The sequence below is a fragment of the Sceloporus occidentalis genome, unplaced genomic scaffold, assembly GCF_023333645.1.
Source record: "Sceloporus occidentalis isolate IW3139 unplaced genomic scaffold, rSceOcc1.0.p SCAF_279, whole genome shotgun sequence".
Classification (NCBI taxonomy): domain Eukaryota; kingdom Metazoa; phylum Chordata; class Lepidosauria; order Squamata; family Phrynosomatidae; genus Sceloporus; species Sceloporus occidentalis.
Window position 1 is genome coordinate 252361 of NW_028317259.1, and position 119384 is coordinate 371744.

Below are 119384 nucleotides of genomic sequence, written 5' to 3' on the forward strand. Positions count from 1 at the left end.
ACCAACTTAATCCCCCCCTATATAGACAGACACTCACATTCAGAGAGTCATACTGAATTATTTAATAGAGTAGGACATGAGACATAATAACCTGGCTGGGGGCCACCAGTTGGACAACAATGTTCTAGAACAGTAAGGCTGAAGGTCACCTTCAACTTCCAGAGTATCTAAACTTGCAATGCAACCAACCACATTGTATCTGCCCCATGTGAAATAGGTTGGTATCTCTAGATAAAGGGATAACGTAAATAATGGATATAGGCAGATAGCGTATATGTGCTGCGGGGCTGGTACTATAGGCATATGGCGGTGATATGGCTGCGTTCTACAACCGGTGCCGTAAGCGTTAGAGGGTCGTAGGCTTGGGCTTGGGGTATGTGTGGATGGTAACTGGTTATGAGGCTTGGGGTATGTGTGGATGGTAACTGGTTACGAGGCTTGGGGTATGTGTGGATGGTAACTGGATACGAGTCCTAGACCTTTAGTCTTGCAGGACTGGTACAGGGGTAAAAACTGGGCACTGCCGGTAGCTGCCAGCGCATTGGATCAGATTCCTGAATATAGATGTAGAGAGGGAGGCTTGTGCCCTCTTACTGGCTCTAAAGTCTTATTCTCTCTCTAAATTGCCCTCGTTCTCCCTTTTAAACCCGTGACTTATGGCTTTGCTCTCGTTCCCTGCAGCACTCTCAGCCCTCACTGGGGACTCTCAGCCGTGCCGGTTTCTGCCTAATTAAGGTGATTAAACAAACGTCACACTCTTAATACCGAGCCTATACTGGCACAAATCACACGGCGTCCGGCATGCCCAGATCGCTTCGCTTCCAAGCCATTACTGCTCGCTCCGCTCTCTCTATCTAGACCGGTCCTCTGAGCGGCACAGTCCTAGAGGTGCCAAGTTTTCTAGCTCTATCCAACCCAAGAAGAGGTGCCAGGGCATTTGTTTTTGTCTTTTTGGTGCCAGTTGGTGTATTATTAGGTATATTAGATGTCATATTAAAGACAATGCAAAAGGGTATCCAAAATGTTTCAGACGGAACACAGACCCGATTAAGACCTACAATTTATGATCCCCGTTCCTACTTCGGCTGAGCTATAGCCCCCTGCACCACCAAGCCCCCTACAGAACCCCCACAACAGCTCTACTTATAAAACACAGGAAAAAAAAAAAAAATACACATAATTCTCCGCATCTCACAAAATTCTGAGATCCGTCATTATCCTTCTCTTGAAAGGTTATACCCCCTAAACATGTACTTTTTACACACCCCCCCCAACCAGCCCTGTTTTCTCCATTGTCTGTTCCTCCGTCTATATATTCTATCATTATTAACCCTTTCACTGAAAGGGGGTCGGCAAAACATTGTATTGCTGATCCCCTTGAAGTGAAGGGGTTGATCGCTATTCTTTTATAACCCGGTTCTTTCAGAACATCCCCGTCACCCACCCTCCATAAGGTAAAATAAAATTAAAAAAAAAAATTCAGATTATTAATACTGTGTTGCGACTTGTGACTTCTGAGTCTTTTTAAATAAAAAACTCCTCCTTCCGCTTGTGGTTTTCGCCTCCGTTTAGAAACGCCTCTCGGGCCTCGCCGTGTTCATCTAGTCCGCTGGCTTCGTGGGTCAGGTACGAGCCTGTGATAAAAGGCACAGAGATAGGCTAAGCTTAAGCATTGCCGACGGTAATCAGGCCGTTATGTATCCTAACCCCAAGTATTATTATGATAATCATGTATAACAAGTACCTTTTTCACTTTATGTATAAGAAAAGACAGATGCATAACCTTAATTTTGTTGTTGTTAAACTTAAGCCATTATAATAATTTTTTTGATAACCCAAACGGCACAGAGCAGGGAAGTGGGCGAATGTGCCCCGTTGTCATGTAAAAATGTCCCCCAAACACAAAACCAATTATTTTAAAATATTGTTTGCCCCGCCGTGGACCACTTTTTTTATATAAAATATAATACTTTAATATATAGAGGACTTTCTTTAACCTGGAACCCAAAGAGGTCCCTTCAATCATCAGTCTATGTCCCCAGGACTGTTCTCCTCACCTTTCTGCCGCACAGAGCACCAGACCATAACGGTAAGGACGCAGATGACAAGGAAGACGAGGAGTGCCAGGATTCCACCAATGATGGCGTATGGGACTTGAGTCTGGGCCTCGATGATCGCTCCTGGGTCTGTAAGGCGTGACGACAAATTCATAGACATGTCCCATACCTCAGAGATGTTGTGTGCCTCATACGCTCCTCACCCCTTTATGGTGACACTAAAGTCAGCTGTTTTCGTGGCATGTGGATGAAATACCCGTTCCCAGAATGCTTGGGAGGTACAAGTATGTTAAACCCTTATTTCATTAAAATTAAATAGTCTGAAATGCAATTCGGAACTCTGCGTCTCAAGGATCAATCTCCGACAATTGAGTTAATTCGAGGGTTTACCTCGCCATCCCTTTTAGGTCCAGTGCCTTAACAAGTCATATCTAGCTACATATGCCTCCAACATACTCTTTATTAAGAATTAAGCCTCCATGTCCCGTGTACTCACCATAAACCACCAGGACATACTGGTCAGAAGAACGGCCATGTTTGTTGGACACCTGGCAGGTGTAGGTTCCATTGTCCTGTAGACTGAGCGTGCTAAAAGTCAGGAGATCACCTTGGATCTGAGCCCGTTCCGGTAACGAGTCGTTAAGGCGGCTCCAGATGATCTCAGCCGGTCTGGAGAATGGAAATTCGTTATTTTTCAATATGATTTTACCTTTTCTAGAGTAAAAAGCCCAAAGAATGAGTATCATGCAAGGCTGAAGCCTGACAAAAAGTCATAACATAAACTTATGTGCTGTTTGTCCCAGTTTTACCAACTTATAGCAAAATTACCCTTGAAATGTGATAAGCTTTGAAGAAATGAAAAGAACCCTCATAGGGTAAATTTCCTGACCGTCAAATGGTTAAATCAACCGTATCTCGAACTCGGTGCTGCTTCCGAACACTTAAATATATAAACCTCCACTGACTGCCGCAAAATAGAGTATCAACAAAGATAAAGCACCCCCCCTTAAAAAAAACAAAAACAAGACATATCCCGCGCAGGATCTGATGTGAGCGACCCTTTGGTTTCGAACCAGCATCATTTACTTGTAATGCCCCTTCCCAAACTCCAGGGGGAGCACACATTCCTCATATTGACCACTGTGTGTTCTGGCGTCCATACAATAAGCGACCGTATTCTAAGAACGATTAATATCCTTTAGGGCTAAGGCCACTTAATTGTTCTTTGACTCATTTACCAACATCAACAACTTCTCAAGTGTTTTGAGAAGGTGGTGGATACGTGGAACAGGCTCCCAGCAGAGGTTGAGATTAATACAGTGAGGGAATTTCAACATGCATGGGCTCCTGAATCTAAGACGAGACCAACGACTGATTAAGGTTTGAGTCTTTACAGCAGGAGAAACGGGCGACTAGACGGGGGCCGAATGGGGCTGAGTCTAAATTCATGCCTCCAGAGTTTCCATATTTGGGAGAAGAGGTTCCTCTTTGGTTCCCAAACCCCGGATGCCCCTCTTTTCTAGGAGGTCAGAATGTTTGCTGGGTATGAGGGGATCGCAGGGTTCTACAGCCCTAAAAGCCCGGATAATGTGTATAGAAACAGCAGGGAATGGCTTTATGAACTGAACCGTTAAATCAAAAACAAATTACTCGTTTCTAATTGCCTTACTTAACTACTTAATTAGTGATTAAGAGGTCAGAAAATGCTTTAAAACATCCTTGTAATGCCCTTCCGCTAACCACCCCTCTTTAAACAAAAACGTCCCTCCCTGGATCCTTTCGGGGAGTGTTGGCCGTAAATAGAAATTCCTCTTTAAGGAAGGAAGAGATCGGTATGTGCGAATATTTAAAACCCCGAGGCTCAGGCAACAGAAAACCACTTCAGAATTACTGTCGAACTGAACAGACTGGAACGGTTACAGCTCTACTGGTGAGAAAACGTCTAGAACTCCACAAAACCTTCACGTTCAGCAAATTAGAGGTCCGTGCTAAGTACAAATAAAACAGGACTTAACTCCGAAATCTGGTGTTTACCGCTTCAGCGGGGATATGCAAGCAACGTGTGAACTTCCTTCAGAAAGTCTGCCGCTGAAGCTTACACCGATTCCATCAACGCTCTGTTTCATCACGCCACGTTCAAAAGACCGACACGAACATGTGCTTTCTCCAGGAGAAGGCTCAACGTCTGCTAAAGACCAGATGCCACAAGCAAAGTAGTATCGATTCCATCTTACAACATAGTCTGGTAGGACCAAACAAGCTTCTGCAATGTGGCTTGCATTCTAAAGACCGGTAATAAAGTAACCGTTTAGAACCCAGTGTTTCATTTGGACGGATGACTCCAAACGAAAGATGACGATTGGGTCACGGTTAAGACGTCGTACCTCTTGTTTGAGAGGGACCCACCAAACAGTTGAGGACTCGCGGATTGGACGCCACACTTTCGTGGGTTACAGGGACCAAGATGGAATTGGTTGACTCTAGATTCTGATTCCTCATCTTGATGATCATAGAGAGGACGTCGGTGGACTCCACATTTCCATATCATGGTTCAATGAGTAGAAAAGAGCCCACAATGCATTTGTAGACTTTCCACGGCATGTCATTGTGATAAAGAAAAGTCCGAAAGACTAGGGCAAGACTCTAGATTTTGAAAGCGGCCATTGTTGGACTGTGCATATGGACGTCACATCTCTAATAACCCGGAAGAACCCACACGGCCAGCGGCAACCATCTACGTCCTAACAACATAACTCAATTTGTCACCTTTTCTCCTGCCACATCTCCCCTCCATAAAGCATTATCAGTCCATCCCTGCCTCATTCCCCACTTAACCCGGATAACCCGAGCATTGATTGTAGAGACGCAACATTGTTCAAGCTGAATAAAAACATGAAAATGATAATTATCACGCACCTTTTTATCCACGGCGGGAGTTAATTACAATACCTATTTTATACTTTTTATTTTTTTTAAAGCTGGAACTCTTACGATGATTATTTCCTTTGGCTAGAAGTTAAAGTTTATTCAAGAGATCAAGCAGGGCTCATCCAAACCCAAGATAAGAAACGCTGCTGTAGACGTGACAAGGAGCTATTGTTATGAGAAAAGAACGCGCGGGGACCACGCTGACCGAGGCAAGCGCAGCAACTATTAGTGTAGAAAGGAAACAGCTGGCTTGAATTAGGGCTTTAAAAAGAGACAGTTTAGGAATTATTGGGCATTTTTGTTCTTTTCTCCTGTTTCCAGGACGAAACCTAATTTACTTTTAACAGAGTGAACCAAAAAGGTTTAACTCAAGACCCAGCTGGAGAGAGGAGATCCATAAAGGTATAGCGGGAACGTCCTATTTAGTTTTCGCTTCTTTGAGTTCTAGGTGAACTGCAGTCAATTTTATGAAAAAAAGCAAGACATTGGGGGCTTGCCAGAGACGTTTGGGTCAAGCATGGAGACCACCGAAAGCATGGAGAGATCTGTAGGTCAAAAAATGAAGTGGCTACGGAGGAAGAGTCTTGGTTGGCAACAAATCACCTCTATCCAAAAAAACCCAACATATTTTGGGAAGGAAAAAATTTTTAAAGATCAGGACCACATCACCCACCACGTGGCGCATGGTGATAATCGTGGTCTCCTGCGGCTAGGAGCTCTCCAAGCCATTTCTTCTGAGCTTTCAAATTTACAGTTCCGTGCTCCCAAGGGACAGATCCGCTGATTAATCGTGGGATAAATGTATCGAGATTAAACCCTGATCAATGACGATGCATAACCCCTCCTATTACATCACATTACCACCTGTAATAAATCCGCTGATTTCTCTCTATATATCCCCTCCGTTACATTAGCTCTCCTAATAAATCCGCTGATTGCCTCTCATAACGTTTCCCGATAACTCTTCGTAGTTTATGTGCCATATAACTTCTGTTTTCCCGTGTAGCTTCCCCACCTAACGCTCTCAATCGCTCCCAATAATTCCTCCCCTGTCTCTGTATAATCTTCCTCGATCATTCCTCTTGTTGCTTCATATAACCACCTTCTATCGCTCCATATATCGTTCCCCCGTAACGACTACACGCCGCTCTCTGGAAAGGGCTCCCTAATACTTCTCCTATAGGCTGTATGATTACTGTGAATTATTTACCGACCGCCAACAGGCGATGCCGCTGAGAGATGACGATAAAGAGGGGGAATTGTATATCCGGAGCAAACATTGTAATCTAAGGAAGACTAACAGTAGGTCTTCCTGGAAGCTCCTCAGCTGTTCTCCAGAACTTCTCCTACTGATCCTACTGGTATATGGATACCCCTCTCCTCCTAGTACTCCTCTACCCCGTCACAGAACCTTATAACTCCTTTAGATGCTCCATACTCATACGGTATACTCGCTAAACTAGAAGTCTACTCGAGTCCACAAGAGTGCTGACAATTTAAATTCCAGGACTCCACCGCGCAGCATGAAGAGCCAACTTCAAAGAGCTTCTCCTACAAGGACTGAGGTGGCCCTGCCTAATGTATCATTAAATGGGGAGATAGTCATGGTTATGATTTAAGTATTCATCATGCAGGGACATCTCAGCTCTTCTTTCAGGAGAAGCTCAGAAGCTACCAAAACATTCTACTCTTCCGCAACCCACCTGATACATTAAAATACTAATTCTAAAGGCTCTAAGCATCAGATTCTAATGTTGTTACAAACAGATCCGGAATACGACTACAATGAATTAGAATGCAAGCAAATCTTAAGCCCAACGACTTTTACGATGGCGTTGCGTTGACCAGCAAAGACTGAGATACGGAATCACATCAGCTTTCTTACCTCTGAAGAGGAGCCCCTCTAAGATCTTATTTACTGCCTCCCAGCAGAGGTGGTAGAGGGTAATACAGTAAGGGAATATAAACATGCATGGGGTAGGCATACGGCTCCGGAATCGAGACCAGAAACGTTTAATGTTGGGAATATTGGTCCACTAAAAAGTTATTTCCCCGATTTCACGGTGAAACGCGCTCCGAACGGCTTATCGTCACGGTGACCAATTTCCACCGGCCCCAATTAGCGTAGATAAAGAACAGGAGGTCTCGTTAAGCGTCCTCCTGCCGCTGATCTCTAGATCAGATCTCACGGTGGCTTTTTTTCTGGAGAACTACCCTGATTAGGATTCCTGGTGGTGTTCGGGGCTGTAGAGGGAGGCCGTTTCTCTGCCGCCGCCGCAGAGCGAGATATATGGGGTGTGCAGGTCGTATTAAAACGCGCTTTATGTTCTGCCGGAGCGTCCCCGGGATGTCTGTGGGCTTTATGTATCCGCGCGGAGGCTGCAGGGACGATTTATAAGAACCGAACGGGTACAAATGTATTTATTTCCATTTTTTTTTTCCTTCCTGCGAGGCTGTGCCGTTCCGAACGTATTTCACCGCAAAGTCTTCCTATGGTTTCTGGACAGAGAGAGGATTAAATGTATAGTTTCCTCCTCTTTAAAATTCTCAGCACGGAGGGCCGGGAATACTTACTGTAGTTTCAGAAAAAAAGCCCACGCGTTCCGCCCGAAATAAATAAATATTTGACTTTTACCTTGGGTTCCCGGTGACATCGCATCTCAGCTGGAGCTGATCTCCTTCTCTGACCACGGCTTGTGAAGCCTGAATTCGAGCCGTCGGGGAAACTGGGCGGAAAAAAAAAAAAAAAGAGGAAAAAAACATCGTTATTATTATTATTTCTTGGTTTATATAGCGCCATCATGTTCCGCAGCGCTGTACAGCAAAGAAAGAAAAGGAACCAGGTCCTTTTGTTGCCGTGACATCTGGTTGCTATGGCTACACCATCACTGGTGACGCCCATCCTGCTAATTAAGGAGCCTGCTAAGTGTGAAATGTTAATTTAATTAGCGGTGTATGATGGAGCCGCGCTGGATGGCGTCCACGACAAACATCAATAGAAATATTACGGCGGATCGCTCGGAACAAAGCGGAGCCCGACGGGAGACAAAGTAACACGACGGAACATCGACGTTTGTCAACGTTTGTCACATACGTCTTAGATGTAATGTAGGGAACTTATACTTAAAAAGGGTGACAGATAAATGGAATGGCTTCCCAGCAGAAGTGGTAGAGGGTAATACAGTGAGGGTATTAAACATGCATGGGACAGACATACGGCTCCTGAATCTAAGACGAGACCAACGACTGATTAAGGGTCGAGTCTTTACAGCAGGAGAAACGGGCGATAGATATATAAACATGGTGGACATGCTCCTATCAAGCTCATCCAGCTATTGACTTACTGGGGGGGGGGGGGGTAATTGGTGGTTTTACAACAGCCCTGCTTCTAATATGTAATCAAGATAGAGACGTGAGAAGCAGATCATTAAGCAGCGACCGGTTGATGACGGGATGACGTGCCGCTCCGAGGGAAGGGGTCATTTGGATAAAATTGAGCAGTTTTCCCTCCGCATTCAATAAGAATTAAACCCGCAAATGAATGTAATTAAGAAACACTAATTGTGTGTGAAGCTCGGCGTCTCAGGAAATGTCAGTTACCGGCGAAAGGCATTTATTTCGGCAATCGGGAGTCACGGCGGAAAATCACGGAGAATTATCGTCAGGGTGTTAATGGGAGCGCGCGGGGGTCAATGGGATTTGTGGAGCATTAGTGGGGATTACTGGGAGGCATTGGGATGCAGTGGGAGCCAATGGGAACCAAGAAGGTTCAGAACAGTAGAGCATTATCTGGTCAGTAGAAGTTAGCCAGATGTCTCAACGCATTTGCTTTTGGTCGATGGGACTGGCAATCAATATCAGGGATGTCAAAACATATTGTGCTCTCAACGCGACAGTGAACCAATTATATATATATTTCCAGAAAGAGAGGAGACTGAGACAGAGTTAACCTCTTCAGCCCAACAAGTGCAGGATGACCTACTGATTGAGAGCTCCAGGGTTTGCTAACCTGGTTTTCTCCAGACCACTAGTGATCCCACGAGTGGCCCTTCTAAAGTGGTCCCTCAAGGTGACATGAAGTTTGTGAAAGGAACGGTGTTTGTTATGAAAGAGATCCATCAAGAACTTAAGGTTCTTAATTCTATGCTTCTCTGAAATGTTCTACAGGCACAGGAAGACCGAGAGCTTTCCGTCTAGACGTTCATTAAGACAATCAAGAGAAAGGCAGAAAAGATGGAATATCCACAGAAAAACCTATCCGTTCCGGGTTCGGGAAGAATACTTTTTCCTCCCATAACCTGCATCGCTGAGGGCTCTCCATCAGTCAAGTGCTTTCGAAAACATTTTATCAACGTCCTTCAAATCTATTTAGGAAGCGGTTTCGTTTGGCCAGCAGATTTCAATTAATCAAATCTGTTGTGAAAATCAGTTTTAGATGTTATATAACAAAAAAAGAACATTTAAAAATCACGAACCTAAGACGGGACCGACGACGGATTAAGGTTTGAGTCTTTACAGCCCTTTACAGACTAGACGGGGGCTGAATGGGGCCGATCTGCCGGCAGGTTCAATGTTTAAGCGAGTCTATAACCCCCCTGGTGCTGACCTAAGCACAAATTAGTGTAGAGATAGACTACTTTGGTATTGTCACGTTGTAACTCAACACAAAGACTACAAGGTATCCGTGGCAGGGTCCACCAAAAGTTGGTCAACCGTAGAGAATCAAGGAGACATCACACAAATACCAAAAGTTCTCGCTTACACTGAACATCCAACACATATTGGGTCTGCTTCTTCTGGCCCTTTAGAGCCGGGTGTGATGCTTCGCAGGTGACTATCTCCCCGTTGTCTCGTCTCTCCACAGGAAAGCGGATGGTGTTGGTCAGGCTGAAGGTTTTCCCGTTCTCCTGCTTACTGGTGAACCCTAAGAAGACATTAAAATAAAAAGTGAGAAGGAAGCCTCGAGCATGAATAACCATCTAACACATTAGTCCTTGAGAACGCGGACAGGTCTCATAAGGAATATTACGAGTCAACCAGTCCTTGAAGTGACGCCGGTATGCAAATTTCCTCCAACTAGCATAAGCGGCCAAATGTATTTTGTCAAAGATAATAACTTTTCATGAGCTTGGACTCCCGCCATGAGATTTTCCGTCCTGGAAGGACTGTGTAAGCTGGAGCCTGCCAAAGTCTACTTTACTGAACATGTACAGGATTTCCTGAGACAGACTGAAAATTTTATACAGCAAGAAATAACGCTTCACGTAGAATCCACAGCCATATTGCTATCGTATTCATGTCTGCCATTCCCGAGAGCCAACAACAAGACCGACCCCGGACGGCAACATCTAGAGAACCCAAGTGATTTCGTAGCCCATCTTACATACCCTTAACATATGCCGCGGATTCAAATTAGAGGCAAATCTGTACATTTCATTAAAAAAAACCTTTTCTAGTAGTAGACCACCCTCTATCATTCTATCTAAAAGATTCAGATCCTTTGGGGAAGAATCCATCGATCGAAGTAAAACATTTTTATTTTATTTTTTTAATTCTTCTTTACATTTTGCTAGGAGGGATACGCATTGTGAATAACAAGATGAATATTATATATATTACATATATTATATATATATATATATATACATACATACATACACGCAAACACATTCATTCCTACAGAAGAAAGTCTTACTCTTGTATACGTACCAATTATTTTATAGAAGTACATATTGAAAAAAAGGCTGAGAATTAGCGTAATGAATGAAATGTGCTTTAACTAGCTGCTGACTGGTAGGAATTAACACCCCTGCGCGGAGGAGAGGAGAGAGAGGAGGGCCGACTGTATCGTCCACACAATTATTTAAGCGGCAGGCGCAATTAAGCCTCGTATCCCGCCACTCTCTTCTCTTTAACGTGACTTTTTATACACGCTTCCTCCATGCGTTAATCAGCTAGAGGAGCAGAAGGCACCGGTCCCAAGCTGCTCATCCAACCGTGTTTCATTTTTATTGCCGCGTACACAACTGATGGCGTCGGGAAGCGGCAACGCACAAAGAATGCGGGCCGCGATAATTAAAGCACGGCCCGGCCGCGGTGCCAGCATCCCATACTGTGTCGCCCGCACCAAATCATCCCTCGACTTCTGATAATCTACAGATTGTGGCGCGAGCGTCTATCTGCCCGCTCCATCATCCCTTTATTATCTTTCTTTCCTATCTCGGAAGCACAGACGGTCTCCATATATCCTTATTTATATCCACATTAAGCAGCTCTCTGCTCATCACTGCCTTTCCCCCTTATCTGCTGTAATTCAGTATCTTTCTGTCTTCATCTCTCCGCCGTTTCAATCACCCTCCAGCCAGGATGAGTCCTGGAACGAATCCTTATCATAAGCACAGACCTTTTAGTTTGTCTCCAGAAATGCAACGCACTTCTACAGTACCCGGGGGGGACAAAATACCCATTAGAAACACAACATTTCCTCGCACCGAGTTCCTTCTCAACAGAAAAGCAAGTTCTCCTCGCAATATGATATTTTCTTTACCCCAAGGGTGCCCAGTCCTATGTACGGTGTGGGGGGTAGAAATCTACAGTAACGTATTGTGCTCAGGGCTGGGCAAACCCTGTCGCTGTCCAGGAAGGCTCCTAGGGCACTAAATTTCAGGGGTTTCTGCCAAAAGGACCACCATGCAGCCTCAGCTTCTTTTTTGTGGTCCAGTAACACTTAGGTCCAAAACTCAAAGGGTAACATTTTCTTGGGGTAATCAAGATGAAATACTGAATATTTTGGGAAGCCCCGTTTGGGTACAGCGCCACACATGGGGAGCTACGCTTACCTCTCAGCTCCCGGCGATCCCGATACCAGCTCAGCGTGCCCGCAGGTTTTGTCCGGGGCGAAACACACGTCAGCTCCACTTCTCCTCCCTCCACTGCTTGTTCGCTTATTTCCACCAGAGGGTTTTCGGGAGGAACTGTTAGAGACCATAAAACAACAAAGGAATGAAAAAAAGACCAAGCCATACAAATACAAGACACTAAATGGAACACGGATAACGCAATAGTGCTCCCCAACCCACATTTAATTTTTATTAAGTATGAAACTCTAATGACGATCTAATTATCAGTAGGTATGCAGGGCAGTTTATGATCAATCATTTATTTCTGTGGATCATTCGTATGATTGCTAGGCGGAAACTTTGTAACATGTTGATGAGTATTAGGATGGCGTGGTATATGGCTGGATGAGTGTTAGGATGGTGTGATGTGTTGGCTGGATGAGTGTTAGGATGGTGTGATGTGTTGGCTGGATGAGTGTTAGGATGGTGTAATGTGTTGGCTGGATGAGTGTTAGGATGGTGTGATGTGTTGGCTGGATGAGTGTTAGGATGGTGTAATGTGTTGGCTGGATGAGTGTTAGGATGGGTGTAATGTGTTGGCTGGATGAGTGTTAGGATGGTGTAGTATATGGGCTGGAGGAGTGTTAGGATGGTGTAGTATATGGGATGGATGAGTGTTGGGATGGCGTGGTATATGGGCTGGATGAGTGTTGGGATGGCGTGGTATATGGGCTGGATGAGTGTTGGGATGGCGTGGTATATGGGCTGGATGAGTGTTAGGATGGTGTAGTATATGGGATGGATGAGTGTTGGGATGGCGTGGTATATGGGCTGGATGAGTGTTGGGATGGCGTGGTATATGGGCTGGATGAGTATTATGATGGCGTGGTATATCGGCTGGATGAGTATTAGGATGGCGTGGTATATCAGCTGGATGAGTATTAGGATGGCGTGGTATATGGCTGGATGAGTGTTGGGATGGTGTAGTATATGGGCTGGATGAGTGTTAGGATGGCGTGGTATATCGGCTGGATGAGTATTAGGATGGCGTGGTATATCGGCTGGATGAGTATTAGGATGGCGTGGTATATCGGCTGGATGAGTATTAGGATGGCGTGGTATATCGGCTGGATGAGTATTAGGATGGCGTGGTATATCGGCTGGATGAGTATTAGGATGGCGTGGTATATGGCTGGATGAGTGTTGGGATGGTGTGGTATATGGGCTGGATGAGTGTTAGGATGGCGTGGTATATCGGCTGGATGAGTATTAGGATGGCGTGGTATATCGGCTGGATGAGTGTTAGGATGGCGTGGTATATCGGCTGGATGAGTGTTAGGATGGCGTGGTATATCGGCTGGATGAGTATTAGGATGGCGTGGTATATCGGCTGGATGAGTATTAGGATGGCGTGGTATATCGGCTGGATGAGTATTAGGATGGCGTGGTATATGGCTGGATGAGTGTTGGGATGGTGTGATGTGTTGGACGGATGAGTGTTGGGATGGTGTAGTATATCGGCTGGATGAGTATTAGGATGGCGTGGTATATCAGCTGGATGAGTATTAGGTGGACATGCATGGACAACAGGTGTAACAAAAGGGGATGCATTGCTTTCACTGGGTGTCTAACCCTAAAGGACCCATTGTCTCTGCACCCCTTTTGCCCCTGCTCCTAGTAGTATAATTGATGGAAGGGGGCAGATCTGAACCCTTAATGCTTCTGCACACAAGAAAACCAAGGAGCGAAAGATCTGCGATCAGAGACACGGATAGCTGCCCTCCATTCCACAAGACCATTAAAGATTGCGCTCCCGTACTTTTAAATCATCTCAATAGGAGTTCAAGAGGTGGGTGACAAATTGTTCTGACGTTCAATAACATTTACTAAATGTGTTAAATGGTGCATGATTATGGCTTTCAGCGTAGAACACCGCGATAAACTCATACCCAGCAAACATTCTAAGCTCCTAGAAACCCGGGGCATCAGGGGAGGAAAGAGAGGGGCATCAGGGGAGGAAAGAGAGGAGCATCAGGGGAGGAAAGAGAGGAGCATCAGGGGATTTGGGTACCAACGATGGAGGCTTGGGAGACACGTTACTCATTGGGCGAGTATTTACGTGGATATAGCGTGGAGACTGAGTGAGATTTAACTAGGCGTTTGTCCCGCGTTAGCTGATGGATAGACGGCTGGAACGCTCACCAAGGACGGTGAGGGTAGCAATCTGATGATGTGTGTCCTCTGTATACAACTGGCAGAAGTATCCACCTTCATCCTCCAGCTTGGCATTTACAAGATGAATCTTCACCAATTTCTGGTTAAACTCGATCAGCTGAAAACGCTCGTCCTTCAGAGCTGTCGGAGAACAATAAAACAGACAATGAAAACAGCAAAGCAGGGGAGAAATTATAGAGAGAAGGGAAAACCTTATAGGCGAGGGACGAAGAAGCACAACGAGCTGTTTCTGGAAGGTCGAGAGACAGTCGGTAAATAATCCGAGCAAACACATTCATTAAAAAAAATGTACGTTCAACCATGTGTTTAACGATTCTGGGTAATCTATAGGCATTAAAAAAAAAAAAGAAATGTATTATTATAATTTCAGAGTATTATGCGAATCCTTGCTGCAGTTCAACTGAAATTCTCAGTATCCTCAGCCGGCCGAATGGTGTCAAAAAGCGACCCTACCCTATAGGGACCAGGATAACGGATAAACAAGAATAAATGATAAAAACAAACAAAAAAATAATAAAATAACAAAAACTAGCAATTTATAAAAGAAATAGATTTTTCGAAAAGGTACAATTTTTCCAATCTATATCGAGCCGCAAATTATTTGACTGCAATGAAAACGGTGCTTAAACTAGAATAAAATAGTTTGATCGGACTGTTCTTTTAATAAAAAAAAACAACCCACTTTTAGAGTAAAAAATGTTCCTTGCCAGAGAAAACCAATTTCCCGGGGTAGTTACTTTTAACACATTGTGTGCCAGAACCACAAGGCAAACTTGACGGCAATATTTTCGAGCGCAATCTTTTTTTGTTATTTGTCATTCAGAAAAGAAATCCGAGAAAGCGTCTGCTTTACTGAAGAGATGTACAGATCAACCACCCCGGACACTGTATCATGTTATAAGGAGCATTGTCATAACCGCCTGTTAATAAAACACATTCTTCATTCTAGAATCCTGAAGGGAGATGCTTTATGGGCATCTGTTAAAGAAGAAGAATGGGTTTTTTTTTTACTCTAGTATTGGAGATGCCCTTTGCTAGGGTGGGGTTGGACAGCGCACCCTACTGCCCGTTATGGATACATTAATGCTCTGTTTTGGTTTTTTTACCCTAGGGTCCACACTAGCTACCCCGGTTACCCCGCCTTCAGGCTACCCATTTATCTGCCCTATAGCTACTCCTCAGTTGGCGCATTCCCCCATCATTTGAGTTCTCTTCACCCTACTCAACCTCCATCTTGTCTGGCTAGAATGCCCTCTGGGTATTTATTGAGCCCTAGCCAACTGCCCCTTTCGCCCCGTCTTAAGAGGGTCCTAATTCTGGGTATTCAGGAAGCCTGGACACACTTGTTCACATTTAGTATTGAAGGACGCAAAAGAGTCCAAGGTGAAAAACACAAAGTAATACAGAAGGGGAGCTACTAATACCCCAATACAGAAGGGGAGCTCCTAATACCTCAATACAGAAGGGGAGCGTCTAATACCCCAATACAGAAGGGGGCTTCTAATATCCCAATACAGAAGGGGAGCTTCTAATACCCCAATACAGAAGGGTAGCTTCTAATACCCCAATACAGAAGGGGAGCTTCTAATACCCCAATACAGAAGGGGAGCTTCTAATACCCAATACAGAAGGCGAGCTTCTAATACCCCAATACAGAAGGGTAGCTCCTAATACCCCAATACAGAAGGGGAGCTCCTAACACCCAATACAGAAGGGGAGCTCCTAATACCTCAATACAGAAGGGGAGCGTCTAATACCCCAATACAGAAGGGGGCTTCTAATATCCCAATACAGAAGGGGAGCTTCTAATACCCCAATACAGAAGGGTAGCTTCTAATACCCCAATACAGAAGGGGAGCTTCTAATACCCCAATACAGAAGGGGAGCTTCTAATACCCAATACAGAAGGCGAGCTTCTAATACCCCAATACAGAAGGGTAGCTCCTAATACCCCAATACAGAAGGGGAGCTCCTAACACCCAATACAGAAGGGGAGCTCCTAATACCTCAATACAGAAGGGGAGCGTCTAATACCCCAATACAGAAGGGGGCTTCTAATATCCCAATACAGAAGGGGAGCTTCTAATACCCCAATACAGAAGGGTAGCTTCTAATACCCCAATACAGAAGGGGAGCTTCTAATACCCCAATACAGAAGGGGAGCTTCTAATACCCAATACAGAAGGCGAGCTTCTAATACCCCAATACAGAAGGGGAGCTCCTAATACCCCAATACAGAAGGGGAGCTCCTAATACCCCAATACAGAAGGGGGCTTCTAATATCCCAATACAGAAGGGGAGCTTCTAATACCCAATACAGAAGGGGAGCTTCTAATACCCCAATACAGAAGGGGAGCTCCTAATACCCCAATACAGAAGGGGAGCTCCTAATACCCCAATACAGAAGGGGAGCTCCTAATACCCCAATACAGAAGGGGGCTTCTAATATCCCAATACAGAAGGGGAGCTTCTAATACCCAATACAGAAGGGGAGCTTCTAATACCCCAATACAGAAGGGGAGCTCCTAATACCCCAATACAGAAGGGGAGCTCCTAATACCCCAATACAGAAGGGGAGCTTCTAATACCCCAATACAGAAGGGGAGCTTCTAATACCCAATACAGAAGGCGAGCTTCTAATACCCCAATACAGAAGGGGAGCTCCTAATACCCCAATACAGAAGGGGAGCTCCTAATACCCCAATACAGAAGGGGAGCTTCTAATACCCCAATACAGAAGGGGAGCTTCTAATACCCAATACAGAAGGGGAGCTTCTAATACCCCAATACAGAAGGGGAGCTCCTAATACCCCAATACAGAAGGGGAGCTCCTAATACCCCAATACAGAAGGGGAGCTTCTAATACCCCGGTTTTCTACACCCCTGACGGTCCCTTTAAGTGAATCGGCTTAGACTAGAAATAATATGTGGAATTGAGGATGCATTTCCACAAAACTAAGATGTGCCCTCTTTTTGCTCCACTTCTCCCTCCCGTCCTCCTCTCGTTTTTTTGCTGAAGTTACAGCTATTGAAGTCAGACTGCAGATGTTTGGATAAATTTAGAAGTAGGATAGAATTAGCTTGGATCATTGAAGGGAGGGGGTGTCATTATGGGTAAACGGCAACGTTTAGATACCCCCCCCCGCCTTCTCATCACCCAACTTCCAACCCCCCCCCTTCCCATCCACTGATGACGGTTCACATCTGATCACAGATACTTAGCATAGTTGCGACACAATGAATTAGAAACGCTGCGCTAGAGAAAATCGTCTAAAAAGAAACAAAAGTTACACAGCGAGGTATCCTAGTTTTTTCGGATATCTCTTAAATACTTGGGCCACCAAAACTGATCGGCGTGGGATGGAGAGGTGTTATCCTGACAAAAAAACAATCGAAATAAAGACAACAAAAGATGAAGAACAAGCTTAGAAATACCAGTAGACCACAGCAAACAAAGTTCACGTATTAAAAAAAAAAAAAAAAAATGTTGAAAAACTTATACAAAAGTAAGGAGGTTTATTTGGAAGACCCGCAATAATTTGTACTTTATTAGTTGTGTTAGTCGAGTGCCTTGAGTTTGGAAACTTTCTTTTATATCAAACTATATTCTGTACTTTTACAAGTACAATGATGGTCCCCTCGAGGCCGGCACATTGTAAAGCTGCCCATGGAGCCGAAGTGTTTTTTCTAGAAGGTTTTACTGGTTTAGACAACCATTACTAAATGGTTTAAATCATCAGGAATTAAAGACTGCAATGTCTTTGTTAGATACGGTTGGTAACAGCCACTTCGATATGGTTGGTTTCTTGCTTACCTCGTGTTCCATTGAAGAAAAGCGTCTGCCGGGCAGGATTTTGGATGACCACGATGGACCCATCGTACTGGTGGAGTTGGCAGCTAATCTCGGCAGTCCCTCCTTCTTCGACTGTGACATTCTCGGCCTGCACTTCCTGGGTGAGCGCTGCAAAACATGGAAAGGAGACGCAAACGTGAACAGGGAAGCTAGAAAAAGCAATGGTGAGAGAGAAGCCGTAGGGTTCTAATAGGATTTAAACTAGTCAATAGGGCAAAAACATCCAAAAAACATCTCTGTAGCTTGCTGTAGAAAGAGGTCCAAAACCCTTGGCACCCTTTGGTCAGCCATAGACCCCCAGAACATCTAGGAGGTCAGAAGGCAGCCATGGGACAAGACAAGTTAAGCCCAAACTCATCTCCTCAATGAGCATGTACTTCTGCATAGAAGGAGAGAAATCATTTCAAACCATCTCAGCTCCAACTTGCACTCCTCCAGGCAGATCAAACACCACACCGTCTCTCTCAGATGATCAAATCAAAGGTCAACCACATCAGAGGAGCTACCTTTTGGGTTGCAACTATTCTGTATGTTGTGTAGACAGATGATAAAACGATTGTAGAGTTTTTAAAAGGTATTTGAAGAGTGAATTACCAACAATGTCTTTGTGTCTTATCAAAACGAAAGAGTAACACAGTAACCGATGATGATACAAGGCAACAGGAAGAGGCAGTCAGACGATAGGAAACGTTACATCGGAAGAATGTTAGACACAAGACCATAAAGAGGTCCATGGGTGGTAAGCGGAGACAACAATGTAACAGACAAAGACTCTATTCTGGTTTCCGTGTGCGTCTCTCCACCTTAATCGTTGTGTCTTCCAGCCACACGTATCTATAAAGCATTTATCGACTTCTTTTCTATGGTATCCATAGGCTGATGGGGGCTGAAAGTCTATTCAACGTATACACCACCCACCGTGCAAAATGACTACAGAGGTGAGATGAGCGTTTCGAGAGTGAAAAGAGAGATATTTCTACAGAGAAGAGGACACCGTGATTCAGAACTCTGTTTATAACTAGCATCAATGCGAAGAGTTTTCCTTGACATTTTTGACGATTTTGTGAGGGAGCCATGTCAGACAGAAGAAGCTTGTTAACCAAGGTCTTTACACCGACACAGATCATTAACCATGAGATTTAGGCAAAAGTTTTATTCTACCCTATGAAAAAAGAGAAGACGGAATGACAGCCAAAGCAGAGTTCTACACATCCTATTAAAAGCTAAGTGTCATATAAACCCCAAAGGGAGACGTACCCTTAGAAGGCAACTTGAGATGATCCCTCAAGGGGTTAATAATGGAATGTAAGAAAGAAGATCCGCAAGAGAGACTCGTTCCACGTATTAAAACACCACGATGTATTAGACCTGAAGGTCTTCTCAAGTAGAATATCACTAATTGGAGGATCCTTGCGCTCTCTCACTGGAGGGACAAAGCTGCCAAGACTAGAGAATTGAGGAAGCCGGTACAGCGTTCCCCGTCTGTAAATGAAGTCTAGCATGATCTGGCCAGGGATTATGGGAATTTCCTCTCAGCAATGGGTGGAGAGCTACAAGACGGTTATCAGGGACTGGTGCAATGTTTAGTCGCCTCGGTTGGGGGCAGCTTCTTTGGAAATCTATGATTTTAGTGTTTTGGGCAAATATTCTCGGGGCTAGAATTATGTTATCTAGATAGACTCAAACCATGAGGTACATACACCATTACCCTGTATAAAAAGGCATTACGGAATCTTGTAAAGTGCTTCTACCTATCTATAAACCCACCGGAAATAAACAGATCCTCCAAAGTAATTTGAACATCGAGTAATCTGACCAAACACGCGTATTCTAGAAGAAAAATCCCAAGTCTCGGACGGTACCCGAGACAGACCTTGAATAAGGTATTAGGTTTCTCATCCGAGTCTTTGTTGGGTACCAATTGGAACAGCCAATTAAGCAACGCTTACTATGCTATCTCATTGTGTTCCCAACGTCTCGCTGTTGACCCGCCGATGCAAAATAATTATTTTGGATCTAGACAAAAAAACAAGTTAAAATCCTCAACAAATGCCTTGCTGGTTGGCAGAAAGGAAACTGCTTACCCCATCAATGTTCTCTATTGTTCCATAAAATATACCCTCCTCGTCACCATCAGAGCATTAAACTCTTTCTTGAAGGATCACAAACCCTTATTTTTTCAGAGATCAGCCATTTTTGGTGACAGTGCTTGCCTTATTCCAGCAGCCTTGGGTGGAGGCATCATGAATGGTTTGAAGCTATGGACTATGAAGCTTTTTCTAAATAATTACCGCGTAGTCCCTGAAAGTCATGAAAAATCTCTCTATAGAGTTTTCCATAAAGGTCAACAGATCCTTAGTTATTCCTGCATCGGAAAAGACGTTATTTGAAGTACGGAATTCCACATCTTTCAAGCCCTTACCGATGATTGAATTCTTTGTTGTTGGCCATTCCTGCTTTCTTCTGATCTCAAAGAGCTACAAAAGGCTGAAAAAGAAGTTTGCGTCGACCTAGAATCTATTTGAATGAAGCATTTGTATGATGGGCGGATGTTGCCGAGGCAGGGGTACGTAAGGCGTTTCCATGCGCCGTAGTTGGCTTAGACTGGAGCATATGGTTAAACCAGCTAAACATGGATTATAGGCATTGTAGTCCAACCTCAACTGGGGATCTAGGAGTAACTAGTTTGTATTTGTAGAAGTTATACCTCTGGGGTCTCCTGACATTAACTATCTCAGTGAAGACGGGTGGTCCTTGTCATCGGTCTACGCGTCTTCATATCATCAGTATCCTAAGGACCCGTAAGGGAGTAGAACACTAGCGTCTTTTGGAAATATGGGAAATTAGTCATTTTTCCTCTAGTATTTTTTTCTCTATCCTTTCTGCCTCTCTTTCTGTCCCCGAACAGCCTATACCCCCCTCTCTCTATTAGTTTCCCATCCAATTTATTTCCTTGAATTATTTCTTCTCTTTTACTTCGTGGTCGCCCTCCTGCTACAGCCGCATTAATACGCAGACCTCGGAAATCTCTGGGTCGTTCTGCGTTCCAACATAATCTGATGACAGTATCGGCTGCTAAATGCTTTTAAAGTGCTGCATGTGGCGGGATAGAAATTAAGGTTCGGTAGGAGTTTAACTATCAGTGACCAATTGCTCTTGGAGTGAAAGACGGGAACCGGTACTAATGGCCCCCATTTAACCATTCGATATAACTCCCCATGTAGCCCCCCCCGTTTAATCCCCCTATTGAACTAAACAGGCTTCTTGTCTTCCTATTACTAACGTAGCCTCCTCTAGAACGTCTGCTGTGGCTATTCACAAACATATATTGTAAATAACCTGCAGCCATTGGGTGCCCCGACCGCGGTCCACATCCTTCCTCGAAATTCCCATCATCTAGAAGACACTATTTTTCTAAATAAGGTTTACGGTTCCACATAACCAGTTACTCCACAACCATGAATCCACCACACGTGTGGCCCTATAGATGTACCCCTTATCCCATATACCAGGGAACTGCCAGGGTTTGCCCCCCCCCCCCCCCCGTCTCTGGGTTTTTATACCCCAGTCTCCAGGCGAATGGGTAGATTCTCAGGGTTTGGATTTGCTGAAATCTGAGCTCCTTGTATCGCAGCTGAAATCTCTGCTTGAACACAGGTGACTTCATTCTGAAACTCTTCTGGCTGACAAGCAACGGCTGTTGTAATGACAACTATTAGAAGCATTGGGTGTCTCGATGAAAGCCACTACAACCGAGTCTATAGAATGGGGTAATTTTGGAGGTCCTAAGGGTCAGGCCTTTTAGAAAGCCCCTTGGTAAGCCCACCACACCAAATTAACCCTTTACCATCTCCTATTACCCCAATGTTACCTGTTCCTATGATCTCTATTATACATATTCTTTATCGGCGTTATATTCCGTGTTTCGTGCGGAATTAGGTATGTTAAACAATTCAGCCCCTTCTCCGTGTCACCCACCAGGCGATGCTTCTGTGTAGTCCGAATTATACTATAGATAAAAATCTACACCACCCGGGGTGGAATAATGTCACATTGTGCATGTTCTCAGCTCTGCTGCCTAGAAGAGGTTACCCAACGCCGTAGGGCAGCCCCGCGGCCCTCTAGCACACGGCAGACATCATTGACCCCTCGCCGTATGTAACACGCAGGAAAGTGCAAATAAGGCAATTAAGGCCCGGTATAAAGATAAAAACCGGGGAGGACTGAGAGCCCCCCACCCGTTCCTTTATCAAACGTCTCCACTTGCATCATAATTCAGCAGACCCTTCCTGGGTGTTACAAGCCGGATTTGAAAGCCTAAAAGCCCAGCCCTGTGGATTTACTGGAAACATCGCACGCCGAGCGCACCATTGATTTTCAACAGCAGACCGCAACATATTTTATCGTAAAGCACTTTATAAACAATCCTAAAGAGCGTTACCGTATGGGGTAACTTCAAGAGCGCCGGTGTTTCTCTGAATTACGCCGTCGTGATTATGCCTCGGATTGTTAGGTAAAAGAAACGAGGCTTAATCTTACTGCAGCGTGGTTTGTTGCAGATAACGGGACTGAATAAAACCTGCCTTTTAGGATGAGGTTTGGTCAAGCTGGGGGAAGCAATTTACTTTTGCACTTTATTGAGATCTTCCTGAGAAAGAGGTTGAACAGGAAGTGAAGTGTGCGTTGGTAATTTGGCTCCCCCATCAGATTTTTCTTATTATCCATTCCAGTTGATTTGATGAATCACAAAGTGAAGAGGGGATAAAGGAAAGAATTAAATGATCCACATAAATTAATTATTCACATGTGGCCTTGAGATCGGATCTTAAGGTCGTTCAGTTGTATTCCATGAAATTAGACTGCAGCTTTAATGAAGAAAATGAGACATAAAGGTTTTAAGGAGATAGTGTTCCTGACCTTTTGAGAGGCAGGTGGCATTCCAGATGGAAATGACAATAGTAGCCGGCGCATGGGCGGATAGAGCGCTAAGGTGACCAGCTCGGCAATGGGGGAAGCGAGGGAGTGACAGGTGGGGGACACGGAGCTGCCACTTAAAAAGGTCACTGAAAAATGTCACAAGATTTATCGCTTCTCTGCAGCCTGCAAGCTCGGGGAAGATAGGGAGGCTGGAGGGAGAGGAGGAAAAATACGCAACAGGAGGGGAGGGCAAGAACTGGGGAGGGAACTAGAAGGGGGAGAGGCGAGAGGGAAAAGAAAAAGAAAGGCTCAGACTAAAAATGCTCAGAGGAATAGGAGCGATATGGGGGTGAAATAGTAACACTATACGGCCATATATCACTTCACCCCCCCGCTGGTGACATCAAAGTACCCCAAGGGTGATAGTCCTAACTATATATGGTCATGAAAAATTAGACAGGAATCGCTAAACTTGGGGTACTCTGGCGTAGCGGCAGGATAAGCGCTATACGGCCCCCAATATTTATGCTGCGGATAGATGTTTTTTGAATATTTTCGGTATTCGCTGGGCATGCACTGATCTCTGGCTCCGTTTGCTGTAAATCTATACATATGTATAGGCGCGCGTGAACATGCGTGATCTAAACATACAACATTCATACAGACAGCGGCTATCAGACCCGGCGTTTGGAGATTTATCAGCCCAATGATTTAGAATGCGCGAGGAGCGTATGGAGTACGGATACGGAATATCATCCGGCACACATCGCGGTCACGCAAAGCAGAATAATGCAGCGGCGCACAATGACACGCAGAAAACACGGACACGGGAAAACCGAAATCCATAGAAACACGCGTCGGGCTCCTCAGGAACACGTCGCACCTGGCCTGCATCCAAACACTTTCAAGAAATAGGAAAATCAGACCAAATCTAAGTGAAGAGCCGAGTGATTGTAACTTTACCCACAGTAAATTATATGCCAGAGAGCACTCAGCACGCCAAGCACAGCTGGCACGATACAGAATGAGCGAGAGAGGGGAGAGAGGGGGGGGAGGGAGAAGGCGAGAAAAAAGAGAGAGGGGGGGGAGAAAAGGGAGAGGAAGTGAGAGAGAGAGAAAGAGCAAGAGAGAAAGAAAGTGAGAGAGAGAGAGAGGGGGGGGAGAGAAGGCGAGAAAAAGAGAGAGAGGGGGGGAGAAAAGGGAGAGGAAGAAAGAGCAAGAGAGAAAGAGCAAGAGAGAAAGAGAGAGAGAGAAAGAGAGAGAGAGAAAGTTGGAACGATGAAGAGCAAAAGGAGAAATGCAGTAAAGAGTAAAGTAAATAAGGGAGGAAAGGGAGGTTATTATAAGGAAAGGATGCGTTGATGGGAATAGGGAGAGATGTGGGTCAAAGGAATTACAGAGAGGGTGGTAGATAAGTGCAACAGCCTCCCAGCAGAAGTGGTAGGGGGTAATACAGTGAGGGGACGGCATCGTGCTGCTGCATGGACAGGTAACGTACGGAAGGGGCAGCCACCGATACGCAGAAGATGAATGCCTTTCAGCACCGCAGCCCTGGACAGCTCCTCTCATTACTGCGTCCGGCTCCATTAAATCGCTCACAAGCTTCCCTTAAATAATCGTTTAACTCTTCGCATTGATCCGTAAAGCCACAAACCATAAGTCATCCCACAACACTATTTAACCCCTTATTCCCTAACCTGGCTAAACTCTCCTCTTGCTCCATATAACCCATCTCTTTAAACCCCCTACTCACTCGCCCCAATATAAAAATGTTACTTCCCGGGGGCCCCTGCCTAGAACTACGATGCCATAAAGGGTTAAAAATGTGACTGCATTGTCATCGCCCGTGGTATCTCATGCGTTGGGTATGAGAATTCATATTCAAACTCCATCAGAGTCCCGAGCTTATCTGCGGAGTGAAGGAGTAATAGCCGCCTCGTGACAGCTAATGATGGATTGGGCTCGGGTGGAGAGGGAATCCCCAGACCTCCCATACATAATGAAAAGACAATGTAATTATCAATATGTGTCCGGGGAGCAGAGGAGGGAGCGCTGCCAACGAAACTGCCCTCGTCATTTACAATATATAATAAAAAAAAAAAAAACGCTCCCCGAGGACTGCAGCTTTAACAGAACGGCCCCCCCAGCAGCAGGGCAAAAAGAAACCTCGTCTCCAGAAAACACCCAACTCTTTCCATAATTCACGGGGGGGGGGGGGGTCAGCTGATGACCCATAAGAGAGAAGAAATATTAGGGTAAAGCTATAGACTGAGATCCAACAAACATCCGCGGAATTATAGACAGTCATTGGATGGCAAGCAGCAGAAAAATACTTATTTACATTTTTATTTTGTTATACTTTTTATTTTTTTGTTATATATTTTGTAAAGACGGACCTTTTGTTGTAGCAATCAACAGAATGTTCATGCGGATTGTAACTATCGGTTACCACGGAACCCTTTACACTAGAACAACTTTTTTTTCCCCAGAATAAGTCCAATTGTCTTGAGATTCCTCAAAAGAGATTTGATACATTTAAAATCCAAATACTAAAGCCTCCAACAGTCCAAGGACTTTTAATGGGGTAAATATGGGACCCCCCCCTCCCCCCATCCAATGGGGTTTTGCCCCAAGATGAGCGCAGGGTTTGCCCTGCGGGACACGGCACAGCCAGCGGCACAATGTGCTTCCAACCAATAGTTTGAAGTCACGAGACAAAGAAATATAGAAAAAAGCCCGCTCCTTGTTATCAAACAATGAGATTGGATTCCCGATTTCTCCGCCAACCGCAGAACTACATCGTAGATTGAATTTTTTTTTTCTAAAGCTTTGTGTTATTCACCGACAAAAGAGAGTTATCATCGCGGGGCACCCAAAATCCCGAGCTGTCGAATGCCGATCAAGAAAGCCACGCAGAACGAAAGGCCTGGCTGTTATCTGCGTGACAATGATTTGTGAATCTGTAACCCACGGATGAGCGGAGCGCGGCAGTCTAAAGGGCGGAATGGAGAAAGAAACATAGCAGAGAACATCCAGGGGCAGCTCTTTGGTGGTTAAAAACCTAGAACCCTCAGGCAGATCGGCCCCATTCGGCCCATCTAGTCGCCCGTTTCTCCTGCTGTAAACACTCAAACCTTAGTCATTGGTCCCACCACGAGTCATATGCATGTTTCAATCCCCTTACTTGATTGGTTTCTATTACTGCTGAGAGGCTGTTCCACTTATCTACTACCATCTCTGTAAAGTAAAACTTCCGTAACATTATATCCAAGCCTCCGGCCCTCCGGTTTTAGAATATTTCCTCTTGTTCTAACATTTCTTCTTTGAAATAAAAGCGGAGCCTCAGATGTCCTTGCCTGCATTGATTTGAAGCCACCTACACTCGGCTCTTAAGAAGACGGAATATCCCAGGCTTTACAGAAAGAAACTTTTCCCCCTGCAGGTAAAAACCACTTGACCCACATAATAAGCGCTCATTTCTACCTGCTATATCACGCACTATTGCATTACGAGCACTCTCTTACAACAGTTATCAGGCCAAACGGGTTTTTGGCACCACCGCTGAAGGACATCCTGCATTGATCTTATTCCCCACTAATAAAAACTCTTACTTGAGTTATGTAGGAAGGTGCGATCCAACTTTTAAGGCCAGACCTGAAAAGACTTGCATTCATCTAAAGATTTATAGGGATCGTAGTGTTGGATTTCACTTATCGGGGAGGCAGACCCATGTATCCACTGCCCTCTACCCATAGGCAATTCATCCTAAATAGTCTTCGACTCTCAACATAACGGCCATTATTCAAAGTTGGGAAGCCATGGACTTCCAACGCTTGATGAGAAGATCATCGTGCGTCTCCAGTTGAGTTGCAGCAAAGACAGTGGTTGTCCTTCAGATGGACGCCATGCCGCGTGGTCCATAGAAGAACCCTGGCTGTCAACCCTCATTTGATAGACCTCAAGTCATATCAATGTAACCCGGCTAGGAGTCAGAGGAATAACACTGGCCACCAACGACTGGAAGACATTAAGAACGTTAAGTTGTTGCCCAACTTCATAAGTTGGATTTCCGTGGGGGGGGGGGTGCAGAGCCGTCTCCAGTCCGTCCGAGCCTGTGCGGTATGTAACGTCAGCACAAACTTTAGGTTATTAAGAGGAATTGATGCCTCACAGATTTTCTGTGTACTCATAGATCAATTACACGAAAACCATGGCAATTTACGAGTTTGGCAGGAGACGATAGCCATGCCAAGGTGACAAATTCCGCAGGTTATGTGTAGCCAAGTGAGGAGGAGGGGGGAGCATGTGTATCCAGAGATGATATAGAGCTGGTACAAGCTGTGCTGACAGCGACCGATTCACTGCACACTGCCCTATGACCAATACTCTCTGCTGGAGGTCTCTGCAGAACATCGCGCCTCCTTTGCGGACTAACACAGAGGAATAAGGTAGATTGAGAAAATAAGGAGAATTAGGGGGAATTAAGTTAATTATGGAAACCATGAATACATGAAGATGTAAGGGAAGATAATAGTCAAGATAATTATGGTACTTAGATCTTCTTGCTGGAGAAGCTCACTGAGCTCCGTGATATCGAGGAGTCAGAATGTTCAACTTTCCTGCCAACTTCTTTTTTAAGTGAATAGAACCCTCAGTTTATAGTTGAAATTCTCTGGAGAGAAGCTTTAGGTTGTATGGGTAGTCTATTGTTCTGTACGGTTCTGTCTTAGAACATACGGCAGAACGAAGAAACAGCATCTTCACCAGCCTTGTAGAGCAGAAGACCATGACCAAGAACAACTTTGGTTCCACTCAAGAGGATATAAAACTTGGACCGACTATTCCACCAACGATGAGAGTCCAAGTATCTCTTCCCTCGGTTTAGCTGATCTGTTGACCATGTTTAAAAAGACCAGGAAGAAAGAATATTTAAAATAACGGAAAAAAAACATTAAAAATGACAGACGATGTAGGTTCTTTTGGTGATAACGGGGTTAAACAGAGGGTCCTGGTCCGGAAAGCCTAAAGATCTCAATTTCTGTCGAACTACTAAATCAAATCATCCAACAGCCACCAGAGACTTGGTAGACCATCAAGAGTTGTGTGGCTACTGATGGTGCCTACATTTTGTACAAATGTTCTGCGCATGCTTAGCAGCCACAAGCAAGTTTCTGAAATGGTTACAAACTCTACTTTTATAATGATATTCATCAAAGCCACCTTCTGCGTGAACCAGACTGATGCGCACATAACATCGTGATAAATATTTATCGGCACGTGGAACGCACATGTCGGATGCTCAGCCAAGTGTAGGCTCTGCTCTCCACGTGGCTTCTCATCCGTGACCTCTTTGATAAGTCACACTCAAGCTCAAGGTCGTTTGAGGTCATGGGACGTAATGGGGCGATGGACCAATTTCTTTCAGCTACAGTCTTATGTCTCCTTGGAGGAAAATCAGTCCCGGTAAAACATATACACTGGTTCTGCCCATCGGCGAAGAAAGAAAACAGAATCCAGGGACCATTATCTCTCCGCAGGTTTCACGGCTTAAACTTCAGGTTCTTCCCAGCAGATTCGAGCTGCGTTCAAAAATTCAATTTATATGTATATGATGACAGATAAGATCCTCCGGCCCAACCACTGAACTATTTATCTAAAAGGTAATAATTATCTCTCTCCGTCCATGGAAGTCATCTTTGAAGACCATGAACATCTACCTCTTCTCCTGGCCATCTTAGTTATCTTCCACCCAACAACTAAAATTGACACTTAAGGATTTATTTTTTAAAATTTTATTCTACTTTGTATTTTCCATTTTTTTTATAATTCCATCTTGTATTTGATTAAACCCCTCAATATATTTGAAAGTATAAGTCAGAACCCTGTCCTCTGTATGGCGGACGTAGCAGTACCCGCTCCTATACATACGAGGTTTATTTAAATCTTATTATGTAAAGTCATGTCCCGTATATCAACAAATCTCTTCCTATTTTCCTTTTTCTGCTTTAAATTCAAGCCGTCTCCTGCTTATATTCTCTTTTATGCTCATCGGTTAACCCTGCGCGTTCCAAAATGCCAAAACCTGCATTGCACCACTTAACGCGGCGTATGTCCCCTGTGCTCGAAAGGGTTAACCCCATTTTCTATTCATATCAATGTCCCCATCTTTCTCTTTCATCCTCCGGATTTCTTTCTTTCTTTCTCTCTCTCTTTTTTTCCATTCTTCTTCTTCTTCTTTCTGCAAACCAATTACTCCTCCACACGTAACTATTTTCTGAGCTGTCAGCGCTTCCTATTACCAGAGAATTTAGTGAGTCCTTGAATATATCCCAGCGCCCATCGCTGTGAAAATATGAGGGTCACGCGCCCACCCTCGGTCTACGCTCTATTCCCAGAATGCTTCACTGCTTCTACTGCCCACTTAGCACATCATACAGATTCAGCCAAGCAATAATACAGTAGAGTGCAAGCTCTTTGGGCAGCCTGGGATTGCATTAAATACAAAGGCTATATATTACTGTATCCTTAAATACCAAGCAAAACATAAAAAGAATATAAAAGAATATAATAAAACATCAGCCCCTTTATATAAACCTTTACGCTTCGCTCAAAAAACTACCAAACAAGGATATTTTCGCCTCTATGACATTAAGAAAGATAATTGGGTTGAAATAATTATACTTATATAAAAATATAGTTAAAATATTGTTAAATTTTGGGGGATTTTCAACAATGTTACATGAAATCTATATAATCTACGGAAGACTTGACAGAAGACAGTTTTAGTTATTTTTGTAAAAATAAAATCACAAGTTTTATTTATAAAATATATATATATATATATATATATATATATATATATATATATATAAATATGTTGATGTATAAAATATATCATTTTAAATGTTCTGTGCCCCAGTGCATTCAAACAGCATTAAAATATCCACCAATAAATATAAACCCGTGAGTGCTTCGAATTATTGGCTGATACCCACATGCCGTACCCACAGCCAATTTTCTAATATAAAAATGTATGAGGGGCATCACCCCGCGTCGCACAGGATCGCTTTTCTTGCTTGCTTACCAATGCCCCATATGAACTAAGGTGTGATGCACGCAAAAAAGGAGGTCATGAGAACCTCAAGCTGTGCTGGGGATGAAGACATCGCTGTCCTTCACCTGAAGCTTCTTCTAGGTTTTTGTTATTCTCCTGGTGCGAACCTACAGAAAATCAGCATTAGCCACATCTAACCCTCTCAATCTTCGTTCCATCGTCTCTTTAGTAACACCGGAGCCCTACCATGGCTCCATGTCATTGTTATTCCTGATTACCATCTGTTGTTTCGACATTAGAGCTCTCAGTCACACCTGCCATTTGTGTATAACCCTTCCAGCAGACAGTTTCTTCAGGTCACTAGTCTGTAAGAAGATCTCTGCTGCCTCGTGTCCCCGTACTCAGACAGTCACGGGGCTGTCAGCTCATCTTTTTTGCATCTGTTCTTTCAGACAAGCATCAAAGTCTGAGCTTTGACCCCAGAGCCCTGGATTACCAGGATCACAGCGTGGGACATTTGAGGTCTCCTGAACTTGTGTAAGAAGCGAAGACCTTGTAAAAGGAATGTTTATGTGATACGCATCGCCTCAAAAGTAACGCGGCTTCTATCACAGAATGCTTGGTCTCAGCCTCCTGTCCAAGGAAATACAGCTCATGGCGCTGTGGACTACAGCTCTTACAACTCTTAGCCACCCCCGTAGTGGTTCTCCTGATTTTGCCAACACCTGTTTATCTCAACCTACAGTTTCCTACTGTAGTTTCCCAAGATTGGGACGCCCACTTTTTTTTGTGAAATTTATAAATTACGTTGTAGCCAACTTATAACATCCAAGAGAATGTATTCCTGCTTTAGATATAATAATTAATGTTTATCGTCGTGCAAACATTCTGGCATCTAGAGAATCCACAACCAAAGCAAATTCCACCTGGAGGTTACATACCTCGGCTAATTTTTTGGATGTTCTAAGTTTTCAGTTTAATAATTCAAAACAAATCATCTAAAAATGAAATGACTGCTTGAGTGGACCATCAAAAATCCATTCATTATCTATAATTCATCATCTAAAGTCATCGGTAGCCAGGATGGACCACGTAGGAGATAAGCCGAGCAGGGCCAACAAGGAACGCTGAAGGCATCTCAAGATATGAGTAGATATCTTCCATTACTAGAAGAACCTGTCATTCCTGGAAATAGAGTAACCTTTTTAACTTGGAAAGTTCTATCCAAGAACGAGTTTTAGTAAAAAAAATCTAAATAAATATATTTTATTTTATTCTTTTTACATAAAAAAAAATCCCAAATTGAAACTTTATGTTTTTTTTGGCTATAAATGAAGACGACGGTCTATTGTTCTGCAATAAATTATCCGAAGGGCCCATATTATTTCAAAAAGTTGTTACAAGGTACGGGTTAAGAGGACCAGTGAGAGAAGACAATAGAGGAGTGAGGTCTAGCAGGAAGATGAGAAAGAAGGGCTATAAAAATTCCACGTGTTCGCCCCAATAAAAGATATCTCGGGCTGCCAAAAATCTATTATCCTCATAAATATTCTCAACATTCCTTTGCATTTACGAACTGAATATTTTCTACCGCCAGATTACGATCTGCTGGCGTCGGGGTCTTAACTTGCTTCCGAACGTCTTAAAAGAATCACTGAATTCCAAAATGGGACTAGACTTGGCTCGAGGGACTCTGTTAACTGAACTTTGGCACAAATCATCACTCCAAAAGAACATCATCAGGAATATAGTTACTTGAGTGGTTCATGATGATGATAGCCAAGGCCATATTGGTTTCAGCAGGTTGACCCTGTACTGGTGGGTTGTTGTAATGGGCGAAGACGCCTTAAAATGCAGAAGAATGGGTAACCATAGGTGATAAATAGTTGAGAAAAGCCTGGAGTGACAATAAGTAACACTAAGGTATAGGAAATTCAAGATAATTTATAAATGGGAGATTAAGAAAGTATCTTCTCTGCAAACAACTCACCGCCAAAAAGCTTGCGCTGAAACCCCCTTCAAATACTCATGACTTGCCCTACATAGCCACCCCACCTCATGCAGATGATTGCACCGCTTACTACCCCCACCCTCCGCAGAGCTTCACCGCTTTCTGATGCCCCGTCTACCAAATACATCTGTACTGAGGTATGGAGATGGGTCTGAGAATTGATTCTAGTACATAGAACATAAACGGTATTATTACACAGTGATTTACATATAATAATACTGTGCCGAAACCAAGTGAGAAAGGAATTCTACTTATATACGCGCGTTAATTGTAGAGCGTAATATAAAACCTCTTTATGGAACTGCTGCAATAATGTCTATTGTACTGCAGGGCAAGATTTACTAAGGCGTGATGTCTAACAGTGGTTTACTCCAAAGACCTTACAACATTTAACACGTAGGGCCTACTAAATTATACAGCAATACGTACGAGATCTTTCCTACTGACCAAGGTCCTGGCAAGTTGTGAAGGTGGAAAAAAAGTAAGTGAGGTTGAGTTAGCGGATTATGGCACGGCTACTGTAATGGAGGTGAACTTACTTGGTGTATTGAACATGTATTACCATGATTTAATGTTGGGTTATTGGACTGAGCTTAGTTTGGAGACTGTGGTTGAGTAACCGGACTGAGCATAGTTTGGTGAAGAGGCTGTCATTGAATTGAAGGAGTACTTTTGTAGAAGAGGTTGTGTTAATTGATTTTTGGTAGAAGACATTGCATTATTAGATTAAATGGTATGTGGAAGACATTGAGTTATTGGATTGAAGGGTGTGTTGGTGGAAGACATTGTGTAATTGGATTGAAGGGTATGTTGAGGGGATGACACTGAATTGGATTGTTTTGGTGGAAGAGGTTGAGTTAATGGATTAAATGGAGTTTTGGTAGAAGATATTGCATTATTGGATTAAAGGGTGTGTTGGTGGAAGATACAGAGTTATTGGAGTGAAGGGTATCTTGGTGGAAGACATTGTTATTGGATTAAAGGGAGTTATTGGAGTGAAGGGTATCTTGGTGGAAGACATTGTTATTGGATTAAAGGGTGTGTTGGTGGAAGAGGCTGAGTTATTGGATTAAAGGGTATGTTTGGAAGGCGTTAATTTATTGGATTGAGGATACACTGCATTATTGATCAATTACACGTTTCAGTAAGTATGTTTGAGCTATTGGATTGAGGACATTTTAAGGCGACGTTGAGTAATTGAATTAACGGTAGATGGGGTTACGGAACATACGCTGGAGCGAGGTTTATGGTGTGGACCAAGAATAGGTTGCAATGAGTGAAGTTGCATTACCATATAAACAAGCCATAGTGATTAAAGTTCAATTAATGGATACAAGATATATTGTGATAAAGCAGTCAAAAAAATGCGATTGTAATTTAGTATCACTCCCGAGATGGTACCCAACTTTCCTGTTCAAAGAGGAGCCAAGAGGTTAAAGTCTTCATGTCACATGATCCTGCTCATTTGCATGTGTAACGAGAGGTAGGACTACAAGGGTTCCGGGCCCTGATTACATACATATTTAAAGGGTTCCCAAAATTAACCTCCAGCCTGAAGATCCGCGCGCATTTCTGAAAGAGATTAACATAATGGTGCTATTAAGAAGCCTGGCTCTGCCCCGAAGCCCCTCTGCTATTCCAACAAGAGCACTGGCTGCCCTCAACATCTCCAGCCTGCCATGGAAAGAGGAGGAGGTGGAGACAACACTCAACCGATCATTGATTAAAACCTCACCTTAAGCAATGCCACGAAGAATATAAAATCCACTCCCCCCCCCCTCGAAACAAGAAGGACGCTGGGGGGGCTTTAATTGTACATCTGATATAATAAATTATTACTACAGACCATCAGACACCAAGACACGCATGCAGAAATGGTGCATAAATCTAAATTCAGAGTACGCGTTTGCTTATCTGCATGGAGTCACAAGTGTTGATCGTAAATGTATTTCCACATTGCTTTCACACAGAAGATATTATAGAGCTGAAAAATGTTGAATGTACGCCCTCCAAAACACCACTGCAAAAAAGAGACATTTATTGTAGGATAAGATCAGTGACTCGCTTCTCGCAGGAAATCACATTATTTTGGAGCTACAGTAAAATAAAACATCGATGCCGACATAAATGTATACATGTCTGCTCTGTCCATACTGCTTCCTATACAGTATGTCAAATGTGAGCAATCTTTGTCTATCCTACCATTAATCCACTACGATTCCCAGAATCCTTTTTATACAAGACGGCGTCTTGGTGACGCTTCTTTGCTAACTTTACTTCCTGATGCTGCAAAGTCTGTTCTGCCTCCAGACATCCAGTTCCCATTGCCCAGGAAAGAACAATGCGCAAGTTCAGACATTTATAATGGGATCTCAGCTTGGGAAGCCGGCCGTTGGGATAGAGGTCCTGCTGACCCAAGAGACCTCAGAGATATCTGGCTATCTAAGGAACCATACTTTGTTGACTGGCTAAAGCTCTTGGGTTGACGGGAGCGCTCACCAGTGAATTTTATGAGATGCAGTTGGGTACTTTCTATTTGGAAGTCAAGTTAACCTTGGAATGGAGAAGTTCAACGCTCCTCCATCTCTGCGTGCGGAAAATCGGTGGATTCCATTTATTGGGTTATTTGTTAAAGTTCCAAGTCATCTCTTCTTGAGTTCCACCTTGAATTTACCACTCAACTTCACCTTTCCAGCAACGAGGGGCCTAACAAATCAGCTACATTTTAATTAGACTCAACCCGGCCATGCTGCAATTAAATTAATTTGAGTTGTCGTTGAGCGTACAGTGCATTGGACTTTAGTAAACGTACAAGACAGACGTTTGTTATTGCAAACTCAACATGGCTACACTCGACCATAAATGAACAGAGGCAAATGAAAAACCGCAACTGCCACCGGGAGGTAGATAAAAGGGGTTCTGGTAATTAATGAATCAGACCCCTAATCTCTATTTCCAACGATACACTCTCACAAGCAAGATTCTATTGTTCTTTCCTTCCGGAATGTTTGGCCGCTTAAGTATTTGTGCTGTGGAACTTGTCGGACCTTATTAATAAATGTGAGATCATCAATGGTAGGACCTCATTTCGCAAACGTGTATTTGCATACAAAGTTACAGCGCGTCCGTGGCTACCGATTTAAGCACTTTGCTATTAACATCAGGTCACGGCAACCTAAGTGTTTGTGAGGCTCGGTGGATGGCAAGCCCCAGACTGCCCCGATATCACAATGCGTGCGAGAACCAGACTCATCGCCCCGTTGTGATATCCTTAAAAAAGCCCATAGATTCAAGGACTAAGTTTTTGAGGAGCCAGGGCCCCCTTTTGGGTTATTGTGAGAAAAACAATGAACCAGCTACCCCTCCGGACCAAGAAAATCGTTAGAATCGAATACGTTTCTCAAAGACTGGCTGGTCCCTGCGCTCTCTCATACATTCACTCCTTCAGACAAGTGAGAGGACCAAGACATATAAATAGGAGTGAGTGTTATCTCACCCTGCAGGAGAGGACAGGGTGTGAGATACAGGGAGAGGAGAGAAGAGAGGAGGGAGGACTTGAAGAAAAATAGATATATAGACAGGGTGGAATGACTGGAGGGAAAGCGTTGGGAGAAGCGAGAGATGGATAATTACAGAGAGCGAGACAATATTAAAGAAGAACAAGAGGAGGAGCGTCTAAGGCCAAACGGAACAATGTGAAGAGCGTACAAGCCGAGAGAGACAAGGATTCAGGAGAAGGGAGATTGGGGGACGCAAGGTTAGAGGTGCTCTGCATTTGTCCTGAATGAATCGGATTGACACTTCCCTCTCGGTACTGGGGTCACCTCCAACCCGACCTCCCATCATAGGGTCACACCACCAGAATTCCCTGTTCTGCATGTTTCCATGGCTACAGTAGACATTAATTTGCGAACATTCCATCAGGGTTTTTGTAAAGCCTTTGAGACTATTATAACTCAAAAAAAGGCGAGAAGGGGGGATGCTGATTATAATTTGGTTCGAGGCGCAGTTTGTGGAATCTTAAACAATGAAGGAGTTAAGAAACAAGACCTTTTGAACGGTTCTTCAGTTTAATATAAGGCTCCGATATTGGCGGGGGATGCCAATTCTCCCTACACACAGTTTTGGGCCCTTGTTGCAGCTGACGGGATAGTCTGTACATCGTGGATGTGTTGTGGTCTATGTAAAAGCGATCTCAATTATTGCTAATGGTGGGTTGGCCATTTAGTACCTGGGGTCAGGTCAGAAGTCATCAGATGACCTCTTTTTTGGCCCGTACCTACCACCAACAGCCACAAAACTGCGCTTGCTGAAACTCGGCCTGATTGATAGAGGCCTCCTTAGAAAAGAGCAGCAGGCATGTGTTTGTCTGGGAGTATCGCATACACCGAGAACCGAGCCATCTGTTTGCGAGCTAGAGAGAAAAGGGAAAGGAGAGAAGGAAAGGGGTGTAGAAGTGATTCCAGGGGGTCTTGTTGGAGCCTGGCCCCTACACCTAGGACCCCCGGAGAGCCCTGCTCCTTGTTTTGCTCTAGTGAGGAGCAGGGAGAGCTCTTTTTTCATGACCCCTAGTCATGGAGATCAGCCTTACTGCTCCAACTGTGTTGGTTATGGAACAGAAGAGACTTATATTCTGGCCAGGGGATCAGCGCTGGGCAATCCGCAGCCTACGACGGGTAATTGCAATGGCGTCGAGTAGATCTTCAGAGCAAAAGTGGGTAAAGGAAGAGAGATCGGTGAAGAGAAAAGTATTTGGGAGAATCCAGAATGAAACATGATAAGAAAAATGGATGATGATAAAATTAGACAATGAAATAGACAGATATATGAACCAAACGGGAACATGATAAAATTATCTGATTGCAGGTCATTACAGAAACATTTATAAATCACATTGTGCAAGAAAGGAGCACCATTACAGGGGAGTGCAGTGCGAAAAACGATCATAAATCCCAGCGCTGTATACAGTAATATAACCCCCAGCGCTGTATACAATAATATAACCCCCAGCACTGTATACAGTAATATAACCCCCAGCGCTGTATACAGTAATATAACCCCCCAGCGCTGTATACAGTAATATAACCCCCAGCGCTGTATACAGTAATATAACCCCCAGCGCTGTATACAGTAATATAACCCCCCAGAGCTGTATACAGTAATATAACCCCCAGCGCTGTATACAGTAATATAACCCCCAGCACTGTATACAGTAATATAACCCCCCAGCGCTGTATACAGTAATATAACCCCCAGCGCTGTATACAGTAATATAACCCCCAGCGCTGTATACAGTAATATAACCCCCAGCACTGTATACAGTAATATAACCCCCAGCACTGTATACAGTAATATAACCCCCCAGCGCTGTATACAGTAATATAACCCCCAGCACTGTATACAGTAATATAACCCCCAGCACTGTATACAGTAATATAACCCCCAGCACTGTATACAGTAATATAACCCCCCAGTGCTGTATACAGTAATATAACCCCCAGCACTGTATACAGTAATATAACCCCCCAGCGCTGTATACAGTAATATAACCCCCAGCACTGTATACAGTAATATAACCCCCCAGTGCTGTATACAGTAATATAACCCCCAGCACTGTATACAGTAATATAACCCCCAGCACTGTATACAGTAATATAACCCCCCAGCGCTGTATACAGTAATATAACCCCCAGCGCTGTATACAGTTATCTAATTTTGTTCTAATAAACTCCTTTTATCTGCAGACGTGGAGGCCGCCATTGCTGACTTTCCCGGCTCAAACACCACACTGAACTGATGCTTTATGGCAATGCTAATGAAGTCCATTCCTCCATAGACTTTATCAGTCAGGTTGTCTGGCCGAGTGGTTAAGACTGAGTCATTCTATTGTTTCCTGCAGACAGTATTGGAGTCATGGTGTTTGTCTAGTGGATTGGGGCTCAGATAACAGTGAGAATCATACAAATGGCTGATATGCAACTGCCTGAAAACATTATATTATGGGGCAAAAAACTAAAACTGCTCTAAAACGAGAACAAACGATATTTTGAAAAGCTTGTTTTTAATCAGAGATGTTTACTTACTGAAACAGGTTTAATCAGAGTTGTAGGAATGGAAAGGGTTGAAGATAAATAGGAAACCGCCAACGTTTAGCTCTCGGTATTAAAAATGTTGATGCCACAGGAAAGGTTATTTGGCAACAACTCTGCTAATGATGCACAAAACGCACGCGGGGCGGCGTCAGCATCTGTATCTATATATGAAAGAATGAATCTCATTCACATTCACTACGGATACAACATTGGGAGAGGACACCCGCAGGTAAGCTAGCCAGAGATTGTAAGCTTCAGGGCCAAAACATATGGATTTAGATCAGCTTTGTAGCCCAAGTGACACCTACCCCAGAGTGTATATAACAACAAACGTCACGGCCCCCAAGCGATCGTCCCTGCTGTTTGATGGGAGACATCCCATGTACTAAACGCTCCTAGTCTTTACAGAAAGAGCCAGCGTGTCGAGGTGCTCCTGGCTGCTCGATGTTCAAAGAACGTCTCTGCCATATAATGATCGCCCTTGATGTTTGAAGAATGTCTTTGCCTCCTAACGACAACCCTTATTGTATAAAGAGCGCGATAATTATCCTTTGTCTGCAGTGTTTCAACATCCAGGCTGCCCTAGCTATCTAAAGAGGGTCATTCCATCTGACTGCTGCCCCCGCTGTCTAAAGACAAGTACATCATTAAATCTACTCGTAGGGGGACAGTCCCCGTCACTATCGCCCTCCTGTCAGACTGTCACGGCCTTTTGTAACGTCTTCCCCTTATTCCTGAATTGTTAACATGACCTAACCAATGCCCCTGCTGTATGTATCTGTGCATCCAATGTTTGCCCCTGCCACCAAATTTATAACTACTACCCAACTGCCCCTAATCCTGCCTTTAGGACCATCAGATGCTTGGTGTTTTTATGGTTGTACGTTCTCCATTGGTTGACAAAGATGCCAAATCACAAACAATGTCTTGGACACCCGTGATTATGCCCCTGTAAGAGCGACACTCAACACTGAGTATGCGTCAGTGATAGACACCCTCGCTGTTTAATGAGTGTCACGACCGAATGATGTCTCTGGTGCGATCTCTGCCATCTTCTGATGGGTATCGCTCCCGTCTGGTGAGTGACATCACTGTCTGATAACTTAATAAGTAAAACCAAATGTGATTAAACCGTGTTGACATTTCCAATTAGGCAGATATGGCCCTACAGATAAGGCAGCTTCGTCAAAAACCGAAACCAGGGGATTAGCGTTAGGACCTGAATGATAAACGACCACCATCACAGGCAGGCACGAGTTCAGAAACTATGGAACCAAACGCCGCGGAAGGTCTTGCTCAAACACAGTTTAGACAATGTGAGGTCATTGATACACAAGACCTATATAAGCGGCCATCTACCTGGGGATGATCTTGAAGATTGGAAAGTCTCATGATATTTAGAACCATAGGGGTCCGGCTGTAACACCCGGTGCCTGCAATGCAGATGTAGGGACATGGGAGTATAGAACGAGAGGAGCCCGGTGGGGTGTAGATGGTGAGCACGTAAAGAAATGGCCTGCTGGGTATGGAATATGGTCGACCTGGGGATGCTTATGGAACATGAATGGCGGAGGTGGGTAAAGAATGCGAGGAACCTGGTGATGTGTGGAAGATAAGTATGTAGCACAAGAACCTGAAGGATGCTTATGAAATATAAGAGCTGAGGGAGAGTGGAACATTCAGAGAAGGAGGAAAAATTCTCAACTCAAGTGTCCTTCCTCTCCTCTATCTATCTGATCAAGAACAGGGAAGCGATATGCAGAATGAGCAGCTGGTCAGGAGAGGGATGGGGAGGAATGCTGGAGATTTATTTTATTTGGAAATGGGTGCAAAAATACAAGCCCAAAAACAGTGGCGTAAATGGATTAGAAAGTACGTGTCTTAAGACAAACACAAAGCATAACCGGTTTTCCGCTGATTGAAGGTCTGATTTAATGCCTTCGCACAATCGACTGGTTTCGGTAACGAGTGACAATTCCTCGTAACGGGCGCCATGGCTTTCCTGCATAGCACCAACACCTGATAAATACGACTTCTGTGCAACTCGCAGCCTTCGCACCACAGCTCATCCATGCTAAAAGGTGACACTTTAAATGATTGAGGTGGTTTTGTGCCGAGTGGCGGTGGCCTGGCGTTAGGAGGTGAAGGGTCAGGACACGCGGGGGGGGGGGCTGCCGCAGTGAGTTATAGAACAATCTCTAATTGAGTCCCTGCCGGGAGCCTCCGGATTCTCTGTCTGCCTCTAAACACTCAGGGACTATTGATTAAAACCTCAAAGAAGCCGTACTGCTGTCTGTTATTGTGCTTTGTAGCTCTTCATCTCCCTCTCTGTCCGTCGCTTTATTCCAAGTCAATGACTGCTCTCTGCCCATTATTTTCTGCTTTCTCTCCTTTCTCCATTTCACTCTCCCTCTATCATCCTTCCTCTTCATGTCCCCCACCCCCATCTCTCACTCCTTATTCACTCCCTCATTCCCTGTATCCATTCTCGCTGCAATTTACATTTATTCACTCCTTATGTCCTCTTTTTTGCTCTCATCCATCTAAATTCTCTGTTTCTCCTACATCTTCTCTCATCTCCTAATTCCCTCACCCTAAAATAACCCATGTTCCCATTCCTTAACACTTGCCCTATCCCTCTTATCCCCCAAATCTCTTGCCCCATCTCACAATGCATTTTTACCCCCTCCCATATTCCTTAATCCATTCTGCCCCCCCTCCTCATTTTACCCTCTCTGACCTTTTCCCTCAATCCCTAATCCTCTCTGCCACCCCTTTAATCCCATAAATCTCTGCCCCTTAATCTCAGTCCTCCTCCTTCATCCCTAAATCTTTTCTACCCCTCACTCTTAAGTGCCCCACCCTTCTATTTTATTCTTCAAAGTAACCCAATCATCAGTCCATCTTCAGGTCTCCAACCCTTGCCATTTTCCCTGCTCTCCTTGTCATTGTCTCCATACCTACTCCCTTCTCTCGTTCAATGCTCTCTCTCCACCCCCCCATCTCTATTCACTTCCATCTCCCTCTTCTGTCCACCTCCTTCCATCCCTCCCTCTCCTATCTTTCTCTCCTTCCTAGCTTGCTCCTCGCTCTTCTCTCCAAGGTTGCTGTCTTTACTCTCTCTCTCTCTCCTGTCCTTTTTGTCCCTGGCTGATAAAAGTTGATGACTTCACATTTTGCCAATCTCTTCACTCGGTTGTTGTGACAGTGGCCGCTCTTGGTACACAATGAACCCCTGTGCTCCTGGAGAAAGCCAGCGCTATTCCATCGAGCACACATTCACGCTACTCAGCAACTTCCTTCAAGGCTCAAAAACGGTTAAGGAGCTGGCATTGAAACCAGCCGGTATTAGGACAGAATTTCCTCCCCGGAGACTTTCTGCTCCATCTCATCTCAAAAAACACATTTCACTATTACATTAACATGATAGTGTGTACATAATACCGCGTCTGTATTTTCTGCACCTATCCCAGGAGATGTCCGGATCTCCCCTCCGCCAGCCCCGGCATGTCGGCGTTCACCCGCGCTCGCAGCGCCACAGAGGTGGAATTAATTTGCCGCGGAATTGAATCAAGCAAAAGCTGATGTTTTGCAATTAGCAATTAATCAAAATTTCGTCAAAACGCAGCAAAATAATCTATGAAAAACTTTTTTTTTTTTCTTTCCAGGCGAAATGACATCGCTTCCAACACACAAATGATAACACAATTTAAAGGTGCATTTCCGCTTGAACAACAACACAAAAAAAGAAACCACAGCACATCCATCATTTTATTCTTTACTCTAAAGGTTGACTCCATGAAAACGCGCAACGCTTTAAGAAGCTTTTCCTGTTTCTATGGCAACAACCTATCAGTGCCTGCTCTTGTGTAACATGACAATTAAGTGTTCCCAGCAAAATTATGAACGAGGGAACATTTTACGGGATTAAAGAATTACTTCTTGGAAGGGTTTGGGCAGATACTGTTCATGACATCATAGCCAAAGAAAGAAAGGTGAATTGGAGAGAGAACAGACGGCATGTGGGGCATCACGTAGTCCGAGGGGGTTTAAAACTGACGAGAAGGGGGGTTTAATTCAGGGGCAAAAGTAAGACTGGGAATAAAACGCGGGGCGCTGTGAGATCTGAAGAGGGTAGGAACACGGAACAGTTTTTACTAATTCGAAGGAATGTAGACATCCGACGAGTATTTTTCGGATGAGAAATAACTTAATGATTAACGATCGCTGTGAGATAGTATCAAAGACGGATAATTACCGGCAGGGAAGGATACAAGAAGGGAAAAGAAAAGAGGGAAAGAGAGTATGGCATCAAAGGAAGCCCACCCGGTGCCGCGGGACGATAACACTCGCCATTCTCAAGAACCCCCAAAGACAGGGAGCTATTTCTACCTTGCTGGGCTGTTGTTACAGGGGGCGCATGGTGGGGGGCGCGTTAGGCCGATGGAGTGAAACACATCGGTACACAGTATAGAGAAAACCCAAGGAACGTAAGAAAATATGATAATAATGGTACAGAGTAATGAAACCTGGTCTCCCCCAAATATCTCAAATATGGTATCTGCTTTCATCATCAATCTGATGTCATAGAATGACATAGCAGTGCCTGCTCCTGAAATGGGAATAAATAACACAATAATAGTAATAATAATAATACAAAATAATAATACATAATAATAAATAATACTAATTAGGGCTGCAACTAACGATTATTTTAATAATCGATTAGTTGGCCGATTATTTTTTCGATTAATCGATTAATCGGATAAAAAAAACAATATGCAAATTTTTAGTTTATTTAAAATAATTTAATGAACTGGATGTTAAAAAAAACTTAAAATTTACATTAACATTCTTATTTTGTTATGATGTAATAAAAAAACAATATTTTCAAAGTACAAAAACCCAAACACAATATTTATGAAACAAAATAACCCCAAACATTCTGAAAAGAGGTGGACTATTACTGTTCAAGAAACTTTGCACCCAGCACTTTTGCCGCAGCCCTGGCACTTTGCACTCTGCACCCAGCACTCTGCACCCAGCACTCTGCACCCAGCACTTTTGCCCCAGCCCTGGCACTTTGCACCCAGCACGTTGCACCCAGCACGTTGCACCCAGAACTTTGCCCCAGCCCTGGCACTTCGCACCCAGCACTTTGCACTGTGCCCCTGCACCCAGTCTCCAACTCTGCCCTGCCCCCACATTCTGTCCTGCCCCCACACTCACACCCTACCCCCACACTCACACCCTGCACCCACTCTGCCCTGCACCCACACTCACACCCTGCATCCCCACCCCCACTCTGCCCTGCACCCAGTCTCCCACTCTGCCCTGCACCCACACCCTGCATCCCCACCCCCACTCTGCCCTGCACCCACACTCACACCCTGCATCCCCACCCCCACTCTGCCCTGCACCCAGTCTCCCACTCTGCATCCCCACCCCCACTCTGCCCTGCACCCAGTCTCCTGCCCCCCCACTCTGCCCTGCCCCCCCACTCACACCCTGCCCTGCATCCCCACCCCCACTCTGCCCTGCACCCAGTCTCCTGCCCCCCCACCCCCACCCTGCCCTGCATCCCCACCCCCACTCTGCCCTGCACTCAGTCTCCTACCCTGGCCTGCCCCCCCACCCCCACTCTGCCCTGCACCCACACTCACCCTGCCCTGCATCCCCTGAAACCCCACCCCCACCCTGCCGTGGACCCCCACTCCGCCGTGGACCCCCACCCCCAGAATCGCTCTGTGCGAATGGAGCCACTCGCACAGAGCGATTCGCACAGACATTCCCACAGACATGAAGAATACTTACCTCCGCTACGGACTCGTTCCACTTTCAAGCTTCAAGTCTACAACTTTATTAAACTCTTGATGCGCGTCACATCCGTCACGTACGTATGCAGAAGGCGGAGACTGCAGAAACGGGGCAACGCTCGCGGAGGTAAGTAAAAGGAGCCGAGTGCTCCAACGACGAATCGATCGCTCGATTAATCGATAACGGAAATCGTTGACAACGATTTCCGTTATCGATTATTATCGATTTTATCGATTCGTTGTTTCAGCCCTAATACTAATACAACCTCATAGTCAAGAATTAATAATATATTAGCCAAACATGGCACTGAGCTTTACGCCGGGCCCTACTCGGCAAGTGCAACCATTTATATGCCTTCTGGGGCCATCTCAATCAGCCTGGGGCCCTAGGCATTCATTTTCATTGTGGATGACCAGCCTATGCTGAACCCAACCACTCATACAACTAAAACCATGATATCAGCAGCTAAGGAAGCTAATTCTGTTCCAAGTACCCCATGTAAGGGTCACCCCCTCTTACAGAATGAACCCACCTTAGCAACAAAAACAAAACGGAAAAAGTTAACCAAACTTCCGGGAGCTTTCTTTCTCTCTCTCTCTCTCCCCCCCCCCTCCGGGGAGGAAGGGGTTAAGTCGAAGGATCCCCGCGGATTTTATAACAAGTACCGCAGGAAGTGACATTAGTCACCGTCCGCCATCAGCGTGTGACAGAGGAGGGCAGGAGTGCATGATAATTACACAGCAAAGGGAGTTTTAGACAGAAATTGCACCCGGCGAACACGGCGGCCCAGCGTTCAAGGCTTTGATGATATAGAATTTAGTAAACAGAATCAGAAGCACCGAGATTTCAAGGGCTTTACTTTGTCAAAAGGTGAATTTTAATGGAAAAATGCTGGTTATCAAAGAATAAACGTCCTGGTGTTTGAGAGCTGCCGGCGCTGGAAGAAAATCCTAGGGGTCTAATAACGTTACAGACGTGTTTTATGTCCACACACAGATATATAAAACGTACTTAAGGACCCCCAAGACATTTTATCGAGGGGCCAACGCTCAATATTTGTACGTGGCGGAAATCTCTACTTCGTTATGACCTCATAAGCGCGATGAGACACTTTTTTGCCACAAAGTTAGGTAATCGATATGAGTGAAAGTCATAAGTTACAGAACCTGCAGTCTAAGAGCGAGGGTCTACCGGAGGGTCGACATCTAGTGACGTATTTTCCAGCCGTCTCTCTGCTGATCATCCTGGATATGATGTCATATCCCGGCGCTCCATGCACAGCGCGCTATAGTGCAACCTTACGGAGGCTGACCCGACTCAACACAACCTTCCATGGTGTAAATGGACAATTTGGGGTCAACGGAGATCTCCCTTGTAACGGCGGAAGAGGGGAGGGGCAGATGGCTCAAGAGTGAGATCTGCCCCCTAGTTTTGGAGCCAAGGAACTGCTGCCGCCCCTGGACCTGCATCCAGACTACATCGCTGGTTATCTACAGACAGATCTACAGCTGCCACCAAAGCCAAAAATGTAGAGTATCAACAAGTTCACGGGGTTTATTTTGGAATTGTATCTTATTAAAAAGGTGCAACATTTTCTAAATGACTTAACAGTTCCGGAATTATCTCCCCTTCCTGGTGTTATCTGTGTTTTATGCAGAAAAGTTGTTTTTTTGTACACATTTCCAAAAAAAGCCATTTAGATGTCTTTATACGTATTATCAAGCGCAGATACAAAAATTAGACTTTGGGGGCTCGTATTTACTGCTAGGAATGACATTTCTCACCCTACGGCAGTTTGATCTTCAATAAGCATACGTTTGGGATCTGCTGGGTTAAGAGAGGAAGGGGGGAAAAACAAGATGGAGAGGGACTTGTATTAAATGCCTGTCACTCTGTGAGATCTCTGTTTTTAGCCCGAGGCCACCGGGTCTGGTCTAGAAGAATAAACCTTTTTTCCTACAAGCACATCGTGTTAAAGCTCAAGGGAGAAATATTTGTTACAAGAACGTCTCTCGCCTGCCTTCTCCAATAAGGAGCAAAAAAAGGGCAGAATCTGCCCCGCAGGAGGGTCCCCAAGCTTTGCTTAATGTACATACAGTGTCGGCAACGAGCCTGCCAGAATCTCACTCATATTTCTATAAATCATAAAGAAGAATGACTTATCTGAACAGATACATCCTGACAACTCCATGGTGCCACCAACTATCTCCTTAAGTCCACCCTGACTATCCCAACTCTAGATGGTATGGCTCTAGAAAGATTGGGGGGGGGGCAGGAATATTGGTATCAAAAGGACATGTTATTCCTCACCTCCCCTTTTACTCCATCTTTCATCCATCTCATTTTCTCTTCCATTTCACCATTGGTTTATGACCACTTTAAATGCCCTTCCAGTGCCTCTGCCCAAGGACAAACACCAGAGGTCTTCTCTCATGGAAGTTCTATTATTATGCAACAACAGGGCTACTATCATGGCGGGTAAAGGGCCCAGGCAAGCAGGGGGTATATTCTTTGGCCCCCGCATTGACCCTCCATCCCGCTACACAGGACTGGGGTCATTGTGGCTGGCTACCTGTGTCTGGGCCCTTGTGGGCTCTGGGGTTCAGATGACCCCTTTCCAGGGATTGAGTCCCAGTGACAATTTTCCAGACATTGGGGCTCTCTGGGCTCCTTGGGTGGCCAGTCTTTAGTTCTGTACTGGGCCCCAAGATTTCTAATGGTGGCCCAGTGCTACAGGACGAGGTGGGGATTCATATGGAAAGATATGGACAATGTGGTGGGATTTATGGACACAAACACTCGCCTACTGCCTGCTGATCAGAAATTCGGGAAACATTTATTTACTCCCATTTTTGTTGAGAATATGTTAGATTCAATCTTTTTATCGGGAATTTCAATGCACGAAAGGTTAAGAAAACGCATATCAGATAACGGAAAAATCGAATGTACAGAAATAAAAAAAAGCTAGCAAAAGACAGATGAAACGACACTAACGAGATCTTAAATTTGCCGTGGACACTTATAGCGTTCGAGCACAAGGAGAACAATAATAATAACGCAGCGAAACCAACTTGTTGTAGAAATAATACAGTCTGCAAATTGAGGGGTTGATACAAACAGGTGTTGATTCAGATTACAGTAAATTGATACATTAAGTATGTGAGAGATACAACGGGGGCGGATTTCCGAGCCTTTTAAAAGGTCACCAATACGTAACTGCAGCATCGACTTGATATCTACAAAACCTTCTAGGCATTCCAAAAACTGCTAAAAAATGCCTTATTTCATTGTAACTTTTTTTTTTTTTTTTAAACATACAATATTATGATTTTCATGAGCTTTATGATCGCATCACACTAGGACAGTTGGATCCCTAGGACAGCTGGGTTGGATCTGAGAATGTTTGACAAGCCTTCGGCCTGTCAAAGACGGCACCTCCAAAGCAAGAAAAAAAGTTCAGGTAGTTCCCAGACACACCAGTAGCTCACAGTCTAAATAAAATCATTATTGAAGGACTTTAAATTCTTTGGGACCATAGATGATCCATTAAGAGGAAGTCTACACAAAGTATTTAATATTATTATTTCCTACCAACCATCTTGTTCGTATCATAAACTCTATTGCCAAATGGGGAAAACCCTTAAGACACAGTTACAGTTTAAGATGTTTCTTGAAATGTTACAAGGTCAAGGTAAATTTAGCCTTGTGTTGCTTTGGAGGAGATCAATCAAATCGCGCATCTTGTGTTCTGCTTCTCAAAGCCGGTGGGGGATCAAAGTTCGGTCATCGAGAGGACCATCGCTCCTCCACCATGGGCCTTTTTAGTACAGGAACATCAATTATTCTGCAAGCTTGGAGTTAAAATTCACATCGAAGGAAACTCTGAAGACGAACGTCCATTGATGACTACACCAGGCTATTTCTGTAGCACCGTCTCCAGTAGATAATGCAGAATGTATTGTGTTACCTGGGGACACTTGTGATCCCAGTGGGATGTGTGCTTATCCAGCAAGGACTGTGTGTACCGCATGTTACATTATTTCTAACAGCTCTCTGTAATGTCAATTAGAAGCTCTTCTATTCTTCACTGTGTACACAGATGAAAGTACCTCTCTCCTAACCCTCTTACCCCAGAGATTAAAGCAGGAGGCTCTTCCTGGAGATTAACCTCATCGCTGCTACGGGGAACGCTAAAATTCAGAGCTCTCTCATGTGTCCCAATCTCCCGATATTACAAACGGCCAAAGAGAGACTTATTACGGGAGTGACTGGAGGGTGAGGCTTTATGAGACTTTTTAATGTTACTTTGTGACCTATTTGTAGCTATTTATACAACCAAGACATTTAGAAGAAGAAGAAGAATATATTTTATTTACATACTTTAATTTATGAATTCATTATAGACTTGTAGAACCCTGCGATACCCTCATACCCAGCAAACATTCTGAGCTCATAGAAAAGAGGGGGCACCAGGGGAGAAAAGAGGGGGCACCAGGGGAGGAAAAATGGTCATCAGGGATTTGGGTCTTAGAGAAGCGCCGTCCTTCTTTAGAAGGCTACATACCAACAGGGCGACTGGTAACCACTTTTATTTTTACGTAGTGATCCGATCTACAAGAATGGCTGACCTTTTGAGTTAGATAGGATAACAGAAGCTAGATATATACCCAAATATAAGAGGGGGGAGAATTATTGTGACTCAAACCTTCTGCCGGACGCCGCATATTAAACAAAAAGGAATATTACATATTTTGCCGCTGCTGTCAAGCAGTCGTCATGACATAATTAGTAGGCGGCATCGTCGGTTCGGTCTCATTAGCACGTAGCGAGAAATGGTTTTTACACAACCCACCGAAAATAAAGGGCTTTTAGCAAAGTGCTATTTCACATTAAATCGAACTTCACGATGTATTTTCCTCCTCGGCTGCCTTCAGCGCTTTTCTACTGAGATCATTTACTATTTTCAGCAGGAAGTAGGAAAATATTTCAGTATCCGCAGATCTGGCAGATTATGACCAGGGTCGTAACTTTTTGGTGGGTTGCGTGATAAATAATTCGGGGCCTTTCACCTTTAACTGTCTGTTATGCATGGGTTTGGGGGGGGGGGGTCTAATGGGCCGGTACCCATGTTGGTCTGGTAAAAATGGTTTGCTTTTGTCAACGTGCTGGGTTATGACATCATAGGTCAGCACATTGAGAGAACACAAAGCAATTTAGTATGGTTATCTAAGTGTCTTCCAACAAAAACTTTGACCGGTCACCGTAGATACTCCAACTCCTAACCTCCGTTGGGATAAAGGATCTTAAACCTCCGTCTGCCTTCCATATTACTCCACCTCTTATACGGGGAATCCCGGCTTGGAGGGTTTAGCTCCAGACGGAGTCAGAGGATTAAATCCTCCGCTAATACCCTCCTCCGTGTCTAATTCCCCTCTGCCATCAAAGATATCGCTGGCCGGCTTCGTCTACGCACCAGGAACGCTATTGTTTCTTGAAATAGGTTCCGGAATTCTTCTTCCCCACTTCTCTGAAAATTAGCGCCGCTCCTTGACGGCCTTGGGCGTAATTAGGTAGAACATTTTAAAGCGACGTGTTTGAATCTCCGGACTATCTACGTGTAGCGTGTCCCGTGTTCTGCACGCTATCAGGCAGCAGAAAGCCGTGTAGGTAGGCGCCTGTCCGGGTCTCGCACTCTCTTGGCGCATTCTGTTCATGTCGCCATCTACTCAAAAAGCCTTATCTTTATTTTCCATGAATTCCCTCCACCACTACAGGCTTCTCTCTCCTCCGACTCCTTATTTTTGCAGCAGCACAGCCATCTCTATCCGACCCTCCTATTTCACGTCCATTCCATTTCAGTCTTTTATAATCTAATTTTCTCACAGAGGGAGCTTTCATCTTGCCGTCTGATTTCTGATCATCACTCTCCTTCTCTCTGTATCAAAGCTTTAATCTCTCCTTCCATTCCACACTCCTCACCCCCTCTCGCGGTCCTTCTCCTCCCTCCCTCTCGGCATGGTACACCTGTTGCTTAGAATCATTATTATTGCAGTTGCCGGTTAAGCTAGACTTCCCGATGTACTACGGGCCCTTCTGGAGCGAGAAGTGTCATGACTCCAATGTGCCTGCGCACCCCAGGTGCCACCACGATAGGAGGGGGACTAGTAGACATCAGAGCGGCTCGAGATTAACACTTCACTGCCATAACACTAGGAGATCACGTAGAAGGACATTTTTAAATGGATGCTTTTAGGAGCTACGTAGGAGAAGTTCTGGGGATGGATGAATAGAAAAATAAGTCAAATTCTCTTCCTTTTCGTCAGAGTCCATAGCATCATCTAGACAAGAAGGACAATGAGTCTTGTGTTCATAGAGACCCAATAAGCCAGAAGACCACCAAGCAGAGCATCCTATGATATCGTCATCCACCATGCAAGTGATTGAGGACACATGGAGTCAAGAAGCATCAAAACCCCAACATCTTTAGAGCATGGACCCCCTGCCCACTAGTTAACTGTTTGTTTATAATAAAGAATTGTATCCAGATAAGATTCCACCGGTCAGTAACCTTCTCTCTCAATTTAAGTTTCCTACCCCGGAGAACTTTTGCATTGTGCATACAAGGGGGGCTTTAAACTCTGCACATGTGTCTCACGTGCCTCCAAGTGCCCCGTATTCAAGTAAAAATATTGAGCAACTGGGAGAAGTTATTAAGATTGAGGTCACTGGAAGAGTATGATGTCACACACACACACACTATATATATAATAATAAATTAGATAGATAGGGGTTTGCAGGGGTTTGTGAGGGGGTCATATAAGCATTGTATATTGTGATACTTTCATTTATGATGGAAAAATTTAATTATATTCCACAATTGGACAGAATCACAAATTGCGTAAAAGGTGGAATCCCAACAAACATTACAGGGTGTTAAATGGTTAATTAACTGATGCCGTTGACCTGGGTCGCAGGTACTAATAAGTCGCGTGGAGCCGTTAACTAAAGCCTGCTTGATGTCTCACTACGGCTTCTTTTGAACACCGACTCGGTATTAGCCTGGGTCCGACCATCAAACCCTTCGAATGCCCCCCTGGAGTCATATTCGAGGCAGTCGACGGAAGACAGAATGGGAGATTTCCACCCCCCCCCGGACGCTTTAATGCAGTCTGTTTGATACGTATTGTACCCAGCGTGTCACCTTTACCCCCGCGCCGGGTATAATCTCACATCAAACCTGGCCCGTCGGGTCTAAAGCAAGTCGTCTGATTTAGACGGGTCGGCCGCACTGTACATGTACTGAAAAGGGGGGGGGTTCATGGGGGGGGAGCTCATTACTTTTAATTATGATTGGATTACTGCAGGGGGTAGACGGGATGTACAACTCCCATCATGCTGCTTGTGGCGCGCCGCATGGGAAGCGATACATGCGTATTTCATAAAAAGGGAGTTTTAACCGTTAAAGCGCTGGGCCGCTTGTCAGCTTTTAAGAACACCGTAGGCATATTCCTCTGCTGGTCTCAGAGTCATGGGAGTGTTTAACTCTTGGGTACTCAGTGGAGTATGCGGTGTAGAGCACAGAGTACTACGCAGGCGCTGACAGTATTACCGCGCTCTGTATTAGGGATACATAATATTCTTGTTGCTTTGCGGATTCCAAGCGGATCGTAGAACCCTAACAATGTGCTCTGTGCTCTGCATCGCTGCAAGGACATGCTGCGAATGCTAATCAAGTGTCATTGCCCAAGGTCACATGGAGTTGGAAGGGGGAAATCTGGAGAAGACGAGGCCGCGGCTCAGGTAGAGCTCCCTCGAAAACGCGCAACTCCCTAACCATCGGGCGCCAGGCACCCGGTCCATGGCGCTGCCCCCTGCCGGCACGGAGACGGTTAATTGGGGGGACATCTGGGCCTGACACAGACCCCTCCACCCACCCTACGCTGCCACTCGCTGCTGTCACCAAAACTGCAGCTGCATCCTATTACCATGGCAACCACCACCCCCCTCCGGCGTTGCTAGGAGACGGCAGCATCCGCCATCCCTCAAAAGCTGCAGGCAGGAGGGGGTGGCTGTTAACCTGTAAACTGCTGAGTCGGTGTGAATTGCCTTATATATGCGTATATGTCAGAGACATGTTTGATATTTATATATTATCGTAATTTTTCTCTGAATATTTACATGGGCCGAGTACCGAGTTACAATTTTATATCTAAATAGGTTTTTTTAATTGTATTTATGAAAGATTAAAGTTATTTTACCTTAAAACCGGCATGCTCCCTGTATCATAATGCATCTAGACAACCGTAGTGAAATTTTAATTCATACTTCAAAAAAGGAGCCCGATGTGGCGTGCCTGACAGAAACGCAGGAAGATAAACCTTTGAAACAAGAAGCCATGAGACGCACGCACAAAAGGGTTCAGATGTCATCTGACCTCCACACCACCATTTTCTCTAGAGGTCTAATGTTGTAGAGTCCGTCTCTTATGCCTTGATCAGTCTACTGTAATAGTGAATACATGTTCCAGGGTATGACATCATACTACAGCCTCCCCCCAATCACCATAAAAACGAGAGGAGGTGCGGATATACGAGGATCCTCAAGCCCTCTCGGTATTTCTCAAGTGTGGAGCCACCTCCATTCTACACTTATACCATCACCAGTCTGCTGCAATAGTGAATGAAGGTTTCAGGGTATGACATCATACCCCAGCCACTCCCCCTGTCACTGTGAAAATGAGAGAGGGTAAGGATGGACGAGGATCCTCCTCCCCTCTCTGTAATTGCCAAGTACTGCGCCATCTCCATTCTAGACTTATGCCTTCATCAGTCTACTGCAATAGTGAATACAAGCTCCGGGGTATGACATCATACTCCAGCCTCCCCCAACCACCATGATAATAAGAGGAGATGTGAATGTACGGCGATCTCAATACTAGACTCCAAGGGTGTCTGTCAGGTATTGTTTTGCGGTTCCCATATGTTTGATCACTGCGGTTTACATATTCATTGTATGCGTGCGCGTGCCAGATTTCCATATGTCTCGTGCGATTATGTATATTTAAATGCTGACTTCATAAATGCACAGTTATGTTTATCTAAACGTCTCCAGACATGTGTGCATTAAACACGGTATTAACGGCAGTTTATCCCAAGTGCGTCTCCAGCTATCGATCCAACACAAGTATCGCATGCTTGTAGAAGGGATTTCCTGTCCTTCACACGCGCCGTTATCTCGCGCTCTCCTTGGTGAAAAGGCTTCTGTGGGCCGCATTACAATGCGCCGTGGAGTCCGTGATCTAGATTATTCCGGTATACTTTAGATGGTGATGTCTAAAGGTAAACGAGAATTCTGGGGTGGGGGGGAAAAAAAAACGTAAGGCTGGTCCTGGATTTCGGACAGCCTCGAAGGAATAGCCTGAAAAATCCTAGTCTGGCATTAAGGTGCCAGTTAACGACTTTGAAACGTTTTCACTGTTGACGTCATACCCAACCTAGTATGGTCAAGGGCCACTTGTAGCTACGTTTAATTAGAATTTACGAAGTTGGCTTTTTCTTAGTACATAGGGATACAATCCAACCACTAGAGTCATGGGCAAGGTGGTCGGGATGTCCTAGGTAGAGCTGAGACACGGCTAATTGTTACTTTGGGAACGACCGATAAAAGACCCAACTCAAGATCTTCCAAGCAATGCTGGATAACATAAGTAAACCATGAGTTAATATTAAGCATGGCGGTTTAGCATTATACATAAAACTGGATTTGGGCAATTTGGGTTGAAATCTTGAGGTCTATCACCTGCTATCCTTGAGTCATCTTCTTCACATCTGACCAAGATCAAGTCCTACTCTCCCTTGGGGTTAGATAAGACCAGGTCTGGACTGGCCATTCAGCTGGATATGCCCAATCACACAATACACAAGCATAAAAAATGGCGGCCGCTGGCCTTAAAGTACCAGGGTTCCCCCCCCCCTGACACTGGATAGGACCCATAAGGTATAATTATCTTCAATATTCTACACAGTTCACACGCATTCAACCCGCGCCCTGATATAAAAGCAGGTTATGATCACAAATGACATCGAAATCTAGAGTTAGTTAATATCCGCACCTCGTCCAAATATTAATTAATCTTTTGCAGCCTCGGATAATATTGCGTGTCAGAAAGAGAGAATTACTGTCAGACAAGATATCGCGGCATGCACAATCTACCACGCTGGCCTTGTAATTCCGTTCTGTTCTACGGGGCTGTGAAATGAGTTGGCGCTTAAAAACATATACGAGTGAATATACATCGATAAAGGTTCTCCGCTTTAAAGTGCCTCTGATATATGGCTAAGGGCATCCTGCCGATAGGGGCAAAATGGTCAAACTGTGACGAATTGGCTTGTAAGAAAAGGAAAAAAAAAAAAAAAAAGAAAAGGGCAAAAGTGTCAGGACCCCAATTACTGGTTTCTGAAGTGTGCAAAGCTCCCAGTCCTCATCAACACTTGGGTTCCTGACCGCATGAAAAGGTAGCACGAAGAACTGAACCGACTCCCTCTAGTAAAGCCCAGGTGTTCTTGGATATTAGCACGGCGCCGCCTCGGCATCTCATGCCACCAGTTTTACCATTACCATATTACCTGTTGAACATTTTAATAATGACATTATATCGTTTTAGAGTTCTACAGATCTAGAAGATATTGGCCAAGCCAACTGCTCATCGTCCTAGCAGTCATGCCCATGCATTGCTGCAGAGACACGTTCTTGTCTGGTCTTGTTCGCACATGTACAACGATAGAAGATATGATACGCACAGAACCATCTCCTCTTCTGTTTGTGCTGCATAGATCACCATGAAACACATGAATCTGTCTCTTTCTCTCTCTATATATATATGCCGGGGTCAGAGCTAGATGATCCTACAAGAAATAAGGATTCCTGGGGCGAGGCTGCGGCAGAGAGGGAGAGGAGGGAGGGAAGGAGCTTTGAAAAAAGATGGTTTGCTTAGGGGAAATCAAATCCACGCTGTGATAATGGGAGAGATTAGAGGGAGGCTTGGAGGGAGTGGACTCCGCTCGCAGCAATAAGTGGGAGTTATGTTCTGCGAAAGACAAATACATCATCTGGAGACAGTGGGGAGACAGTGGGGTGCTCCGAGCGAGACCACAGAATGGAAGAACAGCGAGAGTTATAATGTACAACGTGCAAGGAAAAGCCAGTTAGACATCGGTTCGTGGCATTCCACGGGTCATGCGTATGTTGGTGCACTGGTTTACGCATGTCACATACCTCTCTATTGTGTCCCGAAAGGTCGCAGGTCAGAATTTATTATATTTTTAATAATATTAGATGTTATTGCTTGGGAATGCCAAGCTATTTTTCATCAGGTATATGCGTTAGGTGCAAAAATAAACAAATAAAAGATTAAATTATGTAAGAGATTAACTGCTGGAAAGGAGAGGAGTAGGTATAACATTTTTTTTTAATGAATATGGGGGGAAACAAGGACTAGAAAGAGGTGATTTGGGTAAATTCTGTTTGCAGAGGCTTAAAAGCATGCCTATGGACGTTCTCAAGCGAGCCTCAAGTACCAAGACAAGCAGTCAGCTTCTATGAAATCTCCGACTACGAGCCTAACGAGGATCCTAGTTTCTTTACTCATTATTCCGATACGTCTAGACCGGAAGGTGTTGTAACGTCTGTGGGGTCATCTACATGGGTGCAGAGAGGGACATCAGAAGAGGATCACCAAGCCACAATGGACACCATCCACTAACCAAGACCATCACCATGGTGTATTAGTGACCTCAAAGAAACCTGGAGACCCCTTCATTCCAGAGAGTGTTTGACACCCATAAATTGCTAATTCGAGACACCTTCCTCATTACATATCAGCCAGCTTTTGTGAATCGATTACTAGTATCTTCAATGTTTGGAAAGACATCTTAAAGAATAAAGCCCTTAAACTATATTCCCCACTTTGCTTCCGAATCGGTGCACAGACCGGGTGCGCCGATAAAATATTTAATAGCAGACACACACAGCCATTGTACCTCCATTTCATTATCTCTGCTAGAGGGGCTACAATATGTTTCCGTTATCCCAACCCTCCCACTCCTACCGCCCCAACTCAGTTTAACTCAGATCTTTAGGGAGTATTTGCAGGCTTTATCTAATGTCTTCTAGTGACTGTTTGTCAGGGCTTTAAACACTGGCGTTCCTTGGCAAAGCAATTATGATGCCATCATTAGTCAAACAGATAAACATAATTAGCCGATGTTTGGACGCATTTGCTCCCAGTGAAATGACATATTTTTATAACCCCCCCCAGACACCAACACAGAAAAGCAATTGAAGATTCCCAAAGGGGCCAAAGCAACACCGACGCGGCATTCTCCGACGGACTGCCTCACACTGAACATTGACTGCTCTAGTTTAACCCTGTTCATGATTCAGAAAGCAGAAAACGAAGGAAGGGGTAGAAGGACCAGAGTTTCCTTCACAAAGGATGGACAAAGTGGATAAAATAGTGTCAAATAACACCGAACTAGCATTGGCTTGACCAAATTTCTCAACCTTCGTAGGTTGATTGGTGGATGGAGCTGTGATGTCATTTCACACAATAGTCACTTTAAGCAGTAGAGTCGTGATATCACCCAAAGCTAGTCCTCCACTATTGGCGCCATCTTTGTATCTAGAAACTCCCACCACCACTGAGAAAAAAAATCCAAAACAGTACTTTAGAAACAACGTTAAGCTAGAACTGTCCATCAATCAACCACGATTCTAGGTGTATTATTCCTATACTCAAGACTTTCCAAACTGGTCCTTTCAACTCTCTATCGATGAAGAGAATTAACCTACCAAGCAGGTCAACCCACTTCAAGGTCAAGAAAATGGCACCAAGAACACGTTGTTCTTTCTTGTTGTGCGGTTGAAGATTTGGGTGCGATCTATTCTGGTTTAAACCTTAGCTGCTGGCTATACATTCCTTCACCCTGCTGGTGCGTGTACGGCCTTGACTATTATATCATTCATATTTCTAAACACATTTGTTGGCAGGAAAACCTCAGAAAAAAGCAAGCTGGCGGTTTCAAACCGGCTAAGAAATTGGGACCGGATAGGGACTTAGAACCTGGATTTCCAATAGACACGCAGAAAGCTCGAGATGACATCTGCTTAACGCCGAGAATCCAGAACAGCATCTGCTTCGAGGAAGATAAGGAAACCCCTTCAGTATGTCAGAAGCGGGCGTCAAACCTTTTTCTCGGTTTAGGCTATAAAATAAAAAATGCACAAAGGCCGGGAGACATCGGTAAAAAAAAATAAAAATGAAAACCCATGTTTTTTAGTGGTGAAAGTAGCAGAAACTCAAAAAAAGTGTCTGTAATCCTTATAAATTACATCAAAGATTTTCCTAACAAAATGTCACGGACTGGGTCCAGACAGATGACTGAAAGGACCCAGCGCGCCCAAAGATTGTGTGCAGGAGTCACAGTGCAGTAGTGGAGTTGGACAGGGCCTGGTTGCAGGGCGACCACACTCACTCAGGTGTTGAGCACCTAGGGTTGTGCAGCCAAACACCAGCGCCCTGATATAGCAGCGGATGAAGTCCAGAATGAAACAAAGTGATATCCTGCAGGCACCCTGGAGCAGGTATGAAACATATCACTGGAATCACGTGCAGGATGCTGCAGGCTGGGAGTATGGAAGCTAAGCAAAGGATATAGCAGAAACATAACAAGCAAGGGACAGGGAGACCAGGCACGAAACATAACCAGACAAGATATACATGTTACAGGGCACTACAGTGAACCAGACAAGGAATAAACATTACTAGACAAGATATACATGATACAGGGCACAACAAAGGACAGGGAACAAGGCAAGGAACACAGGGGAAGGAGTGAGGAGCCGGAATCCTCGGACGCTTCTCCTTTAAGCAAGGATAGGCCATATTGACTAGGACATGGGGAGAGGAGAGAGGAACCAGAATCATCAGATGATACAAGGAAGAAGGGCAAAGGTACATAAGAGACAAACAAACATGAATACAGGAACTAGCCTAGAACTATATCATAACAATTGGAGATTCCGTCACATCATATGGCCATAGTATGCTTAGCCCACCACTACGCCAAAGTACTCCAATGACGGTGGGTCCTAACGCTAATTCCTGCTGACAGTGGTACGAAACAAACCAAACATGTAAACCAAACATGTAAACCAAACACATAGCACTCAGACATACCTTAGACTACAGACTGAGACAAACAGAACACACGGGTGGGGCGCACCTTATAAAGGAAACGGAGCTGAAGCAAAGAGCTGAAGCAGAAGCAAGGAATGGAAGATCAGAACGGAGCAAAAGGAAATCCAGGAATGGATCGAAGCAAAACAGGTAAACTGAAGCAAGACAGATATGCAGCTCCGCAGCCTGGGCAGAACGTGACACAAAAAAGAAAACAAAATTCAGATAAAAATACAGACTCAACAGGAGAAGGGGGTATATCTAAAAGTATTGGCTATAGCCTCCTAAGAAAACATTGGGGAGAAATAAAGAGTTTAATAAGTAGCTGATGGATGTGTTGCGGAGACAGGAATGTAAGAACACTATATCAAACCTTGTCAGTATAAGGGTGCCTAGTCCTCTAGAACTAAGAATATTACAATTTAAGATTATATATATATATTCAAATAGGAATAATATTAAGTTCCGTACCAGCTGTTAGGCACCATCCCAAGGAGAAGAATAATTTAAATAATGTACTAAACAAACACCAACATCAATTTGCGAACCCAACAGAATATAGAACTATCTGAAATAAGAGCATTATCAATAAGGGCCGATTCCCATTGCTCGCTCATTGACCCAACATATTCTTTAGAATGATAAAGATCTTGACTCGGGTATAGAAAGGTAACTTAATTCAGTGTCCCGTATACTGGAGCCACCGATCATCAGTGAGTAACATAGTAACATAGTTCATAAGGTTGAATTGAGTATTGCTTCACGCTATTGTATCTAACACGGCTAATTCATCAAATGGGGATAGAGGAGGTTTAGCGAATCATTCCAAAAGAATATTGTATGACTGGATAATAAAGGAACGGTGGGACATATCCACCCTATATTTACTATAGACACACACGTCACATGGACAATGGTGCATGGACAAGTAAGAAAATTAGCTCCAAAAATCATCTTGTAGAGGAAACCTTATTCCAATGTTGAAGGTTCCACCAACATGTATTAGGAAAACATTACCGGGTGGAAAGCGGTGGCTTTTCTCCAAGCGTGTGATCATGGTTCCTTCCAAGTTAGCTGGAATTATATGACAGATACTTAACTGAAGTCCTCAAATACTCCTTGGGCCAAATGCCCATTGTGTATGTGTGGATACACAATTTTCAACTATTTAGACAGAAAAGCTCATTACGTAACCCAGCGTGTCCGCCACACTCAAACGTTGGAAGCCAAGCTACACATAAATGGCATAAAAGTTAGAAAAGAACCTCGCTGATAAACAGAAGAACATCTCTCTCTCTAGTGTCTCATCGGCCAAACAGCAGATGGCCAATTTTAGACTTCCGGAATCCCAAACGTGGTAACTGAAAGCCGACCCCGAAACGTATCAACCCATTCCCTTATTCCCAGACACTTGTCTTTGTCCAACTCAAAAATGAAGCGTTGTGATTGACGGTTGACTAAAAAGCCCCAAAATATTCCACAACGTCATATGATAGATCGCCGCGATACTCAATCACTAATAACGTTATATATATGGAAGGAAATGGTATGCGATTCAATAAAGATAAATAAAAGGTTTCTCGAAACATTATTCCTATGCCTGAATTCCACCTAGGGGGGAAAAAAAACCCTCATATCTAGGAGAAAAAAAAGTTCTGTAGGATGTACGACACGTCGGAATGCTGATCAGAACTCATATCTAGACACTTTGTAAAAGCGGTTGATAAAAAAGTATAAATATATCATCTGACAGTGAATATAAGAGAGATGAAAGAATTGAGATAACTGCGTGTAAGCGCTCAGTCCTTAGACGGCCGAGACCAATATCTAGAGCTCATATAATCACGTAGACATATATGTAGCGCTCGGCAGCCCGAGTCTATATATATAAAGATAGCTTGTCCTGTACTGTCATTGACGGATTGCACAGTATCCTCGTAGCCCCGGCTGTTCGGAGTGATGTACAGCAGAGCGATGATATATAGGGACAGGGCAGTAAACACCGCTCCAGTTAAATCCACAAGATTTTTGTAATGAAAACCCGGTGACAGCGAGCATAAAGCTGCAGCGGGAAGCAAACGACGGTATATTTTCCCAATTTAACCCCATTGGGCTTTTACATTCATTCCACTTCTGGTTATAAGAAAATGGCAAATGGGGGGGGGGATCTGGTGGTGTCGCCTGCTTTCAAGTAAACAAAACGCTGGCTAGAGTATATTAGAATAAGGGAGTAGCTCTGGAGGCAACTGTGGTATGGAACCATGGAAGCCGGGTTCATCACAAGTCACATCTTCCTCCATATGAACTGTGTGTTCAGTTAGATTGTAAGTTCTATGGGCATCAGTTTCTATGGGTGCGAATTCCGTTGGTTGGACAGAGATGGAGCCAGTTGTGACGGAACACAATACGTTTAGTAGATATGGCCATCATGTGTAAGTGGGTACCATGGAGGAATATGTAATATCCAAAGACGATCCAATGATTTCATTTCAAATAAGGGATACGGGCAAGAGAAGGGCAAGTCCTACATTAATACACCTATGTCTCAACGAAGCCTTAAAGCGTGGACCTCCACTTCTGATTCCACCAATATTTTATGAATACATACACATGCACACATACAGATACACACGCAGACACCAACACAAACACGCTTACACAGACCACACCGTTTTTTGTCCAGATTCCGAGCAGTTCATTACTATTAAGTTGAATTTTTGTATTGGTGGCCTCCTCTGATGAAGCATCATAGACAAATGTTTCAGTTGCCTCTCGATACGTGTAGATTCACTTCTGACATAGAAGAATTTGCCACGCGTTACCTCTTCCTCCTTAAGACTTTGCATTCTTAAGAAGTATGCGTCTCCAAGACCTCTGGGATTTTGAAAGCTTCTCAACTCAACGTGGTATGATCCACTAAAAGCTAGAGATTTTAGGATTCTACCTTCTCTGTGGTCAAAAATGTCAACGTTTGGGTTAAGAAGTTCCAAAAAAAATTAAAAAGAGCTTTTCGATGGTTGAATTGCCAGCATACGGCTGGTTTGGTCTGTGTAGCGGTTTTAGAGGAGCAGGATCTCCTAATCACCATTTACAGGTTATTAAACAAAGTCTCCAGCTCGGGGATAGAGCAGGCAACGCACCGATACAGAACGCTGCCCAGCCGCCAAGAGCCGGGGAGACCGGGCCAACACTACCTCTAATGGCTCATTTAACTTACTATGTAAATGTTATGCTAATTTTGTCTCCCTTCGCACTGCATTTGCTCGCCATGGGGGGGTGGAGCTTCAACTGGGAGGATAAAAAGAGAGAAGCCGGAAAGAAGATTGATCTAGACAGAGAAAAGTGGGAGGAAAAAAAAACATTAAGATAATAAACAATGTTTATATGGATAATAAAACAAAGGGGAAACGACACACTCCAGATTATCCCGGATCCTAATTGAAATATCCGACGGGCCGTGGCCGGTGGCAGATCGAACGCTGCAGTATACGGCCACCGGCGAGATATAACCAGCCATCGGCTGCACTCACGTAATCAGGTGGCCTCTGGCCTTAAAGTGCCAGGACCACCTAATTTATATGTATATAAGGTTTATGTTTTTCTTTTTTATTATTTATGGGTTTTTTTTTTTTTTGTTTTTTTTGTTTTGTTTTACACAAAATATTAATAATTTTTTGTTTCAATTTCACGTTATTTTTTAGTCGTATTTTGAATATTGGCTGCCATCTTGCCGTCTAAATTGTCGGCTCGCCTTAAAATGTTTATAGCGTTAATAGTGTAACAAATCATGCAACTTTCTGCTTTGGCCGACGTTAATATTCCGATGCAATATTCACTGAGAGATTGTGGGAAACTGGCGCTAATTTGCATGAAATGCCCCAGTTCTGTCATTGCTGGATATCGACGCTCAAAAACATAAATTTTTATAACTTAAAAAAACATAACGTTAAATAAAAATAGTAAACGACAAAAAAGCCGAAATGGTTTCCACGGCTGAATTCAATTATGGTTTTGTCTCGGAGGTGGCCGTTTCCCATTAAGCGCAGGTGAGAGGACGGATATGATTACAGAACGGCGTCATCTGAGCACTGGCGACGGATTTCGTGCATCTTTTTCGAGGTCCTTGATCTTATGTTATAGAATTCCTGATAGGACAGATTATCATCTCACCAGGAAATGGACTCCTCTTGGAATTGGTTGCTTTCTTTGGAAATCATGATATTCGGTCGTTGGTCTCGCCTCAGGAGCCATGTACCTATCCTATGCGTGTTTAAATTGCCTCACTGTATTAGCCCCTACCACTTCTGCTAGCCACGCATCTAACCACACCCCATACAACAAAAATCTCCTTATATGGCAAATGACCATATAAGGCAGTACTGCTGTCCTGAACCGGCAAAACTCTTCTGGTATAAAGCATGCTACTGTCCAAAGCCATCTAAACGGTTAAATGAACAGCTACAGGCATCCGTGTCACACACAATTATCTGTAGCGTATTAACCCTTTGGCCCCGCGTTGGAACCCCCATCCGGAAAACGGGTTCGGACGCTCTATTATTTCCGAGCACAAGTAGCAGGTGTGCGCGTCTTCAAAGTCAGCGTCGAGAAAAGTTAAGTGAACGGCGAGTTTTCCTGGCACGCGCTCTCCGAAATCAAGTCTCGCTCCACGCAAGAGTTATCAAGCAGCAAATGAACAGGCAGCGGCCGCGCGACACGCTGAGAAAAGACGCCGGGCAAATGGAGCGTTTCTGCCTGAAGACGGATCTTTATTTTTTTTTTTCTTCCTCTTTTTTTTTTTGGGGAAGAATTTCAAAAAAACGGTCAATGTCACTTTTGCATTGTGGTGAAGACATAAGAGGCTTACGCGATTCAATGGCCTCGAAATGATGCGCGCATTAAGGTGGCAAAAGAACCCTGGAATCGATTTGTACCCACGGTATTGAAGTAATGTTATTATATGATGTATTAATACCCCGGCAATATCATCTCAGGGCTTCTATGAAGCTTGATTTTTCCACCCCAGAACGGGTTTAATTAATAATTAATGCAGCCGGTTTAATCGGACGCGGGTGAAGGAAGAACGGGTTCTTTGCCAACGTATTCTGACAAATTCTTCATTCCATTATCCTACTAACCAAATATCGATATGTAACCTTCTAGGCTGAACGCCGTTGTCTGCGTCGGCGCATACGATGCCAACGTCGTGCTGAGATCACAGCTGGACCGGGCGTTGTGAAGACCATTTCCGAGTCAGCGACAAGGTGATCCGGACACAAACAGCAGGTACTGAAAGCCGCTCGCGGCGCCCGCTTGCTCTATTCGTACTCGGCTGCCAAGCCTGCCATCTGTACATCGAAAGACGGACGCGCCACCTTGCGCTATACATACAGAGTAATTTTATACCAGGTACTCCCTCACACCCTGGGGATTCGGCTAATTGGAGAGAATGGTAATATTCGCCTAATGTTTACGGGTCTGCGTATTATTATTAACCCTTCTTTACCAGAATCAGAGGCAGGAGCAGTGTCAGGAAGGAGAGGAGAGACAGACAGGAGGAGGTTGATCTATACAGAGAACAAGCAGAGCTCTGTAAGGAGACGCTACTCCCCAGAGAGCCGTATAAAAGGGAGTTAGAATCCGCAGGCTGCCGAGAGAGCGTGAGAGAAATGTAGAGTGTGAGAGGAGACCTGCACAGCCCCCCTGTTCCACACCCATCACTCACAGCCATCCCTGTTCTGGTACACAGCCCTCCCTGCTCCACACACATCACTCACAGCCCTCCCTGCATGGAATGCAGGTCCCACAGGATCCGTCAAAAAAAAATTGCGGGTGCGGGTGGTCAGACAATGTACCTGCGGGTTGAATTAGGGAATGAATGAGTATATGAGTATATGAATTAGTGAATGAATGTTTGTGGGAGCGGGCGGGATTGGACACATATGTTGCAGGAGCGGGCAGGAGTGGAACACACACGTTGCGGGAGCAGGCGGTAACGGTCAGAAATTCAGCGGGAGCAAGGTTTAAGAAAACAGTCCCGCGCAGAGCTCTAGTATGTAGTTACTGAGTAGTGGTTGGGATGCTAAGGGTTATGGGAGTTATAGTTCACGTAGAGGTACTTAACGAATACTATAGATCATTATACAAACATCTTATTAAGCAGACTGAACCGGCATTTTGGGAACAATCAGTTTAATGAGTCCATAAAAACAGAACAGATACTTTCTTATTTAATCAAAAGATCCTTGCCATGTCCGCCATCTTTGTTGGCAAACGTCACCACAAACCCTTCTAATCCTTTTACCTGCAGAGGAAACCCGGAGAGGTAACTGCCCCGAATTCAACAGGTTAATCGTTTTACTATAAAATTACGAGGCGAAACTTCAGCTGAAATAATGAAAATCTATAGCCCTCGAACCGTAAATATTTGTAGACCGCTCGACGCTCGCTTTGCTTTTATGCTATTGAATTATAATAATTTGTAAACACATATTTCAAACGACAGCTCAGACGCTTCCTGCCCGGGCTATTAAGACGTGTTTTTTAATCTCGTAATAAAAAAATACATATTAAAAAAAAAAAATGGTTAACCAGCTTTGCTAGAGAATTCTTTCATCCCAACAACCCCTACCAGGAATACCTCCTCCTACTTCCGACTTGGCCCCCTGCTATAAATATTATTAGATTTAAATCCCTTTAATCTTATCGCAGCCTAAGCATGTCCAATCAATTAAATCCTATTATAAATTCTAATTACACCCCATATAAGCGTGGATAGGAGAGCGGAATTAGCTTTCGCACAATCGCACGCCGGTATGAGGTATTCCTCTTTTTCATTGTAACGAACGGAAAACATAATGTATTTTAACGAGGGACGTGTAAGTGGTCCCAGATCTCGGCCGCTGCCAGAGCTGGAAGCTCGTAATATAAACCAAGTACTGGACGTAACCCATAAATCATGGATGGGGAGGGGGGGCCTTCAATGGCTTGAAAGATGGAAAGGTTTCCTAAGTATATTAAGACATTAAGGTGGTAGCTTGCGGGTTGGCAGCCCTATCATCCATCATAAAGGGCCAACGTCAATCAACCAGAAGACACAATGTATAGTTATAGCAGAAACGCGAGTGTCAGGGTTTGATCTATACATCATGCCGGGTCTGCTCAGCCCTTCTTGTTAGATAGACTGTTAGAGATTTTAAAAATGGTTTTCTCATTCAGCACGTTAGGGGGACGCAAACTACAAGGTGTGACCTTCACTTCCTGCTTTGTGCTCCATCAACTTCCTGCTCGTGGAGGTATTGAATATAAAGGAGGAGGAGGAGGTATACTAAGAATGAAAGGACATCGGCATCTTGAGTTTAACAAACAGTAAACATCTTGGGAAATGTTTGAAACGGTTGGTTTTGCCAAGTATGATGTCCTTGTTTGATAGAACATACAGAACTGTCACGAGGCAACTTCTAACTCCTACCAGAGCTTTTAGATGGTAATAAAACTTTACACCAGTTTGTCCCTTAATTTTTGTTCAGCCTTACATCAGTAATCATACTACCTTACTGGCCTTGGTCTGTCATCCTCTTGCATCATTTCCCCCGACGTTCCATTGGACCCATCGCATTCCGTCGATTGGACCCATCGCCTTCCGCCAGTAGAAGCCAGTTTCAGTAACAGTTGGGTCCATATTGGCTTTAGTGACACTAACCGTTGCTGAACTGAGGGTCCATCGCACCTCCACCAAGGTTGTCCCATTCTAGGTCTTGACTAATGACACTCTTTTTGTGAGGATTGTCATTTTCTGAAGTTACCGATGGTCTTAGGGAATGAGACGTGTTACAATCTGAGGTAGAGCTTTTATGAGCAATCATGGAAAAGCCACATGGGAACATTCTATTAAAAACCAACATCATTACACATTAGGTCATATTTATAAAAGAGAAATCCAGGGCAACTTTGTTAATGTGGAGGAATCACCATAAAAAAAACCAACAAAACGCTTTTGCTGATTGCTACAAATTTAGTACTTTTTATAAATGCGCCTCAATCATATTTAAAAAGAGCAATTCGGGGGAAAAAAAAAAAAAAAAAAGAGTAGAAAATGGTACAATCATGATGGAAGAAAGCAGAACGTTCCTGCTGATTGCTCTGTTTTTAACACTTTGAACCAGAACTACTTTTTTTTTTATAAATATGGCTAATTCTGTTTAGTAAGAAGGAAAGAATAATGAAAAAAGTTCCTTTCAGGCTCTAAATGTTCTCAGATGTAGACAATCTGTTTGATATGCCTCCGTTACAACGTTCTCATAAGATATCTTAGAAAAGGAGACCCAACCTCAAAAGGTATTCCACCGATTACACGGCCAACGCAAAATACCAAAGGTTATATTTGGTGCTCAGCAATGATCAAGGTTGAAACATTGTCAAGACAGATAGGGATTATTCTGTTGGATACCTACTAGAACTATGATGTAGAGAGACAGTAGGAGAACACTCAAATCTACATTATTTCACTGCAATAGAACACAAGACGACTTAGGAAGTAACAATTTGTTTCCTTTAACGCCAACTCGAGGTAGAATGGTCCTCTTTTGAAGGATACCAGCCAATGGTGCCAAGTCCTTCACCTTGTTAAACCTAACCCACATTATAACTTTCCACGTTTCTTTGGAAAGAGATACAAATGTCATAACCCAATGAAAAAGGACTAAAGAAACACCCACAAAAAAAGAATGAAGAGGAAAATGGGTCACATGGATTTACCCGAGAACATAAGGCCTAATGACCAAAGTCATGGCTCGGTCACAATCAAAAAGACGACTCGTATACAAGAATCTCAGTTCTCCTCTTCGATTAAAGAGTTCTAATATGATGACGTGTGAAAATAGAAGCCGACAGTCCCCTCGACTGCCCTTTCAGTTACAGTCTAATAACCGAATGTGAATTAAACCAAGGAAAACGGTAGAACGTTCGGCCAAACTGACTCCATCGCATGCACCAAGGGAGCTTTCCATTAAGATCTCATTTGTTGTTCCATGGGCGAAGTTGGTCACTTGGAGATTAGTGTCTAACACATGACCACTCCGCAGGTACCGAGAAGGAGATGGTTTCTATAACCTTAATTTACCTGAAGCTAACTCAGCTCCTGATGTTTCTTTCTTTGACATTGTAGCAATCATGTGGAAGGAGCAAATCTCTTTAACTGGAGCACAGACCGTAATCCAGCAATTGAAATCTTCCTCTCGCTCAGAACGGAGAACTCCGCAGGATCCCAGGAGGGAGAAGCAGAATAATCCCACACTCTTCAAAGCATTTCCTTCCCCGGAGCGAGAGATATCTGTGCAAGCTCCACGCTTTCCCTCGCCACTAAAGCAGACAGATCAAACGCAAAAGATGGAATTTGGCTTCAAAAGATGTTCAGGATGGAAGAGAAGGAGGGGGGCGCCTTTTGGGAACCAAACCCACTTCTTCCATCCATCCTGTGGGGCTGTTCCCGTATCAAGGACCAAGTTCTTCTCAAAGTGTGGTGGTGCAACACTAAGTATAATTACTTGTCATGGGTCTCTAACTTCACTTATAATATTTTCTACAAAGCTCCGTACTTTTTAATAAGATTTATATTAAATTAAATTTGGTCGGTCTTAAAGAAAAATAAGCTTTTAACCCTTAGATTATGAGCAATACAGTTACTTAGGATGCCTTGGGATAAGTTGCTCTTTAACGGTTGAAGGCGGACACTGCGCAATCACTTTTTCAGGTCAATATACACATTGATCTTTATAATTATATCTAATTCAGTTTTGAAACACTGTCCTTTATGAAGAAGAAGTGATGGATCTGCACTTCTTTGACGTGCAACTTATGGGAACGGGTCCAATATTGACCCAGCGCTGAAATCATGCAATGCAAGAGACTGGCGTTCCTACTAATCCCACATGGGGGTTTGGGGTCATTCAGTAAGGGCTAAGTGTGGCTAGTTCCAGCTACCAGCCAGTAGATGATGCCGGTGGCCACCATCTAGAAGAGTTTCCAAATACCAGTTCCAACTGTTCTAACATAACAGAGTTTCACACCAACATTCTTTTACTTTCCACCCATTGGGGGGGGGATAATATAAACCATCTCATTGAAACAAACTGGGTCATCTTTGTTATTAAAATATCTGCTCATCTTGCAAAGCCAACACCACACGATACGGAGTTTCAAATCTTTTGATGTAGGTGAGGATTACAGATAAGATAGTCTGATGCGCCCCATGTGGAGCCATCTAATCAATGAACACATGTTACCAACAACCGGTAACATCCTCAACACCCTCGCAAACTGCATTGTGCCCTATTTGGAACCCAAAGCATAAACATTCCAAGAGTGTCTCGTCTTCCTACCTTGACAGCTGGAAACTATGTATCATAATGGAAAATTACTCTTTTGGCATTTAATGAAAGAGCAGATTATGAATTCATCGGAACCCTTTGGAGATGTTTTTTTTCTTTCTCCAGCTGAGAGACGTGTTGCATCCGATTCTATTCATTGCCAAAAACAGATATGTAGACAGGTGTTGGTAAAATTGGTTTCCGCGAATCTCGGCGATGGATAACGCTGCTTGCGGCTTTTCTAATGAAGACGCGAGATAAAAGCGGCGAGGTCTTAGCGTAGCCTAGCTCCTTGTCAATGAAAACGTTCCTACGAGAAACAAATTATCAAAAAAAAGAAATAAAAATACTTTATTATCCCACTTTTTTACCCGCCCTGTATGTACAGACATTCCGCTTGGTTATCAAGATCATATCTTTATGATCAAGGTTAATTAGACTTGGTCTTTAAGGTGAACAAGTATCGTGAATAAGGATGATGGGAATTGTATCTCATGATTTATTTAACTTTTTCGACTGATTCCTTAATAAAGCGAAGTTTCTTGGGAACTGCAGTTGGGTAAAAGCTGTAGGACACCTTTGATGAAGACGAATCCCAATCAGGAACGCGGGATCTTTGCCATTTGTATCGCGAAACAGTCAAGAGATTACTATTTCATGCGAGCACGCATCTGTATCGATCTGAAAACTATTTAGCAAAGTTTAAGTGGTAAAAGATAAAACGGGTAATTTAAAATATGATCGTACCGTCTGCATATTGGCTGCTCGAGATCGGAAAATTATGTAGAAGATGAAAGTTGTTGATCTTAATAATAACCCGTCACCATACGGAGCAGTTTAGTTACACAGAGGAATAGTGAGCGGCGTGGGAATGCGCGACAGCGTCTGTCAATCCTATGGATTTAGGGAAAAAAAACACCCATCTGTCAATCAAAGGGTTACTAACATAGACCACAAAGCGGATTATGTCCTGAAAACCGCCTGGTTACAAATCTGGGAGCACGTCCAGAGCAAAAAGAAACCGAGCCAGTTGATAAAATACACATAACGTTCCGTCCGGAATCCCTTCGCCATTCATAAAATCTGGTGCCGCTTCTGGTAACTGGGGGACCGGGGGAAGCAGATGGGAAAACCGTCAAAACATTGGGCATTGCTGCCGGTATACACGCTAGCCAGCTCCGCTCTGCGTTTGCCAGTGGCTCGCTTTCTCGCTTCCCCGCTAGCACACCCATTTCTTGGAGATATATCAGCTGGCTTGCAGAATCTGGTGGGTCTCTCCAGGGTCAGGTGGACAGCTGGCCACGACGCTCTACCACCAGGGAGTCTCTAAGCTTGGTTGACCGGCATCGTGTTGGCTCACAAAGTTCCCCAAAGCTCCCTTATACCAAGAACACCTCCAGTGCTTTTAAAATCAGGGAATTTTAAGGCTCTGTTTTGCTATCGAGATCCGTGAAGACCATTGTGTGTAAGTGGTTTCACCAGAGCTAAAGTACCTTGCCTGCTGTACAATGGGTCATGGAGTTTGTCTGAGTCCCAGAAGCCACAGATAACCACATTAAGTTAGCAGAGAGCATGTAATCGGGTATAAAGAGATTTCAACGGCTGTGGAATACCACCGTTATAATGCTCAGTGTCCTATCACCACTATGGCTTCCCGAAAGGGCATCAGTGGATGAGCCAACAAGTCTTTCAAAACAACCTGGATCTGGAATCTCTGGCACACCGGCCTTAATGACTTCCATTTCCAGTAAACGAGGCTGGCCGAGCAACTTGGGAGAATTACTCCACTCTAGATGACACAAGGGGTTAAATCTGCAGAGTAGCCGTGTCGAAACAATCAGGATTGTAAACTCTGAAGGTCATGAATTGGATTATACAAAAAAAATATTCTTTTTTTGTTTGCTTCAAGATTAAACGGTAGCCATAATCACTTGCTTAACCACTAAATTGGGTGTCCTGTTAAATTTGCGGAGAGGTGAGCCCCTGGGTGAGCGAGATCTATAAGTGCGGTTACAGCCCGGGCTTCCCACAGAGAGCGCGGCAAGGAGCCGGTAAAAAGAGATGTTTCACCACTAAAAAGCAGCATCAATAATGCAGCGGAGATCTGTAACCGCACATTATGGCTGGCAGCTTATACACTTAACTCAAAAGACCTTGACGCCAGATTCGATGTCCAGGCAAAGCTACGGACTTCAACCCTTTCCGTGCCAAAAAGGAGTTATGCTTCGAGCAAAGAGATCAAAAGGAGGAAGGGTGTAGAGAGCCGAGATACAGAGGGTTTGCTAAGAAGAACAATTATTCCAAATTATTACACGCCGTGCGGGGGGGGACAGATAATCCAGGGTATAGAGGAATTATCAGGATGGATTTAATAAGATGTCGGCTAAAGAAGAACCCAACAGCGGAAGAAGGCTGAAGACATTAAAACACAATGGAGGTCAACCTGGGCAATGGAAGAATCATGGAGATCGATGGCCGGCATGCTGAATAATGAGTATACGATGAGCCGGGAGACTTTACCTCTAGGAAAAATATTAGAGAGCGTCAACACCAACGGACAGAGGAGAGAGATAAGATACCCCCCACTAAGACATGCCAGAAACATGGCACCTGCTGGACAGATGGGCTGAGAAAACTTTCAACTGAGAGATATGGGGATTTCCTACGGCCCAAGGTCAGTAGAGAGGAGGGAGCCCTTATCCAACAGCAACAAGTGAAACAAAATGGAATCCGTGCCCTATTTCTCCCCCCCCCCCGACTGTCACTCTGATCACAAAACAAGAAGAAATACTAAAGTCACGACATCCTATTGTCATACACCAGTAGGAAGTAGCGGATTGTGTCTCTGGCTGCGCATGACCCCACAATGTCAGTACGGCAGATCAGCGCTATAAAAAGTGTCTCTCTCTCTCCCGCTGCTCACGGGGATTACTGGGAATAAAGGAAGACAGAGAGGGAACCACGTCTTCCCCCTGCCATCTGATCCATCCTCCACTCTGGGCTTTATGAAGATGTCACTCAGCCCGATTAGCCCCTTGCAAACTCCCGGGTACATAATGTATTCTGCACGCATATAGATGGGGGGATGGGAAACGGAACTCTCTTCCAGATCTCTGCTGAATGTTAGCGCTTTATAAACTCCACAATGGATGCTATCAAGGAATGCAGATACAACACAAGCATTTATCCACAGCCCATCCACACACTCACGCTTACACCATAGAAAAGAACGCATTGCTTCTAGCGTCGGAACATGAAAAGAAACAACCCAATCCCAAAATAGTTAATACTGTTCGTATACATATATTTTTATTTCACAAAATAAATGTACATATTTTGTGAAATAAAATTCTTAAAAAAAAATTATTTCAAAATTGCCACTAATAAAAAAATGTAATTAAAGCGAAATAAATAACGGTCTGTGTATTATAACATGTTAATGGTTTGGTGGTTATTAAGAAGTTTTATTATTATTGGTAAATGCTGTATATTTTTCTCTTTAAACATTTATTTCTCAACATGTGCCGACCCCCCCCCCCCGCTCACCGGCTAAATATTTTGCACCATTTGAATATTTGAAAATAAAATTGTAAATATTGAGATACATCAACATTTCTGACAAGCATTCAATGAATAAATAAAAAAAAAAATATATATATATATATACACATACACACACACATTTTATATATTATATATATACACACACACACACACACACACATTATATATATATATACACACACACACACACACACACACACTTTCTTATCAAAGTAATATTTTTGGCTGAAACATTTTAGGAAAAAAAATGCAACTTAAAAAGTTATGTTTATGTATTTTGCTACAATTACATTTTAATGTCACAGTTATTTGTTACATTTTTTTTATTGGACTGTAAATAAGATTTTAAGAAAAAACAACCAGCATGAGGTCTTGGAGAAGAAAACGGGGGGGGGGAAGTTCTAATGCACAAATAAAATATTCAAGAACATCTCATACAAATCTCAGTTTTAGCGAAGCAATAATCCTTCACCTCCCATGACCGAGCGAAATATCTCATACGAGATCTTTATGCAAAATACAATCCAGGAACCTGTACTCGTTCTCATCGCTTCCCGCGCTAACGGCTTCTGAGCAACCTCTATTATTAATTTGAAGATACTAAAAATACTGTTACGGACTTGAAGGACGTCATTTTCTGCGGCTAATTCTTGTGCATATTGTTTTGTCTAATCCAAATGTCTAATTGTTAATAAGGGTAATCTTGCAGATAGAGAAATCAGCATAACCCCAATACCCCCGCTCTGCCTTAATCTGCATGCGCCGTCCTTTCTCTCCCTCCTCTCTCCACCGTCATTCCCAGAGCCTCGCGCCGGGCCGTTGGGAATACGGACTGATTGATATTCCTCAAGGATTATCCCTCGCCCCAATGAGTTAATTTCATACTAACCAAATGGAGAAGAACCCAAGCATACCGTCCTAACTGAAGGGGTTAAAAGATGTAGCTAATGCAGACGTTTAGAGTGGAGGATAAAGTAATAATTTACTAAAACGGGTGAAATATGGAGCAGAATGGGAAATGGGAAACTGGCTGATACTACAAATGTTGAAAGAATGTGAAAGGCGAAGTCCCGTGGAAATATTTTTCTCCTTGGCCATAACCTCAGCAACAACCCCCCAGGACTGTATACAGTGATAGCCCCCCAGAACTATATACGGTAATACTGATGGCTAGCCATCAAATAGTAAAGCGATCCATGACTCAATGGTGGCCTACCAATCCCAAGAATACAAACCAGATCCTAGTGGATACTTGGTCAAAATTGATTTTCCTTTAATCCTGTTAGCTATAGTTTAAAGGGTCTAAAACGGTTTAAGGTTGAGGACTACGCCATCAAGCCAATGGCCAAGTCTTCATAGCCTTCAGAAGACCCAAGTACCAATTGGCTTCCATTAACATGGAGGTGTCCTCATAATGTTCGATTCTAATACAATGAATTCCGTCATCGTTACAGTTTAGCCAATGGAAAGTGCAGAACAAAGATACCATCTCCTATTGGCTGCGATTCCAACTTAACAAACAACTTTTCCACTCAGTCCCGGCTTGCGACACGCAAGCTGTACACACACCATACAAAGATACGGGAGACGGGTTATTTCTGCTATACTCTGGATGCAAATGCCTTTTAGCATGCTTGGGTTGCGCGAGAATATTAAAGCAAACAATTATGAAAAACTCATAAAAAGATTATAGCTGGAAGCACAGGGGGAAAAATTGAGAAAACAGAATATAAAACTAAGAAAATATCAATGTTGAAAGCAGTTTGGGGGGGGGGACAAAAATTAAGAAATAAAGCACAGAACACTAGAAAAATTCAATACATGGAGATGCACTGACTGAAGAAAAATCAAGGGACACATAGGGTTATGTAGTGAAGATCTACCAGAAATAATGACCATAAATAAAAAAAAACAAAAAAAAAAAAACACATAAAATATTCGGTTATTGGGTAAAAAAAAAAAAAAAAAAAAAATCCCACAAAAATTATTAAAAATATATATTTCCAAACATATATGGATCCATAATAAAGAGGACAAACCTGTGAAGGGAAGAGCCAGTTGACTTCTACAAAACACTATACAATATTGTAGGCAAGACGAGGAATAATTGAGCAGAGAAGCAAAACGAGAAGATACCAAGGAGACAAAACGTATTGTTCTAGAAGTAACAGCACTAAAATCCATGAAGAATGAAAAGACCCCAGGGGAATCCAGGATAAGAACCGAAAACGTGAAGGAAGCCGAGGAAGTATTAGAAGCTCCTTAGAAGAAACACGCCAACTTCAAAGGCAGGGATCTGTAGGCCAGCGGAGCGAAGATAGTTATATTCATTTATTATGAAAGAGACAAAAGGGATAAAACACAAAAAACAAAACTCGTTTTTCGGTGTTCTACATGATTTTATGATAATGATCATTAATTGGTGGCAACAAAAATCCTTCATGCGCATTATGACGACACATGGCAGCTCTCCGCTCTGCGTTATTTGAAAGACGTTAGAACGGCAGCGAAGGGTTATAATGGCCGGGAGAGCCTTGGGCAAAATCACGATAAGAAGAGCGGATTCTCAAACTGGTTTTGCTAATGAGCCAAGTAGTTAGTAGGCCTATGTGATCCTAAATTAAGAAATAAGGAATATTAAAAGGAAAGGTAGTGGGTAGTCAAGTTCTGGACTATACTTGGTTTTGGTCAGACATTCCCATGCAGAATGTCTGAAGATTTGGGGCATAATTATAAATAAATAGAAGGAAACCAAAAGGAGAAACATGTAGGTGGAAACCACCACATTATAGACTGAAGTCCTTTACTGGTTATGACAGGGATAGGCAATGGTGTCAGAGGCAAGGGTTGTGAAGGTCCATAGAACATCATTAAATTGTCCACCTCAGTCCCCAGTAAGTGTCCACCATGAGCAACGTTGGCACCTACCCTCAGCCATCATGTTTACAGAATCAAAGAATGGGAAGGTGTGTGCTGGTTTTAACCAAAAAAGATCATTCTACAACATAATTTCTCCAAGAAATAGAACGAGAAGGTATGTATGTACGTTACTGGCGCAGCCAAGTGGAAATGGAGACCATAACCAGCATTTTCAGACTGAAGGGAGTCGTCGACAGGTTAAAAACAGAAAGCAAATATGTTATTACGCTCTGTAAACAGGATCCACACAAAAGGTATCTGCATAAACCTTGAACAAATATATTGGAGCCCAACGCATTTCATAATGGATTGCGACACACTCTCTTTGTAAATATAGACGCGTCCATTACATATCAGAAGTTTCTTTGAGTCCTTCAAGAAAGGAATGACGATAAATTCCATTTCTCAAAGATCAGAAAGTGTCAGAATTCGCATTAAATCCCGGTCTCGGGGTCTCGGGCTGTCTGCTATATTACCAAGTGTGTGTTTAGGTGAAGAGATGGACGTGTTCTGCAGTTTGGGACCTTTTCTTTATTGACTGGGATAAAATGGTTGCTTTTATATTTAACCCGGAGCGAAATCCCTTCAATCGAGGAGAACCAGCTATTTTTTATTCCGACTCAAATATAGTCGTGCGCTGAAGTAATCACCCCTACGAGACGTTCATGAAAAATGAATGCTACAATCAAGGATGGAAATGTCTTTTTTTTTTTCTCCAGAGCTTGGTAGACCCCGAAGCCAGGAGAACGGCAAACAGAAACTAGAATGAGAATTATTACCCCGCGGTGTCACAAAAGAGCTACTCTGATTCCTAGGTCTGCCAAACAAATCCTATCGCTTTAACAGGGAAGTCCTGCTATTGTTTTTAATCTTTTTTTATTCCTAGAATCAGATTTTAAAAATATCGCTCCGTTTTCTTTTATTGAAACAGTTCCATAATATTATGTTTTTAGGCAGCTGCATATTAGCCTCGCTTATCTGAGACTTCTTATCATACTGGCTGTGGGAAACAATAGAATGGCTCAGTCTTAATCAGCCAGTTGGACTCTGTGACCAATGCAAGTCTATGGGGAAACGGACTTCATTAGCATCGCCATAAAGCATCAGCTCAGTGTGGTGTTTGAGCCGGGGAAGTCACCCAAAAGGTCACATGACCGAATGGTCATTTTATTAGCTTTATCGGAATGACAGCAAGGTAGAAGAGAAATATCAAAATAAATAAAATTCCATGTTTCTGTAATAATAAAAAAAAAAACAGAACTAGCAAAATGTGTCTAATGCGGCCAATATTAATTTACAATCTGATTTTGGGCTCATAATGAGGTTTCTCTGTTAATTAAAGCTTTTGAGAAAGATCGAAATTGTTGTCTTTTTCACGAAGCATAAAACATCCAGGATTTAGGAATTTAATAATCAGAACATAAAAGGGAAATCGGTCCTCGTAGTCTGATTTAAGGATTGATAACCCTTAGGCTGCCCAGAGAACTGGAAAGCAGTTACAAGCAGGGCCGGCCCTACAATGGAGCCGAGTGGGGCAATTGCCCCAGGCGGCACTTTGCCACCCCAAGCGCTTTTTTTTTTTTTTTAAGCGGAGGAGAGAGAGGTGCGTCTAGTGGTTTTCGCTTACCCGCTCGACACCCCTCTCTCTCTCCTCTGCGCCGGCTTGTAATGCTGAGCGCCGGAAATTGATGTCACTTCCGGCGCTCAGCATTACAAGCCGGCACCGTGGCAGAGCAGGGAGACTCGCCGCAGGACTGTTTAAAGTAAAGGTAAGTACAAAGAGGGGGGGGTGGAAGGGTAGATAATGGCATCGGCAAAGTTTAAAATGCATTTTAAACTTCGCCCCAGGCGGCATTATGTCTTGGGCCGGCGCTGGTTACAAGGGCAGATGGGAGAAAGGTCGGGGGGGGCAAAAAAAAAAAAAAAATAATTCATATTCATGGGATACCCCCACAAGAAGAAAATTGTACAGCGATGATAGTTGATTCGGTTCTAAAAAGTTTCAAAAGAACATTCGGCATAATAATTATGTGAAGTATGATGAACAGATTGGGGAAAACTAGTTACCGCAAAAAGAAATAAAAACAAAAAACAGATGGCAGAATATAAAAGGCATGCGCTGGGGACTAGTATATATATATATATTAAAAGCATATATACTATATATTAGGAGCTTTATTACACCAGTGATTGTATATGCCTGAGACGTATGTGAAATGTAACATCGAGAAATAACAAAAATGCAGCCTGACGATCTGGCAAGAGAGGGTAGATAAGTGGAACAGTCTCCCAGCAGAGGTGGTAGAGGGTACTACAGTCAGGGGATTTAAACATGGATGGGATAGACATACGGCTCCTGAATCTAAGACGAGACCAACGACTGATTAAGGTTTGAAGCGGGCAGACTGGATGGGGGCCGAAATCTATATAATAATAATAATAATAATATCCATTTAAGATCCGAAACGCGTTGGCACACGTGCAACATTGTATAATTTAAAGAGAACATTTGCAAACTCAAAAGGGTTACGTAGTTTCTGTTTTAATGTAACGCCATTACTGACCCATCCTCCTCCTCTGCAGGCAGCCCGTTACCATCCTCCCTCAATGTCTTCATTTCTCTTATTTCGTCGAAGCCCGAGCACCTGGCAGGAATTACAGAGTCCGCCGTGGAATAAGCAGCTGCAATCAGCTCCAATTGTACCCTGAATTCAGCCCTATTCTCCAGAAATTCAATCGCTCATCCATTGGCGCCGCAGGAGGGGCTGGCAGACTGAGGAGCCTGGTACCTCCAGGGCTGCGGGATAATTGGTATAGACACAAATACCCTGGCATCGCAAGGGATTATGGGTATTAGAAAAAGCAGAAGACACACAAAAAAAAAATTAAAAGATATCAAGGTTTGAGCATGAATCAAAAACAAGTTTGCAACCAACGGAATTTGGAATTGCGGCGGGTACATTTATAAAAACATGTCCATGCTGGTGGCAGCGGTGGGATTTTTTTTTATTATTATTTATTATATTATTTTATTACAATTTTGGCAACAATTTTAGTTTTGAATTCCTTTTTTTCTGCATTTAATTTTTCATAAAATTCCCCTGAAATGTACAATATGCCGATATATGCGTGTGCGATCATAAGCTTTTGGTCTTCTACCAATAAGGTTTCCAAGGTTCCTCATCGTTCTCACGGATTCTTGGAAGCTGTTGTAAAAGGTGACCTCCGTCACACACTTATTTTATATGTATGAAGCCAACCAATCTTTAAGCGGGGTAGGGAGCTGGACAAAACATATATTACGATAAATGTACACGCCGCCGTGTTGTACCATGGAATTATGGGCCAATATTTCCGAAGGGAAACCTTGGATTATTAAGGCGGAACCAATACAACTCAATGATTCCGCCTGAAGGATGCGTCTTACTCCTTAAATCCGTCACAATATATATATTTTTTGGAACATAGTTTAGATATTTTGTTTCTAAGAAGCAGCCAATTAACGCGAGTCCACAAAGAATCTGATACGCACCATTGTGGCATGAAGTGATAGCTGGTTCTGCTCGCCATCTGGCGCACGTAGAGCCTCAAGTTTAAGGTACCGTCTGTCACAGTCAGGAGTTTCATTTCGTTAAGTATCTGTTTGCAAAACCATCCAGAATAACATACGCGCGGCGTTCGGTTTATTCAGCGGTTTCATAACGTTCAGACCGCAATAGACAGACGCGTGAAAGAGTAGTTGAGAAGGTGTATGTGGATGTGGCCGAATGAGGTCTATGAGCGCGGCACAAACGTTCGCCATCCAGGAGTGGAGTTGAAAGCCTTGAGAGTCACGCCAAGGTCATGGTTTGGTGGAATTACATATGTACATATGGCCGTCATTTAAGTTGGGCCGGATACAGTTCCATCCCATTTTATTTCCAGTCTAGACGTTGATGTGATCATTAATAACGAAAGTGTACAGCTGCGGCGAGCCGGCTAAAGGCTGTTTACTCGAGTCCCGTAGAATGACAGATTGTGTGTCCCGGAGAGAGGAGCGATACACAGCAAGTTACAAAGCGAGGGAGAGACAAAAGAAATGAGGATGGATGTGGAGGGTTCTAGATGGATAGAGTCATGGACACAAGCGCCAGGAAAATAATAGACGAAGCACAAAAGAGACTTGGGTATAGAGAAAGAAAACTAAAGGAAGAGATAGCCAACCGTTGTGCGCAGACTGTAATTCCCACCAGCCCGGAGCATCATGAGACTTGTCATCCACACAAGCCGTAGCAAAGGAAGGTGCAAGATATCGGCATTGACAATGTTCTATTTATAACGAGAACAGCTCTGGGGCAAAACGCGTTATGGCTTTTCTACGGTTCTCGCAACTTCCCACGGCAACGTCAGCCACTTTGGAAGTACGCGGTAGACTGGCAGATGGAAATCTAGAGGAACAAAAAAAAAAAAAAAAAAAAAAAAAAAACTAAAATAGTTTAAAAGGGGTTAGAAAAGCTTTATGGGCACCGGAGGAAATCAAATGAAAATGAGGCGAGAGTATGGATGAGACACTCTCTTGAAGACCCTACTTTTCCATCTGCCCTAGTTGTCGGGGGTATCAAGAATTGGACAAATCCTACTCCCTCCTCTTCGGGAAGGGGGACCAAGAAGATCCAGCCCATTACCAGGGAGGGAAGGGGGCTACATACCCCTTCAAGGAGTATAGTCCCATAAGAAGAAGAAGATTGGGCACCCACTGGCTTTACATGTAGCCCTGGCACATTCCCAACCTCCACCGACGCGGTTGAAGCGCGGCATCCTCGGCTTTTAACTTTAATCAGATCGTCTCCGCTCTACTCTTTAATGCCATCCCAAATCCCTCTCGTTCCTCTCTCCCTCCTTATTTGGTTTGTTTTAATCCCTCCCGCTATTGTACGTGATGAGGGTTATTTTTCAAGGTCCTGCGTTCCTCACCCATCTCCAATATTTTGCATCAAGGTCCATCTGCGAGAGGCTCACACGCAGTACTCCAGCCATCCGCCGCCGTTTCATCAACCTCACCACGCGCCTAATGTTGCAGGACTGAAGGAGGTCAACAAAACAGACTGCGACTTGGAATCCTAAAGGATCAGGTCGATCACCCGATGATGGGTCCACCAGCAAAGGCAACCCAACAAACAAGCCTCCCTGCGCTCCGCATTAATTAATGCATTTCCCGGGTTTGGTGCATTTTGTGCGGCGGGCGGCATGGGTTTTAAGAAAAGAAACATGGTTAATAGTTAGAATAGGCAGAATGTCAATACTCTGCGGGCTCTCGAAAAATCACGGTCGCGGACGATTTCGCGGTTTCAGGCAGAGAGGACAAAGACAGCGTTGACGGGAATATTGCATATTGCAGCATTAACCTCTTCCGAGCCAGGAGCTTGCCATAAGGAACCGCTTTGTCCAAGAGCCTGCGTTTACTGGCCCCGGGCAATGCCTAGAAGAAGGAGCCCAGGAGATGACTGGGACACAAGAGAAGCTACTGGCGATCCACCGGTCATCGTTTCCTTCTTGGTGCTAAAAATGCGATTGGATAAAATAAATAAAGAGGGACGCGCATAAGAAACTAGACCCTTTGTCTTTATTGTACGGTGTTTCGTTATCGAGTTGTTAATCTGTTATTCTGCGTCGGACTCCCTGCGTGTGCGCGACTGCGGAAAGTGGAATAACCTTGTTCCACGGTGACTGGTTTGAGATATACAATACCGTTATTCTGCGCGCATCAGACCCGTGGCGCAATTAGTTCCGGAGAGTTAAAGGGTGAAGGGTATGTGATGTGATTAGTACAGAGGAGCTATACCTCCCAAGTGTCCCTGTTTAGGAAGCACAGTCCTTTAAAAATAGTTCCTTAACACTATTAACGATTGGCGTGCTCACATCAGACGTATAGGTCGGATATAGGATGAGGTTGGCGCGGCCTCCATAGCTAACTTTCGCTCGGCGCCACGTGTCCTTAAAAAGGTGGAGCACCTGGAGAGGGTTAATATTCAAAAATAAGACTTTTTTTTAAATCACTACCCCGAGGCTGGCTGGGGGTAATCGGAGTTGTATTTGCCCAACCCCACTGAATTCGCTAAGAACTGGATCCCTTTGTTAAAAAATGATGGGCGCCGCCGCCGCACCCGGTTTTCCCCATCAACAAAATCTCTTTTCTTGCTTCTTAATTGGCGAAAATTATCCTCATAAGTGTAAAACAAAGCCCATCTGTTAGCAGCACATGAGATCCCAAAGTATCTGGCATTTCAGCGCAGACGGAGATACGAGGAGGCTAATTAATCGGTCGTGTGATGTTCCGCGATCCAGAAGATATAGAATAGCGGGGTGGGATTCTACGGGTATCCCCGCGGTGTCACTTCGGAACCCCGGTACGGACATAACATGTCTCTCAAGGCAACGCTTTATTGGGAGAGACAGATTCCATGAACTGCACGTCTCTTTAAACCCGTGTCACCACGTCAAGCCATACTCTAAGGGACACGTTCAACGATCCACATCTTGGCCATGCGTGTGTCACATAGCATCGTACGGAACGGGCTTGGAGCTTCCGCCTGTCGCTATGGGAATGGAAGAAAGATTAGATCGGCCGTAGCGGCGTCTGTTTGGCAGGTATCTCATAAGATGTGACCTTCTCCCGTCAGCCTCCCATCTTTCCCTGTCCCGGGGAGAAGAACATTCCTGTCCCGGCCGTATATTAATTCTACAGGACACCGTTGGCCGCTCGACGTACAGTAGACTTTTATAATGGACTGCGCTTCCCTTCGAAATTCAAAGATGGTGCTTCAGGGTAAACAAAAGGTGATGAATCGTCTTCTTCCGGTCCGAGCCCCGACAGCGAGAGCCATTCCGACAACGGGCGGCCGGCAAACGTTAATAAAGTCTCTCTATGCCAAAAAGGTGTGTGAAGCCTCAAGCCAGACCTCACATCGTGCTATCATAACACATTCAAACAGCGGGACGCTCTCGGCTACACCCGTACAGACACGGCACGAGTATGTTCTCCGCGTGGCCGGGATTCCAGAACTGAACCCACACACTCAGCAATGCCGACAATTCATACATTCCCTGGAGAGCAAACATGCGCCGGCCGCCATCACCCCGAAAGACCCAGTCCTTAACCCCGCCGCTTCCGGAAAAAAACAAACCCTCACGAGACCAGCGTAATAATACGATCTGCTGGTATAATCCCGCAAAACAACAATCCAGACCCAACTTGAGTAGCGTGAGATCGAAACAATCCAGTAGCGTCAGGGTTACTATCCATGAACAGCTCAGCGGCCGCCAATGAATAACCTCCATTCAGCTCCGTCCTTTAACTTCATTCCCAGAGAAAGCGCTGACAACAACGTTATGAAAATCCCCCTTCGATACAAATAAAATTATTGCCCTTACAACAACAACAAAAAAAAAAAGTTTTGATCCATCTAAAAAAACCCCACCTATGACATCATATTCGCGAGACGCACTTGGGAAGGCTGCACGGTTTCACTTTACGACTGTGGTAAAATCACGCAACTGCAAATCATTGCATGCCCTACATGCATAGGTGGCCATGTTAAAAAACCCTTTTATGTGTTGTTGTTTTTTTAACCCCAGAAATACAAAGCTAAACTAGGGTTCAATGAACGATGGCAAGTTTATGTAGGACGGCCAGGATTTCCTATTAAATCAGGGATCCGTAAATACATTTTAAAAAATATATATTATATATATTAAAAAAGATAATTATGCAGGGCAGTGAAGATTTTATGGATTTTCTACATTTCTCCACTTAAAACGAGACACATGGTAACCCTAATTCGGAGCGATCCGTGGCGTTCCATCTCTCTGTATAAATATACGATCGCAATAACAAATCCTGCAGGAGACATGCAGAAAGACCTCAAGGTCGTTACCAAGCAAATATGTGAATTTCCTGCGGCTTCCGACGCTTCTTCATATTAAACCCTGCAGGGTCCTTGAGACGGAGTAATATTCAGGATTTTTCTTGGCTGGTTACACAGGAGCGCGAGGCCTAAATGCCACAATTTCTAAATACCCCATGGTTATCGCGCTCGGGGCGGAATCGCGTCGGCTCCGTTCTTCTCGGATAGACCCAGGGTTTGGTCGAGGTCGAGGGAACCTATGAATTGTGGGTCTTCTTCAACAGAAGGATCAATTTATGAAATCAAATAGCATAGACCAGTCATCCTCATGGTGGCCAAAGTCATCGGGCTATGATGTCATAACTCAATACCTCTATCCACAACCCCGATCCTTGATATCTCTCAATTCTCTTCTACCAGATCATAAGACAACCGGCCAAGAGAAGAGTCAAGGACCAGGGACTGGAGATTTAACCCAAAATAGGTCTTCTTAAGTCACCGGTTACTCAAACCGACAGCATTTAAGGAACTACGCAGAACGGATGAGTTTGTTTTCCTCCGACACCTCGTTAGGAATAATCCGATCTTCGTTAAATTACAGATCCTTCACTCGGATAACCCGCAGGAAGCCGAAAGCACTTGAACAAACCTTTAACGTAGAGTACGGGAATCAAGAGGTAAATAAGCGTGTCACTGCATAGGAGCGTCAGCTGCGGGATAACGAGGCATTTAGTACACCATGGCCACCATAGGCCAGGGTTGGATTTAAAGCAGTCTGGATATTTTACGTGGTCTCGCTAGGAGACGTCGGAGGTTCGAATATCAGGGAGGTCTCTTTTCTCTTATGTTAGAGAAGATAGGGAGCACGGCCATATGTATATACCACAAGAGCAGCCGTCGTTCTGTTATCAGTAACTGCATGATTATTCCTCCCCATTGAGCTATCTCTTCCTCATTAAAGTTGCTGATTGGCTGCCTTTGTAAGGGGTCGAGGAGAAGGGAGAGAGAGCGTCCGGACAGGACATCGATTGGATCATTCTAGTTTTTGCCACAGATCTCACCCTGGGGGTAAAAGGGTCCGTTTACTGTTATACCAAAAATATATAAAAACTTTAATAAATAACATTAAAAAACGGGAAGACCAGTAATAAAAACGGATATATTTTAGATAATAGACCAGGAATTGGATAAAACAAAAATGCTAACTATGCAGAGTTTCTTTGAGGACGCTTTGACTATACAAAGAACACCCACCATCCCCACACCATAAACGCTGCAGTCCATTCCAACACCTTTGCCCTGCGCATGTACGGAATTCCCAACAGCCCGGGATGCCCACTGACGGCACAAAAAAGCCTTTTTTTCCCTTGATGTAGCCACAAAACGCTGGCCTCTGCTTTCCGTTTTGATCCTGGCGTGGGATGCAAGCGCGTTCTTACATTGCGTAGATCCAAAAAGGGGCGCTCCATCCATCACATGGACTTTAATGCACAGGACAGCTGCGCATTGGGGATGCTGCTTCAGCCAGCCAATCAGTGTCAAGAATGATCAAACCACTGCAGAAGAGGGCAGCCTCAGCAGCAAGGCTGCAGCTTCTAAATCAGGTAATGGCTTTATTTTTATTTTTTGGGGATGTATGTAAATTAAAGTATTCAGAGGGATAAGCATTCTTCTACAGCGGAGGTGCCATTAAACCGCCCCTTTAACCCCTTTATGACAAAGCCCCTACATCTACGGGCTCAAAAATGCATTGTTTTCAAGGGGTTTAGGAACCGCCCAAAGGGTTAATAGTTATACCACGCGCACGTACATACACTGAAACCATTACACGCCGAGCAGAAAGGGCCGCTTTTAAAATATTTATTCTGGGTTTTAAAGGTTGCCCTGTGTTTGGGTCTGGCTGGCGAGTCCGCGCGGCGGCTGGGCCGGATGCCCATTAACATTTCCAAACTCACATTAATAATTACAAATATAGCGCATAATGGAAAAAACGATAGTAAATAATTAGCTCGCTCCAAAAAACGAAAATGGCTTTGTTCTCAATTACAAAAAAGGAAAGAGAGGAGAACACCGGTGAAGTTACGCATTCTGGGGGGGGGGGGGGAGCTCAAAGGGCCGGCCGGACGGGACGTGGCACGAGATGCGGATTTGTTTAAACTCGATTTTTGGCCGCGATTCCGCAATTACATTTTTAGCTCGGAACGGGAGCTTTCAGCCACGACGGCGAGTCGTTCTCAATAACCGGCATCTGATCAGAAACAATAAACTGATGTCTAATCACTCGAAGACACGGAACATGGAGCCCGGTGGCTTCCCTTCCAGTGGAGAAGGGATCTCAACCTTTGAACGCGGCATTCCTGCAGATCAGAAACGACGTCGGGACATTTGGGAACGCTCTGCTTTGGCCGAGCTCCAAGAGCATCGCCTGGGGGGACATCTACCTCTTACTCGGTCTATTTGGTGTCGAAAACGGTTTAAATCAGCAAGTTTAGTTCAGCACGGTAAGAGAAGGAAGAAAGTGAACTTCTTAACGTCTTCAGTGCTGGGGAGGTTGAGCTGCAAAGACAGTAGAAGGTTTGTGGGGAGAACCCAATAACCAACAGATCTGGACTGCCCATCTGGCCCATCGGCGGACCGCTGACCAACAGTACCCTATACCTAGCTGCTCCAATGGCAGATCAAGTCCAGCCACCAACCGCATTAAAAAAGGTTAAACGTGGCCAGGCGTGTCCAGCCGGTGGCTGGATGTACGTCATTTGGCGGCCATTGGCCTTTTGTTGAGGTCCACCTAGCCTTCTCGGTCTGGCCCTGGCGCTACGCTACCAGCAAAATGCCTAGAATTGTTTAACATTCTGGGGGAAAACGGTCTTTATGGCAGTCCCTGTTTGACACAACGGAGTCGGGACAGTCACGCACTACGTACTCGACAGAAGGAGAAATCCAGAGAACATTCAAAAAAGGACCATCAGGAGGAGGTTTCAAATGTTATAATAGATACAGTCAATTTCGATTCATCGTTAAGTCGGATTCCACCCACCTACAAAAAGTTATTTCACCACAAACACATTATATTTTGGCAATAAGGATCAGTACAAGCTCGAGATCCGGCTGTCGGTGGAAGAGATGAGACTGCAACGAGAGAGCCCGGATAGATATTTCTGTATCGTTGACCTGTTGACAGGTGTACCGCAGACAGGTGCCAGGGTACAGGCAAAGGCGGCTACCCATCTGCTTATTCTGCGCTAGACTGGGACAGGGATTCAATTACAAGAAGGACAAAGAGTGACTTTAAACCGAAAATGGACTGTTATTCATTTCATTTTTGTTATTGTCCAGAGAAATGCCGGATCCCGAGGAGCAGCTGATGAGTCTTGTTGAGAAGTCTTTGTTGGGGGAAGTGGAATGCTAGAATTGGCGGTAGGGTGCGACGGCGCCTGCCCTGCATACCAAAAAACTGGGGAATTCAGCCCTTACGCAGAGTTTATGGCCAAGATCCTCCATTGTGAGCCCACACGCTGGCAGCTCTCAAACTAACTCTGTCAGTGCCAGAGACTCTGAGGGCATCCTGGTGACCAGAAATGACCAGCAGAACTGAGCCTTTCTACAAAAGAGACGTAATATACTAGACATAAAGCGGGACCCTACTCAGAAGAAAACCTCAGCGTTACCGCAAGTTATCCCAAGGACAGAAACTTCTAGCAAGGAACCTTCCGAGAGCCATCTCAAGCGATCCTTCTTCTCCAAGGTCCAAAGACGCATCTCAGTTGGCTCCACACCTCTTCTTCAAGGTTCAAAGGCACATCCAGAATATCAGCCTGGTGGGTTTTGCTAACCATCCAAAGGCAAGAGAGACTACTAGATGGGCCAATTGGTTTTCTTGTGCCGTCCCTATCTATGTATTAACCCTCTAAGTGTCATAAATTGGTAAAAATAATTATACTGGGGGGGGCAGTTTTAATACGTTCTGCTAAATTGTGTTTTTTACGTACCATCAAATTTTTGGTTTCTGCGTTTCTTACAAACAAAAATTTAAATATAAAATGTGAAATTTTTAACCCCCATCATGCGAATCTCTCTGTGTTAACTCCTTCATCGACGCTTTGATATTATTATTATTCCAAACCCGACTAGATCTTCTATCCATAACTTAACGAACCATAGAATGAGCCGGAAAGTGATCTGGGCGGCAGAGGGTTAATTACTATGTAAATGAGACATTACTGAGAGCGGAGGTAGAGGAGCAAGACAAACAGACCTCCTCCTCTCTGTGCTGGGCTGGAGAGTTTTGGGATCACAAGCCAAGCGAATGAAATGAGATACTTAACTCCTCGGCTGCCAGATACACTATAGATCTATGAGCCTGAATTCCGAAAGATAAATAGACAATCACAGAGAGAGACAGAAAGATAGATATACTTCCCAACTGTCCCACTTTAGCTTGGCCAGTCCTTCTCGGGTTCTTAAATCCTTCTCTCTGTCCCTCTTTCCCTTTGTTTCTCGCTCCTCAGAAGGCTGACCGGGTACGGGTGTCGCGCTAAGAACCTCGAAGTCACAATTGCGCGTTTTGTTTATACAAATGCAAAACCTTATTCTTCTAAATGTGTTACTCGGTTGTATTTATAATATTATTAATAATAAATATATATATATCAAAAAGTTACAAAGTTGTTCTTCCATCAAGACAGAGCCCGTGATAATGATTCAAGTCACAACAGGTAGAGAGGGGAGGGATGATGATATAATAAAGGATGTCTCAGGGCATTTAAACATAAATCCGGGTGAGGCTCCATTACTGAGTCTTCCACTTCCAGAAGAAGCCTCCGACTGTTCCCGAAAAGCCGTAACGCACGATAGATACACAACACCCGATATTATTCCTCAATTACATCCGCTTCCATGATAATGGAAACCATTGTCCCAAAAGCACCGGGGGCAACTCCTCCAATTACCCCATTAAATCCCTCCCCGCATTATCTGAAAGGACTACGTAAAACTTTCTGGAGATCGCTGGTGGAGAATCTTCTGTTAAAAGAGCTATAAGGGGCCGAGAAACACAGTTGTGGTTTAGCGGAGGTTGATGAGAGTTGCAGCTCTGTAGATTTGATCTACTGATAAATGTTATACGATGCGACTTATCTTCACCCCGACGACACTCTGGGATGTTCACCCCTTGACTACCCTGCGTTGACTTCCTAAATTCTAAGATTTCTGCTCATTTTTATAGTAGTGGTTTCTGAGCCTGTCACCCCGCGCATGTTCTGGGTGAGCCTATTAATCCTGAGTGTCACAGACAGCCTCAGCTTCCCTTCTTCTTGCGTATCACGAGAGGTCGTCCGGAGGGAAAAGCTCTACCTAGTTGGGCCGGTTGGAAAACGTCCTTTCAAATAACCATCACAGACGAGCCGCATCGCCGGCAGCTCCTGCCCCGAGACGTTAAAGCCTCAGGCTTATCCCGGGCAATCTGTCCTGAACTGCCCAGCAGGGGGTTAAAAGGTCACCGTTCTTTTAGCCCAAGTGTATTTGGCAGATTCTGCGCTGATGGGCCTGGATCTCAAGAAGAAGAAAAAAAGAAGTTCCATTTCTGGAAATTCAGATTAGGGTAACAAGATGTCCTAACTTCCAGGGGACAGTCCTGTTACAAAGACATATTTCCCTATTTCCTAAGACGGTGGGGCTTTATTCAACTCACTTCTTGCTATTTCTATACACATTATCGGGTCTTTTAGGGCAGTAGAACCCTGCGATACCCTTATACCCAGCAAACATTCTGACCTCCTAGAAAAGGAAGGGACGGGGAGGGGGAGAAAGAGGGACAAGGGGGGGAAAGAAAGAGGGACAAGGGGGGGGGGAAGAAAGAGGGACAAGGGGGGGGGAGAAAGAGGGACAAGGGGGGGGGGAAAGAAAGAGGGACAAGGGGGGGAAAGAAAGAGGGACAAGGGGGGGAAAGAAAGAGGGACAAGGGGGGGAAAGAAAGAGGGACAAGGGGGGACTTCAGTCCCACTAGGAAATGGCCAAAGTAAACAGGGACACTTGGGAGGTATGATATGACAATGTTAGCCGACACTTCCACAGAATCATACAACGTAACAAAATAAAATGTAATGTTACGCATCTGTGAGTCTACACTTAATAAGCAGATTTGTATCTTTCTTGCTGCGCAGCTCACAATTCTTATCTCGTTCTTCCTACTCGGGGAAGAAAAACTCCAGCCAGCCTTTTTATCGCAGTAACCAGATTACATTGCAGAGAATTCCTTATTTTATTGATCTATTTCTTTCAGAAAAGAAAGAAAGAAAAAAATAAAAATAAAAAAAAAAGCTGGCAAACTCAATTGGGCCACCGAGGTCCCCGGGCAGCACCTAAGGGTGTTTGCTCTGTGATGGAGAGGCAAAGAGATGGTTCTTACAGAGACAGAATGAGTCCCTACGTACACCGATTTCCGATCAATAAAACCTTTAAAACGAACAAACCCTGCAATTTATTTTGTCTATGACTGCAGACTACATGACACTACCTTGAATTTAAAAAGGTATAAAAAAAACACAAGATGTAACAGGTTTTTTTTTGGGGGGGGGGGTTCTTATATTTTTACACATTGAAGGTACGCCAGTCAGACAACAAAAGCCGCAGAGGGAAGTACTTTTTGTTTTTTTAACGGTGATTCCCAGAATGGGTTTTCTAAAGAGGGGGAAAAAAAGGAAATAAATGGAGTAAAAATAAGATGCCCATACATGCTGCCTTTACACACACACACACACTGCCCTTACACACCCCTACATATGCACATAAACACACATATATACACATACTCTGCCTTTACACACACCAGCCCATTACCACACATATATACACATACACTGCCTTTACACACACCAGCCCATTAACACACATATATACACATACACTGCCTTTACACACACCAGCCCATTACCCCACATATATACACATACACTGCCTTTACACACACACACATGCTGTCTTTACACACCCACACTACCCTTACACACACCTGCCCATTAACATGCATATGCACATACACTGCCCTTACACACTGCCAATAAACACACATACACTGCCTTTACACACACCAGCCCATACGCGCTGCCTTTACACACACCTGCCCATTAACACACATATACACATACAGTGCCCTTACCCACCCCTGCCTTTACACACACACACACACACACACAAATACCTAAACTGCTCTTACACATACACAAGCTTACAAACGCTCTCTACGGCCCTGCCACCGCGTACAAGGATCTGAGGGACGGCGCAGGAAAGCGTGTAAATGGATGTAATAAAAACGCAGGCTCTGAGCTCATGGGCGCAGATTAACGGGGATTAACATTTTATGAGCACGGAGCGGGGGAAGGTAAGCTGAAAAACCGTGACTTGTGTCATGTCAGAACCAGGACCGAACCAGCCGAGACGTCTCCAGCTCGTGGGGACACTGAGCAGCCCTGGGGGGGGGGAGACACTGAGCAGATCTAATGTAAGGAGGTTTTACTTTTCCGAGAGGGCAGTAGATAAGCGGAACAGCCTCCCAGCAGAAGTGGTAGAGGGTAATACAGTGGAGGATATTAAACATGCATGGGATAGGGGTTGAGGAGGTGGGAGATGCAGCAGATAATCTCCCGGGTCTGGTTCTGTAGCACACTTGGCAGGGTCTGTGCCGTGCGCCGTCGCGGTGCTGCGGAGGTATCAGGGATCCGGCTATTGATTTGTGGAAATGTAATTTCACACAAGGCATCTGCTGGCCACGATAAGGCGGCCGGAGCGGCAGAGGTGGGAGCCGCGGAAGGAATTTCACAAGGAAATCCGAACTCAAACAGAAACACCAAAGACGAGGGGCACCGACTCGACGGCCTCGCCGCCGCTTAACCTTCCCCGACAGCTTTGATTCGCTAATTTGAGCCGAGTCAAGCGTCACCGCGGAGATAGAACAAAAATGGGGGGGGGGCATTAGAGATTCAGAGAGAGAGAGAGCTAGGAAAAGGATGAAAGAGACAGCGGCCGACAGAGACAGGAGAGGAGACACAAGAACCCAGGAGATCGGCCGAGACATTGAGATGCCCTCTGGATGAGCGTGGAATTCGACGTATATGCTGCGTACAGGGGAGGAAAAGCAAACCGCATCTCCTGGAATGGTTATTAATGGTTTAATGCAATGGGGGTGATGGGAGTTATGATCCCAAAACAGCTGGAGTGACAGCAGGATCTTAATTCCATATCAAATAAATCATGGAGAAAATCTGACTTTTGGGGGGGGGTACTCAGCGAAGGCTGGCTGGTGGTGTTGGGAGTTGGACTCCAACGCTAGATTTCATCCGCCTCCTTATTTTCCTCTCTAATCCGCGGAGAAAAGTCGAGTTTAAAAAAAAATTAGAGAAAAAAATAAATAAAAAAAAAGCAGAAAGATTGACAATTTGGGAAAATAAACAAACAAGATAAACAAAAGCATCACCATGACGATCAAACGTCCCCAACAGCGGGGGGGGGGGCAGTCCACTGATTGAGGCTCATAACTCAATTTAAGCATAAAAAAGGTAAAATTATTACTATTATTACGCATAATAATATGCTATTATTATTAACCATAATTATTATTAAATGCAATAAAAACCATTACAATATTATTATTATAAGCATTTAACACAAAAAATAAATATTAACGCAAAATTATTACAGACACAGGGGAAGAGGACCCTGATCTGGGGAGCTTACAGTCTATCGACTCCTTGAATGCTTTGCATCCCGCCAGCATGTGAAGGGTTAACCTGCAATCCATTAACGCTACACAGCCCGGCTGCGCATGTTCGGCCGCTGCTGGCCGGGGATTAGCGAAAGCCGTCGTCGCCCAGCAGTTGCTCCGCTTTTAAGAAAAAAAGCCACGGGGATGATTGACGCCTTTTAACCCTTTTAAGCATAGCATATATGCCTTAATGGAACGGCCGCCCCGCAGAAGTGGTCGAGCAACATTCTTTATGGTCATCCTGCTGTAAAGCCTCAAACCATAGTCTACCCCTCACTGTATTAGCCTCTACCACTTCTGCTGGGAGGCTGTTCCACTTATCCACCACCCTCTCAGTAAAGCAAAAGGTATAGTAACCTCTTCAGCTTGTATAATGTATAAACCCGAGCCGCTGCAGCGTCAGAGAGAATGTTTTTTTTTTTTCTTTCACATCCCCTCTCTCTGTAAATTTGTAATCACAGTTACAGGACTGTAATTGCTGCGATCGGGAGCCGCGGAGAGACGGTAATTGGCGGCCAATCTCCTCTCGCTTGCTGGAGGGATCTCGGAAAAGAGCAGAAGAAAATAACGCGGAGGGGGAAAAAAAAAAGAAACGAAAAAAAAAAAAAAGCCTTTGATGTACGGGGAGGAATAATTTGTATTTGTAAAGCCCTATTAAAGGAGTTGTAAGTATAATGGAGGGGGTGTCAGAACAGGTACAGAGAGGTGTTAATGGGGGGGGGGGGTGATAGGACCCTCGTAAAACCCAAAAGTGTCTTTAAGCGTAGAAAGTAAAGATTTAGAGATCCTTTCAACACTTTAACAGCCAAAGGCCTCAGTGAACCAGGAAAGGGTTAACAGGCAGCGGTGGTACAGCACTATGGCATGTGACAGAGCTATTATATATATATGAATAAATATAACTTCAACTCCCATCATCCGTCCTTCGAGCCGCTGCTACAAACGAGGCATTTATTACAGAACCGTGAATAGTAAATTCATCCATGCGCAGAGCCCCGATCCAAAAACCCCTCGCAGACGGGGCCCTCGATAGCTCGCAGGGGCCGCGCATTCGCTAATCACGCGACCACTTGACGCGCCCCGTGTTTGAGTGCCTTATTGTATATTAATGCAATCAGAGCTCTGTTTGCCGCAAAATAATATTTGACTCTGGACGCCGTCAGCGATAAAGGAACCCGTCGGCAGATCGGCCCCTCTCGGCCCCCGTTAAACGTTAATCAGTCATTGGTCTCGCCTTAGATTCAGGAGCTGTATGCCTATCCCATGCATGTTTAATCCCCTCACTGTATTACCCGCTACCACTTCTGCTGGGAGACTGTTCCACTTATCTACCCCCCTCTCATAATGATAGGTTGCTGCTTTGATCCATACCTCGCCCCCATGGAAGGGGTAGAGGAGCAGAGCGTTTTGCGGGGGGTTAGATGGTTTAGTGCCGCTTGGCTATTAATTGCCCCAGAGCTGGGTCGGGTCTTGGCGTGTCGGCGCGGGAGCGGCGCATGTTCTTACGCAATACCTCCCCACCTGCAAATCAACGCCTTGGAGAGACACTCCAGCCAACACAACTCAGTGTGGCCCCTCAACACGTTCGTGGGGGTGCTTTTGCAAATGCATGCAGACCACCCCCACTCTATATTCTACCCCCCCACCCCGTCAGCTCCTGCGCTGGCTCTGTGAACGACGCAGACCCCCTGTGCGCCGGGGTGGAAAGGGCTCCCATCGAGAGAACTTTCTTTCCAGTGATTGGTTGCTTGAAGCAGCCAATCAGGGGCAGGAATCAGCAGATTGCGGAGGATGGGAGGAGCCACAGAGCTGCAGCTTCTACCTCAGGGACGTTGTTTTTTATGACTTTGTTGCTGAAGAATAGACTAAGTCACTCGCAGAGGGTTGGGGCAGTTCAACACGCATCAGAGACATGAAACTGCCCCTTTCAGGATGTAAAGAGTTAAAATATTTGACATGCCGAGAAAACAAAAGCGACATTTTTGCCACTCTGTTTCAGTATCAGCAGGAGACCGACGTGGCGCGGATTGTTTACAAACTTTTCTCTCGTTTGACGCCTCGGTTCGTGTAATTCCCGATGACATTAAACTGCCGCTCCCAAAACACACAATACGTTGAGGGAGTCGCTGGCCGGCCCCGGCCCGGCCCTCTTACCCACCTTTCCAGAAGGCGCTCCCCGATCATCTACCCCCCCCGAGGGCTTCAGAACTTCTTACAAAACAAGGCGTGAAAGGAGCAGCTTCAAAGGAGGAGAAGCCGTCCCCGAGCGACTCATTTGTATTTAGGACAAGGAATCCCCGGGACTTTTACTTCACAGAGAGGGTGGTAGATAAGTGGAACGGCCTCCCAGCAGAGGTGGTAGAGGGTAATACAGCGAGGGTATTAAACACGCATGGGACAGACATACGGCTCCTGAATCTAAGACGAGACCAACGACTGATTAAGGTTTGAGTCTTTACAGCAGGAGAAGCGGGCGACTAGACGGGGGCCGGATGGGGGCCGATCCGCCGGCCGGTTCCATTGGTTAATCCTCTGCGTGTTCCTACGATTCCTGGAAAGTGAGACCCGGGAGGCGCCGTCGTGTTTCTCTCCCAGCAGTCAGCGAGTGGGTGCAGATTGAGGAATAATGCGGGGTTGCCTGCGTTGTCACACTGAAGAGAACATGATGTCATTGTGTGCCTTCTAAAGCAAACATCCAGAACGGGCTGAGAGGGTGGTGGATAAGCAAAGCCGCCTCCCAGCAGAGGTGGAAGAGGGTAATACAGTGAGGGTATTAAACATGCATGGGATAGACATACGGCTCCTGAATCTAAGACGAGACCAACGACTGATATCAGTCTTTTTTAGTAAACAGGCAGCCATTGGGTAAACAACCGAGTATTGGCTGAGGGTGCTGGGAGTTACAGGACAACAAAAGAGGAGGGGGAAAAAACCCCACCATCCGACCGACTCCAGAAGACCAATAATCATCAGTTGCCAAACTCAGCAAGCAAATACAAACTTGACTATTTCCACAACAATAACTGCTGCCACCTTGGCTGAGCTGCTGCTCTGTGCGTCAACTACCTCATCTGCAAAAATAAAAATCTGGAGAGGCGGCAGCTGGACGGACAGATGTGGCAATAGGTAATAGAATAACAATGGAAGGACTAAGGTGGTCTCATTAGAGGAGCGACACGCGCAGGCAAAGGAGGGAACGCGGCTCACTCAATAAGGACAGGGACATATTGGCAGCGACAGCAAGAGGCCACATCCCCGATCCCCCGGCGTTACGTCTTCATTCACACGCAGAGGAGACGCAGGGGCTACAACCAGACTCCCAAACCCACCAGCGAAAGCCAGGCAGGTCATATCTCCAAACATCTCCTACCACTTCTGCTGGGAGGCTGTTCCGCTTATCTACCACGCATCACAAGTAAACACGGCACCCTTATTATCATCAGGGCGGTCTGAGATAACGCAGCAGCGAGTGGAATGAAACATGGGAATTTTTATTAACCCCTTTCTTGCCACAAGTAGAAACTAGATGCATTTCGCTCTGTTTAAGGGTATTTCAGTGGTGACCCAGAACACTAAAGGGCTGTTATCCCGGGTAATGCCCCCAGGAGAGAGGTTATCAGAGTCAGAGGGCATGGGGGGGTGGGTACGGGGTCTTATTGTCCTGAAAAGGGGGAAGCAGAAGGGGTAGCGCTGCCCTTACAAATAATTAACCCTTACCCTCCCATTTAACGAGAAGAAGAATAAAACGCGTGACGTTACTTTTAATTACAATGAGCAGGAGCGACATCGCAACGGATGGAAGGAGCAGAGGAGTCCATCCCACCGCTGCCACCGAGTCACCTGCAGAGCAGCATCAGAGTGTCAGCTCCAGGGGACAGATTCGGGTCTAGAAATCTCAGCTCCCTCATTTCATGTAGTCATTCCCTGCGGCCGCAGTCACACCGGGTGACGGTAACACACACACATACACAGCACGGCTCATTCACACACACACACACAGCACCGCAAGACACCGCTCATTCACACACCATGGGGAGCTTGTGGGTGACACTGTCTGCCTCGCCGGACAGAGATTGCAGATGGACCCCCCCCCCCCCCCGTATCATAAAGCCGCGTTTTCTCAACAAGGAGCAGCCTCTCCGGGGAGCTGGCATAGGGGCAACTTCTCCTCAATTACAGAGTTAACTCATTGATTGCCAATGCATCAAATCACAGAACAATAAAAGAGGGGGGGCCGGGGGAGTCATTCTATCAGCGAAAGATTCTTCCCCTTAAACACGCGTCTCTTTGTTTAACATCATCTGTAGGAAAAAGCCATTCCTTACGGATTATCCTCTCTGCCATCTTCCCCGTGGCGCAGCAGCTCGGACCCGACAAGCAGTTCTGGTACCAAAACCATTAACTATTTCAATTCGGGGTGCAAACTGCAGCGCCCCACAGCTACAACCAGGAGGGGGGGGGGTTGCAGCAGCAGCACAAGAGGTTGAGGGGAACCTTTTTGCACCCTTAGGGAGAAGACGTATGCAGACACATGGACCTGGGGGGGGCAACAGGGTACATAGACCGGGGGGGGGAGCAACAGGGTACATAGACCGGGGGGGGGCAACAGGGTACATAGACTGGGGGGGGGCAACAGGGTACATGGACCTGAAGGGAGGGGGGAAAGGGTACAGAGAGCTGTACCAGGATTTAAGAGCGCTATACCCAGTATACTCTAGGATGCTGTAGAGAGAGAGCATTGTGCTAATACAGAGACACACGCACTGCATAGAGCACACGCTGTGGGAGAATACGAAAGAGACAGATGTCCCGCGCTGGTGACAGGGTGACCTTACCTTTCCCCGCCGTGTAGAGCAGAAATATCCCCAGGACAAAGCAGCCATGCAGTGTGTATAGAGAAGCCATAGCGAGGAACTGCCTTCCTACTGCTGTCTCCTGTCTGCCTCCCTCTGCACCTGCCCTGCTACTAATGTATGCTAATGAGATGCAGAGGGACGGGAGGAGCCCCAGGGACAGCCAGCCAATGGCAACGGTAGCTGGACTCTCTCTATGCAGAAAGGGAGGTGACTGTTTACTAGTCCCATGCGGGTGTTAGGAATTTAACCTCTGACATGCCACAGAGGTGTGCAAAGAATGAATGGGCTGTTACGAAAGCAGCTCTGCATTGTAAGCAAGCGGCGTGGCCATGAATGGGTTAACTTTGTTCAGCGAGAGGATGGTATTAACAATACCAAGTCTATTAATCATTGTATCACACCCCGCACGCCACAGGACCGTATCACCCCCCCCCCCCCCGCCATGCAGAAGTGTGGCACGCAGGATACTATGTATCAATAAATCACGTATCACACACTGCACTAAACACAACGAAGTAACTCATTATCAAACGATATAATATATATTAATATATCACGCGGCGCTACGGCTAATTCTATCCTACATTGTATTACTATTATTTATTGATTTATATAGCGCCATCATATTCCGCAGCACTGTACAACGGGACTATATAATACGTCCAGTTATTACATCACATGTTGTATTATATATAAATAGGGAATCGTATTCTTTACATTCGGGATAATACTAATTTCGGGCTTTGCGTGTTTCTTGTATTTTGACCGATCTATTCGCATAAAAGTGGTAGGAGGTTCCTGGAATGCAAAGTATTTGAGGACAACTGCTTTTAGACAATATTTCATACAATCGAGTGTAGAAATCACACAATATTACACATAACTCGTCTTAGATTCAGGAGCCGTACGCCTATCCCATGCATGTTTAAATTCCCTCACTGTATTTGCCTCTACAGCTTCTGCCGGGAGGCCGTTCCACTTATCTACCACCCTCCCAGCAAAGTATAGCTTCCTTACATTCCATCTATGCCTCCACCATCTAGTTTCAAAATGTATAAGCATTAGTTGGGTATACAGGGCTACTATGTTGCGGGAAAAAATTACAGAACAGGTATTCTTCTTGGCTTCTGGAACAGCACGGTTTAAACATAACCTTTGAATTTTTAATTTGTTTATAACTTTTTGAGAATTTTGTTAACTAATGTTGTTTTTTAACTGTTTATCAATGGGTTAAAAGTAAGGTATGCCCATACGCCAGCCGCTGTCCTCCTACAGGTGGACGCAGGGTGGTGGGTTGACAGCCGGGGCCGTTCTCCACGGTCACAATAATACGTTTCCTTTGTTCATTGTGCACATCCGAGCATCCTTATGTGAATGGAGGTCCTTAGTGTGACTGTGAGTGTGTGTGGGGGGGACGGCGCCAATGATTCATGTGGGTAAATGGCATGGTCTGGGGCACCATCAGTGTTTCCTAAGCCATGTGGATGGGTCTGCTTCTTGGACAAGAGCTACCAAGTTAGTGTCCTTGACAAATACCAAAAACCTTCAATATTATCTTCCAATGACCTCCTGCTTCCATCATACAAATCAGGGTTTATATGTCTTAAGTTGAAACTGACGATGTGCCCTAGCTAAGCTGACCACATCAGCCAGGACATGAGGGCTGAAGCCATCACAGCGCTCCTTCTTCAGTTCCTCGGGGGCGTGGCTGAGATAAAAAGCCATGGCTAGTTGGACAAAGGGGTGGGTCTTTCTCAAATCAACTAGACTGTATGCTCCCTTCCTTCTGTGCTAGTGTCTTATGTCATTTTCAACTGTCATTTATGTTCATTACCTCTTATTGTAACAGCGCTACGGAATCTGCTGGCGTTATAAAAATAAATGTACCGTAAACTCACTTTCAAAGGCGTTTGGAGTATGGGGAAAGGGTGACGATCCCTCCAAGTACCCTGAAAATAGGGTAAAAACCCAAACATCTAAGGTCAAACCATGAAGGCTCCTGGATATATCATTCCGCATGGTCAAAAACAGGGAAAAAACTCAGCACTGCTGGAATAACTTAACGAAAGTCTGATTATAACGGGATCAAATAAAATAAAAAATCTAGTACTCATGAGATACTTTCAGTTTCTCCGCGTAACAATATAATTCCGAGCGGAATGCATCGACCTGCAAGCCACGTGTGTGTAAGCTCTTTCGCTAATGAAGTTTATTAATCAAACATGACGATTATTCTCATTATCCATCCACACCCTGCTTTAAGAAAGTCGCCCGGCGGATAGTTATTGGTCTTGTCGTCTACGCAGTAAAATATTCCAAACGAATGTATCTGACGGGATAATTAGAAGTCACCGACGCAATCCAGCTGGGGACGCTGCCAGGGCCTTGGCAAACAGCGCCACCTACGGGCCAGAGAGGTAAGCGGCTGAAAGCGTCGATAAGCCCAATGTGCAGGTAATTAAGGCGATGATATCATTAGTGTGTAACTCAATATGCCATTAATTAATAGCAAACTACTTTGGAGAGCAGCAGGGGGAGAGACAAATATTACATAAAATATATTTTTTAACGTAAGCTTATTCTGCCAGCGAGTAACAAATTAACCACGTAATTGCCACTGCGTACTCAAAACCAGGCTATTAATATATTTTGTTGTTTATGTTATTATATTAATTTCCGGGCGAGTACGTAGGATAGATGGGAGTTATTAACAATGGGGATTATGAGATAAAACATACATCAATATACATTATTTCCCTTTTGTAATCACTATCCCTATCCGGTATCCACCACGATCATGTCTTCCCCTCCTAATTACTTATTCTAGATCTCTAAGAGCATTGGTGGATCAAGCTCTTGGACACTCCCCCGCAGTAACACATGGAAGAACTTCGGGGGCGGGCTTAATGCAGCTTCATTCTAATCACATGGCTGCTGCTGACTCAGCAGGGAGATAAAAATGTGTCTAAAGCAGGGAATGATGTTTTCTGATAAAATAATACTTTCTTCTGCCACCTAGATCACTCCAGGTCAAGATGTTCACAGCTACCTGGTGTGAACCAGTTCTGTTTGTGGCCTAAGAACCAAGATCAATCTGGGAGCACACAAAAAATGTTAAAATGTCATTTTTAACATGATTTTAATCAGTTGCATTAAAATTATATATATTTAAAGAGAAACAGTGGAACATTTCAGATACAATCGGATGGACCCAGAATTCAAAGGATCCTTTGGGTATTCTGGCAATATTTTATTTAACGTTTATATGTAGGATTACATTTTAATTTCTAATTTCTCGATTAAAAAAAAGAAATAAATAACGCAATTGCAACATTTAAAATTAGGCATATTAATTATTAATAAACGCTCTTGTGGTTAAATGAAGCTGGTAATGTTATCCGAGAAGCTGTGGAAATAATTGAAAGTGTTACAGAGAGGTGGCAGACGGCTTTACCGCTATATGTGGCTGTTCAGCCGACACGCAGCGGTTTGCCGCGTTTACACTTTTTTTGTCACATCAGGCGATAGCAGGCAGGGTCGGTGCATCAGAAAAAAAGACGTTCCTGTAGGCTTTTTATTTTGTCAAAATGTTTCCAGCAAAATGTTTCATAATTACACTAACAGGGGCCGGTTAGACCAGTGTTTCTCCGCTAACAAGAGGATCAAACATTGTCTGTCTTTCAGAACCATGAGGATTGCAGATATGTTTGTACTCTACGGCAGATTAAAACAATACCAGACCCCAGGAGGGATATCCAATGGTCCTTTACAGTCCCTTACATTCCAGGACTATGGTCACCTTAGAAACATAGAATGTGATGGCAGATAGGAGCCCACCTAATCTGCTCGTTCAATGCTTGGCAAGCCCCTTAGGTGGCCTACAAGGCAATTCTACAATGTTCTAAGGGTATTTATAGAAAAGTAATTTGACATCTTGTTATGGATGTTGTTGGTGGACCCAATCTCCTTTTGTTAAGGTGTCCTCTGCTACCTGAAACGCAAGTCTATTATTAATAAGGTTCCAAGTATGGCTCAAAAATACAGTTGTCCCTCCTAATGATTTAAAAAACTTAACGACAGTATTTTTTGGGGGCAGTAAAGGTCAAAAGCGGTCATTAAAGAATAGCCCAGTCCTACATCTCCTTGACCTATTTCCTCGGTCCTCTCGCATAGACATCTGTGCATCTGTCTGAACCTCAGATGAGTTTTTGGGTGACTCTTCGAGGCTTAACCAGGAAAATTATAGCTTTAAAGCTCAATTTGTTGAGTGTTTTATGAAGAACCGTGGGAAAGTGGGTCCTGTCTGGTTCCTCGTTGGGTTTTTGAGAAGGTCTTATGAATTCTAGAGTGATTTTTCAAGGAATGTTATCTTGTTGGGAGTAATTGATGATAGGCGCTTGCAATTTAAAGCATTTGGAGTTGTTCTCACCATTTTTCGGCATTCTAGACACCCACATAGAAGAACCGTGGGTTTTTGTTTTGTTGTTGTTGATTTAGAAACGATACTGAATAGATTAGTTGAAGTCTCACACCACATGCTAATTTCTGCTCTTTCTCTTCTAATCAGAGAGGAGCTGTGAATTGGTGATATCATTTTAGACAGGTTAAGATGTTTATGTTAAGGAAGATACAAAGTTAACTCCTCCCGTGGAATACTGACAAAAACACACGCTAAAGAGGACCACAGCCGTGCATGAGCCAAGTGGACCTCGTCCTGATACATGGATGAGCCAAAAAGGAAGTGATGGTGTTTTACTTGTGGCAAATCAATTAACTACTTGTTTGGTTTTCTTTAAATTTACTAAGAATCAGATCCTATTAACTACAAAATACCAACGTTCTGAATCTCGAGGCGAGATCTTCTGGTAGAAGGTACGGTCACAAAGTGACACAGCTAGAGATGGCCGAGACAGCAGCGAAATAAATCTTGGCACCTCTCGGATATTTCTCTCTGCCTGATGACATCCAAACACGGGAGCCCAATGGCCCATGTAGAGCACACAGCGGGGCGGCGCAGACAGAAGACATTGATGGTCCATTACGTTTTTCCCAATCACTGAGGGGTGACACAAAAGTGGGAACTTTCAAACTGTGTTGTGACATCTATCCTCATCAAAGTCTCATTCTCAAGCCCAGGAATCCATGCTCAAAATATCATTGTGTCTTGCGTTTAACAGCTACAGAGCTTCCGTGGAATTTAACCAGTAACCACCAAAATCCCCCGTTTGAGCCGTAACTTAATATTAATAGGGTGCACGTAGAGCCGCCTTATATTTATGGTCAATTGATTTAAACAACCATTATTTCATTAATTTCAGTGGATTCCTAATACATCCCTCTTTGAGAAGAACCTCGAGATACAGTTTAGAAGACCAGCATTTTAGAGTAAGATGTAGGGTCAAAAAATACCTTAGAGGTCAATTCTTCAGATGGAAGGTCTTCAATGCTTATCTGATGGAGACATCTAAAAGGTGTCGCAAATGTCTTCCACTTTGTTCTGAAGGACCAGTTCCATAATTAACATTTTCGCCCCATTTTCATTATAACGCTATTTTCTGTGCATTCCTCAGATAAGTGTCACCATTCTTCACGGATGTCTTGGCCATTAAGAACCGGTGAACTTGGACAATTTCGGCTAATAGGATACCAATCTTTAGGCCACGTTGCGTAGTCTGGTGCTATCACCCTCTTTAATACCATCTCTTTGAATGTTTCCAGGATTAAGTGAACGATCATATTCTACATTATCCCCAACCGTCTTTCTAACACCCGTATACACATTTAAATTCCAATATTGTCCTTTTCATGGAATAATACAATAATTACCTTTATGTTGTCCACTACAAGGGAGCTGCCACCCATATCTACTGTTATAACGTAACTTTTTAGCATGGTCCTGTGTTGTAAATGTAGCCGTTTGTAACATTTTCAAGCCGGTAGTTCTGGAGTTAAAGTAGGCACGATAATTCGGCTCTGACCAGTAAACATGTCCCATTGTTTGTTGTATCGATCAATATGAGACTTCATATATTCAGCAAAAGTACCGTTTTTTTTTAATAGAATAAAAAAAATGTTTAACGTAACTTGCTATGGAGGATGTGGCTGTATTTCCAAGAGGCTTTGTAAAGCGTTGGGTGGATGTAGAAGAAATGATTTGCTTTTAGAGAGTCTAATGACCGGTTGCCCAGAGAACAAACATTGCTCTTTATTTCGGAGATACAATAAAAGATGATTCAACCTACTGAAGGCAGGATAGTAATGCACCACATTTGTAAGATAGCAGTACATTTCAAATGTCAAATTTGAGCCCTTTCATATATGTCTTTCGTACTGGCGGCCAAGACAAGAAAGCAGGATTTCCAGTATTTCTTTATTTATAATCTATATGCTTTTCTTGTATTTAGACAAGATGATAAGACACATTCGTCGGTCATAAGACAGGTGGTGGAGGCTAACGGATGGATTTGACTGGAGAATTCAAAGCATAGACTCTGCCGGCAGATCGGTCCCATCCGGCCCCCGTCTAATCAGTCGCTGGTCTGGTCTTAGATTCAGGACCCGTATGTCTATCCCATTTCACCTTTTAACAGGTGAAATGTGTGAAAGAAGCAGTCCCTGCCCCACTGGGAATTCCATAAGAACGTCTTAACTTCAATAGCTGTCATAAAAAAGTAAGGAAGAATATAAAAACAGGCACATTATTCTCTTTCCAGCATAATTTCCCTCTAGTGGTACCATACATGGTGTGGAGAATATGGTCAAGACATGAGAAAAACACACACAGGGCCAAACAACCTCACATTTCACCTGTAAATATTTGTATCTCTTGATCTTCACTCATCTCAAGCTAATGACCAAGTCTGCCCCGAAAAACCTACTGGGGACATTTTCTTTCTTCTTGTTCCACTCGGTTCTTCTTGTTTCCAGTCCGTTCCACTTTCCTTCCCATGTCTGTCTCATATAATGTCTCATGCATCTTGAGATCTATTCCATTTTCTCTCTTTCTCCTCCATAAACTCACTTTCTTCCGTATGTTCTTTCCAACCCAACTGCTCTTATCATTGCCTGCGTTCTCTCAAAAAGCCCAGAGGTCATTCCTCCATCTTCCAACCTCACGCACAATCTGTTTAGTTGACTTTGTGCTACAATCTCTGTTGCGAATAGTTTGTTGTGGGTGAAAATACATCCCGTTCTCCAGCATATGAGAATAACAACATGGTCAAGAGATCCATCAAGCCAGTCCAGGCACCATTTTGTCTTTCTAGATCTCTTGTAAGATGTCTCCTCTCTGATTCCCAGAGGATCTCTGCACTCACGTCAACAGTCAATAGTTTATTAGGATAATTCAATAAAATGAACAGTTCCAACTAACAGGTCTGGTTTTAGCCACCATATAACCCGTTGGGATAGTCCAGTGGTGATTGTGGAGCAGCAGGATATGATGTCGTACTGAGCGTCTGACATCATTGTGCAATAAAAATGAAAGAAAACTCAAAAACAACTGTTGGTTTTATCAATATTGGCCTTTTCATTTGATCTATGTATTGGTATTCATTGGAGCTGGTAAAGTACTCGCATTGGGGTGATTTTCTTCCAGACAGCCTTTTATTTTAATGATCTTTGACCCGTTAGAGAGTGAGCCATATTTCAGGATTTTAATTAGTGTGTTTTACCTTCTGAAATAGTTTGCTCTTTCTCCGTTTCCCTGCAGTTTTCGACTCTACCCAATTATTGCTTATTTCATGTTGAACAGCATTCCAATAACGTCTATCACTGCAAACAGAGATCTCGCACAGCAACGTTTTTAAGATCATTGCAAGCCCTTCAAAGCAACGTCCTTCTGTAGCATACTTAATGCGTGTGATGAACAGGGTTGGACTGGGGTAGATTAAGTGGCTCTGGCACTTTAAGGCCAGCTGCTGCCAAATGACGTACATGGGTACATGAGTTTTTATACTCACCTGGGCCCCGTTACCATGTTGTGTTACCTGGTGGTTTGGTTGATAACCTTCCCCAGTCTTGGCTATTTACCACCACTTCCCAATAAGAAGCAAGCTCTGAGTTACTATTGTTCTGTTGCCCTTAAAAAACAGATGTTTTACCCCAATGAAGTGCTATTCGGCATGCTACAGATACTATGGATACATTCGATTGGGAAACTTTCCCTGGAGGAGCATTCTTTACTTGGAGAACCAGAGCAGGCTAGCCACTTGTCTTGGACTGCGAAGAAGGCGCCAACGACGGCCAAGGACCTCCCGTAGACCTGGTTTCCACTCCATGCATTTCTGTAGCATGTGAAGCATCTAAACGAGTAACACACTTTATTCGCAAACACGCTGGGTTGTGATCACGTGATGCATTGCTTATCTCAACACAACACAGGAGAAACAGGTATGAAGACCCGTCACGGCTCATAAGCGTGACAAATGACAGGGTGCAGATGGCATGTTCTGCCGTGATAAGGAAATATCAGTCTGTAAGTACCTGGAGACCAGCCAGGCACGGGTTAATATGTGTGATATATTTACTCAGGCAGTATATGGGAAGGGGCAGCTGACACCGCAGGATTTATTGGTACAAGGTTATGGAAATTCCCTACGAGCTCCTACTATGATATGCAGAGGATGCCGGGGCCTGATTTGCATGTACTGGGTACGTGTTGACTTTTCTACGGCTCCGTCTCGCTCCGTTTTTGCTGCTTCCGGTAATACTGAGAATGCCCTATGCACCCTCATACAATTAACCCTTTACAGACATTGCCCCCATTGGAGGGCCGTAAGGTTTATTGGTTTGGGGAACCTCGTAGTCTCTATTTGTGGTCAAAATAACAATGAGCGCTTTGGAATGACGAGATACGATGGATTCATTTCAATATGGAAATTTTCACTTTGATCAAATGGAATGTGGGATTTCTGGTGGAAACACAATATAGTTCCAAGATTCTAAATTTTGCCTGAATTTTGGAACCAGAGTTCCTGGTAGGTAGTAGAACACTTCCGCAATCCTGTGTTCTAGGCTCTCCGCTTTGTGGACGGTCATTTGGAAGGGCAATAGTTTGATGAGGAAGAACAAGGTTAACCACGTTTGGATCTGAAATTTGTAAAGAGGAAACTCCGAGACTTCCTATAAGGCGATGCCCACGGGTTTCCATTTAAGTAAGCTACATGTACACTCATTCTTCGAACTGTTCTATCAATCATAGCCGCGTTCTACAGCTCCTCGTCTTGGTTCACAGCACCATCTAATGGCCCGAGCTCAGAAACGCAATACGCAAGGAGAGAGATATTAACCACCGCCGAGTCTTCTGCTCCTGGAGCATTTGATATTATTATCGAAGCCGGTTATATTCCAGCTGCATGGTTCATAATCGGTGATGGATGACCAAGGCGATCATGTTCCACGTGCCCTCGTACGCAGCTATCCTTTATGCTACGGCTCGCCTTGTTCCGTAGAAGAAACGCTAGAACCCTAAACGCAGAGAATCCTATCTTCGAGGATGCAAAAATCGCCAAGGCTTCTGTTCCAGCCTTCCAACACAGGACACAAAGGGCAACACAATGTCCTAACGGAACGCTTCTACTAATCTACGGAGGAGAAATACTATTCCTATCATTGAATTCGTTTGAGGGCGCTTCTGATCATGCCGTTTGTTTCTTCATCCGTTTAGGTGGAAATTTGCTTGGATGGGATCTTCATAAGCCTAGGTAAAATTTTATATTTTACCTCAGTGTAGATTTTCTTAGTTTCTAAAAGTTTTAGGTTAAAAATCCAGATCACGGCTCATAAAACGAACCATACATACAGACGAGGTCTAATTAGCAAGCACTTTACCTTATCTGTGATATTTAATTTCAATTTGGAGTCCCTTTGCCCTGCAGATAGCTCTGCACAATCGATACCTCTACATTTCGGTTCAAGTACACTGTGGCTGGAGGAACCATTAAGCTCCTCTTGACTGAGCTCTTCATCAGAATCAAATGCTTCTGGAATTGCTTTATTCTGGTGAACTCCATCATTATCTGTAGATACCAACACTCTATGTTCTGCAAATTGACGATTGGGAAGATGTTTTCATACTTTAATCCTATATGCTCGGGGAAATAGATGATTGATTCAAGAATGGTTCCGGAATGACACCACGTGGTCTGTGTCTATATCGATGACTATGGCCTACAAAAGAGCACTTAAAAAAAACTAAAATGGGGACACTGTCAAGCGCCTTAATTAAAACGGCTAAAAGCAATTAATATTGCCCAATATAAAGTCCACAATAGCCTTCAGAATTAGCAAAACAGACTTGAAGGTCAAATGGAGGTTCTTTACTAAAAGGAGATTTTGGTGCAAAATCTAAGGTGGTCCTCATCGCAGAATCCAGGGAAATGGTAATGGTAACTCTGACCCGATTTCTCAATCATGCCTTCTTGATATATTTTCAGAGCCTAATTTTAGAAATACTTTGTATCTCTAATTAGCACTTCAATTAGTTTATTGGTAAGCTTGGTTATTAGGATTACATTTGTGAATGTATCCTCGATGTCTTATGCCAGACCCTTTACCATCTATGATGTCATCACATCCAGCTTTTAACAAGTGGAATCTTTCTGCTGAGTGGATCATTCCATTGGTTGGAATGGTAATAAAACCAATTACCGGTTTCTAGACTGCTGGAGAATCCTTTTACAGACAGCACCAAGCTACATTGCAGGTTATTTTATGTCACAGTTTGGGAGGGCTAACCGGCAGTTCAATGCGGACTATCCTTGTTCATATTTTTGCCCCAGATCTGCATTTTTAGAGGCTTTTATAACCTGCTGTAAAGCCGTCCTGTAACCTGGCAGGCCATCAAGTTCTTACGGCTTGGATGGCCACACCTGTCTGTGGATTCCTGTGGTCCAAAACGCTATGGGAGAAGCTTTAGCCAAAGTTTGTCTGCCATTGAGCAGGATCGGCTCAGGCCAGGCAGTTTGCTGAAAACCCTCAAGTGCAAACTACATCCAGAAAATACCCCTAATGCATATGAGACAGTCTATGAGCTGTCATGGAAGCACCTGAACCTTTCAGCAGATGAGATCTATGCCTACAACTTGGCACCATGTTTTCAATATATTAAGTGGGGGTAGAAAGCCACTTCTTGACTACCCAGAGCTGCTATTTCTTTATTTAGGTTACATTCAGACAGCTTTAACAGCGAGACTTGCTCTATATGTTCCGCACTGTCTGCCAAGCAACTCTACAGTAATTAAGTTGCAGCGGCATCCAAGTAAAGACTAACTGCAACCCGTCACTGCAGCTTCCATCTCACTCCCCCCCCCCCCCCCCATCACTGGACACTGAAACTTAAAAGGCAGTAACCAACAGCATTTCTACCGAACAGGAGTATCATACAGACACTTGCACCTTATTACCACACAGATGTATTTAAATGCCCCTGAAATGTAAAGACAGAAACCAGAAGGCCGGGTACAGGAAACGTCACGTTTATTGGTTTATTTAGAATGGATTTAATGTTTCTTGCTTGCTGCTGCAACCTGCAAACAGAGAGCGGGGAATTAGCGACGGCGAAGAACCTCTGAAAGCTGATCACGTGTTCTGCATCGTTGCCTATATACGACAAACTGAAACCTTCAAACACTTGGGCATTACAGAAGCCTCAAGTTCCTTCAGGAATAACGGCAGAAGAGATGCATGAGCCGGAGCCGCGCAGGAAAGATTATGCAGCAAGTGGTGGGGTATCTGCCGCGCCACTCAATACTAGTTTTAAGTCTCTCCTAACTCTTAAGCATATCTACGCACTCATCTCAACCGCTACTCGATAGGCTAAATAGTCCAGGTCATTTAATGTTGCAGTTAAGTTTAGACTACATAATAAAATGCCATGACTGCCCGGGTTATCCATGCTTTGCCCAAGGAGCAGCAAACGTTACTCTGAGGGGTTACTACCTACATACATCCCGACAGCCTCTAGTATTCAAACATTGTAGACATTACCTGTCCAGCGATTCTGTCCAAGTCTCTCTGTCCTTGTGGAGTGAGTCTGCGACCTCTGCAAAAGAACATGGCAATATGAAAAATAATGCAGTAGTTGAAGTAGAGAATTCAACAAAGATTTTGTCTACCAGAAACTTTCTAATACATTTAAATAAATGTATCAATGTACCAAGTCACTAAAATCTTTTGCATCTTCTGGTGGAATTGTCCACAAACCCAAGACAGACTACATTACACTGAACACCAGTAAAGGAGCGGTCAGCTAAGAAAACTCCTTTGGTTTCCATGGAGACTACAACACATTCGCCCCAGAACTGCTGGGAAAGCGGATAACTGGTTTCACAATATTCCAAAGAGTGAAATTTACTTGCTCGCTCTGTTCTGCATCTGCACTCACCCATTGGGGTCTTTCTCCAGCATTTTCAGGCTCTCCAGAGCCTGCAGCACTTTCCTAGCTACGCTTTTTGACCCGCTGCTGAAGTGACTTGGCTTAACACCATTACGCTGACGTCCACCATAGATCTTGGTCATAGAACCGACTCCGGCACCACCTCGGAGGTACAAGTGACGCACGGTGGAGGCTGCGAGGACAGTAAAGAGAAAGATAAGGAAACAGTTGGCCAACACCACAACAGGTGGTCAGATGCGTACAAAGGTCTAGTCATAAATATACCACACTAGACAGTTGTGGCAGTCTTTACCAGTGGAAAGCAACATAACAGATATGCACATAGCATGCCATTTAGCAAGCCTGCCCCTAATCCAAGTCCTCAGTCCTTACCTGCTCTGGTGTAGAACCAGTTTTCATCATATGGGGCCAGTTCCTTGTGTTTTGCCAATTTTACTGTGTCGACCCATTCTGGTACCTTCAGTTTGCCAGATCTAAAAAAAAAAATAAAACAAGAGATCAGTATTTACCAAAACGTTAGCGAGAGGCATCGTGCTTTCACGGACACGGCACACATTACTCACTTCTTGAGGAAGGCAGACAGGGCCCTGACAAACTCCTGCTGGTTAACATCTTTCACGGTTACGCCAGGCATCTGTAAAGCAAAGAAACATTTAATAATGCTGACCTTTCAATCAAACAGTGACATTAATCTATGCCAGAGTAACTGATCAAATCAGGGATCGATTCATCATATTCATTTATCAGTCCTTAGACAGATTCAGCTTTTAACCAATCAGGACTCTACGCGATTATAATAAGCCTGCATTCAAGCATTTTATTCAACGGCCAAATAGAAATGAATTGGGTGCGGTGCCACCCGAGGGTCCCTAAAAATGCTAAGTGTGGAGCTGTGGGTAACATTCCAAGGCCCCCGTTGTAACCGTAGCATCCCGCCCCAGATATCCCCTCGCTAAATGATGGGGGTCTGAGTTATGGGCCCTCACGGTTACACAGCAGTAACAGGGCGGACGGTGCACACGAGGAGCCGGCAGCATGGCGCCTGACACCAGCCAGAAACATGCACTAGAAGCGTAGTTAACGTAACTGATCCAGTAAACCCGTGTATAAAGCACCGGAGAGTGAACATGAGAGGCTCAAAACGAACGAGAGTATAACGGAGAGAGGAATCAGCACAAGGGGCACAACCATAGGAAACGTCGTGGCCTAAGGCCTAGGCCGCTACAACTACCACATTTCCTAACCCAGCTCGAAAACACACACCCGGGCCTCACAGAGAAGCGAACACGCTTCCCCCGCTGTAACGCACCATCCCACCCGCTAACCTACGTCGGCAAAGACCCCGGTTACGAACCCCTCGGGCCCAAACGGGCCTCGCTCACCTTCTCTGTGTGCAGGCGAGAAGGGAAAAGGGACCGACGGGGTCTCCCGCGCGCTGAAGAAGGGGAGCGAGTCACGTCACGCCTATCAGCAGAGGCGGAGGAAATGATTGGATGACGGTGGCTATCCAGTGGGAGGTGTGGTCACTGCGTTCCAGGACTCTCTTCTGTGTGGAGCGCAGAGACTCTGTTTCCTGGTTTCAATGTCCTGAGTTTGAATAATGTAACCCAGTCTGCAGTTACAGCATAGAAACGCTAAATATTACACTATATATTATAATATATCATGAATTAACTATAATTACTTATTGTACATAAAATATAGCCTATTATAGATATAAATATAAAACACTATGGGAATGTAGTGTGCATAGGATATAATTAATTGTACATGGATGACATAGATATACTCCTAGATTGTAAGCTCTTATGAACAGGGCCCTTCGCACCTTATTCGCAAATAATTTTGCGAGGCATGACTTCTTCATGTGCTGTTTAACCATTTTACAGCGCCGCGGCATATGACGGTGCTATATGTCATTAAATAATAATGGTTCATGTAAATATTTAAGTCGCTGTTCCCATTTGACCGACTTACAGAGACATAGACTTTGACCGCAGATAAGACCCATTCGGCCTCACGCATGGGATAGACATACGGCTCTTGAATCTAAGACGAGACCAGCGACTGAGTGTTTACAGCAGGAGAAAGAGGCGACTAGGCGGGGGCCGATCTGGCGGCAGGTTCTATGTTTCCGTCTACGTGAACTTGAATTTTATTTTGAATGGAGTAAGTATTGTAGGTTACGTCTTCACCACTCAACTGCATGCAATATATTTTAGTCCCCACAGAGGGCAGTACGCAGCTTCCAGTGTTACTAAAAATGATTTTTTAAATCAATAAACTATACTTTAGATAATTTACAACTGAGTGTAAGCTCTTTGCATCAGTTTCCGAAAATAAAACCATACATTTTGCAAAATGCTGGACTTGCAATTGTTTACGTGAACTGATCCAATCCATTGTGGACAAGACAACTAGGCTAGTAATAAAGATCAGCCATGACGTTCTGAGCACTGACCGGTGAAGGGAATACCACGGATAATCTTGTTATCGCGGCGCCTGTCAGTGGGTCGGATATATTAGGCAGCGAGTGAATATTTCGTCCTCAAAAGTTGATGTTAGAAGCAGGGAAAAGGATCTGAGGTGAGAGCATCTCGAAAACTGCAGCTCTTGTGGGGGTTTCCCATGGTTAGCACCCATCAAAAGTGGTCCATGGAAGCAAAAACGGCCAACCGGTGACAGGGTCATGGACAGCCAAGGCTCATTGACGTCGAATCCAACAGACCAGCTTCGGTAGCTCAGATTGCTGAGAAGGTTACTGCTGGTTTGGATAGAAAGGCGTCAGAACACGCAGTGTGTGGCAGTTTGTTGCGTATGGGGCTCCGCACACCAGTCAGGGTGCCCATGCTGACCCCAGTCCACTGCTGAAAGCGCCTACAATGGTCTCGTGGGCATAAGAACTGGACCATGGAGGGATGGAAGAAGGTGGCCGGTCTGATGAATCACATTTCTTTTACCTCACGTGGATGGTCGGGTGCGTTGCTTACCTGGGCACCGGCACCGGGATGCACTATGGGAAGAATCAAGCTGGCTTTGGGAAATGTTCTGCTGGGAAACCTTGGGTCCTGCCATTCATGTGGATGTTACTCTGACACGTACCACCTACCTAAGCATTGTTTGCAGACCCTGTACACCCTTTCATGGACACGGTATTCCCTGATGGCATTGGCCTCAGTCAGCAGGATAATGCGCCCGGCCATAAAGAAGAATGGTTCAGGAATGGTTTGAGGAACAACAACGAATTCAAGGTGTTAACTTGGCCTCCAAATTTCTCAGATCTCAGCCAGGAGATAAGCCCATTACTAGTCTATTTTGGGGTATCTACCCAACCTAACACAATGTCTTGTTTTGCTCCCATTATCCTCAGCCCGTGTGGTTATAGGAAGCCTGTCACCCCTAGACTACGTGCTGCAGACCGCATATCCATTAGTTAGTGGTTCTGCATTGTTCAGTATGTGGCTCCATTGATTCAGTTATCTGTATTTGTACAGTCAATGGCCTGAGTAGTTTGCCATCTGCCTCTAGATTAGGAGTACGTTCTTGTTCTGTTTCACGGTGCATTGACAAAATAATAATCAATCGGTACCACTGGCCGCTCTCCCTCCGCTCTGGATCGTCAGCTCCGCATTGTAAAGCCAGAGAGTGTCCTCACAGCCTGCTAAGAGACTATCTAGAAGTGCTTTGATTTTAGAGAGGAAGCTTCTGCGGCTTCTAGGAGGCTTCTCTCCCATCATTGCAGATTTAAGCACCACTCATATATTATTATATTTTATTTATATGGCGCCAACAATTTCCACAGAGCTTCTCACAGTCCGTACATTCAAAGGGTCGGACAAACCTCGAACTGACCGACTATACATTAGACGATACATTAGGTAAAGACTGTCCGGCCTTGCATTATATATATATATATACGTATATATATATATATATATACATATACAATCCGTTTCACTAATGTCATCGACCGGCCTTCCCCTACATACTATGGTCTTGCAGAAGCAGAAGGGTATTCGGTTATAAAATGGCGCTGCTGAATACGCTATTCAAATAATAATAATAATAAAACACTATATACATATTAGATTGGTTAAATACATTTTTATCTTGCAAACCGTTCACTGTTTTGGCAAAATGTAAATATCCTTCTGGTGGTGGTTCCTCTCATGTGGTTCTTTCACAGGTAACAACGTGAAGGACCATCTGTGTGCCTGTCCTATGATGGTGGGACTATGTTCTTAAAGGTTCTCATTGTGAAGATTTCCAGACATGTAAACATTTCCACTGAAATTAAATATGTATTTAGGATATTGAGGGAACTTCCAGGTTACTGAGCATTTTCTGATCAGAAGAGTAAAAAGGATAAGGAGAATTATTTTTTGTTTCTTTCGAAGGATTACCTTTTAGTTTAGTTATAGGTCTGCATCACAGCCAGCAACTGTTTTACTCTGTTTAAATTTACATTTATGAAATACATACAAAGTAGTGTTCATTGTGTATAGGGGCTGAAGCGTATGGAGGTGACACCATGTCAGCTGGGTTGCGGATGAATCTTCGCTCTGTTGCAGCAAACCTTGGGTGATGGCCAGCAGTTCAAGAAACGTAGAAAAACGGATCTAAGGGCAGTGCCAAAGTCTTTCTTCCTCATGGCATAGACGAGAGGATTAGCAAATGAATTCATATGTGAGAACAGCACAACCAAGAATATAATAGAGTTAGGGACGGTGCAGGATCGACAAAGGAGCCTAAGACTGTTGATGGCATTGAGTGGGATCCAACACAAGCAGAAGATTCCAACCAAGAGGAGAAGGGTCTGCGTCATATGTGTTTCCCACTTCTTCGCAGACCTAAGGTGGTTTCGGGCCACTCTGAAGATATCGGCATAAATGGCCAACATGATGAGCAAGGGCAGCAGAGTACAGCCAAAAAACACAAAGTAGACAAGGTATTCTGGGCTGAACACCGCAGTAAGGGTACAACAACCCAGGTGGTCCCCATGAACCTTGCTGGTGTTTAAGACCTCTTTGTGGCTGAAATAAGCCTTGGAAAGATCTCTTGCTCTGCGTGAAAGAAGGAGACCTCTCAAGGACCTCTCTGAGGCAGATAGAGACCTGTTGCCACCCACATATTGCTGAAACTGGTTCCAACCCATCATCGGAGAGAAGCCAATGAGGCAAGAGAGCAGGAAACAAAGCATCACAGCTAAAGCCAGGCGGCGATTCGTCACGCATGCGGAGTAGCTGAAAAACAATGTCACAAGGTCAATAAATACAAGGGTAGTTTTCATCTGGAAAGTATGTTGCACTTATATATTACAAGCCATGTTATTGTGAAATAAAACAACTGGTATCTTCCTAAGTATGATTCGAAACCCCTCTTTATTCACTTACAAACATCATAAAATTACCAATTCTTCCTAAAAATCAGGTGACCAGTAGAGAAAAGTATACAATATTTTTTTTTTATTATTATTTATTATTTTCAGTATTTCTAATTTCAAATCATATCATTGGTTCATCACCAGATCTATAAATTCTGGACTAGTCATCCCTACTAAGTCATAATGGGAAAATATTTTGTCCCCTCCCCACAAGGAAAGGAAGACACTATCATGGAGGCCCAGCAATGAGGAATGCTCAGAGCCTGTACAAAAACCCATGAGAATTCATAGGCATTACAATGGCTCAACTGATCACTCATACCTAGCAGCTACCTTTTCCTAACTGCAAGGTGTCAGGGTTGAAAGATGTCTTTGTTTTCCCACCTGTTTGGGAGTTTAATCTTCAGATGGGCATTGATTGCGATGAGAAGAAGAAGGAGAATGGAGAATTGCGTGGTGACCAAAGGAAAGCAGGTGATGAAAATGCAGGTATAGAAGCAGAGTGTGTATTCCATACTCAGTACGATGGAGAACGGGATGGCAAGTGCTCCGACACCAATGTCTGCCGCAGCTAAGCTCACAATTAGGAAATTGGTGACTGTCCTCAGCTCCTTGTGTAGGTATACAGTGACACAGACCAAAAGATTCAAGGACACGATACACAGGGCGAGTATAATCTCCAGGAAGACGAAGAGGATGTTATTATCCATATCCTAGAACAAGAATAGAAGAATAAAGAGCGCCGTTCACTATGCTCATGATATACATGGATAATGTGCCATGAGAGATACCAAAGCAATCCAAGAGTCTTAACCCCAAGTAGCTAGGGGACATGATGGACTTCCCAGTTCAGGTATGAAGTCTCCATTCATGAAGTTTGTATTCCTCCCACAGAATGACAAATTATGTTAAGGTCATGAATAGTACAACATGATCATCTGCCACAGTTTTAAGATTTTTATAATATTACAATTAGTTGAGTTTATTAAGTTATATGGTTAAGTCTGGATAGCATGTTATGTTTGCTGTCCCAAAGGTTGACTTGGAGGCATCTGCAATGGCTTTTCATCTAGAAGAAAAAGATACTTACTTTGGATAATTCAAGCAAAATACTGTAAATACACAAATACCCTCTCTCGGCCATTGGACTCTATGGAAAATATCTGCAGATGCAATGCCATAAAATTCTGTATGACATTTAACATTAGAAACAAAAACATTTTAATCCCATTCACTATTTATTATTATTATTATATCTCCATATTCCAACAAGTAAGGTAAACAGGATATTTATTTTTATACTCACCGATTAAAATAAAAAGTACCTCATCTGCATGTGCCTTGAAAAACAACTTTTCTAACGTTCTTTTCAATAGCCATCTTTCGTTTCTCTTACCTTCTTTCAGTTTCCGAGTCTTCCGTCCGTTCCGTCCGTGCCCCTTCTTCTTTCGTCGAGATTGAAGTTGACAAACCTCTTATCTTTATAGCCTCAGAAAACACACTCACCTGGATTACTGAACCTTCTGTCCAAAGATATTGTATTTCAGCAGACATATGACTGCTATTATTTCCCACGTATATATCACTGGTTCTCGACAGTTAACTCTCATTATCTAAGGCTTGCGGGAGAGAAGGGAGAGGGGATGTACATAACGGGATTTAACAGGAGAGGTTTATTTCAAGGTCCCCAACAGCCCCTCTAAAGAAGAATGCATATTAGTCCTCTGGTGTTGTCTCTTACTCAAACAATGCACAGACCAGAATATGACATCATATCCCGGTTTTCTAATTACGTAGGCATCACATAATGTGGAGACCAGAAAATGACATCATATTTCATTTTTTTTAACTAGGTTTGGTCATCCCAAAGTAGGTGTCTGGGAGTCTAGTATAGAGATTAGTAGGCATCCAGTACATAACCAAGCATAAGTGCATGCCATACCTACAGGATGCATGGTCAGACCTGGTCCGATGGTACAGATCCAGGTAGCACGTAGGCATGGCAAACCAATTGAAAGGACAGGGGTACAGGCAAGCATGAAACAAAACCAAAGATACAAAAGAAACCTACAGGCAGCTCTAGGACCTGCCTCTAATGTGAAACTTGTGAAGCTTTAGTTGATGGTATGACCATAAGATGGAAGCTTGCCACCACGTCACGTTACGTCACATTAGGCATGTCCTAACACCAGCCCTGAACACCAAAACTAAACGAAACAGAACCAAGGTGCTTACCTGTAACAGGTAGGAACCAAACAGAGGTACAGGTATTCAGAGAACTGGACGCATACCACTGCGGCAGCCCACAAGACACTGAGGCTGATGACGGTTCTCGGAAGAATCACGTTTAATTCCATCTAACTCCATAGCTGCTTCTTCTTCTTCTTCCTCCCTTTCCGTGAGTTCCATTGAAGCAATTTTCAAATATGCCTTTAGTTTTTCGGCTGCAGACGCACCCCAACCCAAGTCCATTCTGACTGCGTGAAAATCTCAAACAGGAACCCTCCTGAAATATCATGAGAAATGCGATTCCTTTGTCATGAATGGAGGTGGAAGACCAGAGGCTTTTCTACTCTATATATTAGCCTCATGGACCATCTAATTCAATATGGTGTCAGACTACATGCACAACCTCTCTGTCGTTCAACACACTGAGCGAAGATACTTTCTGCATGCATAGGTGGAATTATAGCAAGTTACAAACCCAATGGTTGTTTTGGGAATCCTCACTGGATCGGAAAGCTACCATAAATGCACACCCCATGCAGAAGGGCAAATTATGAAAACTAGAGATAGAATTAAACTTTCACATCTCTTTAATAAATAATTCATTTTACCCTTTCATTATTATTATCACCTGAGATTTACCCCATCCTAGATTCACTCAAAGCCCTTGATGTCATCGTTCTTAGGAATAACTGCCTTAGGCTGATTAATTTGGAACTAGGGGAATTTTCAGTCATTTGTTTATTGTTTTATATCTTTTTTGCTTTCACTCAAATGATGGCCTCAACCATGTTAGGGAATTGCTTTCCAATCATCACATTGTTGACCAGCCTCTAAACCAGAGATCAAGACAAAATGGTCCCACTAGAAGTGCAAACCTCTTCAGAAGCCTCTAGAGGAAGACTGCCATCTACACCTCATAATACCACCATTGACTGATCAAAGAACTTAGCCCTGGACTGAACTGATCTAAACTGCTTTCCAATGTGATGTGTATTTAAGCGAGATGCCTTTCTCATTTATTTTGTATACTATGCCTGAGGACGTCTTGAAAGCTTGCAATCTAAATCTACCCAGTTAGCCAATAAAGGTATCAACTTGACTCTACTTGTCTCCTGTGTTTCTACGGCTAACCTTATACCAACGCTAACCTTTTGGGAAAATTCTTAATAACTGTGACTTTGTAATGAAGTAATTTTGTTTTAGCCTCATTAATGCCCGAGGACGGGACCTAGCAACTTGGTCTTAAAAGCTTGCAATCCAACTCTCAGCCAAAAAACTGGTATCATTTTAACTCAGAACGTAAACAGAATTGAATGCAGTACTATTCTTTTAACTATTTCCATATGAACGCAGCCAGACCACAAGATGCCACAGAAAAGGCCAAAATAAGGAAAGTAAGAGGTACAGTGTATATCTATTTAATTAGCAAAACTTGTCATTTATTTTACCCTTTATTTGTTACTTTCCAATGACACCTACCCCCTCCTAGATTCACTCACGGGGTTTCATGTGATCTTTCTTAGGAATAATTGCCTTAGGCCGATTTTTGCATAACTGATGAAATTTTTTACTTCATCATTTATGCTTTTAGATTGTTTTCACTTTCACTTTTTTTTAGTATATAGATAGAGGAGAATGCAGCCAGACCACAAGATACCAGAGAAGCACCAAAATAAAGAAGGCAAGAGGTGTGTATCGGACGATTCGATTAGTAAAATAATGCTATAATATAATTCTGTATGATGGTGATTATTTATTATTATTACTAGTATAATAATTAATGTATTATTATTAATAATAATATGTGAGATTCTTGTACTATGTGTCCCATAATTTCAAACAATTCTATCTTGAGTAGGTTTCTGCTTTTTGCATTACATGGTCGAACGATCTAATGAACAATCCTCCTGACGGGTGTCAGACAACAGTTTCCTAGGATAACCCCTGTCAAGGAATTTTTTTGGCCATTTCTTTTATTCGGACATTCTGTAACTCACCATTGGGCTCTATACGTTTCACTCTACTGAGTTGGCTTTTAGGCAAGGATCTCAATAGTTTCTCTGTGCTGAATCGTATCGTAGCAAATCGGCTTAATATATGTCAGTCACTAACCCGTCTCCACTAATTTTAATGGTCGTGTCCAGGAAATTGACCTGGGTGAAGTCGTACGTCATGGGAGGTAAATATCTCTCATAGTCTGCAAATTCTGGGATTTTTTGTTATGATGGATATCAACTGGTGCTTCATTTATTGGGGGGGGGGTTAAATGTACTTTTATTGAGTAAACCATAATCTCTCAATTTAAACACCTCCCAATCCAGACACAATAACATTCTTGTTAGATTTTACGAAAACATTTAAATAATTCAATTTAACCTGGAATGGCTTAACATAGTCTGTTGGACAAAAAGAGAGTCCCTTAGATAGGACATTTAGCTCATGTGGATTAAGTTCCTGTTTCGACAAATTGAAGATTAAGTTCTCTTGTAGCTGCAGGTCTTCTTCACCCTTTGGTGAGGAAACTTGCCTGCTTCTTCTCCATCCTTCAATGTTTCCTCCCTCCGCGTCTGCATTTCTTGGAGGTGTGGATGACACCCCTCTCTGTCCTAAAAAAGAAGGATGTTGCGGAGAGAACATCCAAAGTGTCCAGGTTTACTGGATTGCAAGGGGCTCTACGATTCCTTCCTTGTTGGCATCCACCCTGTCGTGTGGATCTGACTCTGCCCCCGTAAGTGATTAACCTAGAAATTTCGGATCCTGGAGCAGGTCACTAAGCCCAGACGTGGTGGTAATCGTCTGCTACAGCAACGCGAGCCATGGTGGATCTATGACCTTGGTAGCTTGGAACCTAAGGGTCTCAATAGGGACTTTGACCTAACTTCATTTCTTTGATTGAGTCTTAAAGAATGATTATCGTGTTGTCTCTTTTCTTTATATAAATAGATACAGCCATACCACCGCCTGATCCCGTCTGATCGGAGAAGCTAAGCAA

At 44.1% G+C, this 119384-nt stretch overlaps 3 protein-coding genes across 3 annotated transcripts; all 3 read right to left on the reverse strand.

Moving 5' to 3' along the window:
• Positions 1–1524: 1524 nt before the first annotated feature.
• Positions 1525–79683, reverse strand: LOC149275572 (cell adhesion molecule 4). The gene is made up of 9 exons (XM_089504559.1): positions 79656–79683; positions 17874–18020; positions 14027–14179; positions 11825–11959; positions 9748–9909; positions 7621–7711; positions 2554–2726; positions 2058–2186; positions 1525–1634 (listed from the first exon to the last, which is right to left on the reverse strand). Exons 1-9 carry the CDS (start codon positions 79681–79683, stop codon positions 1525–1527), a joined length of 1128 nt encoding a protein of 375 aa, XP_089360685.1.
• A 28169-nt stretch (positions 79684–107852) lies between these two features.
• LOC149275573 (small ribosomal subunit protein eS19-like) lies at positions 107853–110197 on the reverse strand. Its single transcript, XM_089504553.1, has 6 exons — positions 110163–110197; positions 109344–109414; positions 109153–109253; positions 108769–108952; positions 108372–108426; positions 107853–107911 (listed from the first exon to the last, which is right to left on the reverse strand). Exons 2-6 carry the CDS (start codon positions 109412–109414, stop codon positions 107885–107887), a joined length of 438 nt encoding a protein of 145 aa, XP_089360679.1. The 5' UTR covers positions 110163–110197; the 3' UTR covers positions 107853–107884.
• Positions 110198–113314: 3117 nt separating this feature from the next.
• Positions 113315–118566, reverse strand: LOC149275574 (adenosine receptor A1-like). Its single transcript, XM_089504560.1, has 2 exons — positions 118505–118566; positions 113315–114023 (listed from the first exon to the last, which is right to left on the reverse strand). Exons 1-2 carry the CDS (start codon positions 118564–118566, stop codon positions 113315–113317), a joined length of 771 nt encoding a protein of 256 aa, XP_089360686.1.
• Positions 118567–119384: the final 818 nt, after the last annotated feature.

Bases quoted from the DNA above. Each gene is read 5' to 3' on its own strand.
- LOC149275572 (XM_089504559.1), bottom strand. From the start codon at position 79,683: ATGCCGCGCTTCAACCGCGTCGGTGGAG. The intron at 18,021-79,655 runs GTTGGGAATGTG...CATGTTTTGCAG, and splicing joins CTTCAACCGCGTCGGTGGAG to CGCTCACCCAGGAAGTGCAG. The intron at 2,187-2,553 runs GTGAGTACACGG...CACGCCTTACAG, and splicing joins GTATGTCCTGGTGGTTTATG to ACCCAGGAGCGATCATCGAG.
- LOC149275573 (XM_089504553.1), bottom strand. From the start codon at position 109,414: ATGCCTGGCGTAACCGTGAAAGATGTTAACCAGCAGGAGTTTGTCAGG. The intron at 108,953-109,152 runs GTAAGGACTGAG...CTGTCCTCGCAG, and splicing joins CTGGTTCTACACCAGAGCAG to CCTCCACCGTGCGTCACTTG. The intron at 107,912-108,371 runs GTAATGTCTACA...CTCTGTTTGCAG, and splicing joins TGGACAGAATCGCTGGACAG to GTTGCAGCAGCAAGCAAGAA.
- LOC149275574 (XM_089504560.1), bottom strand. From the start codon at position 118,566: ATGACGTACGACTTCACCCAGGTCAATTTCCTGGACACGACCATTAAA. The intron at 114,024-118,504 runs GTTAGTGACTGA...ATTGTTTTTCAG, and splicing joins ATTAAAATTAGTGGAGACGG to CTACTCCGCATGCGTGACGA.